The sequence below is a fragment of the Simochromis diagramma genome, unplaced genomic scaffold (assembly GCF_900408965.1).
Source record: "Simochromis diagramma unplaced genomic scaffold, fSimDia1.1 OVJJ01000247.1, whole genome shotgun sequence".
Lineage (NCBI taxonomy): Eukaryota > Metazoa > Chordata > Actinopteri > Cichliformes > Cichlidae > Simochromis > Simochromis diagramma.
In genome coordinates this window covers 2,046,564-2,190,742 of record NW_024386949.1, presented here as the reverse complement: position 1 = coordinate 2,190,742, position 144,179 = coordinate 2,046,564, and the positions used below count along the sequence as shown (strand labels likewise).

At 39.3% G+C, this 144,179-nt stretch overlaps 1 protein-coding gene across 1 annotated transcript; it reads right to left on the bottom strand.

Annotated features, from left to right (window-relative positions):
* Nucleotides 1-27,257: 27,257 nt before the first annotated feature.
* On the bottom strand, nucleotides 27,258-142,295 carry LOC120737670 (contactin-associated protein-like 4). The gene is given in 25 exon segments (XM_040038503.1): nucleotides 27,258-28,319; nucleotides 29,354-29,425; nucleotides 30,262-30,480; nucleotides 38,304-38,391; nucleotides 42,357-42,490; nucleotides 43,903-44,127; nucleotides 46,029-46,268; nucleotides 51,045-51,263; nucleotides 54,327-54,497; nucleotides 55,198-55,325; nucleotides 56,703-56,836; nucleotides 56,838-56,866; nucleotides 58,209-58,409; nucleotides 59,876-59,995; nucleotides 62,257-62,363; nucleotides 72,911-73,082; nucleotides 73,375-73,524; nucleotides 74,848-75,115; nucleotides 77,735-77,881; nucleotides 78,018-78,193; nucleotides 85,976-86,182; nucleotides 87,767-87,914; nucleotides 92,761-92,954; nucleotides 108,788-108,898; nucleotides 142,114-142,295. Coding segments are annotated over 25 exon segments (3,942 nt in total). The 5' UTR covers nucleotides 142,199-142,295; the 3' UTR covers nucleotides 27,258-28,122.
* Between the last annotated feature and the right edge of the window lie 1,884 nt (nucleotides 142,296-144,179).

Sequence of the window (144,179 nt, the reverse complement as noted above, 5' to 3'; positions counted from 1 at the left end):
CCATTCCATATCAATTGAAGACCTTATCACGAGGAATGACTCTGCATGGTGTTGTCAAGGGCTGTAGCTGATAATATCACAGGGTAAAATTGTCCCCAAATTAATGCTATGAGTGCCAGAGATGAAGGAATGCAACACAGGCAGGTCATTTCAGGTATTATTCCATATGAGAGACTCCAAAACATTGCACAGAGCTTTGGAAAATATGAAATTCTAATGTTCTTCTGTTCAAATATGTCGCTCATGAAAATAATCTGACAGGGTGTACCCCGCCTCTCGCCCTATGACAGCTGGGATAGGCTCCAGCGCCCCCTGCAACCCTAAGGATAAGCAGAAGCAAATGGATGGAGAGATATATGTATGTATGTATGTATGTATATAGAAATATAGCCTTTCTCTGAGCTTCACAGCTCTTCAGGCATTTCTTTTACACTCTATATGGATCATAGACAGATTCGTCTACTTTAAATGTGTTTATTCCAGCCAGCTCTCTGAATAATCTCAGCTTCAGACGTGAATATCGGCTTTTCTTTGGTACATTTTTAAATGAATAAGATTAGATGTTAAAGTCAGTCTACTGAGGTATAAGGAAACCATAAATTTGCAACTAGACTGCATTTTGCCTCTTTTAGTTCACCATGTTCGTTTCGCATCATATTCTTTAATGGTCTGCTCTGTATTTAGCGTCTCCTCTGTCCCCATGTCTTTCCCCATGTTTCTTTTTAGTATCTTTGTTCTAGCTAATGTCTTGTGTTTGTTGTAGTCACACTTGTTTTAATTGGTAATCGTTTTTCCTTATATGCAGTTTGTGTCATTGTATTTTGTCTTTGGGCATTTTTGAATTATCCCTTTTTCCAGGGACTCATTAATCCACTATATAGTGTTTGTTACTGTGCCAAGACATAATTTGTGAACAGTCCCTTCATAATTTGTCTGTGTGTAGAACACAATAAATATTACATTATGGTTCAAACATGAAAGCCTTTCTTGAAATGTGAGGGTCTGGCAACAGATGTTAATTGATTGAGGATTAAAACAACCATGAGCTAATACTACAAATGAATGCTAATTGAAAGATGCACTGTCAAGAATTTAATGTTCTGCATGAAATTCTAGGTCACAAAAAAAAAAGTTAAGTCAGGAATCTGTCCATATGTAGTTGAAACAGGAAAGAACGATGAGGGGACGAACAGACTTAGCAGATATTTACTGTGACTTTCTGAGTGTCATCCTGTGTGTGATCCTTTGAAAGCAAATCGCTGCTTTTAGCACCAAGAGGAAAGTGAGCCACCAAAAGTCCAGTATCTGATAACGGCACACTTGTCAGCGATCAGAATAGGATTATTGATCCTGTAACATTTGACAACTTTACTTCTGTCAGAGAGAGACAGAAATACATGCTGATAAAGACTCAGCGGCTTCAACTAAGATACATTTAGCCAAATAAAAGGCAGGAGAATGAGACAGATATCCACATACACCTGAAAGTCAGCTGGATGACCTCCTCAACCTTTTATTTAATGTGCATTATGCACACACAGTACAACCAAGAACAGAAAAATATAACCACTAAGAGAGACAAGTGTAGAAATCCAATTAAAGACTGTATTTTTCACGTAGGCCTTTGTCCAGCTGAAACAGGACTGGGGCAGTTTAACATCTCAGCTCATTACACACAGTTACAGCATGTCCTCGGGGAAGAAGGTGCACACCGCCCTATTTCAGCTTCCTCTCATTCCACGATGGACATAGAACTCAGAGTTTACATTAAATTAAGACAAGCCGAGAACAGGTAATAAACATTGCTTTACGTCTAAAGTATACACAAATTTAAGTGTATAAAGACTATTAAAAAACATCCTGCACATAGGGATTCTACTCGGGTACAAAAACCAATTGCAATAAAGCATGTTGTCCTGTCCCTGTTGCTAATTAGCATAGGCTAATCATGGTTCATTTCCAAAAATAGCAGTTTTTAAAAATAGTTGTCTTACTGCATTGTGTTTTATTAGCGCTCTCAACACTTAATCAGACACTTCTGAAATTTTATTTTTAATATGCAGTATATGCATGTTCATGTTCAAAGCAAAGTAATACCTCTATCATCAGTTATGACACTGTGCAGCCCCATGCAGCTCCACAGCCAATAACAATATGCAGGGTGTGAGGGCAGGGCTCCATGAAAACCTATCTGCCAGACTGCTTTATTGTCTTCATCTCTTTTCTCTGCTCTGTGTCATGAATGTATGAACAGCTGCAGATCTCTACCTCAAACAAACACACACAGTAAACAATATCTCCATTTGCACAAAATCCAGTGATGTGGCAACAATCTTTAAGATTCTGGAGGTGAGAGTCTGGGCGTGTTTGTAATTTCTGCAAGTAACTGCGGTGAAACAGTCAGAAACAGTGTTGTGCATCTTTATTTTTTTGAATTTGTTCATTCTGAAGCTGATCCTTGTGAACATTAACTGCCTGGTTCATTCAAACATTACTGCTCTGGAAACAAAAAAAAGAGGTGTCCAGTTTTGTGTTTAGTAACCCCAGTAATTAAAGAGATTTTAATTTTAATTGCTAATGAAAACAGTGTTTAAAAAAAAAAAAAAAAAAAAATGTATTCACCAACCACTTCCCTAGGTTTATATTTTCAGTTGCTCAGATATCTAATGAGCCGACCACATGGCAGCAAATGCTGAAGTTCAAACGGAGCGTCAGGATGAGGAATAAAGGTGATTTGAGTAATTTTGAACATTGCATGGTTGCTGGTGCCAGGCTGGTCTGAGTATTTCAGAAATTGCTGATCAACTTGGGCCCACACAACCATTTCCGGTTTACAGAGAATGGTCCATAAAAAAAAAAAAAAAAAAAAAGAGAAAATATCCAGTGAAAATGCTTTGTTGATGCCAGAGGGCATAGGAGAATGACCAAAATGCTTCAAGCTGATATGAGGCAACAGTAACTGAGGCTAAAATTCATATAATTGGGCAATAAAAGGTTGGAAAAGCCTTGCCTGCTCTGATGAGTCTGCTGTGACATTTAGATGGTCGGGTCAGAATTTGGTGTAAACAACACGAAAACGTGTATCCATCTTACCTTTTGTCATAGTCCTGGACGGGTCAGGTTTTTACTGTTTAGTTCTTTTCTACTGACCTGTTGATTCCTGAAGTGATGGGCAGGTCCTGTTGGGCCCCACACATTAGTCCATTCATCTGTTACTCAATTGCATGTCAGCCTGACAGTGTTTCAGGAGCAGCTCCAGCCATTTCTCTACACTAGATTGTCATCACTGGTTGCAGAGCCAGTCTAGGTTATCTGAAGCTGTTGGTCCCTCCCTGTGGCAAACTTCCTTGTTGTCTTCAAGCTGGTCTGCATTTCTTCTGTTAAATTTACTTTCTTGTCAACTGTGATGGAATCAGCCACACGTGAGTAAAATCAGTCTATTCATTCACTTCATTAGTTTGGTTTGCAGTTATTTCAGTAATGTAATTCATTAATGACTTTACTTAAACCTAACAGTGATATTATGAATCACACACATAGTAGCATTGTGTGGTTTTCAAAAAAATGTTTTCTGTTATACTATTTATGTTTCTCTTTCTTTGAGTTACCTGGTTTTGGGAGGTGGATGTTTCCTGTCTGGGCGAAAGACGTGCCCAAGAGCTGAGGACTTTGCAAACACAGCAGGACCAACCAAGTGTGTTTTATGTTTACTTATGTTATGTTGTGCTTAGTTAGTATTGGTGTTTGTTTTTGTTCCCCCCTATTGTGTGTGTAAATGGTTTGGCCAAACCACTATAAAGGTTACCCTCCTATGTCTTTGTTTTTAGGTCAGTTTGTGAGTTAAGTTGTGTCTGCTTTGTTTGGTTAAGTTTCTGGAAGTTACTGTTTGAGTAGAGTTATATTTAGTTGACCTCTTTTATGGGCCTGCTATCTAGAACAATTAAAATATATTTTTAACTTTGTCCTTTTGAACTTTTTAGGGGATTAAAATAAAAAAAAAAAAAAAAAAAGCTCATTTTTGAAGACATTTTTCCCGTGTCCTCTATGCTTTTGCTGCTTGGTCCCTCACATTCACCCTCCAGTTCAGTTTTATGTATATAGTGCCAGATCACACCAACAGTTCCCTCAAGGCACTTTATATTGTAAGGTACAACCTGATTGGTCTCCCTCTCATTCTACTTTTAAATATGGGAAGCACAAGTATGCCTGCAGTGTGACAGTAAAATGCTTTGTTGGGATGATATGATACAATGAGGTCTTCAAGATAACATGGGTCCTTATTATGCAACACCTTTTGAGGAGAAGAATTTTTAATGTGATTCTGAATTTAAAAGGGTGCCACTAAAGAGAAGCCAGTACAGGAGAAATATGCTCTCTTTTTAGTCCCTGTCAGTACTCTTGTGGCAGGATTTTGGATCAATTGGAGGCTTTTCAGGGAGTTTTTAGGACATCCTGATAATAATGAATTACAAAAGTCCAACCTAGCAGTATTAAATGCATGAACTAATTTTTGCAGCATCACTCTGACACATGATGTTTCTAATTTTAAATATATTGCACGAATACAAGAAAGAAATATTTTATTATTATGTGCACTCAAGGCCTTAAATGACTCCAAGATTCCTCACAGTGTTATTGCAGTCCAAGGTGGTGCCATGCAGACTAAGCATCTGGTTAGATACCATATTTCTAAGATTTTGGGGGCCAAGCACAATAACCTCAGTTTTATCTAAATTTAGAGCTCTCTGCCCAAGGAGCCTTATTGGATCTCAACTGTCTGTCTCAAAGTGGTTTCTTGAACATGACAGTGAGTTCACTGTTCTCAAATGGCCTGCACAGTCATCAGATCTCAGTCCAGTAGAGCACCTTTGGAACGTGGTGGAATGTGGGATTGCCATCATGGATGTGCAGATGACAAATCTGCAGAAGCTGTGTGAGACTATCATACGAATAAGGAACAAAATCTCTGAGGAATCTTTGAATCTATGCCACAAATAAAGTTCAACCTTGTACTAGCAAGTTTTATCTAAAAGTGTCCAGTGAGTGTATATATCAGAGCTAAACAGCACTTTTCAGTTCTTTCAAACAATCATTAATATGTGTGAGTCATTAATGGAAACCTTTTTGGAAGTTGTAGTCTTTAAAAACATTTTAGTCTTTAAGTCATTAGAGTAGAATATACAGGTCTTTTCCTGCTGACGCACCACCTCATTAGTCCTCACTTTTCTCCTTCAGTTCTTTCCTTTAATATTTTCATTTGACCACCAACTCTTTGCTTTAACCTGCATCCTCTGATCTCTTGTTTGCTTCTTGTTGACTTAATGTCCAGTGTCATCTCCAAATTTTCTTCCACATCTGTAGTCGTCAGGTAGTCATAGTGGAAAGCAACTGGGCATCACAGTATAATCTCTGCTGCCAGTGCTCGCTGTCACAGTTCATCCGATACTCAGAGGGAAAGTCCAGTCCTTGGAGGAAGGTGGAGTTAAGTGTTTTGTGTCTCAATCTGTCCTGTAAATGGAGTTAAGGTCAGGACAGGAAGTAATAAATTTCAGTTGTGAAAGTTGAGAGAAATGCTGTCACTCGGGAAAAGTTTGAAATGAAACTGAAATTTACTGAAATCAATCCATAAACTAGTAATGAAGTGAAATGCATTTAAGTGAATAAATGCTTATGTCTGAAAGTCATTAAATAAATTTAACCTTGTGTGATAATTGTTTTTGAGCAGTTTTATCCATTTTTTAAGCACAGATTTGGTTTAGATTTTTCTCCTAAGCAGAATTACAAACTGTATTAATAAGTATACTTAATGTTTCCAGCACCCTTTGCACAGTGAGCTACTTATGGATTGGATAAAAAAAACAAACAAAAAAAAAAACGGATAAGAGAAGCAGAAAAGTATGACAAATTTACAAAATAGACTCATCTTTTACTTTTTTCCCCCCGTAGGACCCAGAACGAGTGAATGACAACATAAAATCATGAAAGCCTTCTTCCTGTAGACTTTTACAAAACCTCTTTGCAGCCACAGCGATTGTCATCATACAACCTTCTGATAGAATGCAGGTTTAACCCTTTAAAACCTGAACCATGAAATAACTGGCAGAAATCTTTAATATTTTGATAATTCAGTGTTTGTTGAACCTTTAGACAAAATATTTAAAAATATATCAAATTTTAATCTGCATATATGAGTTTGAGTCATTAAAAATGTGCCATGCAATTTATAATCATTTTTTGAAGGGTAAAACAGTCCCACTGATGATGTAGAAGTCTGAAAAACTCACCAAATACATGTACGAAATACGATACGCTTATTTTTAAAGGGTTAAAGCACCTTCGCATTATTTCATTTTTCCAACCAAGAGAAGCTACGTCCATCTTTTATACTGATTTATTAATCTCACTGAAACACTACAGTCTTCAGAGGAGTGGACCACAGCACTAATTTCCCATTCAGTCTACTACCAATACCTTGACTGTGGGTTTGTGCTGATAATGCTGATACCAGCTTTAAATTAATAAGCTTTAATCCTCACTAAGAAGAAGAAAATTTTCATTATTTTCTGTGCAAGAAAACATCAGGCTCACTTTAAACAGCTTTTAGATCCACGATAAATCCAATAAAAATCTGAGTCATTTATGTAATTTATTTGCACTAGTCTCATTTTGGTTAAAAGTAATAAACAGTTACTTTAGTTTTATTGCTTTACAATTTTTCTTCCTCACACACACATCATGTTTGGAGGTCCAACAGAGTGTTTGTAATTGTGTTACTAAAAGTATAATAAAATCTTCCCAACATTCCTCTAACTTCTGCCTTATGTAACACCTCTGTGTTGAGTGAGGGAGAAGGCTGCTTTGCTTAGGCTAGCTTCCTCCGTGCTATCTAGGTCTGCTGTTGTCGCATGGCAAAGTAAACACAGCACAACAGAACTGAATGTATCGGACCGAGGTTCGATTCATATTCCTCGAGGTCCAGCGAACCTCTTTGGGTTCATATCAGGGTGTTATCGAATCCAAACATCAATCTCTAATACACAGACATCTGCATTCACTCTCACACACACACACACACACACACACACACACACACGATGAAAATAAAGCTTCTTTGTCGCCACTTCTCATGTAAAGTAATGGGGCTTGTGTGTCTGACCCCTCTGTACATGTTATCAGCATGTCTGAATCCACCATGCTGCCTTTCTGAGATGCATAAACCCTTAAACCAGTGAGAAGAAATGAGCGAAGGTGCTGAAGCATGAAGTGCCCGCAGAGCTGACAGCACTGCAGACTCCTCTACATTTTAATCTTCCTGTTTAAAAAGTCCTTACGCAGGCTAAACATGCTGGAAAAGGTAAAGTTCTCATACCAGCTGAAAGTCATTCTAATATCTTGTTGAGAGTCCCCTCAAGTGGAGAGTGTTTCTTAAGGCTCTATCAAACAGCTCTCAACCTTGGGCTATATTTGTCTTCTGACCTTTCTGCCCAGCTCCAGGCTAGATTCTGTGTCTAGTCCCTCTTCACTGAATGTCATCATCCCAACTTCAGAAGCAGCTCTCAGTGGGACAGAAAAATCTGTAGTGGAAAATGACCTTGAAGTTTTAGGATATTCAAAATATCTCAAATTATGAACATGACGTGGCCGTCTCTTTTCAGAGACTTCTCTTCTTTCTCTAAGAGCTCTTGTGTGTGATTTATGAGAGCCTGTGACAGAGACAATATTTTCTTTGCAATATAGGCATGAAAAATGGGAGACTGAGGTTTGTTGCTGCTTTAGGCTGCACATATATCTGTTTTCACCAGACCATTTACTGTGATTTAAAAAAAACAAAAACAAAGAAATAACCAAAAAGAGAAAAATGAAAATAAAACTTTGGTAGGGAAAATTGTGCTGTTGGGCCCACAAAATTGTTTTCTATGTTGCCAATTAGTTACATTTAAAATACAACTTTACAACAGCCCATATTAAAAATTAGTCATCTAGGTCCACCAATACTCCTTTTATGAGCTCATACTCACAGCTAATAAAGAGATCACAACCACCGTTTTCTGATGGGAATGCAGTGATCCTGGTCATCAAACCAACCTTACAGTCATTCCAGGATCCTGCTTCAGTCTCATCACCATCTCTTACCCTGTAAAACTGTCAGTCAGCTTCATCTGCAAGCGTGGATAAAGCTCGTCAGTAGTTACGTTTTCCATCTCAGGGAACAAAACCAATTAGTGTGACAGTTGGGCGCAGAGCTATGCCTCAAGTTTTCATGTTTTGCAGTCATGTTAAGAAAAATATAATCTCACCCAGTGACCCATGTCAGCTCAGGTCAGACGGAGAGGAATCTTTACAGGACACCACACAGTTGTTGAGATTAATTTCTCCCCAGGCTCTACAAATCAGAACGTGCACCGCCTTGATTGTGTTTCCAGAAGTGTTGTTTGCTGGTTTATCTCAGTGCTTGAAGCATGAATTTTTTAGGTTTTACTGGCAATTTTCAAACAGAAAGAGTCCCAGAGAGAGAATGTAAAAATCACAGCAGAATGACCGGCAGAGAGACCAGACACAAATGACTCTTGTGAAACTGTTAATTTCCTTTAGCAGCATGTGTCTGCTATTTGAATATGAAATCAGTTGTATTGTTCTCTGATGAGGTATTTAGCTCTGTACCATTTAGAAAGCACACGTTTCCACTTTTGATTCCATTTGGCAAATACGGGTACCTAGTGTGATTTGTTTTTAAACTGGCAAAGCAGTGCAAACACGCAGATCAGAAAACTGAAGTATGGCAGCCACTGTCTTTGAATCATTTCATCAGCGCTTATTGTCAAACAAAAACAAATAATAAAATCTTTCAAATTCCAAAATTCCAAGAGCCCTCAAAGGATATCCAGCATTCGAAACAGCGGATGGTTAATGGAGCATGAAGCCTTTATGCGTTTACCGTTTAACACACAGCAACGTTTTTGAGATCAGCAACTTACCTAAGTTTAAACTACCTGAGAGATTTTTGCATTTCTGCTGTAGGTGCTATCGTTACATTGTAACATCACTGAATGAAAGGACAAGTGTCATGATTAGGCTGTGTGCAGGCAGGATGAGGACCCAAACGCAAACTCATGGGAAAACAGGACTGAACTCAAAATACAGCTTTATTGCTGACAGAAGATAAAAGGCGATACAAAATAATATGAAACCAAACTGGGACGTTCTAAAGGAACTGACTCGCGAGGAAACACATGCAGGGGCATACAGTCATGAGGGAGACGCGGACATAAATACACAGAGGGTTAACGAGGGAAGTGGGAGCACACGGGGAACACAGCTGACACAGATAATCGTAACGAGACAGGGCAGGCGTGACGCATACTGATGACACACACACGGAGGGGAGACGAGGGGGTAAAAGTCACAAGGCCTAAATAAAGATCCTGGGCCAACATGGCCCAGGATCATGACAACAAGAGAACAAACGAACGAACGAAAAAAAAAAAAAAGTGGCCAGATGAAAAAGATAGCAGAACAAAAAGATAAATGCAGACACAAACTTCTGAAGAAATCCTTGGGTATAAAACAAAAGTTCACCAATTGAAGAAAAATTAAAGAAGAGACATAGCTGGAGAGAGAAAAAAGAAAAAAAAAAAAAAAAAAAAATCAAGATTATTTCACCTTGAGTGCCTTTCAAAGGCTTTCTCAGCACATAATGCTTTCTTCTCCTCATCCAGAAATTTTTCACCCATGTTTTCACTTTACTTTTGTCACTGTAGAAGTGCCATTAAATGGATGAGATTGCTTCTTGATTTATTGTCTCCATTGCTTACAAAATGACAGCGTTTCAAATTCTTCACTGTAACACTGCCATTTGGAGCATACTTTTGACAAAGCATATTACAACAGTAAATTAATATATTGTCTATGCTTTTCAGGGTTAAAATAAATACTCATTGATCTCATGTATTTAGTCACACTATCTTTGTCAGGCTAATTACTTTTATTGTAAAAACATAATGGCTTTATAAATGTCAAGGTTTGGCACAAGCAGGACACAAATGCAGTACTTTATGGACAAGACCGTGCATTTATTTACAGCAAGAATAACAACAAAGATGACAACAACCCATAGTTCCCTCTTTGGTGTCTATGTACATTTCTGCCCAGCTCTCTCCACATGTTTCCACAGTACTCCTGGAAACAAGAGACACTACAGTAAGCACATTCCTAAGACAATCGGCCGACAGAAACCCTTTCACTTCAGGAGCAGGGGAACGGAGCGTGTTCATCATACAATGTTCCCACACCAACAACCGCTCAGCTACTCTCTTAAGTAGTGCTCGTTTGATGAGGCTCACTTGATGAGGCTGATCAGCATCAGGTGACTGTGATTACTCCAGGTGTGGCTGGCTCCAAGGTGGGAAAATCTCCAGGCCTGGTGTAGCAGCCTCCCCGCCCACACACACACACACACACACACACACCAACATGTACAACCTGTACAACCTGTACACAGGGAAACGAGGGACCAGGAGCAGACAACACCAAACAATCAACGCCAGAAAATCCCAAGAATCTAATTGAACTGAGAATATCCTCTAAACCGAAAACACATTCTAAAACCTAAACACCCAGGGCCCTGACAATAAATTAATCTAAGGAAGGTTTCCTCATTGTTCAGATATGAGGTTTCTGAGTTTGTCTGTTAATAATAAATAAATAAATAAATATATCACATGCCTGCTTCGGAGCTCCTTTGACAACATAACATTTACTGACTGAAATGAAGACTGAACACAAATGTGTGTGTAGAGAACAGAAAAGCAGACTAACACTTAAATGCAGCCAGATGAGTGATTAGAGATCTTGGTTACTGAACTTACACATAAGCTTTGTTTTAATAATAAAAAAAAGATGTAGGTTTGTTTTCCCATAAAAAACACAACTGTGTTTTAATCTGATCCATTTCTTCTTGGAGGGACTGCCTGCACTTGCCTGTTTGTAACAATCACTGCACAGCCCTGCTGAAAAATTAGTCTGCAGTAGATTAAATAAGGAGGATAAAGTATGGTATGTTTCCAGGGCAGGCCTACCTCCATCCACGGGAGCATACTAAGCATTTTTCATGTTTGAATATCAATTTTTAATATCTGTAATAGCTGTTACCTTTATTGTGTACGCTGCAGTCTGGACAGTGTGAAACTTTATATTGACATGTGTTTTAAATGAGTTGATATTGGGAAACCAAAACAGGGTGTAGACCCCCTCCCCTCCAGTAGCAAAGACACTTTGTCTAACGATCGTGAACCAGCCTCTTCACATACCAGTGACATGGTAGGGATTGTTTTTTTTTTAAGCACATAATGCAAAGTCATGTGGCGCGTTGTTTGATGGGAGGATATCCCAGCTTAGGGACACTGCTGCACTGTTAATTATGCTGTCTTATTTGTATGTTAACAGTAGCTGCTCTTACTTTGGCTTCATCAGGGGAGTGGGCTACAGAGCTTTATTTTCTGGTGTTACCATAAAGAAACAAAGCAGGAATATTAGTGTTTACTCTTTATAGAGCATGCTTCATCTTAATTTCCAGGAAGGGAAGGAAATTTGATTTGGCTCAAGAAAAAGGGCTCAAGATGGCTGAGGTCATGTGGTTCTTTGACTGAATGACATCATATTTGTTTGTTTTTGTTTGTTTTTAAAATGTGCTATATAAATTAATTGAATTAGGATTTGCTTTATACATGCGCAAATTCTTGAAAGACAACCAACAGGCCTCAGGCTACCCGTTACATATCAGAGACTACAAGACTACCAAGTGATTTGATTAGACCCTCAAAAGATTAAATTACAAAGTTGCCAAGCTTTGTTTAAATAGTTTTTTGGGGAAGTTTGATCAGAGAAATAAACACAAAGCAAACTAGTCTGTGAGCCTGATGAAATTTGCAAGTTATTGTTTTCTGAGAAATATAAAGTCAAATATTTATCCTTATCAGATTTGGATGTGGTATGCAGAGCACCTCTGAATGAGAGGAGCTTGATCACTGACAGAGTGCGTTCATAGCTGCATTTACTGCATATGGCCATCTCAAATTATTAAGCAATCTAGGGTCAGGGTAGTGTTCTATATCTAGGGGATGTTACAAATGAGTTCACCATGACAGTATAACCGTGGATCCCACTCCAGAATCAGGCCTTCCCGGACCACAAGCCCCTGTTTATCCCAGACCCATAATGCCCAGTCAGCACAACTCTGATTGTTCTGAAGATAACAGCTGGCTCATGAGGGTGCCACAGGAACACTGATGGTATGGGGAGATGCTTGGGATCCAGCAGTTCAATATTTCATGCACCTCTCTGCGGACATAAGGCTGAGATAACAACGCTACCACATGGTTGGGCCCGTATGCTGAGAAAGAGGAGAAAATTATAAAACCCAATGCCAACGTGCCCGCAGGAGCCATGCAAATGAGCAGCGTGCCAACCACATCTTGAGGCAGAGTACCGCGTGGGAGCATGGCAAGAGAGTTGGGCAAAATGAAAGCCCTGAATCCCCGTCACTCAGAAATGCTGCTCTACTTTGTGAATTGGCTCAATTGCAAGACCAGGTGAAGGAGATTGACAGCAACAGAGATTTTGTTAGCCGCAAGGTTGCTGAAAACATGTCAACTAAGGGGACAAAAAGCTCAACTAAACGAGGTTCAGAGGCTCACTGCAGAGAATGTCAGGCTTAAAGTCAACGATGAGAATACAGGATTGGTTGAGAAAGTGGAAGCTGCTGCTGAGTGGAACCTGGACAAGCTGTAGTAACATGGTCTGCCTTACACCATTTTTAATTCACTTATATACTGTGTGGTTTTTACACACACGCACGCACGCACGCACACTCTCATTTTTGATAACTATGAATAATGGAGGTCATGCTAGTGTGTGATTAAAAGGGCTAGTTTTGATGCTCATGAAATTTATGGTTGGTCTAAAATTGCATCTTGCACAGCAACTCCTTGTGAGCTTTATAGGCCATTAAGTGGTGTACAGAGCTTGTTGAGCATATGTTTGTGAAAAAAACAGCCTACAGATCAACTGAGGTTTTCACCATTTTTATCTATGGTAATTCTATTAATTAGATTTTCTATAACTAGTAAAAAAAAATTGCTAAGAATATTCAAAACTACAACACAAAACTCAAAAACCTGACGAGACTGACGATACTAGAAATGACATGTAATCTGTATTTAGTTTGTGGCTAAAAGCATCAAATCTCAATAAATCACTTTAAGGGGAGAGAGGAGAGCTGTTCAAACTGAAGTGATAGTGAGACCATCAATATAGAGTCTGGCAACTGATGTCACCGTGGCCGCGCCATGCAATTTGGAGTGGAGGCCTCAAGCTAAAATGTCATTCTTTGCCACTTCATTTGATCGTGTGTGCTACTTGTGTCAGAATTATACTTGTAACTTTGATAATGGCCTGCACAATGATGGACTGCAGGCTGCAGCATCTATCGATATGCATTTCACACGAAAACACATTTACTTTAGGAGTGAAAACATTCATTTACCAGTTATCACTGCCTCCAATTTAAAGTTCATTAAGTCTCAGTGGAAGTAATTTGGGAACAAGGTTGTATCCAACGATAGATTAAGTAACATGTTTTAGACTGGTTCAGGGTTTATACCTGGGATGGACTCCTGTCCCCTTTGACCATGAAGTGAATGGATGTTTATTTGAATACTGAGTGACAAATTATTTATGAGCTCCTGGGGCCAGGCCAAGGCACGCAGACAGCTGTGGGTGGTCACTGAGTGGACACGGTAACAAGCTGTAAGTCAATGGTTTTCTGGGAAGAGGCAGCAATGACCTAACAGCTGAATGCGAAACCAATTGCTTGAACATTTAAACTCATGATTAATAGCTGCACTAAAAACACCAGTAATCAGGAAATGGTTCTCTATTTCTTATGCTGCCTTCTTGATTCTGATGAATCAAAGACTGTTATACAATAGAAAAACAGAACTATATAAATAAGAGGTACAAAACCATGTGTTGATCCATGTTTTGATATTGGGGCTGCAGACTAATGAGAAGGTCTGGGATTTGGAACAGAAATATACCAACAAACAGCAAACTTGATGTAAGGTTCCCGGGAAACGAGCAAATTATGACCTGAAAACAAACTACTGCTATACAGACTGATTGTGTTTCATTTGCAAAGGTGGAGCAGATGGGGAAAAAGAAGTGGAAAAACAGAAGTGCCAGTGGCTGCTAACAGTCTAAACTACTTCATTGCTTGACAGAGCAAACACATTTGGCCATATGTTGGGTGACGCAAAAAGCACAGTGAAGAGAGCAAACTTACAAGTAACATTCAGTGGAGCATGTAAGGGTCTGGCCATACACCATCAGCAGCACACCGGCTGATCGAGCAACAAATTGTGCATGCAGTAATATTTAAGGATAAAAAAGTGTTTTAATAGTTGTTTTAAACACAAAAATCAGCTTCCAAAGAAAATAAAAAGTATTGATACTCAAACATTAGCCATTAACCAAAAGCAAAAGACTGAGTCACATGTTTACTTATTCCCAGGATCCTTTAATGATAACTGTATCTGCATTTGATGTGCGTTTTTGTGATGCTGGAGACTGAGATATTTTGGTTTTTTAAATTCAGTTACTCTAACATGGCAGTTAGTGGTCACATGAAGCTAGTTAAATGTGGTTACTTGGTAAATCAGGGTTTCACCAAACCCGCAGCCACATGAAAGAGGGGGCAATGGTAGAATCTGACCAGTCAGACATATGTAAAGGTCAGCACTGTGTTAAATCACTGCAAACTGCAAAAAATGCTTTAGAAAGCATTGCAGCTACAATCTGTATCTGTATTAGCCATATATGGAAGGAACAAGCGGTGCCTCATTTATTGATTGCTAATTGGAACCCACACCTGTAGTTGGTGCTCTGGTCTACAAAGTGTGTCATTTATGTGCCTTTCCAAAGTTAGTTGAAGCTTTAGTGCGGGTTGGCAAACTCATGTAATGAGTAGGTTGTGACAAATCACCGTGTTCAGACTGTTTAGCTGCCTGTACACAAAAAGGCTTGTGCAACAAGTTGTTTCTGTGAACGTATCAAACATTTGCTATTAAAGCACAACAGATACAGGCAGTGAACATTTTATTTTAAGTAAATAATGCAAAGAGGGGCATACAGAGTGTGTGCACTGTTTTACAACTGCTGACCTCATCTAATTGTATCACATGTCTGCAGGGGTGTGCAAATCCAAATATCAGTGGTAATGATGCAAAGTAATTATCACAACCATTATGGCTAACAAAGCTTTTATTTTCCGGTAACCTAGTACTCCAATAGTCTGTCAGTCCATGACAGCATTGTAAATACCCTTCAAAAGCCTCCACCCTGCTGCTTATTGCTTCTGCACTTGTTTACCATGGAAACATTGCACAAAGAATCTATGCTAAAATCTTTTTCTTTTTTTGGGGGGGGAATGCAAGACACCTGATCTGACATGTCATTCACTTAGCTCAACATTTTAATGCATGCAATACTATCCTGCAGATATGGGTGTGTTTTCTAAAAACTAATTTCAACAGTTCCCAGTGGGGAAATTAAACTGTAGCCGTCAGCTCATTCTTACCTATGCGGCTTCCTATGTGAGCACACAAATGAGCAGGGAGGGGAGCTCTCAGTTTAAATGGTTCGGTTTGCAAATACATTATTCATGTTCATCCAGCAAACACTAATATATTTTACCTGTCGCTATTTTTAATTCATTATATTGAGACTTTTCCCCCCACTTGCCTTAAACTTGGTGAACGAATTCTGGGATATGTTGTGATATTTCTTAGAGGCAGTTGTCTCCTCACACTACAAGCCCTGAATGGCACTAATGATTCCTCAAGAAATAAAATCACCCTCACTTTAGCAGAGAATATTCCGCGAGGGGTTACCAAACAGGGGAAAATTGCAAATGTCAGTTTGTGGCAAAACTGTTTGACAGGTGAAAAGGCATTCACAGTCACAGCAATGAGCAGCTTACATCACCCACAGCGCACTCCCCCCCCATTCAATTTCTGATGGCCAGTATGGTTGCTCTTATAAAATTTTAAGATGACTGAATTTTATAATTCAAAATGTTACTTGTTCTGAAAGGATTACTGAAGTCTCCAAACTTGCAGAGCTTCTTAACGATGTCTTGGCTGCCAACAAATTGGTGCTGTAACACTCATGAACTGGCATGTGAATTCTATCACTTCAACCAAATAGGTGAGGTGTCAAGATCAGTATCCAGCTTATTGGAAGTGATTAAGAACAACTAAAAATTTGTAAATGGGATGCTGCCAGAAAGCGTAAATTGCTGATGGAAAAGCAGAGGGAATGGGAGGGAGCCTGCTAAGCTGTGAATGGCCTTCTCATTGTGAGGTAACAACAAAATAGGATGTCAGGATGTAGGTGTAAACATCCAACACCTTCTGACATTGGTCCCAACACTTTGTGTCTAAAAAAAAAAAAAAAAAAAAAAAAGTGTTTTTAAACTCTCTTAAAACAGTCTTCATTGTGTATTCTAAGTTGTTGGAGCATCAGATGTTGTTGTGTTTTCGTTTGGGTTTTTTTTTTTGGGGGGGGGGGGGGTCGTCTTGTCTCCAGGTAAGAGAAAGTGATTCACAGTGGATCATTTAAAGGGAGACAAATGTCACTAATGCAAATGATGTGACTCAGCGAGCAAAAAAAAAAAAAAAAAAAAAAAAAAAAAAGGTAAAAGCAACAAGCCCTCATTTTAATGTTCGAAACGTAGATTACGAACAAGGTATTTTACAGGTGTGATGGGGTTAAAGATTGTGGCCCATGGGAACTGGGAGAGCTGGCTCCATGGCTGATCATTAAGTGGGAAGCTAGGGTGAACGCTAATAATGTTAATTCTCTACAGCCTGTCAGCACACATATTTACTTTAAACTATAAATAGCCTCTTTGATACTATTGAAAGTTTGAGACTGGGGGATCCATGACAGGGATGGACAAATATCTCTCACGCGTTGAAAGGGATTGTTCAATGAAAATTTGTCCAGAGCTTAAATACATGAGCAACATGTTTTTAAATAAAAAAAAAAAGAAAAAGGAAAAAAATCAAATCAGTAATAACACTAGCTATTTGGCCAGATGGTCACATGCTAGCTTTGTTTTGCTCTTGCGATGAAATTTTTAACAGACAAGTGCAAATACATTCAGAGCACTGAGTTAGTATAGATGATTAACTAGCTAGCTAAACGACAAACAGGAAGAAAAAAAGCTTTGCTTTCAAAAACATCCCTCAAAGTTCAAAGTGAGCTTTCTGCCAATTAGGACAGTAACAGAAAGACGCCTGAAATCATAAAATACTCATTCTATCAGGGTTTCTAACAATTGGGACGCAGACTTGAGGCCACGCCCTCCCTGCTGCTATCCGGGGAGGGCGTGGCCAGAGAATGCTTCAAATAAATGGCGCCCATTTCTATGAACCACTCTCAATCCTTCCTGTTTGACCCACTCCTGCCGCTTGCCAGAATTTTATTTCTTTTTTTTTGGGTAGGTACTAGTATCAAATTATGTCTTACACCTCACTTTGTAAACTGTCATTCTTTTATTATAATAAACATGCTACCTACAGCTTACCATTGGACCTCTAATGGTTGTGTGAAGTGAATGTAAAATTTCCAGGGGTGAAATGTAACAAATAATCTGGGGATCTGAGTACCACAGAATACAACAATCAGCCTTCTGAGCCTGCCTGGAACTAACAACTGATATGTCCACTCAGTAGAATATAAACATTGAAACTGGGTATCCCAAAGCTGCTTTTTTCGACTAGGACCCAGGAAATAAAGTACTCATTAAATGCACATACACTAAATTGTCTAAATGATATAGAGCTATTCACACGAGGGTCCAAATTTTACAGATGCTAACAAGGAGGTGTTTGAATGAAATAAAGTTTCCCTTATTTGTTGGGTATGAGAAATCAGAGTGATGCTGCTTCATGCTCTGGGTGGGCTGATAATGAGAAGGACAAACTCTGCCATCTAATTGCTCACCTGATTGAATTCAAACTCCAGAGCGAGGAACTTTCACACAGAGTCTCAGATTATAAACTGTAGGTGGGCTGGATAATTAACTGTAGAGAGGAGCTCCTTTTCCTCCAGCAGAGCATTATGACAAAACACTAGGGGCTCTACTACTTCTGACTACTGTTTAATGAGACAGCCTCCTCTAAGGTAATGGTCCTGAAGTTTCTAGGGGGAAACATTTAACCAAATAACTAACTAGAGGTCCGCATACTATCTTTTTATGGAGTTTAAGTGGCTCTTACAGCTTTCATGCGTGGCTATAGTTTGCTCTGAGAAGACTCTGTAAAAATCAGCTAAGTGGATCATCATTGGAACCTCTTTCTTTCTGCCTGAACACAAAGAACTAAACTGCCCCAGGCCATCAAAAGGACTAAGTGTGCAAAGAAACTCCACAGACTGAAACCTAAAGCACATGTGGCAAGAAATGCAATGCATTACAGAGTACAAACCAGTACTCCAAGACTGCAGCAGTGATGCCTCATTAGAAGATGTGTTAACCAGCTTCTGCAACTGACAGCGGTGATATTAAGAACGTTTTGAAGTTAGCTTAAGAAAACAGCTAGACCAGACAACATGCCTGGCCAGGTGCTCAGATGTTAACTGGCACATGTTTTGACATTTTCAAAACATCCCTGAGCACAACGGTTCGTGTTTGCCTCAGGATCATCCCAGTGTCCAAGAAACCACCAACTATGTCCTGTCTCAACAACACTGGGACCTGCCCAGGGCTGTGTGCTTGACCCATTGTTCACATCCTTAAGGCGATGAAAATGATTAACTTCAGGAGGAACTCTGCCACCCTACTTTACTCCATATCAACTGTTCTGCCGTCGAGATCGTCAGCAGTGCAAAATTTCTCAGAGTACACCTGATAGTGACACAGGGGGACATTACATTACATTACATTACATTACATTACAATACATATGTGCACATAAAATTGAGGCTGTAAAGGGGTGTATGAGGCCACTTCACCAACCCCTACCCTCCAACCTCTGGATAACCCACATGCCCCATGGCCCTATGTGTATAGTGATGTATCATGAGCCATTAGGATTGTAGTGATAATAAAAAGGAAGGGTGGGTCACTGCACAGCAAGCAACAACCCTACCCACTGTTGCCTATGTGACCACCTGCTTGGCATACAGAGAGTCGAGAATACAGCCGACCACCTCCACTAAATAATTGAATTGATCACTGGGGAGCAGTGATCCACTGATTGTACTAAGATAAATCTGAGTGCCTGTAATATCCATCATAATGGAGCTGCTAACTAAAAAGTAGTCTAATGTGAGTGGTGTACTGTTGAATAGGTGTGATCCCTGAGAGTAGAGTGATATGAACACCCAATTATCACTGAGACAAACAATACAGCAGTACTTTTGAAGAATGTCTAGACTGCCAGTTCCTTTGACTCACTGCTGTACTGAGCCTGTCAATTTCTGGATTAAATATCAGGTTAAAGTGACCTGTTAGTGTTAGAGTGATCCCAAAATGAGGTAGTGAAAGCATGAAAGGAGGGAGGGTCATTTATATATACAAGCAATATATAATTTATCTATTCAAAATATGAATTTAAGTATCATAAATCTTCTGTATCTGTTACATTGTTGCTACAGTGAAGTTTCTATTTCTGTGAATGTGGCTGCACCTGTTTTGTTTTGAGTTGTAGCAGGCTGAGTAAGAGGGACGTGTGGGGAGTTGAGTGTGCGTGCAAATGTTTTGGACAAACTAAGTTTCCTGTAGAAAGAAAATGTGCCTGTAAGTCATTTAACCCATTAACAAGTGTTAGCCTATTTTCTTGGAACCGGCCCCTCGTACATTCCGTGTGGCAAACCTCAATGCGTTCACTTTTCCTAAATTAACTTGAGTGTGAATGTTCACAAATGGGGTGTGTGTGTCTTGTATAGCTGCGTATGTGTCTGTAAATCACAGCACAGAAGGCAAAGCAAACATAACGCTGAGTGCTGAAAGGTGAAAAGAGATGACAAGTGAAATGAAACCTAGGAACCATTCCAGAGTGACCTAAAATAAAACAAGAAGAGGGAAAAACAAACAAACACACACTATACTATTTAAACGGGACTAATTCATCCATGAGAAAATCAGGAAAAAAGGTACTAGTGTGGATACAGATCACCTGACTTGGGACAGCCACATTGTGTTGATGTAAAGCTTACTGATCGGGGTTACAGCTCAGGAGGCTCCTTGTGAGACAGTTTTGCAGATCAGGAACAGGATCTAGCATCTCTAAGGTTTCATTGGGGAAACTGGTAGTTGGCATTAAAGTCTGTTTCTCTCAGCTTCTTTTTTTTTTTTTTTTTTTTTTACCAGGTTTTTGTGGCCAAATTTTTAAACAATCGGTCTGGATCTGTCTTTGCCAGGTCAGTTTCCTACCAGACCATGGAAGGTGATGGTTTTTATAAACTGTCTCACTGTTGTTTCCAGTTCTTATGCATTTTCAGCAGTTCCTGAAAACACTCATGTTGCACCCCTCATTCCATTGTCTTAGCAGCTCCTCACACCTGGAATCTCTCCTGCTAGACAGCAGCAAAATGCAAAGAGTGCAGATGGAAAGAAATATGAAAAATAATGGTAATATCTGAGTCCTTAATCTTGCAGGGTTTAGATTTCCATTTGTACTATATTGTTGTCAGAAAATGGATCATTTTACAATAAATAATACTTATATAAGCAAATGACATAGACAACAATTTTCAGTTCATATTCAGACTAAGAGGGTTTGGTTTTTTATTTTTTTTATTTTTTAATAAAATGTTTAAGCTGTAGCCAGATGTTCCGTCTAGTCATGACTGACAATTTAAATTCATCTTATGGAAAGCGGAAAAATGTAACTGTAAGACTTGCAAGACATTTGATAGTTAAAACAATATTACGAAGAGTTATCTGGCCTGCTGTCTCAACTCCCCTTTCAACCTAGCAAGGAGGTTCTGTTCCTCAGCGTGCATTTCTGGGCCATTATCACAGGTGTGGATTTCAGCATGTGAAACTTGTCACAATCATCTAAATCCACCTCAGCCTTACAGTTGCCTTCTAGCGTTTGAAAACATTTATGTGAAGTATAAAAAGATTATTTTCAGTTTCCTTGTGGCAGACTCCTGCTCCTAAATAAACCCTGCTCCGGGCCATGTTCAGTTATAGTCTAGTAAATGTCTTTACTATTCATTTCATCAGACATCTTTTTGGTGTCTGGTTTAGGTTCATTTCCCCCCATTTCCACCATTGGTAACTCCCCAGCTACTTGTCAACTCAGCCCACTTGCCAACCACCAATAATACTTACAAGAAGAAAAGGAGAAGAAGAACTCAGCCCACTGGATCCTAGTCTTGCACTGTGATTTAGAGGCTTGTATATTAGCTGGCGCTTGTAGAATGTTATCTGACTTTTGTTTAAGGTCCTTGTGTTTGCAACATTCCTGGTTTCTTGTGTTCTGCATCTGTATCTTGTTCAGTTGTGATTTTAGGTTTAGCGTTCCTTAAAGGTTCAGAATTCAGAAAATAAGTGTATTTACCTGACATCCAATACCTGTTTTCCAGTGACCTGTTGCAGAGCCAGTCCTGCTTTGATACCTTTTCAAGATACAGACTACAACTCAACCTGTGTCAAAATGTGGCCATTATATATATACTGCACCACTAAAGATGAGAGAATATTTATCATTTAAATTCCAATTAGGTTTTTTTTTTTTTTATATACCTGTTGAATTTTATTTTCCTTCACTATATCTTTGATGTCAAAACTAGTGCTAAATATTTCCGTTATTAGCTTCACATCTGGTCTCTTATTACAACCACTGATGCTAAATAGGGATTACTGATCTGAGGCAGCAGAATCATCATCTAACTCCAGATGTCTGAAACCTTTAAACAGGCAGAAAGAAGATATGGCTCCTCACAGAGAATCACTTTGGCATGCTCTGCTCCTCGATGCTTCACAGCTTTACATATTTCCCTAAACTCTGGGCTCTAAAACTGCTCATGTTAACAGGAATCAGCCATCAGAGGGATTCTCAAACTACTGAAAGCTAGCCAACGGTTAAAGGTTAAGTGCAGTTAATTTTATTCTTTAGCACTGAATACATTTAATCTCTGGAAACCGTCAAGGACTGTTTTTACAATGTAATTTTTAATTAACCTTATTAAATATATGTTAAATAAATTCTAATATCACACTCCTGCAATACTACATAAAATAAGATTTTGTTTTCAGGACTTTGTATTTACTGTATTCCATATATTGCCTAATATAATTTTGGGAAATGCATGCAAAATAAATTTGTAATTCTAATTTACATGCTACATCCTAGGAAAACTAGTGAAAATAATAAAAAAAATAACAGGTAAACTTTGGATATGGGTTGCACACTAACACCTTTACTACAACAAACTGACAGATTTGGTGGAGCCATGTTTGCAGTGAGTGTGGACTCTAAACCAATCTTCTGCTCACCTCACTTATGCACCGAGATTTAACCTTCTCCACTTGGGGCAACAACTCGTCACTGACCTGTAGTGAGCACTCCATCATGGTCTCAGACTTCTGACTTTTGCATTCTCATTGTAGCCTCTTCACCCTCTGTAAACTGCCTAAGTGCTTGGAGGTCACTGCAGGACCCATATTATCTGCAAAAAGCAGAGATGTGATCCTGAGGCCACACTCCAGTATGCCACAATTTACCATGAACTACAGCACATAAAAGTATTTCCTTGTTAAACCGAATTCAATAAATCTTAAATTAACATTGTAACACCTTGTGCAACTTTAGGTATAATTAATGACAATAGTAATCATACCTATTGTCCAGAATAGTGCAAGAAAAAACAGTTTAAACTCAGACGAAGTGTTAACCATACGATATCTTTTTGGCCAATATTTTGTTTTCATTGAACCAAAGTCCTTCTTTTGTTCTGTGAATTTTTCTTTTAGACTTTGAAAAATTAAAAAAAAATAAAAACCTGAAGAAAAATTTAATTCTCATAATATTAAATTTTCCTTTCTGTGTGCAGTTTGCATGTTCTGCCCGTTCTTCGTAGGTTATCTGCGGAAACTCAATCTTCCTCCCAGAGTTTAAAGACATGCAATTGGTGCAGTAAGGTTAATTGATGTTTCTAAATTGCCCATAGGTGTGAATGTGAGCGTGAATTGTTGTATGTCTCCCAGTGTTGGCTCTGCAACAGATTGGCAACCTTTCCAAAGTGATATTGATACATCTCCTGTGTAACCCTGATAAAATTTACAGCACTCAGAAAGACAAGTTTCTTTGAATGCATTGTAGTTTCTCGTCTGGTAGTTTAATTTCCGGGCTTGGCCTGGAGGCATCACCTGCAGCTCGGTGCGCGTGAAGGTGTGGCGCAGAGGAAAATGACGGCAAGGAAAAACTCCATGCTGCCTGGAAGCACGGTTTTTCCAGTTAAAAGGGGAAAAAGAATTCCATTAACATTTGTGAGAGAGCACATGTGTGTCGAGTGAGGAACTGGTATCGAGGATCTAAGACGCTGTTGCTGCTGTGGAGGCCTTCTGTGTGTCAGGAGGACGCAGGCCTCAGTGCAGGCCCGTGGTCTCCACTCCCTATAGTTTTTCAAACTGGAGGTAAACACAATGGTCTCTTTGATGCGTTCCATCAACCCAAAGTGTTCGGTTTTTGCTGTGTGTTTACTTGTGTAAACATTTGGTTTACTTTTATCAGCTTACACACCAGTTGATTGGAAATGGTCATTTTAGCTGCATCTGCATTAAAATGAAGCTTAGGAGTCACACATCTGTCTGCCTTCCAGGTGTTGGGGGATAATCTAAGCTTGACATCACTTCCACTTTCCCATGCTGTCAAGCTTATTGTGACATCACTGGTGTAGTCCAATTATCTTCTGCCGGTCCTCTTCTGGCCAACCAGCCTTCGCTCCTCTGACTTTAGATCTTACTGCATATCTGTCATTCTTTCTCCACCGTCAGTGTCTAGACTCAAGGATTTGTGCAGGACACCCCAATCACTGCTGGGATGGGCTATCGGAGTCTAACCACTTTACTAGACTTTGTTGGCCTGAACACATCTCACTTGTACTCCTAAGTGTTAAAAGTGAGTGCAGCAGAAATGATCTGCAGCATGGGGACCACTTATCGACTCCAGCATAAAGTTCATAGTGAGAAGACTGCAATACAGGAGAACGCAGTGTCTGTCATTAGTGTTGACAAAAGTACATTTTAAGACAAAATACACAAGGAGAGTGAGTTTAAAGTTTGAGCAACTTCTCTCATTAAAATCTCATCTGAGGTTTTGGATCTCAGAGACTGTGGCGTGTATTTGGGAAGCAGCTGCTGTTGAGCTTCCCTCTGTTTCTCATCCTTCTATCAGCAGTCCTCTTTCCACATGAGCTGGATTAACACATGGAAGGATTGGCTTCATTTTCAAGTGTTAATATCAGAAATTGTTTTCATTATAGCCATGGATGCTTGGCAGTGTCTCCCAGATTATCTTTGTCTGATTCTTCTCATCTCCCTCTGCTTTATATCGAATCACAATCCACCTGTCAGCTCAACGCAGATTAGCATTTCCAAAACACATTAACTGCCTCTGCGTGTACGGAGCGAGTTGACAGACAGACACACTGTTAGAGACTCGGTGTCGCTGTCGGTGTTAAAAGCTTCACTGTTCAAAGACATTAAGGGAGCTGAGTGAGGAAGCTCCCAGCAGGCAGTATGCAGCAGGGAGGAGAAAACTTTTAAGTGGAGGCAGCAAAGTGAGGAGGATGCAAAGACTTTTTAAGTAAACTGCACATGTGATAGCAGTCTAGCAATGATCAAGGTTTTTATTTGTGTTTCCTCTTAGTGCTGTCTTTTTATGATTAAAGGGGCCCTATTATACAAATTTGCAGCTCCTTTTTTAAAATTCTTGGGCCTACTAAAGCTTTGCATGATTAACAGTTTGAAATAATTTACCTTTATACAGACATCCTGTCTGAAATGAGGTGTTTTAACTACTTTAAACTGACTTTCTTTTGATTTCCTCAATCCATCTTATACTACTCCTCCAATTCAAGATCCCAGAGCCTATTTCAGCTGCCATAGTGACCTCACCTGTGGGAGGAAGCCAGAGTACCTGAAAAGAATATAAAAGCTGCACACAGAAAAGCCCCAGTCAGGACTCAAACCCAGGGCTTGTGAGGACACAGTGCTAACCACTACACCACCATGCTGCCCACACTTTTGGATTCCTGTTGCTCATAAACAGAAAATTTGAACAGCAGGGCATCTATGCTCATCACTACTGTATGTGATGACCATATAAGGGATTTCCCCCATCTTTGTTGTCACACAGAGCACAGAGTAGAAAACTGCCTCAAACTGACTCTTTGCAGAAGTCTTAACTGTGAGTTTTTGTCTCTCAGAGACAGATGTTTCAATATTTGGCAGCCGTGTTTAATATGAGAATCCATCGAAATAACACAATGTATATGATCATATATGTGAAAATAACTATAAGCCTAAAAAGATGTTCTTTAAAGAATAAGCTGAAAGTCTAATTGTGGCTTACATCTGTCACACCTTTACTATAACAGATACAAACATATATAAAGGTTTGTATAAATCAATCCAGAAAATTTACAGGGATGAAGTCATAGTATTATGAAGTATCCAGTGAAGTTAGTAAGGCTTCTATTAATGATTTTTCTTTTTTTCATGAGGAATTTCTTGAGCTACACTGAACAAAAGAACTGATTTCCATCCCGTCGTAGAAGGTTAGCTGACTCAGCACATCCGTTTTAAAATTTCTGAATTAAAGTGTCAGACTGAAATTATATAAAAAAAATCATCTGACTTTGATAACTGTTCACATGATATGAACTTACATATCAATTAGAGAATGTATTTTTAGGGTCATAATATTAAGACTTGAAAAAAAACAAACAAACACATTTTAGATACCATTGTGCACAGCCTTTCCGAGAGAAAAATGTACTACTGTACTTTAGCTACTGTATTGAGAGTTCGTCATTCCAGCTCTGGATATATAACCAACCACATCCCAGGACTGCAGCCCTGACACACGTCTGCTCCCCTATCTGTCTCTCTCCTTCGGTGAACGGCCTTATAAATAAACAAACGAGACAGCCAATAGATGACAGCCATACAAACCATGACTGTTTTGCTGAACAAAAGATTTAAAAAATATAATAAAATAAAAAGAGTGGCTGTGTTTTGGACCTTCATATTTCTCAGAATTAATTAGAACCATATTCTGTACCAAGATGTGAATACTGGAGTGGAAAAAATCAAAGCTACTGATCGTACAGATGGAAAAACTCATCAAACTAATCAGACACACTGCCATGTATAACATAGCAAATAGTCAGTGCCACAATGTAATTAAAGAAATCTTTAGACTAGCAAACTAGTCAATTTTTATCTCTTGCCTAAATGATAATTGCAAATTGGTGACCAGGCACGTCTGTAGTACATATCCTGTACTGACGGTGTAACAAGTTGGGAAATCTTTTTAGTTCTGGTTTGGTCTCATAAAAAGATATTTGGCTCTTTTGCTGCTCAATGCTCCATTACATTACACACGGAGCCTGATGTTTGAGCCGGTGTCCTGGCAAAACACCCTACCTATCAAGCTGTCCTACTTGTTGTTACTGCGCATGCGCACAACTCAAAACGGCCATATTTTAGGTGTTAATACTACACGCCTATTCTTTGATCCTACCCTGATCTCGTGCATGTGAAAAAAGGTTAGTATTATATATTTTACTTCTTTATTACAGTGGATACTCGTTTTCCTTAAGCTGTTGTCAATTTGTTAACTTTTCAAGCTAACATGCGTTTTTGTTTTTTTGTGCAAAAATACTCCAATTTGGAGTCTCAATTAAAGTCATATTTCAAGTCTTGATTCAGTACTTCTAAACTTCTGTAAACTGGCGTACAGCTTAAACCTTGTCCTACCTAAATAAATAACAGCAGTGTGATTTGGCCATCAGAACGTCCTACCGTCCTATGTACAATGGAGGTATAAACCACGTAAGATAGCATATTCTGATAGGGTAGCACAGACTGATAGACATGACTATAATTTACGTTACAGTAGGATGTCTTGACAAAGTAGGACGTTTTGTCAGAACACCGGTACCACAGTGGGCCTTTTTTGTGAATACAGCTGTCTACTGACACCAAAGATGATGCTTTGAGTTGTGAGCGTGAACACAAAGCTTTGGGCCTAATGGCTGAACAGCGAGCGAAAAAACCTACAACGGACCATCACCTGAATCACTAAGACAATAACAACCTTTGTGGTAACATTGCTTTCTTATTGTCAGGATACACATTTTCCGTCAACAGTGATCAAACTCATAACTTTGGAATGTGTTTGTGTGATGAGGAATAATTTCTACGGATGTAATTCGCATATACTGTATATTTAGACCACTGACCTCACAAACGTTAATGAAAACTCGAGAAGGGGTTAAAAACAGCCAGTTACTGGGAAGAATAGCTGGAAACATGAAAAAGGTAAATATAAAATATCCATGGATGGCTTTTGTTGGATCATTTGAAATGCAGGCAAATGTCTCGCAGGCAGTTTGGAGTTTATCCCCATCTTTCTCCAGGTGAAATCCAAACAGAAGACAGCTTCACACTCTCCCTGCCCATGCACAATAAAAATACTGTTACCTCCATTATTTCCAACATTTCAACATTAGCCAGATTGTTACAAAGACATTATTCAGTGTTTCACATTGCTGAATATTTACAGTTGCTTGAACAAGTATATCAACACCCTTAAAGTCCAACGCTGTTGCATCAGTGTATTCACATTTTACATTAAGCAACAGAAAGACAACACTGTGAAAATTGTCCTTGTTTGCTTTTCACATGCTGCAGAGCCACTTCTGTCATAGAAGTGTCTGAGTGGCTCTCGAGTGCACTGCAAAGTCCCAAGGCGTGTCAAGATGCGTCTGTCTGCAGCTTCGGGTCCAAAAGCCCATCAGTGCATCAGGTCATCGGGCCTCCAGTTAAATGAAATACTCCTTTGGGTTTTCAGTGGAGAGATTCTGGGAGTCAGCCTGGTTGTTAAAAGGAAAGTCTTGGCTGTCCTCCTGTTTGACTCCCTTCACTTCCTTGTTACGATATGTATCCTTCCTCCGGTAGAGGAATCTGGCCGTTATCGCCAGTGCAGTCACAATCACAAAGATGACTACTGCAATGACACCTGTAAGGTAAAAGGATTTTGTAGCATATCAGATATCACCTTTCAGATTTCAATGTGGTTGAATGTTCTGACGTTATTGTAGCTGATGTATGGATTGGAAGCAAACTCTTCCCCTCGTAGTACCATCTCTAAATGTTTTGATTATCTTGCTAATCGCACTTTAGAGAACATTAAACACCAGTTTAAATCTTTTGAAGCCATCACGCTCTTCTGCTCCGTTGAGCACATTTGGGAATACGAGAGCAGGTTCCATTTAATTGGCATTCCAGAATCCATCTGAAATCAATTTCATACTACGTTACATTATAAAGTGACCAGAGGTTTTAAGATAAGAGCAGAAAAAGTTTTCCCATCAGCAAATCATCCCTACATTGGTTTAATTAGATGGGCTGCCCTTTGTGTACTGGATGGTTTAATGGACAGTTTTAAATGACTTTTCTCTGAGTCTCACCTTTTCTATCTGCACAATTATAGATTGAACCTTTTCAGTCTTCACTTTGAATCAATCCGTGCTGGCAGAGCAGCAAAGTTTTAAATGAGTTTTAAATGGACTCCTGCCTGGTAGACCACTTTACTCTTTCTTGGAGTTCAACCTCTCTCCACAACTTGATTCGCTTGAACTCATCACTTTTTTAAATAAAAAGGCACCAGAAAAGCACATGAAATTTCATTATTTTTAGTCAAGGGCAATACGATTGACATGATAAAACAACTATTTTCCACTGAAGCAGTGCTGGTGTCCAATTTTCCACCACAAATAACACGGACACCGATGTCAGGAGTTCTATCTTTAAGCCAAGCAATTTTGTTGTTGCTTAAAAAAAAATCACCAACAAATCACAGATGCAGGCCAGTTTCTGTTTGCTGTCATTCTCCTCACACAAAAATAACCAAACCTCTGCTGAAAATGTTGCACAAATCTGTTGAAATGTAGGTAACGAGGTGTAACTGCCTGCACACCAGCACTGCACGGGTGGAAAATGGCTATAAGTAAAGTCCAGTGAAGAAGATACAAAGGTAAAGCAGTTTAGTACCTCCAATTAGGGCCGAGTCAATCCTGATGGAATTGACTAAGGGTACACCTGAACCCACTGAACCAGACTGGTCTACAGGAGAGAGAGAGAGAGGGAAAGAAAAAGGTGGAGAAAGCTAAGGACAAGAATGTGAAAAACCAAAGGACTCCAAGAATAAAAACAAGGAAGAACAGCCAAAATCATTCACACCAGAAGAAAGAAGCACAACAAGAGGCAAAATTAGAATAAAGAAAGAAATGAGATCAAATCAGAGTCAGAAAATTAAAAGCAGACACTCAAAAAAAACCCAACCCATCAGATCAGGGAAGATTACTTCAGCTCTACAAGTGACTGCTGTAAAGCATTGCAAACTGGATTAGAAAGAACCCAAAGGATGGAAATCACAAACGAATCTCCTGTGTCTCAAACTCATTAAATCATCAGTCATACTGTCGTTAGACTCCCAAAACAAGGAGCATACTTCACGTAATTAACAAGCCGTTTCTGAGCTGGAAGAGCAGCTTTCATTCAGTTTCAGTGCAAAAATGAAAGACAGCAGGAAATATATACCACCCTAATCACAGAATCAACTCCAAACCCCATTGGCCAGATTGGTTTTTGCATTACGTGGCATCATAGTTTTTGTAATAAATTTGCCTGTGTACTGTTGTAGTGCAATCAATTACACTGGCCTTTAACGTTTGTCCTGAGAAATAAATATTTTGATATTATGATGATGAAATGCATTGTTGACGTAGCTCCTGTGGAGTTGAAGTGCTAGCATAAGCAAAAAAGATGGTAAGTTTTCATTTAAAGGCTTTATATTTGTACATGTAGATGTTCAGCCAAAACTTTTAATAAATGTTACATATTTATATTTTCAAAGATTATAACATAATAACAAGTCAGATGTCTCCTCCTTTTCTCACCTGACAGGTGGTGTGTGTTCTCAGCTGAATAGGAATTGGCAGAAGCTGCGGAGCCGCAGTTGGACTGAGCTAAAGGTCCAGTGATGATGACGGGGCTGGAGTTGGGGCGGAGCAGAGCTTCTTTCAGAGGGCTGATGGTGTTAAAGTGGACAACTGACAGGCAGCCTGTAAAACCGAGGGAAGCCAACCTGGATAGGTCTGCATCCAGGTCATCAGACTCTGGAGAGAGAAAATGAGCTAGATAGAAAATGTGTAGTGAGCAGTGAGGATCCAAAGGCAGGGCCATGGAGTTGGCCTCAAAGAGCAAATAACAAAATGGATAAAGTTAAAAAAAAGTAAGTAAATAACCCCCTATTTGTGAAGGAAGAAACACTGTCAATATACACAGTGACTGAACAGAGGTTTGTAGATGGGTATGAAAACAGACTAATGACTTGCATGGGAGAAACAGGATGTAAATAAAACATAAACATAATAAATTACTGACAAGACACAAGAGGAGAAAAAAGGGAGGGGTAAAGAGTTCAGATGTAAAACAAAAGAAGAAAAACCGGAAGAAACTGAGACACAATAAAAATGAAGAGAAGGAAATAAGGAAGAAACAATACAACTTATCGAAGGCAAACAAAACATTATGTACAACAAAACACTGCATATATCAAAACAAACACCAACATTTATGCACAAACTACAGTAGCTGAGTGGGCCATTAGTAATAATTATATTTATAAAGAAAAAGTAACATTCAGGATGCAGATTTTATAATGAAATACATTATTTGCTGTATAATCTTCCAATTAAATATTATGAATGCATATACCATTGTTCATTAGTAATAGCGAAGCCAGTTTTCTGAGGGTTAACAGGGACACATTTATTTATTAGTTAAATCCGTGTCTATGGAAACTGCCACACGCTGAATAATTTCAGCATGCAGAAGTGCAGATGCAATGTGATCTGATTATACGTCCAGGCTTGGCTTTTCCAGTCTGGGCAATCACAAGGTGACAGGCGGTGTACAACCTGGACAGGTTGCTAGTGTGTTGCTACGATCATCTGATTATCATCCACACACCATTTTAAAGGTACAGAAATCTTCCATTTATATACTGGCAGCATGCAGACAGAAGTGCAGATTGCACTTTTCTCCCTGGTTCATTTTAGCAATATGTTAACTTGAACTCTGTTAAGCGAATCAGTTTTGTTGATTGCATTACTGATTATCTGTTGGTGAATTGTATGCTCACTTGGGTGATGGCACCAGCAAGACACAAATTGCTGCTCAATCCTGAAAGTCCCAATTTCCAGGGCTCAACATAAAGTTCCATTCATGTTATAGTGACCGCCTTGTAAAAATGCTCATATTTACATTGATATCTATTTAAAAGGCATGTCTACGACAACAATTTTGGTTGTTACAGCTAGTTGCTCCCTTAGTCAAACCATAGGATGGATCTTTTTGTTGCACTTTTGACAGGTGGATAAGTGGTTGCCTCCTGCATCACTTCCACTTATTAGGGTCACAAAACTGGACTTTTAAAAAACAAAAAACAAAAACCTTTTAGAGCATTTTTACTGCAAGTATCTGATGAATAATATGCTTTGCAATGTAGTTAGCTTAGCTATGGCCTATTTGCAAGTTCAACCTCTCCCAGTCTGTTGTGGCTCTGACAAAGATGGGGATAGTGTGACATGATCCATTGGATTGATCATGTTTTTAGGTCGGAATTCTTACTTTCCGTTATTCAGGTTTTTATGGTTTAGATTTTTGTATTAGTGTCTTCTTCTTGTGTTCCCTTTTGTATCAAGTTTCTAGTGAGTTTCCTTGTCGGTGTTAATTTGTGTTCTTTTGTCATTTCCTGTCTTATTTGGATAATTTTCTTGCATCTTGTTTTGTGTTTCACTATCTCCTCTGACTCGCTGTCTTGACTGTCTTCACCTGTTGCTCGTTACTCTCCTGTATCAAATCCTTAGTCAGTTTGTTGTGATTAATTCTGTCTTTGTCGTTGTATTTATTGTGCCATTCTGCTTAGTGTAACTTTCTCTGTTACAGTCCTGTCTAATCATTATGGCTTAATGGTTTGCTATCCCTTCCATCTTGCCCTGTTTGATTGGATATTTATTTGGGACTTGTAATTTGTGGACCTGATCATCAGTATACATCCAGCATACACCCAGTCACCTCTGTTATAGCAGTCAGTTATTCTGCTTTCAGTCTGCAACCATCACATTATGAGAGACTCTCCAGCATTATCTCTTGATTTTATTGACTTAAATCCCTCCATCATTCACCTCTGCTCCTTCACAGCAGTGTAAACAGCAGCTGTGGAAGCCCACATTAATGCTGGAAGCAGCTGCATCACTATCTGTTCAGATGACTGAGAGGTGACTGTGGTTTTTACCAGCATACATCTGCATGTTGATTAGAGCAGCAGGAGACACTGCCGCAGCCTGTAAGCTCCTCTCAGCTGATACACCTCCCCCCCCCTCTACTTCCAGGTCCATTAGTTAGGCTGATGGATGACAGGGTTGAAGGCGAGTGACAGAGAATCTACTTTCCTGATGTTTTCCTGATCTGACTCTCTGCCTCCTCTAGTTCGACTGCAGAGTAACATGCTGACATGACAGTTTGAAAACTTGGTGTGCTGTACTAAGGTCTATTGCAATATACAGTAGTGGTGCTTTACCTCTTGTTCTTAAATGTAGTTGCTGTAAATGACCGAGATTTTCCTATACACCAACATTAGCTAGATAAATGAAGAAATGAAGTTCACGCTCACTACTTACATCCTACTAAAGTGGTTCCTTTGAAAACCAGTTTATTTATATTTTTAAAATTCCTTTTCTTTCATGATATATCTTAAGAGTACTTATGGAAATCTCTGATACATGGAAGGAAAATGTGTATTTTTCTATTTTTGTTCCACTGTTAGTTGTTCTTTTTATGAAAGAGCTGTGACTGCAGCCTGTGGTCTCCCAGACTCTTATTCACAGTTCATATCTTAGTCCATCTTTCATGGAGGCACCGAGGGGAAAAAATTACTGGCTTTTTAAAAATTGTAAAAACTGTAATCACACCAACACTGTTTCAAGTCTCTGCCCATGACTGGAGTGGAAGTGGAAAAAGCAACACACTACAGAAACAGTTGATTCCCATTTAAAAGTTTAAAACTTATGTGGAAGAAGCACATTCAAGTAGTCAGAATGAGACCTCCAGGGATGAGCAGTGCTGGAGCAGTCCAAAGGTACACAAGATCTGCACTAGATAGAGATGATATAATTATTATAGTATATAATAATTTTTTCTTTTTTAGTTTATCTAGAAAAAACAGCTGGCTCATTTGGGAGGGACTCAGAATAGAGCTGCTACTCCTCCACATTGAAAGAGGCCAGCTGTGGTGGTTCAGACATTTGATTAGGAGTCCTCTTGGGGGTGAGGTGTTCCGCTTATGTCCTACAGGAAGGAGGACATGCCAGAGGGATAACTTCTCTCAGCCTGGGAACACTTACTCATTCACTCATTTTTATGCTCACTGTATCGCTTGTGTCGTGTGATGCGTATATGTAAGAGACATAAAGACACACAGAGGACGATGTTGCATCTGTTTGAAAACGTGAGTTTGTGTAAAGAAATTTGCAAAAAAAAAAGGCTGATGCCCCGGCAACATAGCCCCAGATACACAGCAGAAAACGGATGGATGGATGGATGGATTTATCAACACTAGGAACTTAAATCTTAAATTAAGGCAGAAATGTGCCAGTTCCATTTATGATACAGTTCAGATCCATCCAGCTCGATTAAATCCAGTCCTAATCACAGGAAGCTAAAAGCAAAAACTTGCAATTATTTCTTTGTTTCTGCTCTATACATCTGGAAAGACTGTTCCTCTTAGATGATAGCACAGTTTTAAGGAAAATGCATTTATGGGTTGAGCAGCTGAGTTGAGTACGTGGTGATGGCATTTGTTCGGTTCGATACTTTGGTGTCACGGTTCGATATTTTTTCGATACAAAAAAAATGTTCATGCCTTTTTTAATTTGTCATTTATTAAAATTATAAATATATATTTTAACTCAAAAGTACAGTTTTTAAATTTAACCCTAACCCTTGTGCGCGTTTTTTATTTTGACAGCGAATGCGCACCTGCGGACCACTTATGTGCAGCCCTGGTTATTTAGCTCGTCATATTGCAGCCACAGAAATTCTTTTGTCCATGAAAGCATAAAGCTGCACTTTCTTTTTGCCTTATAGTCTCATTTGTCATAACTTCTCCGTTTTGTGGTAAGCTTTTCTTTGGCTGTCACTTCTTCACCCCGACCTGTCTTATTTGGCTCAGCAGAACTAAAATATATATCGTGCTGCTTTTACACACGGACTCACATAAGCTCAGCGATTCTCTGCGCGATCAACCTCTCACATGTTTAAGCTTGCTGCGGGAGATTTCACTTGTCATGTTTGCATAGTAAGCTAACGATTAATAAGACGATGTCAGAGGAATTGGTGCACAAATTATCATCACTCACAGATCAGTGCTGTTGCTCTCTATACACAGTTCGCACGATTGCAAAGTGAAAGCAAAAAACAAGCGCAAATTCAAACGCGATTACAATATGTCACATATTGACAGTGGCTCACCGATGCCAATGACATAATTACCCAGCTACATTTCTGAAAGAATGCAAAAGCATTGACATATATTTTCCTTCCTACAATAGCCCGACGGGCAGGGTAGCCCGTCTGAAAAAAATCGCTAGCCCCAGGACGTCGGGCTAGCGATTTTGCGAGCCCTGTATCTGATTGAGGAATTACTCATCTTTGGAAAAGAGAGTTTATTACAGAGAAATGTCTCAAAATAAAAGCTATACTATCCGCTTCTTCTGGGCTATATTCTCAGCAGCATAAGGAGAATCATGTGCTAACAGCTGTCTAAATGACTCGGCTAAAGTTAGTAGCATGCTTGTTGTTTTTGTCTTTGCACTAGGATGATGTCGGCGTAAATGTGCAGTCATATTCGTTGTGTTCCCACTAGTGCTTTCAGGTTAATCTCGTTGAAATGACCTTAACGCCACAACACGGCAAATCTCCGTTAACGAGCTACCGCCGATCGCCCCGTGCATGGGGCTAGACGGCCAACACGTTAACGAGCTAACTGCGCTAACACACTAGTTCCCACCCATGTAATTAAGCATTGCGTGGCACATCCAACATACTGTTTTACTTTAGTCCATGACTCGCTTACCTTCAGGGTCATATGTCACATGAAAACCAAAATAATTCCAAACGCCAGATCTGAATGAGAGTGGGGGAGGTCCATCTTGCAAGGAGAGCTTAACTTCTGTCTTGCTAGCTTGCCCTGCGCTCTTCCTTCTGACTATGCTGTCTGTGTTGAGCGCTCAGTGGATCTGCGCTCGACAGTGCAGCCTAGGCGGAGTAGTCGAACGCAGATTCACTGAGCGCTCAACACAGACAGCATTGTCAGAAGGAAAGTTGATCAAATAAATTACAAATGTTGTATTGTTCGATACATATGCGTACCGAACCGAAAGCACTGTATCAAACTGTTCAATATCGATACGAATATCGTTGCACCCCTAGTGGTGATGGCACGATAAACTTGCCTTTACTGTTGTGAACAGCAAAGAAAGATTTTCATTGCACAGGCAAACGTCTCTTGCAGGGAAACATGTACTGTGTATAATACAACTTTGAAACTTGAAATGTATTGTGCCAAGCTTGTTTTTTTTTTTTGTATATACAGCAGTATATTTGCAGAAAAGTTTCTTTCTTCCTGTTAAAAATGAACTTTAAGGGTTCTACAGGTGGGGTGTCAAACGTATTTCGTATTTCGATTATTAATGGCTCGTCAGTATGTGGGAGCTGAATCCTCAACCTGGCTGAGAATCCACACAGGCAGGGGTGGGGCTTTATTTTGATGGGTACACCATGCAGCCACTAACACGCAAAGATAGACTGGAACCATAGCATGGGGGGAAAGGAAGGGGGGCAGACGTTCCGAAGACAGCCAGTGTACAGGTCGGATTTAAACACGAGCATGTTGGGAAAAGTGAAGAAATGAGCGGAAACTTAAAATAAGAAGCATCTGGCTGCATTGATCCAGTCATCTGGATATTGAGTATCTGAGTGTCTAAATGAGTGTCACAGGCCTGAATGTGTGCTTGAAGCCATTTATAATTCTAATTCTAGAAACACAACGAAAAAGAAATTTTGGACGTTTAACTGTATTTTCAGTTTTAAATTTTTTCAGTTTTTCCCAGTGATAAAAAAAACCTCCCTTTTTCATACTACACAAAGTAATTAAGCAATAAACAATTAACTTGTTGAAACCCAATGCTCACGGTATTGGGGGACAAGAGGGAGAACATCTGGTTTAATGGGATGGACAGCCAGATCTGTTATTTCAATATAGACATGTGTGGGATCCACAGAAACATCAGAATCTCAGCTAAAAGCTCATGTATAGGAATTTCTTTTATTTATGTATTAATCACATTATTTTATTGTATAATGCCTTGGTGCCACTGGATTTAAACACTCATACTATAAGACAAATGGTGGGGGTGTAGTAAGGAAGTTGGGGGAAGCAGACAACTCCACAGTCTCTTCGAGGACTCTGGGAGGTAGCAAGGGAGTGTGAACCTTAAGGTGTGAAACAGCCTTTTGTTCCTGAAGAAGGTATTTAACTGAGAGCCATGCTAGGCTCAGAGAGACTCTGCTGACCGTCTGCCCCGCGGTCATGTAGGCTCTCCACAAGCTTGGTTTTCTGTTCTTTGTGTGTTTGGATTAAAGAATGTTAGCTACCGCTCACCGCTCGTCTCCAGGCTTTATTTAAATGGAAAAACTTCCACAACACTCACAAAATCATTTGAGCGACCACCAAACAGCTAAAATAGCAAATGATTAAAAAGCAGGTAAACAGATTCCCCCAGCAAGCAAACAAACAAACAAACAAAACCTGGACAATCCGGGCAATGAGTTACCAGAACATTTTCTGCCATTTTACACTTTTCTTTTTCAATTTAAGTCCAAAGAGTCATGCTAACAAGTTTCTTTCTTTGTCACAGCAGCGTTTTCTTTATCATGCACACAAACAGTTAAATATGTAACCTTTTTACACTGACAGAAAGGGGAGCTTCAGACACCTTTCTTGGCTGCTGCCTCAAAGCACATTGTGCGCTGTCTATCTTGCGTGCTGCACAATAGCGTTTAATATTTAGTATCTACTGTTATCTACTGCTAGCTAGTTTATTGTGATGGTGCTGTTTTTATTATGTTGCTTTTTTTTTTGTTTGCTTTCTCTTCTGTTTTTTTTCTCCATACAGGTGATTCAGGTGTTTTGTTTGTTTTTCTTTCTTTCTTCCCCCTTTCTCACCGTCTCTTCTCCCCTCTGGTTTTCTTTCTCTCCCTTCTTTCTTTCATTCTTTCTCCCTGTCCTATCTCCCAGTCATGTCTGTCCCGTTTGCAACCGAAAATAAAATAAATACATAATTATAATAAAGGTCAATCAAATGGACCAATATGGCAAGGCCATGATGCCGCTTGGCATCTTTCTTGGCCTTAAGACAACAATTCTGATGGCTAAAGATCCAAACGAGACAAAAAAAAAAAAAGAAAGGGGAGCTTCACTGGCCTGCTTAAGATCAAAGTGGGCTATATGTGGCCTGTGGTGTAAAATGAGTTTGACACCCCTGCTCTACAGTAATCTGCAACTCCGTCCGAATATCAGAAAAAAGTTGTTTCTAAGGTCCAAGATTGTAGAGTGCCTCCCCAAAACCCAGAAACTACTTAAAATATCTTTTGTTTACTTCTTGACTCAACATTTCTGAGCACTCAGTACTAAGATGAAAATATCCCTTTGTCCAGCTAACAGCCCTGGTTCCATTTATTACAGTCAGTTTTTCTAAGAAAGCTCACGCTGAGAGTCAGGCACCAAACTTCTCAGAGCTGTTATCAAATAAATGTGAGTCTGAGTGCTCCCTAACTAAAAAGACCTTCTGTCTTCTTTTACTGTGTCCTCACTCACCGTGCACTCTGCCCAACACCAGCGACTTGATTGCATTAAATTCCCCGTCAGATGTCAGGTTGAAGTCTTCTCTGGCATTTTGGTCAATCTGAAAAAAAAAAAAAATAATAAATTGGCTTTTGTTCAACCTTTAATTTTTAAAGTAGAATACAATACAGGATAATTTAAGACAAATAAAAGCACAGAAAATTAAAAGATCTGAATACAAATTGATGATTAAAAAAACAAAAGGAAAGTTTTTGAAATATTAGAACAATTAAGAAAAATGAAAACTGAAAGTTGAAAGTGCATCAACTAGGACATGAACAGCTGGAAGTGGAATAAGATCAAATTAAAATTTTAAAATGCCCTAGGCATAAAAACGAGCAAAGTATTACATTGTTCTGTGAGCTATTCTAGTTATTAGATGCAGTGAGTTTTACTTTCGTGCCAGTCATTACTTTTCAGTCAGCGGTGACGTGAATCTGGCGCTCCATCCTTTTTAAATTTGATTTATTTATTTTTTTTAAATGTTCAGCTTTCCCTTTATCTCAACAGCTCAAAGGGAGGAATGAGCAACAGAGTCCAAACTTGCAGTTAAAAACATTCAGTCATCCAGAATGAAATTCACCACTGGAGATTATTTTAATTAGAGCAGCTCCACAGAGAGTATCTCACCATGTGGCCGTGAAGAAGAAGAAAACCTAGTCAAAATCATAACTGAAGTTTCCATCAAAGGGGAAAAAAAAAAAAAAACTTTTGTAAGTCATTATAAATGCTGATTACTTCAACAAGACATCTACTGTTTGAAGTAACATTTACTTGAGGTCATAGCTACACTTCTTTATCGTAAAGCTCCAGAATGGTGTATTTACAAGACCTATTAGGAGAAATGGGAAAAGCATTCATAATGATCTTTGGTTCAGGCCCAGAACAGCTTCATGAGTGAGGGGAGAGGGGAGGATTAACAGATGGCTGTTATTATGGTGAGGAGAGGTGAACGTGAAGCAGATCTGTAAGATTTACCGGTTGATCTACGTTGCTACCCAGACCACAGCCACAAGTTGTCACCAAAAGAATGAGGTCATGGATACAAGTGGTGGAAATGAGCTTTTTCTCATGGGTGACAAGGTTCTTCCTTAGAGATGAGCTAAAGAGCTCAGTTATTGAGAAAGGGCTTAGATTAGAGCTGCTACTCCTGCACATCGACAAAGGAGCCAGCTGAGGTGGACCAGGGATTTCTTACTGGGAGGAGGCTCGAGGACAGACCCAAGACACCTACCCAGATGTTCCCCCAGAGAATGGGACGACAGGGCATCTTTGCTTAAACTGCAGACGACCCAGATGCAGACGTGGATAAGCGACTGAAAATAGAGCGCTGAACAGACCAAAAACAAATAAAATACTAGCTCTGACCTTTCACATTTTTATATTGAACTTAGGGCACATACAAGGCTAAAGAAGAGGGGTGATTTATTGCAATGAATCACATATCTTATGCATTTACACAATTCTGCTTGCTTCTTTCTGCTGCTCTCTTATCTGTAAGAGGTCACCACAGCAGGATATTATTTATTTATTTACTTTTACACTCAATGCCCTTCCTAATGCAACCCTCCAAGGGATTTGTGTTTTTTAAAGGTGTGTGAAAATATGATGAGCTGTAGGTGAAACTGTAATTGGGTACTTATGTTAAAGTGTACATAGAAGTTTTTGCCAATCCATTACACACATTGTATAAAAAAAAACAAGTTGGTGTGAATGAAAGTGAGTGTACTAGGAATCCAAAATTGCCATTAATAGATTAACTAGAAAAATAAGAACTGCATTTAACCTTGATATGAGGATAATTTACAAGGTCTAAAATACAACAGATGTGCAGTTCCCTCAAACCACATTTTTAATTCAGTAGATAGACATTCACACAGAATAAAGAAACATACTACGTCCCTGTAGTCAAATTTTAGTGAAAAATAGACACAAATAAACTTTACACTGACTCAAACACCGTCTCTCCAACCCAACCTGAAAATTGCTTGCAATAATTGCTTACATTAAATTGTGGAGGCAAGTGAAAAAAAATGGCTGAAGTTGCTATTAAACATGCTTAGAATTAAATAATGAAAACTCAAAGACAAGCAGGAAGTCAGAGAGTTTGTCCACTTTAACTACCTGCTTTGGATACCTATGCAGGGAGAGGCTGATAAAACAATTACTGGTTAAGAAAGCTCCCCCAATTGGGTTTGCAGTTTGCAGTTCTACTGATATGAAATAAGCTCTAGATACATTTTTATAGCCTTAAGCTGATATGATATCACTGAAATTACAGTAGGTTTCCACATATTATAACCTAGATTGGTTCTATTGAACAGCAAGTACCTTTTGCAGTTAGGTCCCTTGTGTTTACACACGGCACCCAAGTCCAGAACTTTATCTTGCTGTCTCTGACAAACTTTGATGTACTATTTTAAGGATCTAATGGAGTGTGTCAGTAAACCTAAAGGAAACGAAACACTGGGCCATCTGATAAGAGTGCAGAAAGAGAGGGCATGATGTATTAGCAGCCCAGGGTGATTTAGTTTTTCATTTTTCATTTGCTCAGGGGGAGAGGATATGTGTCCAATTGTAAGACCATTTTAGAGAGTCTATGCTGCTGGCCATCAAGATGCAGCTGGGTGACAATCGATGAAGGTCACCTGATGTTCCCGAAGCATGTTGTAACAATATAATGACTCAAGGTGATGGAAACCGGTAAGATGAGATGCAACTCATATTTCACTGGAGTCTTGACAAACTGCATCAAGACGAGGTCACCTTATATTTCATCTCAGGGTGTTGATAATTATAGAGACGTCCAGGCTGCTGGCTCCCAGTTAGATTAAGTTTACCTCATATATCATCTGAGGCTGTTGTTAACAAGATGTTAACGCTGTTCATGAGATTTAGATATTTTGAAGTTGATCCATATTTCACCCAGAGCTGTTTTAATGTGTAGTTTATCCCTGCTATCCTTCCATAGCTCTGCAGTAATAACTGGAGCTTCCTCGAACTAAATTAACACAGGGATTATTGAGCCTTCCTGAAGTGACATGATGCGACTGGATCAAATGGAAAATAATTTCGGTTAAAAAGTAAAAAACTTTTTAACAAATGGCAACTCCAAATCTGCCACATGTTTGTGGGAAACACCTGTGCTATACATTTTATGTCAGTGGTTTCAGGATTATTTTCCATGTTATGATTGATGGTGAAGGAAGTAAAGAAGGAGCCTATGCACAGCTGTGACGTTATCGTATCTGTGACAAATAGAATCTGTGTGCGTGGCATGTTTGAACAATAACATACAGATAGAAAATATTAAATACAGAAGATGACATTTATGTATCTATATTTTTTTTATTTTGGGGTCTTTATCTTGAAACTGAACGGAAACGACTTAATTACAGGGGCTGGAAAAGGGAGCACATTAACTTTTCTGTGGAAGTCTATGGACCATAAACGAAACAACATCCAATGCTCTTTAGTGTATAAGTGTCGGAGTTAATAGACTCAGGTTAATAAAAGCAAAAATAAGTCAGGGTTGCCCGATACTGACGGGTAAGTTGTAATAGGACCTATTCACACTGGGCTCATGGAGTTTGTTTTAAAACGGTGAGAGCACAGTGGCATATCTGGGAATAAATGCTCACGCAGGAACTGCAAAACATTCAATCATTCTTTAAAATAATTTGATTGATCAGAGCATAGTGCCTTTTTGTCCCCATCTGGTGGTGAAAAAAACATTGTAACCTTTTATTTTAAAGTGGAAGTCAGTTGAAACGGCAGAAATTACACTCTTCTGTCACTTCAAAGCTGTTAAAATTGAACAGTGTTGTTATTTTGTGTGTAAGGTGAGATGCTCCTCCCTATTTTCTACTCACTCGTGCAGTCCCTGCTTTTGTAGTCTCTTGAAGATTTAAGGAAGCACATATCACCTTGTCGTATACTGTATGCATGTATAGTATATTGTATATTGCACACAACCTAAGTAAAACCATAAATGTAGTTATACAGTATTTGTGTTCTTTTCCTCACCTGCACAGACACAGAGTCTGTCAGCCTCCTGATGGAGACGGTGTGCAGCTGTCCGTTGGCGAGGCTCCTCACTTTGCTCCTCAGCACTTCGGTGTCTCTGCTGCTGTCCAGCTTGTATCTCACCTCCAGCTTATCTTAATCACACAAACACACAAAGTTTTTCCACGTTAAACTTCTTTCTTACTCTTGACGAAAACATCTGTGTGTTCTATAACCTTTACGAAAAAAACATCCTTAAGAAAAATAACCTTAGATTCGCATCTTTCGGATTCATCACTGAGTTAATAAAGCTTTCCATTTTAAGAGGATTAAGAGGTAATTCCCTATCAATAACAAAACTCTAAATCTAATTAATTTTCCTAATATACAGAGCATTAGGAGCGGATTTATATAAAGCAACGTTATTTCTTTGGGGCTTTTAAGATTAAAACCAAGGATATGAAATTATACATTGTCCTTCAAACGCATCCATGTTATCAGGATAATATTTTTCAATTATAAATAATCCCATAAGAAACACTTCATAATCATGATTCACTGTGTTCATCTTTTAATTAGGTGTATTTACCAAAAGGGAATAATTACTTGATGTATTAAAGCTCATTCCCGTAGCTGCCATCTCTGATAACGTGGTTTATGCATAAGTTCTTGAAAGCAAGACTTAAGTGATTAACAATGAATATCTCTCATTTTGGCTGAAGAATGTTCAAGTGCAGCAAATGAAAGAAGCAGAACAAGAGAGAGCTCTTAAGGATTTCACTGGACACGTTTAAGCACATTTACCTGTCAACTCCCCGGTCAGCATGAAGCCTTAATAACTCAGAGAAAGCCGACAGACAACAGGGCATTAACAGCAGAAAAAAAACAAACATTTATAGCTAACCAAGCAGCATAGTGCCAATTTTATTGCTGGATGCTGAAAATGCCATTCATCATCCAAACTCTTATTCCTGCAGCACTTTTTCAAAGACAAAACAGCTGGACGTGTTAAAAGGCAGGAGAGTAGACAGTAGTAGAGTAGACAGGGATCCAGAGAGAGGATAGATCTGACAGATTCTTATAGATCTTCTGAAGCTGCTAAGTAGAAGAGGAGGAGAAGACCGAGAAGCAGGAGAGGGCAGAGCCTGATATGTGGAAAAGATGACGGGAAAGGGGAAAGACTGAGAGGTGAGGAGAACTTTGAGATATATATATATATATTAAAAAAAACAGGGTGAAAGTCTCTCTTTTTTTACTTTCCCCCACAAAATATTTTGGTTTAGGTTTGAAAATGTGTTGCGTTTAAAAGAAGTGACATCCATAATGAAGGAAAAGATGGATCATTAACAGGAAAGAATTACCAAAAGATATTTAGAGGGTGAAACAGTTGGTTCATAAATAACAGAAGACATTCAACCTCAAGTCTGAAGGACGAAGAGGAGAGAGACCAAACTGAACATGGAGAAGAAGAAATGCAAACAGAAGCCCTCTTAAATTTGTCATCAGGTATAAAAACTTTTGAAAAATTAAAAGTTTTGTCTTACTGTAAGACAGGTGTTCTCCTCACCATGTTTATTGATGAGCACAGCCAGGTATTCTCTGTAGTAGGAGCTGACGTAGAGCAGCAGAGCTGGACTCTGGTTCGTCCTGAAGCTCAGGGAGACGTTTTCTCCTCTGAGCGTCATGTCAGAGTAGATGGAGGATGGCAGAGCGCTGCTGTTCCTGCTCATCTCGTAGGGCTCCTTGAAGGTGTAGCTGACAGATGTTCCTGACTTGAAGCTGGCTGACACCTCTGGAAGAAAGCGGCCACAGAAAGGTTATAGCACCTACCTACCTCTATTATTATTATTGTTATTATCTTTTTTTTAGCCATGTTATCGCTGACATTTTTCATAGATTCAACTAAAAAAGTGGGAACAAATTATACAAGATACAATTTAAAATAGGTTCTCTGCTAAGCTGCTATGTTTAGACACAGCACTGATTAAGCTCTTGAGCTAGCTGCCTTTTATTTATGCCTGTATGATTCGTAGGTTAGTGTGAAGTACCTAAAGAAACAAACAAACAAAAAATTCTTTTGAAAAAAGTGGGTACAAGGACTGGACTAAAAAAAAAAGTTAAAAAGCAGCCAATGTCCAAAGAAGAACTTTGAAAGATTTTTAGAAAGTCTGGAGAACCTCTGATCATGAACACTTAAAAAAAACTACAAAAATGTCTGGCTCATTGCAAGCGAGAAGTGAGGGATGGCTCAAGACGTTTGCACACATTTGCATGTACATGAGCAGATCATTGGATTAAATAGATCCTGTGTTGTTTTTCCTCTGATAGAAATGACAAAATGTACAATTCACATATCTAAGGTTGCCTCTCAGTTTCAATATTCAGTTGCTACTGGTTATTCAAAAACTCTTTAAGTTAACAATTTCACATAGCCTAAATAGTTTTTAACACCACAAGAATGTTCTGAAAAAATACTGGAGCAGGAAGAAAAACAAATACTAATCACCTAAAGTTTGGCTTCAACTTTAAATACAGTTGTATCTGTTCTCTATTCAACTAATGAATCAAAGCAATTAAACACACTTGTGGTACATCAGCAGGCTGAAGAGAGTAGGTGCCAGCAGCGGGAATGAAAGAGGGGTGGAGAGTCCTCTTAACCAGCTGAACTCAGTGAAATGTTTGTGCCCAGACATAGAGTTCAATGTGAAGATGCATCGTTAATGCAATGAATTTACATCAAACCAAAATACTTTGAGTACTTTTTAACGAGTGTCAACTGCAGAAAAACGATTCTGCGAAACAATATAGATGAATACCTTAACCTTAACATCCACTCTGAATATTCGTATTTATTTTTATTACCATATCCATTTATTTTGAGTTTCATTATTATGATAATTCGTCCTATTATAGTTCACTTTTACAAAAATAGAAAACTTTGAATGTCAGTATGTTCTACCTGACTTCACAGGGATGTAAACACAGAGTTGATTCTCGGGCTCGAGGACTCGTCCAGCAGCAACCACAAGCTGACACATAACCACAGCTTTAACCTTGGCTTGTGGGATATAAGAGCTTATGAAATTAAATGTAAAGCCGAGGAAAGATGTCAGACACATTAAGTGGCTCTGTGCAGCATGTGTGTTTATAACAGGTCTCCTATAGAGACGTCAAGACAGGTGGAACCATTAATGTTGCTCAGTTCAGAAGAAAACACGACCTTCTAATGGCTTCAGCTTTTGAGAATTTTGTCAACAGAATGTAAACGCTTCCTGTCACTTCCTGTTGTCTGACTTGTTGATGTTACTTTTATTTATTTATTTTGAAAACTTCCCTGTTGAGTTTTGCTGAGAAGATGAACTTTTTAACAGAACTTTTGTAAAAACTTCCAAGATGTGCCAGTTTTCTAGTTTACACCAAGTAACTCAGCAACCAATCGTTGGCAGATCTCCCTACAGTACTGCTTCTTTTGTATTTTTGCATCATCTGTGAGACATACTCGCTCTCTTCCACTCCACTACACTAAGAACTTCAAGGATTTCTACCACGTACTTCTTTTATAGGTATTTGACAACGTTGCAAGTGAAATAATTTGAGGATATTTGTTGGCGCCTGTGACAATGAGCTCCTTCAGCTAAACGACATCTTTACAGCATCCAGACAAGTATGACTCTCGCTACACTGTGTGTGCACCTGTTTGGCAGAAGACTCCGGTGTACGCTGACAGGTTACAGTCACAGTGGAAGCCATTAGCTCTCTCCACACAGCGGCCATGGTTCTGGCAGAGCGAGCCGTAGCTGCTGCAGTGACCCGGGCAGCCGGGTTGAACGCCTGGTGTTATCTTCGCCCTCTCCTCCAGGTCCAGAGTGACGCCGTTCAGCTGCAGAGAGCGGATACAGCCCCGGAAGCCCTTCTGCCTGGATGCTGTGCCTCCTGAAATCACAAAAATTAAGCGCCATTATCTTTACTTTCCACCCTTCTGTGTAGAGATCTTCCCGAGGGGTTGAAATGGTTATATTGCTGATATCACGAGCAATCAAGGCCAAAGCGTGCTCCCCGAGAACAATGATGCAACATCGATTTCTGTGTCTGTCTTCTTTCAGGCTCAGGCTTTGTTTTATTCTAAGTGTGCTGACAAGCCTGTATGTTTTTATTTCTCCTCCTCCTGTCATCTGTAGCAGATCCACATGTCGCCTCTGCTTCCCCAGAGGCTTCAAACTGTCAACACTATTTCTATGAAATGACACAATGATGAAAACACAATGAGGCAACAAGCTGTAGGTGGAAGGCTGATTTAAAGGTATAACTTTCATCAGTCTGTCTATATAACATCCTTCCAGCTGCTGACTGTGTGTTTGGCAGCCTTGATGAATTACTGTCTGAACCAGTGTCTGGTTGTATGTCTGAATTTGTAGGGGGGGGAGCAGGAAGGCCGATTTTCTTCCCTATACTAGACTTTGCGTTGCTCATTCTTTCCACACTTACCTTACTTGCACATAAACAGTGGAGAAAAAATCAAAAATGCATGTCCACTTTTGCAAACACGCCTCCCATCCTTTCAAATGTGATGGCACAGCCAGAGTTCAAACCTGACAAACTCCCACTTCTGCAAAGATCGGGGCTCAATCGTTATTGTCCTCAGAGCACAGACGAGGCAAAGCTTTGCTCTGCGTGTTCAAAGCTGACAGCTTCCTATTGTTTAGCAGCAGGAGCTTTTCACACCAATAAATCAGAGCTCTGCTAGACTCCTCTCTCTCGTCTGATGTAAGCCAACAAACTGTATATGGTTGAAACAGGCAGTTTAGCCAAAGCAACACGAGTGCAGAGGTAAATATTCCCTAAAAGCTTTTCAAAATGACAGTTACTCTAAATGATTTACTAAACTACTTAATCTCTGTGTTGACAGTGAGACATTATACTGATACTAGTATAAAGGGCTGGATATATTTCCTGGCGAACATCAGAGATAAAGCAATGATTTGGAGAGAAAATTTTACAGAATGAGAAACATTTTTTTTAATGAGAAATGTAAGAGCATGTAATTAAAATTATGAATGTTGTTTCAAGCATGTTTTGGGTAATTCAAAGGTAACAAGAAACTACACATGATAATGAAAACGCGTGTCTGAAAAGCAAAACCATCAGAATTTGGACCCTAACAGAAACTGAAGGCGATGCTTGGTGAGATCATTCCTCAATGAATGATTAGTGAATGACTTGTGGAGCTAAAAAAGACAGATTGAGATAAACGCAAGCATCATCAGTAAGAATATAAAATAACGATTGTGCTCTTTTCACAAGATCATAGTGGCGAGTACATGCTGCAGCTGAAGCAAACAGTATGTGACCACTGGGGAGTAAGTGGGAAAGAATTAGTGGGATCAAAGCAATCATCAAAGGTTGTGTAGGTGGCTCAAAATACAAAGATCCTTCAAGCTGCTGGCTCAGGAAATGTAGTGAGGATGAATTCAAACGCTGTAGCACAGTAAGCTCTATGTGAATGATGTCAGGCTAAAATAAATACACTGATGCAATACAGACAGGCCAGAGACACACCATACATTTGCAAGGCTCTAAATATTTATTTCAGTGCACTTTTTTTGGACTTAATCATTGGACTTTGGCTTCATATCACATTAGCAGTGATGCTAAATGAACGTCAGTCTTCTACGCAGTTCAAACCCTTAACAAAGCTTTCATTTCTGCATCATATCAACAGGATCCATATAGAATGCATGACTTTTTTTGATTAATGTAATAACTGGATCTTTATTCCAACCCATATCAGCTGATACGATTCTTCATATTGTACTGGCAAATCTCATACTGTATGAGGCATCTTATTGAAGCTGCTTCAACTTGCATACACGTGTTGCTTTTCCACTGTTTTTGCTTCTGCACAAATTTGTGTTTAAGGGCAGGAAGGTCCCAAATTCATACTGTCAGGTTAACAAATATAAAGACGATTTAATTGTGGGGTAATATTTCAGCAAATCAAACTGAGATACACTAAATTTTCTATTAAGCAAAACAGATATACAGATCCTGGTCACGGCACTACTCGCAGCAAGCAAAACACAAATTTACGGACACAGCTCACCAATAAACTATAGCTTATCTATTCAAAGCAGGCAATACAACAAGTGATGTGAAATGTTCCTTGGAATGAATGGAAAAATCTTTCACTTGAAACTGCTGTGCGCAACTATTTTACACCAACAAACGGCAATAAAGAAAAATGGAAAAGCAATCCTATGGCTGACAGGAGGCAATAACATGGGCTATTAATCGAAACAATGTAATTTGCTGCCTTATAAAGCAGTGCAAGGAATAATTAAGGCTCATAAATACACTGTTCATGGAATTATGGGTATGAATTTAAAGAAGACAACTCTGTGTCTTATTAAATCATAGCTAAGTAGATGGGCTAATACATCTGTGCGGTGCACCTGATGAGACTTGATTTATTCAAAAGGCACAAAAGCATTATAAATCCAAACTATAGGGACCTGGCAGGATTATCATTTATTAAAAAGCTGTACACAGGAGTGAGTACAGCATCGTTGTGGCTAATGCTTACACAATTTCTGAGCTGATACGAATAGTTATTATACAGTCGTTTACAGATTTTGAAGAATATGGGTGGAAATTCTTCATGCCTGTTCATCAAATATAAAAAATAAATAAATAAAATCACCTTGTGAAATGACACCAACACGTTTTCATTCAAACACTCCTTCATACTTAGTGCAGTGTACTTTCCTGATAATTTGGAGGTAAACATACACGGCTTTAGGCTGCCGGTGGCGACCCGTTGGCTATTCAGAGTGGATTATCGGCTAAGCACACTGAGCAAATCAATATTCACCTCAATCTCCCTGCTGCTGCAGCTGGTGCCTTCATCCAATCTCATCAGTGTTTGGTAGTTTGTTTTCCTTCCAGTGCGCGTTTACTGATATGAAGTGACATGCATAATATTTACACAATGATAAAACCCGATAATACACAATGGATTTTCAGTTTTTTGTTGGATTTTTTGTCCCTGCAGAGCTACAAACAGACTCTGAGGTCAAACAAATAATTTCAATGGAATGAAGCGATGAAGTTGAGATAACGAGGGCTGAAGTATTGATAAAGTTTGAAGTTAAAGAATTTTAGTGAGCTGGTTGTTGATTTGCACAAACTTCTCACAAATAACTTCAGATTCATTTGTTTATTAAGAATTTGTGCACCACACTCTTTATTATGCCACTGCTCCCTGATGAATGCATATTCAGTGGTCAAAACCATCGCCTCAGCAGACTGATACTCGATAGAGCTGGCATTTAGTCAATAACAGTTTAGCACTTACATAGCTATAGAATATTTCTCTTCCTTTTCCAGCACGTTTCAGGAGACAGGACCTCCTAATTGTATTGTCTTTTAGATGTCACTGGTTTATGCTGTAGCGCTGTGAGTGACGATGTAGTAGAAGACCCAAAGAATAAATGTGCAGATGCTGCACCTTTTATATCCAATACAGCTGAACAAACACAGGGTTCAGCAGCAGCAGCAGCAGCAGATTAAGTTACTGCTGCACAATGTTCGACATCCTACATAAAACCACTTTAAGAAAACTGCTTTATACCATCTATAACATCTACACACAAATCAGACTCATGCATTGTGTCTGCAGATGCTGAAAATAAGCACCTGGATTGATTGCTGAGAAAATATTGTTTTTGTTTATTTTTTATTCTGAGACGATACAGCAGTATGACTCCAATCTTTCCAGCAAGATTATCAGTGTCAAATCTAACACTACTCATGTTTCCCGACTTCTGTTAAGACACATGACTTCTCTTTCATACTCAGATTTTTGTTGGTGTTGCTGAACAGCTTCCTTCCCACAGTTATGAGTTTCTAGACAAATAATATTTAAAGCGTACTGTCCGGCATATTGATTTTGTTTAATATTGGTTGCTCTGCTCCCTTTTTTTTTTTTGTTTGCCCTTCTCCCAGTTTCTGATCACTAGCAATATGAAGCTTTTTTTAAGGATGGATCCAGCCCAAGCATTATGCGTCTTTAATAAAGACTTTTGCAGTAATGTGCTATGGCAGTGAAATATAAAACTGCAAGGAAACAATGTTGACTTCAAGTTTTCACAAAAATGTAACACTTTTTGTAATTTCATTCAACATATTCAGGGTTTGCTGTGCATTTGAGTGAGAAATCACAGAAATCACTGCAAACGTAGCAGTTTTCACCTTTTAATTAGGGTGCTCTTTAATTAATTTTCTTTTTCTTTTCTTTGACTCATCTGTGACACGTGGTAAATAAACATGACCTGAGACATCTGATAGCAGTCTACTCCCAAATGACTGAATCCAGATGGCTCCTGAATTTATTAACTGTTCAGTTCCAAAAGCCTCAATAAACAAGCACTGAACTTGTCAATGTTTCATAGAATCCTGTCTAATGGGAACCTTTTTCTTTAACCCCTGAAAGGCACAAAAAAGACTAATTTTAAAATTTCTATAATTATGAAGCTGACAGTTACAGAGAACACTGAGATCCTGGAGGAAATGGCCTTGAATCATCCAGAACTAAGACTAATGAGGTGAAAATTTACACAAAGAAAGAGTCATGTTTATACTTCAGACATAAATCTACAAGTTACATGAAATATTCTTACTTCTTGAGGATCTGAATATTGGATCGCTACTCACCTATGAACAGCTGGCTGTTGAGCTGCAGGTGGAAGTGTCCGTCAGCTGGCGCCTCCTGTGTGGCGACAGGACGTTCATCCAGTCGAAGCGACGCTTCCTTGACGTTCCGCTCGGCTCGGACTCGATGCCACCGGTTGTCATTCAGTGGGAAGCTCGACTCGACACGAACCTCCAACGGGCCGTTACCAACATCAAAGGAGAAAACCACCTGAGTGGAGGCTTGACAAAGGAGAATGGATAGCATGTGAGGCAAAGGGGTAGTATAAAAATTTATATTGTTTCATAGGAAATGGTTTAATTAGACAACATATTAAGTTATTCTGCTCTCTGGCTAAGCACTGTCAATAAATTGATAATAATCATGACCAAAGTAATCATTAAGATCATGCAGTTTCTTAGCTGTAGCAGTGAAGCAATTTCTTATGCTTAAAATAACCCATTTCTAGTTTATAATCTTAAAAAAAAAAGTCTGAAAATAATGAGCTCAACTTTTGTTTGAGGCAATGTCTCTTCATTGCTGTTGCTGCTGTCGAGAAAAGACTGAAGATTTCAGTCATCGCTTCTTGTAAAGACACGACGTGGCAGACCCAAAATCAGCATTTAATTTATGCAAACAATGAACATTCACTGCGACTCAATTAATGGGAATTCTACATCTCTGTTGAAACCTCTATTTATTTTGACAACACAGGTGTTCCCTTGCCAAGTGCAGCTATAATCAATCCTTACACGTAGCTGCATGTTTCCACAGAGCTCCAACAGTCAGTCTAAAACCTGCCAATGGCAAGAGTGGGAATAGAGATGGGAGTTTTAACAAGCAGGTTTGACTCGAGTGTCTGGAGACAAAACAAGAAGACATCAGGGATGCAGAGCTCTACGGAATGAAGTTTAATTACTCCCCCACAACAAAAACAACAAACACCAAAGCCAACAAAGCTCCTAAAGAAGCAAACTGGGAACAGTTCTCACAGGATAACAAACAAGAGAAAGCTAATTCAGGTTGTGTACTGAATACCTGGAAGAAATAGACCACCATCTGATTGTTGAGAGCACCATGAAAAGAAACAAACAGAGTTAAACAACAGGATTGTTAGGGCAAGTCAGGCTTTTTCAGATTTCCTGCTGTGCTTCTTAGACTTAAGTTCAGCCAGTGATACTTTTAAATAATGATCTGAACAGGTGTCAAACACCAGGACATGGTGTCCCAGCAGGATGTCGTATTAATCACGCTGATCAGAAGTAATTCACTTCACCTGTCAATGGTTTGTGGCTGATTATGCAAGTAAGCTTTAAAACGTCTTTTATGTATTACGATTTATAGTCCTGCTGTATTTTCCACATCAGGCTCCTCATTATGTGTTACTGCTTTTTTTTTTGTTTTAGGACTGACCAGACGTGGGTGTCTTGCTGCAGCACACTCTGGAGTGCTTGTTACGGCAAAAGCACTGAAGCAAAGGACATTTTGGGGGGCAGAAACCTGAGGCACGCTGCAAGAAACTTGAGCTGTATAGCAAGACAACAACAATATTCACTTTGGGATTTAGGAGCTGCCATGAATAATGAATGAAGCAGTTTAAGGTGTTAAGACCTCCGTGATTATTGCAAATTACCAAAGTAAAAAAAAAAAAAAATCCTTCTATAAAATAAGTCCAGTAAATCAGATTCATTGCATTCTACTGTGAATTACAAAATCCCAAACATAACACAGCACTTACAGCATGCAGAGAGATATTGTTCATTTTATACCGGAATTAAATGTAGAAAAATGAAACCTTCAAGTGCAAACGTTGTAGCATTTTGCAGGTGTTTTTTGTGATACTGCTGCTTTTAAGGAGGATCTGAGTTTTCCTCAGAGATCCGGAGTCATGACTCAGGACCAGAGCCAGCACCAGCACCAGCACCATGAGGTGCAGCCCTTCTTCAGCACCACAGACAGCGACTCTGTGCTCAACTGGCTGAATACAATTCTGCAGATACTCTGCTCTGTTCTTTTTGTCCTCTCTAACAAAGGGTAATGATTTAGGAGACCACAGATGAAGCAAGCTACCATTCTTCATGTTTTACTGGTGGAAGGTGAGGATGTATCACTATGGGAGCACAAGAGCAAGATGAAGCGGTGTCCCAGCATCCTGCAGTAACCTCATTTAGAAATTGTTCTCTATCTCCAGCTACAGTGTAACCAGGCGATCTGAGGCAGCTGGAAACAGAGCAGCAGTATTCAGAGCTGGAACAACCACGCTGACTATGATTTCCCCGAGGAGAGATGCTGTTGGTTAGCTACCCCGTATTAGATTTCTACGTGTGTCTCTTAAATCCCATTTCTTATACAACTTCCTTTAAAATGCATACACAACATGAGGTTGGCAACAAGCTCTACACGTGAGGTTAAAGAAACCCCAAAAGTACCTACAGATTAGTCTAACAGCTGATTCAAGCCTGTCCAAATGACACACGCATTGAAAGCCATAATCGTATAAAGAAAAGGAGACCTTGTTGAGTAATACAGCTATTCTAAACTGCACAATCTGTGGTAGGCGGTAAGCATACATCCAACACTAAGGAACAATTCCATGGCACCCATAAACTAAATCATACTGTGCTGGTTATTACTGTCATAATATAAATGGCCAACAGTGGTGACCATAAATGTGTGCATTGCATAAGAGACAAGAATTAATGGAGGTTGAGGGTGAAAATGCCCCCGAGAGTTCATAAAACAACTGTAAAATTAAAAGCAATGGTGCACAAAAAAAACCAAAAAAGAATTGCAGGGGTAATTATGAGTTCCCTTTTACGGGTTTAGTCTTATTCACATTTATGTTGTGTGGTGAATGCAGTGCCGTGGGTCGGCATTTATCATCAGTGTAGGTGTACGACTGTGAAATGCATTCAACTGCGGCCTGTGGGGGAAGAAAATTTGATCATAAAATAACAAATAATGCAGCTTAAAGCATAATAAAATACTGGAAACACAAAAGCAGCACCGAAAGAAAATGCTAAAGAAATCAGTCTTTTGATGAAAAAACTAAACGAGAATGAAGAGTTCAATGTTGTCACCCTCTTCTGTAGGACCCACAGACTATTTCAAACACTTTGCTCCTAACACAGAAAAATAACGAGGACACGAGCATTTGGTAAGATTTAGAACTATGGCACGCAAATATTTTGATACATAAAAATAAAAACTTGTGCTTTCATACTGTAAAAAAAGAAAAAGAAAACTCCACTCCTTTTATCTGTGTTTGATTTGGACTCTGTGTTTAGCCTCCAGCTCTTACTCACAGCTCAGTTCAATCCGGATGAAGTCTTTGATGCCCAGGTTTTCCAGAAATACACCGGAGGAGGCCATGGTTTTAAACAGGAAGGAGATATCTGCGCTCAGCTCTCCGTGGAAAGTAGGAAAGTGGAGGTACGATGTCTCCTTGTCGAAAAACGCAGCATTCCAAAAATTCCCTAAAACAATATATAAATAAACAAAAGTCACCTTCAGCATTCAGAAGTCACATCAAAAGAAACAAACCAACCTGTTAAACTATCTTAAGCTAATTGTAAATCTCACATTTGAACTGGAACATGTAATTTAAGAACACCAGAGAACATTTTAATAGTGCAAAGAGAGAATGATGTTCAATTTCACTGCACTGTTATTGAAACAATACTTAAATTGAGTTTGACATCATATAAAGGTAAAAGAATGTGAGTTAACACAGTTATCACTAAGCTTTTCTGTAACATGCTCCAGCTTAATCCTAAACCATGGACAGTATCTCCCATCTAGACTAGCTTTGCATGATCCATGATTAAAAATAAGCTCTGTAGAATGCAGCCCCTCAGTACATCCTCCTTATTTACCCGAAACAAGCTGATTAGCTCCCTACCTTTAAGCCATCTTTCTTCAGACTGGCTGGCCCTCATAAAAAGACCTTATCTTTTGAAATGTTGGCCATGTTTAATTTTAGTATCCGCCAAGTAAGCGGTGCTTAACAAATTTATCAGCTCACCTGATAAGGTTTATGGCCCAGCTGCCCTAAATTAAACAATCTCTTCAATCGAAATGATTGATGATAAAATGAGAGAATAAAGACAAAGTAATACGAGTTTTCATAAATTAAATGTAGGTAAATGGGTAACCAAAACCCATAGGGGGTCTTACGATCGCCGTGACACTGCAGTGGTCCCACCCTGTACACAGCCTCTGATCCTGGCCTCTGTATGTCACCCAACACCAGAGACCTGACAGGTAGGCTCTCCTTATGGGTGAGCAGGCCTGAGTCTTCAGTCCTGGAGAAAAAAAAAATGCATATGAACAAAACATTAAGGGCAAAGAAGAAAAATCAGGATTAATGTAATAGAAAAGGTGTGAAGACAATAAACAAATACAGGATGACAAACCGTAATCTACATTCACTTAGTATTTATTTATAGATTTACTGGTTTGCGTGTTTTAATGTTACATCTCTCTTGCAATAAGATTACATGATGTGACGGTCTGACGCAAACATTGCAGAGTGTAGGTGCAATCTCTTGGGGACCTATTTATTTCAAAACCAATTTATAGCCCTCCTGCCAGTCAAAACTTTATCCTTGGCAGTTATCCTAACAGCTAGCCCCAAATGAAGAAATCCCCTGTCCATTTATGCTCACATTTTGCTTCCTGCACTTTGGATAATCTGCTGGTTATCCTGCTTCCTCTAGAAATTTGAGTGAAGAAATACATCTGGGACTCAGAGTGAAAAGCAAAGACAGCACTTTGGGAATCTGATGAAATATTGAGGGGCAGAAGTAACAGCTCCGGTCGGTAAAAATAGAGTTAGATTTGCACAAACAGCTTGGACTGGGAAATGATGGAAGGAAGTGAAGCATGGCAGGATTGGTTACAACAGGAGGAAAGGTTAGAGCTGTTTTTGTTTCTTCCGCTGCTCCATTTATCCCAGCTGATTTAGTGTTTGCTAAACCACCAAAATTACAAGTCAGGCGGGGCAAGTCAATCATGTTTCATATCCTGAATAAGAGGTTAAAGTTGGAGACATGCACTGTGTGTGTGTATTTCCTGTAATTACTTACTTCAGCCAAGCTGTCTTTGACTTTTTTCATTTTCACCACTCATCTTGTTGCAGACAGAATGCTTTATGGCTGCTTTTCAGTTGTCAATGGACCTTTTTTTCCCTCCACTAATTTGTAACCACATATATTCACCAGGAGCAGAAACAGATGTTTCTTTTTGGCGAATAAAGAGTTGTTACTTTTTTAAATCAGTTTTCTATTTTCTAAAAAAAAAAAAAATTTCTGTAAAATTTTTACTGTCATTTAAAATAAATGAACAATTTTTGTTGCATTTGACAGATCTAAGCACACTCAACTGCTTTATAAGGGAAGTAGACTGATATGAGCTATTATTTGACGTAGAAGGGCACTCTAAGGGAAGAGGGTGGCCTCTGTATTTTTTGTAAACAAATGCATATACAGTATCATGGTCTTTTGTTATTCTCTTGGATTTATTTGTGTTTTTCATTTTTCCTGTGTAATTATTACACAGTGCTTACTGGACCGTGGAATAAGGCCTGGCATCACTGATATTCACTTCACATTAGCTAAAAATGACGGCTCATAGTAGATGCATATGTAGAGAAAAATGTGTGTATTCATTAAGGTCAGTACCACTCCATGCGGTCAGCATCACAGTTGCAGTAGTGTTGTAGATCGACACAGTCGCCCTGCAGACCGCAGGCACACTGCTGGCTGCCCGGTTGAGCTCCACCCCAATAAGTCTGAACTCGACCCGCACCCGGGTCCGCCGAACCACCAGCTGAGTGGCGAGCCCTCTGAAACACAAATGTACACCAAAACCAAAGTGAACAACTTCTGATAAGTCAGCTTCATAAATCCGAGTTTTATCTTGAGGGGATATTGTGCTATGAAAAGCTGAAGCTGCAAATATTTAAATTTCCTAAATGTGTGCAACCTAAATTACAGTCAGACATGCAGTAACCTATACATTAGTAGTAGAAACCTGCCAGGTAAAGTCTAAAATGAGAAAAAAATACAGCAAAAGTGAAATCACCTAATCTAAATTGTGTGTTTTCTGTGTGCTTGAGGTCATTAAACTTGTCTAATATGCGTGTAATACAAAAAAACTGTATTCATTTCTTTTTTTAAAAATACATCTTATTAAGACTTCTCTCCACTATACCGTGTACATAAATACTACCTAGATAAGCTTGCTCACTGTCGCTCTCACATCACGTACTGCTCTTATCTTGCGATGCTGATGTAGAGAGTGACCTTTTTATTGTAAGTCACTTACAACAAAACTTTTAACTAAATGCCAGAGGGACATAACACAACACCGCCACTCACTTAATTCTTGCAGTTCTCTTTCCTCATTTCATGCCCCGTTTTCCCTGAACAGTGTTTTCTAGCTAGATGTCTTCCCTGCCCCCAGACAGGCGATGGACAGAGGATTATAAATGCATAATGAGTACCAAAAGAGCTAATACTAAGCACGCAGTGGTCCCCTGCACTTTTTCTCTGTATGCTGCTTGGTTACCAAAAGGATTAAAGATAAATGTTGGCTGACAAACATGAATGGTTTCCAGTTAGATATAAAGGCTGTTCTTTGTAGTTTAGCTCAGTCTAACTGGCTGTGTTTGGGTCAATTAAAGAGTTGCAGGACCGTGAAAAAACATCGAAAAGAAAAACGCAGACAAAATAATTGGGCTTAATTCTCGAATCTAAAAGAAGGAGACATGTAAACACAATCCATTAGTCTGACTCACTGGTAAACAGGAAGAAAATCCTGATGCTGATTAAGTTTGCAGCAATGAGCATAGCAATCATTTTGTTTTCTCTAGTGGAGCGGGGAAGACGTGTGGAGCCGCGGGGTGTTTGATTGCTTTCTTGAGAGCTTTGTTTTTGTACAAAATGATATATGCCTCTTATAACTTAAAAAAATTGATTCAGTGAGTCACTGCTTGAATATTTTACTATCCTAAAGATGATTATTTGCTTTGCTGTCATTTTCTGTGAGTAAATCATTTTTTGCTCTTGGTGGTAAACAAATCTAAAAAGGCAAAGTCAGCACACGTTCACATTTTTGTACTTCTTCTCGTTTCATCAGCTGAGCAGTTGCATTGCTTTTGTTTTTTTTTTAAACAGGGGTCTCACCTGGGGTGTTGAGGAGACGGGACATTTTGCAGTGATAAGACAGTTCCTGTTCACAGTGCTCCGACTGCTTAATAACGGCCAGCAGCTGCTCTTCCTCAGACGAGTAGTCAAAGTGGATTGAATACTGGTTTACGCCTGTAAATGGTCGGAGTCTGGTCAGTTCTGTGTTGTTGTGCTGGATCACCATCCATGTGTTCTCCTCTGCAGACAGAGATATGCAGGCATGATTGATGCCAATTACACCACAAGGTGAAAGAGAATTAAAATAAAGGAAACTTTTTCCTCCATTTCTTCTCCTCTTTTAGGTTCAAAGAGTGGCTTTTTTTTAAAACAAGCTTTATTTAACCAAGGTAATCCAAAAGACATAAACAACAGGGACACAGTATGAATCAAAAAAGAACAAGCTGAGGTCGGGCACAGTGGAAACACCAGGTTAACAAGGCGTAGCTTAAAATAATTAAGTTGATAACAAATAAGAAAAAATAAGGAAGTAACTAAATGGAGAATCACAGAGACGAGATGAAAAAAGGCACTAGACTAAAGCACAAAGAAACTTTCTCACAAAGAAAGTAACAAAAGTCTAGAAACAGTACAAAAACCAAAACCATCCTTCATCCGCTTTATCCGGGGCCGGGTCGCGGGGGCAGCAGCCTAAGCAGAGAAGCCCAGACCTCCCTCTCCCCAGCCACCTCCTCCAGCTTATCCGGGGGAACACCAAGGCGTTCTCCAGGCCAGCCGAGAGATATAATCTCTCCAGCGTGTCCTGGGTCTGCCCCGGGGCCTCCTCCCGGTGGGACATGCCCGGAACACCTCACCCAATAGGCGCCCAGGAGGCATCCTTGTCAGATGCCCGAACCACCTCAGCTGGCTCCTTTTGATGTGGAGGAGCAGCGGCTCTACTCTGAGCCCCTCCCGGATGGCTAAACTTCTCACCCTATCTCTAAGGGAGAGGCCAGCCACCATTCGGAGGAAGCTCATTTCCGCCGCTTGTATCCGCAATCTCGCTCTTTCAGTCACTACCCACAGCTCGTGGCCATAGGTGAGGGTAGGGACGTAGATTGACCGGTAAATTAAGAGCTTTGCTTTTACACTCAGCTCTCTCTTCACCATATATGTATATATCTATATATATATATCTATATATCTCACACTAGGAACTGCAGTCAGTGTCTGTTACGAGGAATCCCAGCCCCACTGAAAGCCAAAGCCCCACTCACGGCACTTGAGTCTGACTTCTCAAATGCTAATATGGATGAATGTGAACATCTATTCTAGCTTGGCTGTTTGCTCTATATGTTTGTAATGTTCAGTTTCCACCTTCTTCTACACTAAAAATCACTAAATAAGTTTTTCTGTAGTTAAATAAAAAGCATGGAATTAAATTAAAGTTATTTAAACCATATCAATAGATGGATAGAGACTAGGAGTCTAGACAGAAAAAGTGCTGATAGAGACTGACTGGAATATCTATATAATAATGAACAAGAAAAAGATCTGTAGTGTCATAACAGAAATAATACAAACATCAGAAAAAAAGGCAAGGGGGTGCATAAGGTGCATTAAAAACAGTTGAGTGTCATTATTTATGTGCAATTATGTAAATGTTAATACAAGCAAATGTTGACTGTTGATGGTAGTAAAGGGGGCTGTAAGTGTGGTTGTGTCACCTGTCATGTTGCAGTAGACCAGCTGCGGTTTGATTGGTCCGCTGCCGTCCACGTCGATATAAAAAAGTCCCGATGTGTTGCCATTGTGTTTGTATGCCTCACAGGACTGTTCATACACAGCTGGAAGGAAAATAATGAGATCAACAACGTCAACATGCTGGCCCATGGAAGCTGCCAGGGGATGGAGATCAAAACTATGGAGGATTAGGGGTTCTGCTTCATACGTACGTATTGCCACTGAATCAATGTCATATGATCAGAGTGAAGAAAATAATCAGAGGTTCTCATGAACTAAAGTTATATCCAGCCGGAGACGATGGTAATGACTAGTGGGAATACACAGTGAATAAATAAACTTCTGCTCCGTCTCCCTCTTTTTATGCTTGAGCCCATAAAGCAACACCCATATCTAAACACTTCACCTGTTTATCTCTTTTCCTCAACTCAAAGAAAATACTTTTATTTATCAGGATTAAAAAAGGCTTACACAAAAATCTCTTTACAAGTCTTGAGGATCTAACTTGAGATAACTGGCACAGAACTAGAAGCAGGGATCACCTTATGTACATAAATGTACGTATTGATTCAGTATTTGGCAGTGTAGCATCATCGCCCTCTTTCCTTTTAATCATGCACCATCAAAAAGTGAGAAGTTTCCTGGACAGGCATCCCAGGAAGCTCTTAAATCTAAAACGCCGCTTAGTTGTCCAAAGAAAAACTCTTTGTTCTGTCACAAGTACCAATTTGCATCACCACCACCAACAAAGGGAAAAATCCATGTCACTGTAATTGTAGCACCCTCAGAATCACGAGTTCTGTAAACACTGGAGCTGGAGCCACCAGCTCGACAGGTCATTTGATGCTGCTTTAAAACCCCTCACGTGAACGATGGGGAGCAAGATGAGACTATTATGTAGATGAAAGCAGCACAACACACTATTAAGGGTGATCTGTCTTTCAATAAATAATACTGTCATAAAACAATAAAAAGGGAAGAAAAATGAACTGCCTGCAAGTTTTCAGTTATTATACTGTAAGTCATCCCGTTACATTATGTACAAGGTAATTAATTATCGGAATTAAATGTTCTTTTTCTCTTACAATTTTTCTTCCAGCTTAATTTAATTAAAGCAAAGTTTCATCTGTCAAAACTATCGCACTGTCTTTTCATTAATATGAAAAATGCTTTTGGTTTTGACGAAATGGGAGATTAATTATGCCACGTCAAGGCGGCGTTAACGGGGTTGTCACATTTGTGATTTGTGACAACTTGATTTTTTTTTTACTTTGTCTTCTGTTTGTTGTTTTTTTGTTTTATTTCAAACATGTAAATATATAATAATAAATCACCTGCCATATTTTACACAATCAAAGAGTCCAAAACATTAGGACATTTTGCTTAATAACTAGTTTAACACTAGGCTAAAAGGATGTGCTTCACGTCTCAGACTGAAAGTTTGGACCTTGTTTTTCACCTTTGGCCAAGACTCCCACAAATTGTATTACGTGATAAGGTATAGGTAATGCAACAAGATGAAAGGAAACTAAAACAGTGTCGGATTAGGAACAGGTAAAAAAAAAAAAAGTGGTTATGATGGATAAAAGCATTAATCACATTTGTTCACTCTCAAGGATGCACACACTCACGTCTTCTGATGAGTAACATGTATTTTTGAATAACTTTATTTAGAAAAGCAAAAGACTCATTTTAGAAGGTGAAAACTATGCATCAAGTCAGAAGTTCACAGTGCGATTAAAAACTAAAAGGATATGTACAGTAGCGAAGCATAAATATGATGACTAAATCCTGAAGCCATGTTTACTTTTAATAGGTTTATTGGTTTCTTACGGTTATTATCTATTGAGGTGAATTAAACACAAAGAAAGCAGGGAAGCTAGTTAAATTCCTCAGCAGGGGAGTACTGGATGGCACCGGGTAGAGCGGTTACTATTGCCAAAGGTCCCACGTGTCCTTTTTCTTGTGTGTCCATGTTCTCCTTGTGCCTGTGAGTTCTCTGATTGTATTCCTTCCACAGCATACAAAACATGCTCATTAGGTTAACTGGTGATTCTAAGTTGACTGCAGGCATGAATGTATGCATTTTTATGTATTTTATTCATGCAACAGACTAGCAGCCTGTTGCTGGGACAGGATCCTGGATAGGTTTTCCCTATCCATCTATACATGGATGGCATACTGGAGTATGGTTTTCAGGACGAGCTATAAGTGAGACCTTTGTATCATACATAGATTTACCCGAGATACAGTTTTGAATCAAAAATGAATGCTGTAAAATAAAGATTTATACAGCTATTCTTTTAAATTTTACAAATTCTATTTGTGGCTGTTATGACTTAAATCTGCTTGAAAGGTGACTCACAGCTGTGGCAGGTCGCTCCACTGTAGCCACTGTCAGAGCAGTTGCAGTGAAAGACAGTCCAGGACTGACTGCAGGGACCGCCGTGTTCACAAGGACTGGGAGAACACCTGAAACACACCGAGGGAGAGAAAAGTCGAGAAGATTATGAAATGGCACCCTGCTGGATGTTTGTGTGGGAGACAGTTGAACGTCTCTAAGGTCACAAAGCAAAAAAAAAAAAAAGTATACATTGTTATATATACATACATACTGTGACAGCAGATTTGAAAACATCCATTTGTTTTTTGGCAGCTTGAACACTAGGAACCAATTTTAACTGCTAAAAACCTTTCAAATGGGACAAAAGCAGTTGATGCCAAAACATACCTTTCATCTGTTATTGTCAAGAGCATCGAACTTTGTTTTGTTTGAAACAGCTGCTGAAGCATCTTTTATGTTTTAGCCGAGTCACTTATCGTACAATGAGCGAGCAGACTCGAGCTATTTATGAACACTTTGACGGGAAAACCGACTGCCAGGATCAACTCTTTGACCTTTTGGAATTACTTAATGGTGCAGATGATACTAGATAATTATGATTGGCCAAAATGCTTTCAAACTCTCAGTATACTCAGTGTACTCTCAAAGCACTTGAAATTATTTTCACAATGACTCTGTTATATAAAGCTCTTTTGTTAAATGGACAGAAAGCATTTCAAATGTTTACTCAAGCATGTCACTCACTTCATGGTCAAATGTGTGTAGGAGGGTCAGGAAAAAAAATGCAGAAAATATTTCACTTCGAATATTTGCAGGAGGTTCTATTTTCCATTTGGGTAACTTATTGTGGGAGGCTGATGAAGTGGGGGAAAAATAATCCGGTGTACAACATCTTTTGTAACTTTGCGAAACAATTCAGCTGAAAGCTCATTTAGTAAAAGACAAAATATCATTTCTTTGCTTTTCACATACTTTCCTTCTGAGAGAAAGCATGCGCAACTGAGTTTAATATTTCTTTCCATAGGTTACAACTGGTTTTATATGAACTGACAGTTATATAGACCTTTTCTAGTAACATATAACATTCAAAGCACTTTACCCTTCAAGCTATATTCACCAATTAACACACCCTTGTATGCATCAGTGCAATTTGGGGTGCAGTGTTTTGACTGAGGATAGTATGCATGCAGGATGGATGAGCCAGGAGTCAACTCTCTGACCTTCCAATTAGAAGAAAACAAGCTCTATCTCTTGAGCCATAACTGCCAAAAATCCTTTAATTCAATCTGCATCCTTAATTTTGCAAAAATAAGTCAAGGCTGGGAAAACATTTCCTCCCAAAAAGTCGAAAAGCAGATACTTTTCTTTCAGACAGATTTTTGTGATTTGGTTACTAAACATGTGTTGACAAGACTATAGTAAGTCCAGCGATGCAGACATTATACTGCTATACTGTGGTAAAGAGGTAATCATTAAGGCATAGCTGGCCCATACACATTCCTTCCCTTACCTACAGTATGGCCACAACTTTGGGTGGAACAAATAAGCTCACAGTGTCAGGGGTTCATGTAGTCTGATCCTTAGGATCTGAATACATGCTGCATTACATTAAATGGAGCCAAATGAGGTGGTTTGAGCATTTAACTAGGATCCCTTTTGGATGCATCTTTGCTGAAGAGTTGCACAGCTGGCTTGAGAAACACCTTAGTGTTCTTCTGGAGGAAATGTAGGTGGTAGCTGGAGAGAGGTGAGTGCTGCCCACAGAAATGACTTTGGACAGAGGGTGATTGTACAAGTGTGTGCATACATACATGCATACACTTGCTTTTTTTTTTTTTTTTACACAAATAATTAAAGAAACACCAAAATAAATATTGTAACTACATAAAATCTCAGTTGTCCCAAGGGATTCAACTCCACCATCTTGAACTGCAGCTGTTAATGTTCATATGTGAGCTCAGCACCATCTGAGGCAGCTTCTGGTTGGAGGGGCCCTCCAGGTTGCAGCAGATCTACAGAGCAGAGCAAGCATTACTGTCGCCAGCTGCAGTTCAAGACAATGGATTTAAGATTTGAATAGCTGAAAAACATGAAGAACTGCCACAGCAGCATATTTGTCACACTTACATATTTCAGATCATCAAAGAAATTTTAATTTTAGACAACGATAACCCAAGTAAATAAACAATCCTATTTTTAAATGAATATTTCATTGATTAAAGGAGAAAAGCCTACCTGGTGCTGTGTGAAAAAGTAATTGTCCCTGTTGTGAAATCATGAATTATATGTGAATAACCACATTTTTTGGAAAGCTGAGTTCAGTTTCACTTAACACACTCAGGCCTGATTATTGGCAGACCTGTTGAATCAAGAAATCACTTGAATAAAATCGGTCTGACAACGTGAAGCAGGCTAAAAGAGCTCAAAAAACAAAGTTACATCTATCAGTCTGGAAAAGTTTACAGAGCCATTTCTAAGGTTTTGGGACACCAGTGAACCAGGATGAGAGCCATTATCCACAATTTAATTTTGGTAGGCCAATCACTCCTGGGAAGGTTTACCACTGTTCCAGGAGTACATCGCCAACTCATCAAGGAGGTCACAAAAGACTCTAGAACAACATTCAAGAACCACAGGCTTCACAGGTGTCAGTTGAGGTCAGAGTTCATGACTCAGCAATAAGAAAGAGACTGGGAAAAATGGCATCCACAGGAGAGTTCAGGGAGAAAACCACTGCTGACCAAAAAGGCTTGTGGAGGCTCGTGGCTACTGACTGACGATACAAAAGTTAAACTTTTTGGAAGGTGCGTTTCCCATTACATCAGATGTAAAAGTAGGCTGGGAAAACATTTCAGAAAAGGAACATCGTACAGGAATATACGAGTAAAATATGGTGGTGGCAGTGTAATGGTCTGGGGCTGCTTTGCTGCCTCAGGACCAGGAAGACTTGCTGTAGTAAATGAAACTATGAATTGTGCTATCTACCAAAACATCCTGAAGGAGAAAGTCCGGCCATCTGTTCGTGACCTCAAGCTGAAGCACACTTGGGTTCTGCTGCAGAACAATGATCCAAAACACACCAGTAAGTCCACCTCGGAAGGCTTAAGAAAAACAAAATGAGGACCTAGTCAAAGACCTCACCTGAATCCTTTTGAGATGCTGTGGCACGAACTTAAAAAGGCCGTTCACACTCGAAAACCCTCCGATGTGGCTGAATTACAACAAATCTGCAAAGCGCTGTAAAAGACTCATTGCCAGTTATCACAAACACTGGATTGCAGTTGTTGCTGCTAAGGATGGTCCAACCAGTTATTAGGTCAAGGGGGCAGTCACTTTTTCACACAGAACCATCTAGGTTTGGATTTTTCCCCCCTTAATAATAAGCACCTTCATTTAGAAACTGCATATTGTGTTTACTTGTGTTATCTTTGTCTAATATTTATGTTTCTGATTATCTGAAACATTTAAGTATGATAAATACATAAAATGGTAAATCAAGAAGGTGGAAAACACTTTTTCATGCCACTGTATATGCCCCCATAGGGAAACACCAGATGACAAGGGCCAGATCGAGCTGGTTATTAGCAACTGAACTTTCAAATAAGAGTAAGTTTAAAAATACATATACATGGGTGGCAGTTAATATACCTGTGTGAGATGGGTGTGAGAAATGCTAACAAAGTTTGTTTAAAAAAAATGTAAGCATAAAAACAACAAAATGAAAAAGAAAAAAAAGTGTTCAGCCTTTAAAAGAAAGATAAATAACCAGGCCTGGTCAGGTCTTTACTGTTTTGCTTTAGCGGTGATCGTGCTTTTGCTGTAGCTGCTCCAAAGTTGTGGAAAGATCTGCGCTTGCACGTTAGACAGGCCTCTTCTCTTTCTGAGTTTAAAACTCTTCTTAAAACATATTTACTCGCTGAAGCCTTTTTTTAAGGGGGTTGACTCAATTTTGTTTTAACATGTTTTATTTTATTTTAGTTATTTATTTTATTTTATTTTTATTTTTACTTTGCTTATGCTATTTGCATATGTACAGCACTTTAGCATAAACTCTGGTTTTATGCTAAAGTGCTTTATAAATAAAGATGGTATGGTATGCGGATTTGCACAATTATAATAATTGCACAAATCACTCAGAAGGGAAAAATATTCTCTCAGTTGTGTTAGTTTTTTCTTTTTTTCTAATAAACACTCAGCTCCACTCTGACTGGGATAATATATAAAGACATCACGTGCACAACTTTGGGTAGAACAAATAAGCTCTCAGGGGTCAGGGGTCCATGTATGCAACAATATAGATAGAATGACAGAAATGTTGGAAAAAGGGGCGGTATTTCATATAAGCAAAGACATGTAGATGCAGATTGCTGCATACTGCCATTTTGTCTTGGAAATTTTTGTTAATGAAGTTTATTTTTGAAGATGTGGGATTAAACATGATGATCATGAAGGTGGTGACAGAGATGAAGACTTAGATGAAACGGAAAAAGTACAGGAAGAAAGAAAGCACAATTTAACTTCTACCCTTCCTAACTGAAATATCCCAAGCATCATTTGGCACTCTTCAAAGAACAGAAAAAGAATGCAGACACAAAACATCCACTACTCCCCCAGTGCACACAGGCACATGCCTGCCCTGCACATATATTATGACATAACAGCCTCTGGCAAACACTTTCTACACTGAAATGCACTGTCACAGACAGATAATTGCAGATAGATGACCAACAAAGTTGTCTACAGACTGCAAACAACCTTATATAAAACACTTCCATCCTCTGCATTCATACTTAGCCCTAAGGCATTCAGGGATTGTCTTTACTCAGTAAACCAGGGTCCAGGAGCCCACTACCTCACAGAGCCTCGTGAGCCACATGGCCATTTTAACATACCAAAACCAAACTCCACAGAGATTCCCATCTTTTCTCAGACTGTGTTTTTATTGGCGGTCAATGAAAACTTTAAAATGTGTTTCAACCAATTCTTGTTTTTAGTCTGGCCCAAAATATGTTTTGCCAGTACTCAGTAAAATGCCTATTTACTAAAGACTGGGATTATTTTTCACTCAATCCAAGTATTTTCAATTATAATGAGAAAAAGAAGAATTTACTGAAACCCCTTTGTCTTTTGTGGCCTCGGAATCTCATCTCTGCTTTTTGTGGATGATGTGATTCTGTTGGCTTCATCAGCTGGTGACCTCTAGTATGCACTGAAGCAGTTCACAGCTGAGTGTGAAGCGGCAGGTATAAGAGGTATCTCCAAGTATCTCTGAGTCTGAGGCCTTGGTTCTCAGCCTGAAAAGGGTGGAGTGCCCACTCTGGGACAGGGATGAGTTGCCCTCATTGAAGAAAGATATTGGGAGCAGGGCATTTACAGACAGATTGGGCTGCATATCCAGTGATGCCAATGCTGTACTGGTCTGTTGTGGTGAACAGAAAGCTGAGCATAAAAGCAAAGCTGTCATTTTACCAGTCCATCTATGTCCTTACCCTCACCTCACCTGGTCATGACGTCTGTGTAGTGACTGAAAAAATAAGACTGTGTAAACAAGAAATTAACTTTCTCTAAAGGCCTCTCCCTTAGAGATTGGGTGAGAAGTTCAGTCACACATGAGGGACTTGGAGTAAAGCCACTACTCCTCCACATTCAAACGGAGCCAGCTGAGCTGATTCTGGCACCTGGCTAGAATGCCTCCTGGACGCCTCCTGGGTGAGGTGCTCCAGGCATGTCCCACCGGGAGGAGGCCCCAGGGTGGACCCAGGACACATGGCAGAGATTGCTTCTTCTGGCTGGCCTGAGAACGCTTTGGTGTTCTCCCGGATGAGCTGGAGAGGGAGGTTTGGGCTTCTCTGTTCAGGCTGCTGCCCCCATGACCATGTAAGAAAACGATTAATGTATACACAGCAAATCACTCTAATATACAATATTTTCCACAATATTAAAAATACTTAGAGGAGAAGTTTACAGTATATTGATCATTTCATTGCAAAGCTAACACTCCCTGGTTTCACTATAACTATCATCACTATGATAATGAAACACACAAGTGCCCTGAAGAAGCAGACCATATCTCCTTTCTTATGTGTTAAGCTGAAATTAGCTGGCAGCTCTGGTTTAAAAAAGGTCTTCAGTTGATGTTGAGCTCTTTATGGGCTTTCGTTCCTTTGTACTATTAATAAAGCACTTCCTCACACCTTCCTTAAAATAGTATTATTAGCCACAGCAAACAGCTTTGCTGCTGGCAGAGCTGTTTGCTTTTGACACCAAAACGCACACACATACAATAACACACAGAGTATACAGTAATAACCTGCTCTGAAGTATGACCACCACATTAAAGCCGTGTTGCCGAGTCCATTTTCCACCTGACTTTACAGTACGATATATCCCACGAGGCCAAAATTCAATCAGCAGGATTACAGTGAGGGAACATATGGTTGATTATTTTCTCCTGTCTTTATTGGAAAACAGATTTTGTTTATAGTTTTGTTCCAGTGAGCAGTCAGATCTGTGGAAGAACTGTATTCTACTGAATAATAATGATAATAATAATAACAATAATACAGGAACAGCACAACATTTAATTAAAATCGTCCAAGCAGACGCTCCTTATCTGGCAAGGGTGTGTGGTTTGTACAATATTTGTGGGTAAGCTTTACATTCAGTTCACTGTATTTGCAGGAGGAGTGTTTGTGCTTCTGTGTGTGTGAGCGTGTGTGTGTTTGTTCCTGTTCCCTAGAGGCTTTTATAATTGTTGTAATTGTCTCATTAATTGTACTGCTATTTGGTGTGCCAACAAAACAATAAATGAGTGGTTCTGCTTTCCCTCCTTCCCTCCCTCATCTGTGTCTCTCCTCCTCCGAGGCCCCAACTCTGAATCTAAACTGTCACTGATGACATAAAGCACATGCTTGCACGTAATTGTATCATCTTTCCATCAATTATTGAAAATATGTATCATGAGGTGCAAAATAGCTCTCGGTTCAGTTCTTTTCAGTTTAACTCAAAGTTGCATTAGCCTCGTAATAGGTAATAAATATTCTGATTCTGGTAGTTCATCTCAGCGCTGCAGAAATTTATGGCATCTTTTAGCTCATTATTCTTCCTTAATGTTAGTTCATTCTCAGTGTTCTCATCAGCATTGTTTTAATTACAAGCAGCTTAAACTGAATGGAAATTATCTGTTTTTATTGCTCCCATTCATATTGAACTGAAAGGAAAATTTCAACATATCTTAGGAAATCAAAGGATATCTTATTGTTGTGTACCCACAATAAGATATCCTAGATAGCATGTGAAACTGGTTGACAGGTAATGTTAACATGCAAATTATTTGCTAATTTCAATTTTGGGGCCATTTGCTTGGAGTCAGTGTCAGAAGCTTTCACATCTTCCCTGAGATGATGCAAATGACATGTAGTTCATGTAACTCGACATTTTTACCCGCACTGCATTAATTGCATGGCTCAAGCAAGGATCCAAAAACTAAAAGTGGGAAGAAAGCCAGAAACAACCTATTCTGGACAGAAGAACAATAATGCATTCCATAACCGATGGCGTTAACAGCATGCTAATTTCAAATGTAAAAATCCACTTATAGGTACACTACTTAATTTTAATCTCTAAACAGTTTTATATGTAATATAGTTCACTAAAAACAGATTTAGGAGTGACCTTGATTAAAAAAGAACTTTTTCACACGAGGAGTTTCTGTAAAGTAGATATTATCGCTGGGGTGTTGTAATTGACTGGTTAGATGGATCTAATAATGGATGTGTACTGGATGTGCTATCAGCAAGCTGTTGGTCATATATTGAACTTGATTGGTCCACTGCCTAAATTAGTTTAAAGCTCAAGAAAAAAAAACTATATTGGCAAGGAAAAAAATGTCACAGCACCTATTTTACATCACTGGTTTCCACCGATCATTTCCTCTTAATAACTGTGAGTGTGAGTGCTTGCTTGGGATTGCTTGTATGACTTCTGAATGGAGAAATGTCTCCTTCTAAGCAATAAAAAAAACAATAAAAATATTAAAAATATATCTAAAAAACAGTCTTCCACACCATTGTGTTTCTTATTTGACACAACATGACTGGAAGCTTTTTTTTTTTTTAGCTTTCCGTCTACGTAATCTATATAAATATATAATTATAATATAAATATATGATTTTAGCAAGCCCCCTTTTTTAAATAAGAAATTGCTTATTATGTTTCGTGACAACAGCTGCAACCCTGCTAAATGCCATCACATTCTTATTATGCTGTATGAAGTAAATGCCTTAAATTGTTTGCCTTTTATATATTGCATTACTTGCACTAAACTATTATAACTGTTTGCGTTTTCAGCAGATGACACCTGTTGTCACTAGGATGGCCAAGTGATTTAGGTATCGCACTGTTATGAGCGCTTCTTCTTGTGGCTCTCAGTCTCACGCCTGGTACAGTAAAGGCCATAAACTAAAGTTCCACTTGATAAATGGTCCTGTCACGTTACTGTAATAGAGAGTTCTGCTTGACAAAGCATGTATGAAGTTCAGTGGGGGCTTTTTTTCAATTAAATTATAAAGAGATGAAACAAGTGGTCTTACAACCTCTGGCAAAATTACAGAATCACCACATGTGGAAGATGTTCATTTAGATTTTTTACTTTGAAGGAAATAAACTAATGACATAGCTGATCATCTATGTATATATATATATATATATATATATATAGATAGATAGATAGATAGATAGATAGATAGATAGATATAGATGCATGCAAGGCACCTCAGTTTACTCATTTGACCACATTTTACCTATTGTGAGAAATCTAATTCAGGGTCACTGGAGTCTGTCCCAGCTGTCATGGAGATAGCCCCAATACCCAGAGAGAACATATAGACTTCAGGGGCCTGGCCATACAGTGGATTCAAACCCAGGACCTTACTGTGAGACAACAGTGCTATCCATTCTACCACCATGCTGCTTTTTACGGCACTATAGACTGTAAATGCAGTCTCTAAACAGTCTGGTTTGACTTTCTTGACTTAATTGAAATTAAAGTGTTAAGACAGGCTGATTTAATTCTTAAATTCTCATATAGATATGCCCTAAAAGCTACGAGGATGCCCGAGTGGTTAAGGTCTTAGACTTAAGATCCAATAGGCACCAACCCTCGTGGGTTCACGCACAACTTCTGGTAAGCAAGTCTCTTTGGCCAATCTAATAGATACTTACATAGCTGACACTAGTAACTGCGCATATTTTAATTCAATAATGGAAAACAAGTAATTCTTGTTCTGACTCAGAACAAAAAGTGGTTAGAGTAAAAACAAGTGGTGGGAATAAATGAAAGAATGAACAATCTTTTTTCATATATTAATCTTTATATAATGTCAGTTCTGATAAGACAAGCGTGGTACCCTCATTAAGTTTGGCATTTAAAATGAGAGACCTGAGTGATTAAGGTGCAATAGCCTCGTGGGTTTGAACCCCACTTCTGTGTGTTCTCATTATCAAATGTACCGTGTGATGCATAGTCCTCATGGGTTTAAATGCTATATTGGTATAGATGCTTTTTGGGGGCAGATATAAATCAAATCAACATGCAATCAATTAGGACTTGTTTACATAGCACTTCTCAGACAAATCAGATGCTATTGAAAGAGCTTTTCAAGTGATTAGGATGCCCTCCTACAACAGTCATGTTTCTGATTCATGTTTTAGATTACATCAGGCTTATAACTGTCCACTTTTCTTCTTAGTGAAGTGAACATATCATGCATTAACAAAACACACAATTCTTTGTGCAGTCTGTCTTGGCATTTATTTAATCTCAGTGTTGCTCAGTTGCTCCTACATTCCAACCAAACACTGGCCCAGTCCCATCTCCACCTAAAGTCTAATCACTAAGGCCTAATCACTTAATCCTCACAGACTTAACTGACTCAAGAAGCAATTGACATAAGACCTTGAGGGTTCAAATCACACCTCTGGTATAAGTACAAAATCTCATGCAGTTATACTTATATGTGGTATAGAAAACATAATGTGTTCCTAAGATTTAAATAGGCCAGTGGTACCCATATTATAGTAATACAGATTCCAATTCTTTGAGCCTATCTCAGCTAAACAAACTGCTAAGGAAAAGGTTTGAGTCAGTCTTAGTATTTTTTCTTCTAATCATGCAAGTATGTAAGTACATAATACTTTGAAGTGGAATTTAAAAGAACAATGTGTCATGCCACATTGGTTGTAAAAAAAAAAAAAAAAAAAAAAAAGGGGGAGACAGTATTATGTTTTTAAAATACATTTTTACCAAACTACTAAAACTTTCCATGGTTGGCTTTTACCTGATATTCTTGCCAGGAAAGTGGTTATGAAGGCAACACAGTTAAGATGCAATGGACAACAATCTTTGTGGGGTAAAATCAGACAGAATTATTTTGAAATAGAACATTTTGGTCCCTATTCCTACCAGAAAATGTCACTGTCAGCACTGCAATTTTGGACAGCTTGCAATTTGTACACCAAAGCTTCACGATGATTTATTCTATGAATAACTGCACTCTGACATAAATATTTCCAGATTATCATTTTTCATATCTCTACTAAATATCAGAGGGCTGCGTCAGAGCTAAGAGAAAACACTAATGTGCCTTAACAAACAGCAGAGTTTTTGAAAACTGACCTGTCAATGATTCCACAAATGTCAATCTGCAGGTTGCTGTAGTTTCCAAGTTGCTTTTCCTGCACCTTAATCAGGTCCAGGTTTTGATTGTCCACAGTAAACAAACGCATGCAGCCCTGGAAGACACTAAACAGGTTTCTGCACTTCTGACTGCCATCTTCAACAGGACAACCTGAACAGAAGAGAATCACAGCAGATGGCAAGAGTTAATAAAATAAAAGTGCACCAAAAAACAAATACAACAGATTTGTAGAGATGAACTGAGATGTGTATTGTATGTGGAAACCCCCCCTAAAACATTGCTGTATTGTGATGCAAACTGTGACTGTAACTGACTAACTAATGCACTGTGGACAGAGAATTCTATATATTTTTTGGTTTATTACAAAGTTTCTACATTTTATGCTCACTGATGCTTGAGTGGGTATAATTGCATGGAATGACACAGCTGAACTGTGTCTTACCGCCGAAGAAGAGGTGACTTTCTACAGTGACAGGAAACGATGGGCTGGCTTGAGAGCTGTCTCTTTCCTCTTTATCCACTGTGATGGTTAGACGACCTTGTCTGGAATTCAGCTCCACTGAATGCCACTGACCGTCATTCAGAGAAGCACCTGGAAAGCAAACATCCATTAACACACCTGCTGAAAATAAAATTTTTCCCGTGTGCCATGGTTGCACATCGAGCCATTAAAACCTTCGACAGATGTTGGGAACACTTTTTTTCCCCCACATGGAAACCAAGCGTGGGTAGCAATGACCAAATTAAATATCCTATCATACACCGTCTACTACACAAATACACCTAATTTAGATATATACCACTTTTCTTCTTGGAAACAGCTTGTAAATCATTTCTTTTTATAAAACATAATGTTATAAACTGATTGTTTCCTTGCTCATCACTTCACATGTGCCACAGAGGGGAAGGGCCGTATCTAACACATTGATTGCAGCAAGTGAGCTTCCCACTTCCCTACATCCTCTGAGTGATCGACTTGTATCAACTACAGACGGCACTGTGCCAGCCCTGTGGATCTGTATGTTATTAGGAGTTAAGGGAATAAATCAATATCTCATTATCTCCACTGTTTTCCTTACTTGCACTTCTTTGCTCAAGAAGACATCCTAATCATCCTACAATGCCATTTGCTGTTTGTAACATTGCTGAGTGACCAGAGGTTTAAAAATTAGGACAATGCAGAGCATACATATTACATCTAAACATTTCAAAGCATGAAATGCAAAAATATTTGTCAGAAAAAGATTGGCTTATGTTTCTACATGAACTGAGATGATCTTTTTTCTCCATGTGCCATTAATAGGTCAGGCTGTTGAAGGATACTTTTGTCTGTCTTAATTGCTTTTCCAAAACCTAAATTAAAACAGCAAACACTTGTATATCAACACTGACGTCTGATCAATGCGACTCACCTTCTGTTCACATTGTTTCCTTTTTCCCTGTAACTTGTTTTGTGTGACTAGTAATGAACAAGATAAATACAGCTAAGCAGTGTCTGGAGACGTTCTGCTACAGTTGTGTCCTTGTGTTGATCACACTGCACATTTGTCACTGTAACCCTAGAAACTACATGCCAGCCATGCATCGCCCACTGATCACAATTACCTACCATTGTTACAGGATATAACAAAATAAATAAATAAATCAGTGTGAAAAACAATGATTGTTATATTTATTGTGCTAGAACTGGGTAGGGATTATTATTCTTCAAGGTATCTGGTCATTTCATGTCTTTTTACTGATATGAAGTTTAAGTCTAAATACTTGAAATTAGATGGACAGAAGTCATAGCTCACTGCTCTTCAAAGTGCAGTGAGTGTGGAAAAATAATGATTTGACATTCGTGTGAGCGGTTCTAGTAACTTTACTGTTGATCTGTGGATCTGAAGGTGCTTGGGATTTGCTTTAGACTGACCTGCACTGAGCTCCAGCAGCGCCCTGCCGCTTTTATGGATCTGTAGTTGGAGTCTGGCCTCACTCAGGTACAACCAGGCCACGCCTCCTTGTTGAGGGAGTTCAAAACTAAGCAGAAGCCCCTTCTTATTCCAAGTCCTGAACTGAAAGCCTATAGATACGCCCCCCGATGAAGACATTGTAGTCCCCGGTAACTGAAGGAAGCTCTCAGGCCCAGTGAACGTCACCGCAACAGAAACTGGCTCAGCACATGAAAAGGTGACATTGCCCTGAGAGGGAAACACGCAGAGTGGAGAGAAAGAGGAGGTGTGACAGAAAAAAAAGATACTATAGAGATAAAACAACATAAAACATGAATATTAATCAGCTACAGAGGGCGTGCTGATCTGACCTCATGTCTCCGTGATCTCATCAGCAAGTCTCCTTAAAGAGGACATTGGTATTACCATAATGATAACAGCAGAGCTTAGGATAAGATTAGAAAAGCAAACTCTAAAATGCCAAAGTCACCTAGTGTGGAGGTAAAAGAGATAAAAAATGGAAATAAAATGAAGAGAGCATAGAGCATGGCCAGTACTGCAATATCTGACATCTCTGTTACAGTCCATTGTTTTGAGTAGTGGTAATGACGCGGGGTTCACCGCTAAAGCTGCGGCAGTAATTTATTATAGTCCCGACTCTCTGCTGGGAATTTCAGTCTGCTATCTTTACAATGCTCTGGAAACACAGATGACATCTAAAAGCCCTTTGTGGTGCAGTTAAAGTGATGTACAATTATTCATGTTGGAGTGGGCTTTGCTGCTGCACAACACAAAGTAAAGTTACCTTAAAAACCCTCAAAAGCCTTCAGCATCGGCACACCATTCTTCCTCCATTTACACTCTTATTTTCTTCTTATTATTGTCTCCTCAAAGAGCTGTAAGAAGACCCATTTAGTGCCTGTAGCAGATTAGACCACAGCTTTGCAGTTAGTACCTTAAGAGCTGCAGGACCACTCAAATCTTCAGCCATGCGTGTAAATCTTTGAACCTGTTTACCAAGAATTCATGTTTCTTTCTGCTGTTTGGCCCTATACTGTAATGAGAGAGCACATATTACTTCATCACAAGCGCTTCACAGCTCCCAGATGAGCTTGATCCACTCATTGCAAATGCAAAAAACTCTAAGGGCCATAACTCCCACAATGACGAGGCATAAGTGAGTCTAACCACACAACACTGCTTTGTCATGGCTTCATTAACCAGCTCAGTAGGTCCTTAAGAGCAGCACAAGCATATAGTTCAACCAGCACAGCTTACAAAGCTTGAAAATTTAAGGATAACCTAAATTTACAGTTATGGAAAAAAAATTCAAATTCAAATTCAAAAAGAAAGTAAACCCTTTTTAATTCTAAAGGTTTACATATCAGGGACATAATTTTAAAAATCTGCTAAACTACTAATCCTTTGTAAGTCTCAAAATCACGTGAAGACAACCTCAGATGAAGAGTGCCCCGCATATTGCAACATGACAGTATTTATTTAACAAAAATGCAAAATGCAGGAATATGTCGTTAGGAGTTCCATAACCATAGATTGCAGCCAGGTCCTAATCAAATTAATGAATTAATTAATCATCATCGAAGGGGACCAAAGGGGAGATGTGTGGCCATAATGCACATTTTGCAAAGACACAACAAAGCATATCAGCACAAACACCTCATACCACCTGTCAAGCATGGAGGTGGAGGTGATGATTTGGGCTTGTTGGATCATAAAGTCAACCATGAACTCTGCTTTCTGGTCATGCACCCAGAAAATGAACCTGAGAACACAAGGACCTCAACCTGACTAAAATGTTGTGGTACGACCTTAAGAGAGCTGTGTATAAAGCCTTTCATCATTTTAACAGCAGAAATAAATCTGCTGAACACACTTTGAAAATAAACAGTAAAATGGTATTTGGATGGTCATAATGACATGATAGCAGACACATCGCATAACTGACACTTTTCACCTTAGTTTCAATGAAATGTGATTATATCAATGTATTAAAAAGATAATAAAACGATTCTATTTCTTTAAACATTTCAGCAGGTTTAAATTATTCATAGTTTAAAGAAAGACAAAATTAGGTCAAGGGTAGCTTTTTTTCAGGTGTGCTCTAATTCTTACTTGGCTGGCAGAAGCAACACTAGTGGGCTGAACCTATGTGAAAGCCACAGCTGCTGGGAAGGGAGCTGTCATGCAGGGTCCATAGTTCTATGCATAGCTCACTGTTAAAGACTTGGACTAACGTCAGCTGGTTATGGTGCAGACTGATGCAAATGCTCTTAACACTCTAAGTCTTCAGTTTGGTTGGTAGAACTGTTGACGTAATGTCCTTACTTTTATCTTTGATATTTGTCTCTACAGTTGAATAAAGCCACTAAAATGGCCTCAAAAACAGAAACCTGGTGTTCACCACATGATGTATAAACACAAACACTGCAGTGCCTTAAAGGATCATTTAACATACATGCAAATCTTGCAGGCCCCAGTCTGCAGTGTGCCTGTATGAAATTGGTGAAAAACAAGAGCCCGAAATGTTTTTTGGGGGACGACATTTTTTACATTTCCTTTTCTTTCATTACAGGTTTTCTGCAGGTGAGCACCTTTTTTGATTTACTACACAATGCACACTCTACCATGGGCTCTTCAAATGTTTTTATTATAAAAACCTATTCCTTGCTTTTATGGGGAGAAGCCAACATGCATGTTTTCAGTTTTTTCCCCCCTTTCTTAAAGTCCTTTTCTTAAAAACAAAATACAGTTTTCACTGAACCATCTGATGAAGGAGAAAAAGCCCCCCAAATCATTAAAAAAGTCAGGTTGTGTTTAAATTGTGTTACACAGGTTAAAATTACTTACCGAAATAGTAACTTGTTGTTTTTTGTTTTTAGCTAGTTCTATCAGGTTGTGGCCATTATACAGCAGATTTTCCAGGCACCCGTTGAAGTTCTTCTTGAAGGTTACTGGTTTCTGAGAGACTTCACTCTGAACTGCCCCCAAACTCAGCTGTATGAAAACAATGATACACAAATAAACTGATTATTTTAAAAGAAGGAAACATAATATCTGCAACTCATCTTCTGCACTTTTGTTTGCACAAAAGGTAGAAGCTAAATTTAACCCTTTCTGTATTTGAAAATACCTGTTCAATGCTCCAGTGGCTGAAGTCTGCAGGGATTTGAACCCTCTCTGTGTGTTTGTCCACAGTGAGGTTTAGGTGAGAGCCACGCCGCTCCACTGCTACATGATGCCAGTGCTGATCATCCAACAGGCTGCCAAGGGAAACAAGGCGCTGGGGTTCAGTGGATGAAGTCCTGCCTGTAAAAGGGGTCAAGGAAAACAAAACAGCACTTAGGAGGACAAGGATTATTTCTGATTTGACCGTTTTACTCAGGATCCCACTGAGAGGTTCATACAAAGGTCTGTATGTATATATCTGCATACTAGCGTCTAATGCCAAACTCATAATAATGCCTAATCTGAAAAACCACAGTGGAAACATAGTGAGAAATAAATTAATCATAGAAGAGCACCACCAGGTCTTAATTAGTGGATAGATTTTTGCATCCCCCAAAGAACTGCGAGAGAAACTTTCTGCTGAGAGGAGAAACATTAGAAAGAGCTGAACACGGTCAGTCATTAAAAATGTATAAGAAACCGTTAAGAGACAGACAATTCCAACTTCAGAGAGAGAAACACAAAGTTTGGAGAAAAAAAGAAGACAAGCTCTGATGCTTTGTCTGTCCTGTTAATGCAACTATTGGAATGAGTCTTTTTATTACAGTCTGGACAAATAGAAAGAGACAGCTCAATCAATATAAGAGGAAGGATGGCACGGCTTAAAGACAAATAGGTTCTCTTTATAGGCATTGATTAATGCAGCCCTTATTATGTTGTGAGCAGCAAGAAGGAGAGGAAGAGGACCTTATGATAGAGTGTGACAGATGATTTGATTGAAGCTTGAATAACAAGAGAAAACTGGCATCACTATGAAAGACGAAAGGGCAAACAAAGAGAAAATAAAGGAATTTTAATAAATACAGTCTTGCCCTCTCTTCCATTATTTGTTACTTTTTCTTCCCTTTTCACTGTGACTGCCATCCCATCCTTATCTCCTCTCCCTTTTTTAGCAGTACAGAGCTCATGAGGGGGAACAAAATAAGATATATTTTTTCTAAAGCAGCAAAAAGAATGCACAAGTAGATGATGACTACCAATGCGTTGAATTTTTGAAGAAAGTAAGAAAAATCATGCTGCAAAATTCTATGCTATTCTTAAATGTTTTGAGCTCCATTTTTATTTAAACTGTGATGCAGGGGTCATCAGAAATCAATAGGTTACTTCCTGATGGGAGCAAGAATGTACACAGCAAATATTAACAAGGACCAGGTCACCAGATATAAAAAATTCAAAGGGTAGGGTGATGGAGGCAAAGAAGAAAGGTCATGGAGTCTTAAAAAAAAAAAAGTAAACGTCACTATACGCATTATGTTTTATTGTGTGACATATCAACATGAAGCCCAGAAAATCAGGCTGTGGTGATGAATAAGAGCAAGGAAAATCTTTGGATAAATAACTGAAAAAAATGACAATGACTAAGGCATATTTTATTAATGACTAAGAGGGTCAGACAGGATGTGTTTACCTCTTTTTCACAGCATTTGCTGAACACTTGCTGCAGACTAAGTCTATATGATGTGTTGTTGACTGTACCTTATTATGGAGGAAGATGTTTTTCTTCAGGAGCAGCTGTCAATGTATTTGACTCGAAACATATTTTGCAAACTTTGGGATACCAAATAGTTATCAGCCTGGTAAGGTATTAGGAAACTCTCATGGGGTTTAAAAGTGAGTCGAGAGGACTTGGCCAGTCATTACAGGGTGCAAATGGTCCATACATATTCTAACGTCACCTGCTGGCAGTATTTTGGAGTTTCTGTGAATCTGTCCTTCTGCGTTAAAGGGGTTAACAAGTATCCAAACATGTTAAAAAGATGTCTTACAGCTCACATCATGTACTGGAGCTTGAAAAAAAGAACAATCACTATGTTTGTTTTCCTAAACTGACAAAAGTAAGAGACAAAGACTGAACTGAGTTCAGTCAAAGCCACATCTTTATATGGTATTTACAGGTTTATAGTAGATAAATATAAAGCAGCAGTAATAATAAATAGTGAACAGCAGTCACAAATGTTAAAATAATCTTTCAAATGCCTGTAAACTGACTCCTAGACTGTATTTATAACTAGAGGCTGAAAACATCTCCGTATATCGGTGTGGTATTTATAGATGAAAATTAAAACTGTGAAGAAGAGACAAGGGAAACACCGTTCAACCTTGTTATCAGTGTTGCAGTTGCATCGCTGGCCTGCCAGAGAGTACTTCCCATTTGGCAAACATGTTTGGACTGTCACAAACACAACAACAAGCTGATCTGAGTAAAGTGGGAGAGAATCTGGGGAAATCTGTTTCTTTAGTATTTTTAAGGTAAATATGGCCTAATATCTAGAATAATAGCAGTATTTTGATTAAATGTTTTTAAGTCTGTTTAAGAGATAAAAAGTCTGTTTTTAAAAAACAGACTTTTTCATTAATTCAATTTTATATCATATCATTTTAAATCATGAAAAAAATAGCATGAGGTGAAGGATCTATTGCTTTATTAAGTATTCAGGTTGTGTATCATGTTTTTAAAAGGTAACTAAGTCATAAGGTAATTACTTTTGAAAATAAGTAATCAGTAAAGTAACAGGATTACTTTCTTGGAGAAGTAATCAGTAATTAGTAACTAATTACTATTTTCAAGTAACTGACCAACACTGGTTATGACACAAATTTCCCTTCTGTTTTCCAGAACTGTGTTGCTGTTTGCCTCATAAAGTAAAACTGCCTCTGCTCCAGGAGGGGGTCCTGGACTAACAGACCTGGATGTGTTAGTCATAGTATACTAAAGCAGACCGTGTGTGAGCTCAGGGTCAATGCACACAGCAGATGAACTAAATTACACAATATGTAACCCAAAAAGCACATGTAGGGCTAAACTCGGCAAGGACGAGGAAGAAAAACAGAAAAAATGATGGGCGAGACAGATATAATGAGACAGAAAGATGAAGGGCACTCAACCAAAAAAACAAACAAAAACATTATATATTGTATACACAGTATTGTTGTGAGGGGAAAACAGAATATATGAGACACAAAGATAACAGTTTTTAGAGGCAGATAGGCTCTTGTGATGTCGGAAATATAAGGAGCAGGAGATCTAGGGAGATAAACAGTAATCAAAAAGAAAACAGAAAATATTTAGAAACTGGCAAAAGCAGAAAAAAGAAAGAATAAAGACAAATTGGCTTTGATTTCATTCAGCTCTCATCTCTCTTTATGATAAAAGTATTTTTTTTTTCCTTTTTGAAAAGGACAGTTACTGATATAACTTCTGAAGTTACAGTGAAGCTGCTGTTTGAGCATGTTTAACATAGCATGAAAAATCTTATTTTCACCATGGACGCCCACATACATCTGTGATTACTGGCAATTAATGGTTGATTACAGTCTATGAAGTCCCACTTAGGTATTCGATAAATTTTGGAGTCTGTGATTAGAGATGAGAGATCTTTGTGCTGCCTCTAAATTCCAACGTACAGACTTGAACCTGAATTCCCATAACAATTTACAGCGCTCCTTACTGGGAGAAACTCCCACTCATGACGCAGTAGAACCCGTTTCACCTGAATCCCCAGCTCTACTCAGAATACACCCATAACACCTAGGACAGTGTAGTCACTGTGGGGCGATTGTGGCTCAAGAGTTGGCCGTTCTCTAATCTCTAATCAGAAGTACCTGACTCCGTGGTATAATTCTCAAACACGTAGCCTAAAGCAGATGACTCGTAATCTGGAGAGGAAATGGCGTGTCACAAATTTAGAGGATCATCATTTAGCCTGGAGAAATAGTTTGTTGCTTTATAAGAAAGCCCTCCGCAAAGCCAGAACATTTTACTATTCATCACTGATTGAAGAAAAGAAGAACAACCCCAGGTTTCTCTTCAGCACTGTAGCCAGGCTGACAAACAGTCAGAGCTCTTTTGAGCCAACCATCCCTTTAACGTTAACTAGTAATGACTTCATGAACTTCTTCACAAATAAAATTTTTATCATTAGAGAAAAAATTACCAATAATCATCCTACAGATGTAATATTATCTACAGCTACTTTTAGTACCATTGATGTTAAGTTAGACTCTTTTTCTCCAGTTGATCTTTCTGAGTTAACTTCAATAATTACTTCCTCCAAACCATCAACGTGTCTTTTAGACCCCATTCCTACAAAACTGCTCAAAGAAGTCCTGCCATTAATTAATTCTTCGATCTTAAATATGATCAACCTATCTCTAATAATCGGCTATGTACCACAGGCCTTCAAGCTGGCTGTAGTTAAACCTTTACTCAAAAAGCCATCTCTAGACCCAGCAGTCTTAGCTAATTATAGGCCAATCTCCAACCTTCCTTTCATATCAAAAATCCTTGAAAGAGTAGTTGTCAAACAGCTAACAGATCAGCTGCAGAGGAATGGTTTATTTGAAGAGTTTCAGTCAGGTTTCAGAGCTCATCACAGCACAGAAACAGCTTTAGTGAAGGTTACAAATGATCTTCTTATGGCCTCTGACAGTGGACTCATCTCTGTGCTTGTCCTGCTAGACCTCAGTGCAGCATTCGATACTGTTGACCATAATATCCTATTAGAGCGATTAGAACATGCAGTAGGTATTACAGGTACTGCACTGCAGTGGTTTGTATCATATCTATCTAATAGACTCCAATTTGTACATGTAAATGGAGAGTCCTCTTCACACACTGAGGTTAATTATGGAGTTCCACAGGGTTCAGTGCTAGGACCAATTCTGTTTACATTATACATGCTTCCCCTAGGCAGCATCATTAGAAGACATAGCATACATTTTCACTGCTATGCAGATGACACCCAGCTCTATCTATCCATGAAGCCAGATAACACACACCAATTAGTTAAACTGCAGGAATGTCTTAAAGACATAAAGACCTGGATGGCCGCTAACTTTCTGCTTCTTAATTCAGATAAAACTGAGGTTATTGTACTCGGCCCTGAAAAGCTTAGAATTATGGTATCTAACCAGATTCTTACTCTGGATGGCATTACCTTGGCCTCCAGTAACGCTGTGAGGAACCTTGGAGTCATTTTTGACCAGGATATGTCCTTCAACGCACATATTAAACAAATATGTAAGACTGCGTTCTTCCATTTGCGCAACATCTCTAAAGTTAGAAATATCCTGTCTCAGAGTGACGCTGAAAAACTAGTTCATGCTTTTATTACTTCCAGGCTGGACTACTGTAATTCATTATTATCAGGATGTCCAAAAAACTCACTGAAAAGCCTTCAGCTAATCCAAAATGCTGCAGCAAGAGTACTGACAGGGACTAGAAAGAGAGAGCATATTTCTCCTGTTTTGGCTTCCCTTCACTGGCTTCCTGTTAAATCCAGAATTGAATTCAAAATCCTGCTCCTCACATACAAGGTCTTAAATAATCAGGCCCCATCTTATATTAATGACCTTGTAGTACCATATCACCCTATTAGAGCACTTCGCTCTCGCTCTGCAGGCCTACTTATTGTTCCTAGAGTATTTAAAAGTAGAATGGGAGGAGAGCCTTCAGTTTTCAGGCCCCTCTTCTGTGGAACCAGCTTCCAGTTTGGATTCGGGAGACAGACACTATCTCTACTCTCAAGATTAGGCTTAAAACTTTCCTTTTTGCTAAAGCATATAGTTAGGGCTGGACCAGGTGACCCTGAATCCTCCCTTAGTTATGCTGCAATAGATGTAGGCTGCCGGGGGATTCCCATGATGCATTAAGTTTTTCCTTTCCAGTCACCTTTCTCACTCACTATGTGTTAATAGACCTCTCTGCATTGAATCATATCTGTTATTAACCTCTGTCTCTCTTCCACAGCATGTCTTTATCCTGTCCTCCTTCTCTCACCCCAACCGGTCGCAGCAGATGGCCCCGCCCCTCCCTGAGCCTGGTTCTGCCGGAGGTTTCTTCCTGTTAAAAGGGAGTTTTTCCTTCCCACTGTTGCCAAAGTGCTTGCTCATAGGGGGTCATATGATTGTTGGGTTTTTCTCTGTATCTATGAAGCGCCTTGAGACGACTTATGTTGTGATTTGGTGCTATATAAATAAAATTGAATTGAATTGAATTCGTCTTGTAATCGGAAGGTTGCCGGTTCGAGCCCAAGCTCTGACAGTCTTGGCCGTTGTGTCCTGGGGCAAGACACTTCACCCGCTGCCTACTGGTGGTGGTCAGAGGGCCCGGTGGCGCCAGTGTCCGGAAGCCTCGCCTCTGTCAGTGCGCCCCAGGGTGGCTGTGGCTACAATGTAGCTTGCCATCACCAGTGTGTGAATGGGTAGATGACTGAATATGTAAAGCACTTTGGGGTCCTTAGGGACTAGTAAAGCGCTATACAAATACAGGCCATTTACCTCATAATCCAATATCACAGCCAAGTATGCTGACAGCACAGTGGTAGTGGGCCTGATCTCAAGTAATGATGAATCTGCCGAGTGGGATGAGATCAACCACCTGCCTTTCTGGTGTAAGAAGAACAATCTTGAGCTGAACACCTGTAGGCCAAGGCGATCATTGTGAGAAATATCAGGAAACAGGAGAAACGCTTCCATTGTCATAGCAAAAATGGAGCCCAGGTGGAGGGGCTGGATAACTTTATATAGCTTGGTGTTCTCCCAGGACCTGTCATTAACACCCCAGTGAGGAAAGTCCATCACACGTCTACTTTATTACCTTAGATAATTAAAGGACTCCAAACACCCACCAGGGCAGCATGGTGGTGCAGTGGTTAAAACTCTTGCCTCACAGCAAGTTTGAATCCACCTGGCTGGGGTCTCTCTGTGTTTGTGTGGTTTCTCTCTGAGTACTCTTGTGTTTTTTTTTTTTAACTCATAGTCCAAAGACATGCACTTAGTAGGGTTAGGTTAACTGATGATTCTAAATTGCCAATAGGTGAGAGTGAGAATTACTGTCCTATCACAATGGATTACACTTGTGTATGCAAGAAATTTGAGTACACGTTTTTGAAATTATGCTAGTTTTTAATTTAATTGGCTGCAAGGTTATTCCTTTTGTCTGTTAAAAAAAGCGCTGACATATTTAAGGATAAGCTCATGGACACAAAGGTGTATTTAGCTGCTAATGGAAAAGGGAAAGATGTTCAGAGGTTCGTGAAATGGAGCAAGAGACAGAAGACTGATAGATGGATAACGTACTTCAGCAACCAGATGGGCTTCCCGATGAGAGATGTGCCATATGGTGATGATTCAGCATGGCAGCCAGACAAACTCTGCTTTAACCCCATTTACACACACACACACACACACACACACACACACACACACACACACACACACACACACACACACACACACACACACACACACACACACACCTGCCGTGCATCAACTCTCGCACAGTCCAGCCCTAACACATGCTACACTGAACGGGAGCCATCCATCATGGCTGTAACTAGACAGAGACGCAAAAGCAGAATTTGGAGCCAAGATTTAAACCAATCAGGTGCCAATATACATGCCATCGATCTGATCCACCGAAAGCCAATCTTAGTAATTTTAGTGGTTTTTATATTGTCCTCAACCTTTAAACAGATGTTCTGCACTAACACAAACAAGTGACTTACAAATATAAAAATACTTTCTATCTTATTAAATCGTTGTTTAGACATAAGCTGTCAGATTGGAACATATTTTAAATTTAAAGAAATTTAAATGTGAGACATAACAATATAAGGCAGTAAACTTTTCATATAATAAAGGTGTTCTTGGTTTTGATACTTCCAATTCAGTTATATTTCTGTAGCTCTGGTTAACAGCTCATCTCAACATGCTTCTTATTTTAAAGACTTTACAGTATTATTTTCTATCAACTTTTCAGCTGATGAAAATAGCATTCATACTGAAATCTCAGCCATACCCAAGTATATTATTAACGGATGTAAATGTTCTTGATATCAGTTAATAGATCTGTGTGTTTACCTTGTCTCAGCAGCAGTAGTAGCTTTCCTCTCTCTAACTCCAGACTGAGGCTGAGTCCTTCCTGTCCCTCTGCCTGCAGCAGTGTCCCAGAATTCCTCAGGGCTTTAAACTTCAGAGTGACAACATCTCTGGATGTCCGCTTAAGCCCAGAAGTCAACCAGTACAACAGACCGCTGCTGCCACCATCAAAGCTAACCACATCAGAGGCTGAAAATGAAAGAAAACATTAGTAGAGAACTCAGGACTTTATGTTCAGAAGTCTGTGCTGTAAAGGAAGGGAGCAATCAGATCGAGACATAAGCTCAACTATAATCATGCACCTGACTTGACCAGCTCAAACTGTGATTGTTCTTTCACTGTTAAGGAATATAGCCCTCACATTTTACTAGCCAATAAGAAATGATGTGTTTTAAATGTATGCATTACACACAATCTTGCGAGGGTAACACAAAAATGCAAGTGTATCACTGCTTGCTGACATGTAAAAAAGGCTGAATGCAACTACTTTGTAACAAGATAACTTGCAAGAAAATTCACCACCTTGTATTTTTTTTAAAAGCAGATGTATAAAACAGCCTTTTCCCCAAAAGGTTTGTATACTCTACACATTTAACTGTCAGCATGACTAAAGTAGTTAAGCTGTGAAAGCAGAAGTGACATGTGGTAATTTTTGTTTTCAATGCAAACAGCGGATATATCCACTAAAGAAACTGTGAGATACTTGACGTTTATTCAGAGAAAAAATCTGTGTTTTGAAATGTGAAGCTGCAAAAGTTACACGCATGGCTGAAAACTAAGTTTTGTGATGTGGGCTTGCTATCACTTTAATTCATTCAGTTAATCTGTGAAATCTGCAAAACGAAAAGTAGAGCCAACTAAATTGTTATCACAGTATGTTTTCTGGCTTGAGGAACGCGTGAAATGGATGGTTGTCGAGGTTGATTACAGAGGTGAAAATTAAAAACGTGAGCGAGGGAAACAATAGCTGGCAGGCTTTAGGCGCCATGGTGTATTTAAAAAACACACACACACAACAAAATGTTACAACATCGAGAAGGGTGATAATTGATGTGCTAACATCTTGGTTGTAAAAATAATAAAAACCAAGAACACGACGCGACATAATGAAGCGTGAAACTTAGAAAACAAGAAAAGTTGAAGTATTCAGAGGATACAGAACAACACATACTTAGAGTAATGGTGAAAAAACTTTTTGAAGCCAAATATAATTTTTTTTCTGTAAACACAGAATTTTTTTTATTCAAGATACATTATTAAAAATGCCACAATATTTCTTGTTAATTAGAGGCTAGAAAAAACTTTGCATTTCATTTCTTTTGAAAACCTTCTTTTCAGCCATTCCACTAATTTATCTTTGTTACTTTTACTTAAGTTTCTTTTAATAACTGTGATAAATTTATAGCCCTTGGATATGATTAAACATAGCTTTAACACACAGTGAATAAATAACTTAGAATATATCAATAATCTAATAATGCTAAGTGGCTCTGCTAGTGTTTTATAAATGATCCCTATTTTTACAATTCTAATTACATTAGTTTTATATTTCTGCTTTGTACACTTACTCATTTCACTTACTTGGTTATTTGAGTTAAAAACTTTGGACCTGTGTAGTTTTGTTATGTCGTCTTAGAAAGCTTCAATTCTTTAATACAATTAAGAGAGAAAGTATTAAAATGAATGAATAAAGTTATTTGATCTGAATCTGATTTGATCTCCTTACAAATCTGTAAAGATTTTCATTTGTCTAATAAAGAATATACGACTTACTGTAAGGACATCCGTAGGTCTCCAGCCGGAGTCCAATCCGACCGTTTGGATTCCAGTCCAGAGGAATGAGACGGATAAAGCGGGCGATCGCCGGCTGCTGCAGCTTGTAGTGGACCACACTGTCTGCGTTACTGTTACCTGGAAAAGACTAAAATCACAGACAAAAGATCATGTGCTGCACTATCCTTACACGAAAAAGCTGTAATTTACTTTTCAGCATATAGATTGATTGGTCTCTGTGGTTTCTGTTTACATCCCCTTCAGTTTGGCTTATCCTTTTTGTTCATTTTCACGGCAGATTTTTGTAGCATTAACTATTAACTTTCTGCACATATATATATACATATATAAAAATTATACATATACATATTACTCAACTCCTAAATCTGAGTTACGTCTTTTATTGCATAGTTTTGGCTTTTGCTTTTCCATGCTTTAATGAAAGTTTCTTTTTGGAATTCTAGACTGCATCTTTGCTGCTTGGTTCGCCACAGGGACTCTCTTCTCTCTTCCTGTGTATCAGTCTGCTGTGTAAACACTCTTACAATGGTTTGGATTTTGAATTGCTTTGTGCGATTGGGAGTCAGCTCCCACTTTTACTTTGTTATACAGACCAGCGGTCCCCAACCTTTTTTGCGCCACGGACCGGTTTATGCCCGACATTATTTTCACGGACCGGCCTTTAAGGTGTCGCGGATAAATACAACAAAATAAAACTAGTACCGGTACCGAAAAAAAGAAGATTTATTCATAACACACGTGAAAAGACCCAGGAAAACCGAGTTGACGATAAAAACGATAACAAAATAACACTGAAAACCGATAAAAACCCTGAAAACCATACATTTCACACCTGAGCCTCAACTCTCGCGGCCCGGTACCAAACGACTCACGGACCGGTACCGGTCCGAGGCCCGGGGGTTGGGGACCGCTGATATAGACCACTAGGTGACTACTTTTACTGTTTTAAATCTGGTATGCAACATTTGCAGTGCATCTCTGGGTATATCTGCATCCATCATCACCAAAGAGCATTAGCATATAATAATACAGGTGTGCAAATACAGTGAATATCAATCATTTTAACAAGACTAAGTCAACAGCCTCCTCTGCTGACACAATTGTGACCATGAACAAAAGGCTAACATCAGCATGCTAACATGCTTACAGTGACAAATGACATAATATCTATCATAATGACAAAACTTCTAGGTGCAACAGATGCATTGAACAAAGTAAGATTCAAACGAAGTATTTCTTTAAGATATGTTTTTGGCCTGAAGTTTTAATAGGTATAGTTAGAAATCAAGACACAAATCACCCACACAGTATGAATCCTAACCTCCAGTCCACCTGACAGCTCAGGCAGTACCATCACATTTGGTGGAATTTAGGGGGAATTTAAATCTAGGGTCTCTTCCCTGTACCCTGTCTCCCAATGACTTCAGAGCATTTCACCGAGTATAAAGGTTATAAAGGTGGGCTGTATGTAACTAAAAGACACACCGCATTAAGCATCAGGTATCTGATTTAAGTACAAAAATGCATAGTGTTGAAGAGATCCTTAGAACTGCAGTGAAAATATAAACTGCAAAAACTGTAGCCTGGTGCCAAGACCCAATAAATGTTTCTGGAACATCTGAGTCTGAGAACTTGCACCGTCTTTGTGCATTGATGACACTTGTCTCATCAAAATTTCCATAATAGTTCATCACTTCCATAACCACAACTGTCTGTATAAAATTTCATTTCAATCACTCAAATGATGATTGGATTTTTCACACAAAACTGAGGAAATGAACAAATAAAAAAAAGTTAATGGTATTTTGCTCTGATGTTGCTTTGGATTAACAATAAACAGCCTGCCTTTAAAAATGTGAACAGAAAATTGTTTCCTTCTTACTCCGGGCTGGGTGACAAATGGCTTAATTTGGTTTATTTTATTTATTTATTTTTTTACAGCCATTCCATCTGGCAATCTATCATAATTACATGCATCCTGTGAAGTTGACACGCAGGTTAACTGGCTCCCGCACTACTGAAAAAAAAAGCTTATACACCTAATTAACTCATTAACTTAGGAGAGTTGGATCTGCTTACATGGTGAAAAGAAGAATGATGTGTAACTTTAGTAGTGTATATATCTGTATGTTTGTGCCTGGATACTGCTCATGTTTTTAAAATAAAAGCTTCCTCTGTTGTTTCCGCTAAAAGGAACAAATTGGCTGCAGTGCTACACACACACACATACACACACACACAGTGATACATGATTCCAGCAAGCACACCAACATATTATAGTATATAAAATTAGCAGCATATGCGAACTGACAGTACTGTACCGTGGACCCTAGGAGCTGTGCATGCTTGGGTTATGCGGAGGCCTTATTTTTATACCAAGCAGCTGAACACAGTTTTTCACCTCAGCTGATGAACCAGAAGAGCATTCAGCCCAGCAAAGCCCAGACTTCGTGGATTGAGCAGCATCTCATTTACTTTAACAGTCAGAGAAGAGAAAGCCCTGGAAGAGTCCTTGAACACAAACACTCAGTTTTCTGTCTTGCATTGTTCATTCACTTGACATGGACAGGTGCACTAAGACTGCCCCTATGTTAGGCAACTGTAAATATCTGTTAGGTGTACAATTATATATTATTATCATTATTAATTATTATTATTATTATTAACTTATATGAATGGGCATTCTATCATTTACTCAAGACAGCTTAAAACTCTTGATTCATATAATTTTATTTATACAAAAGAGCCAAGACAAGAGAGAAAGCTGCCAAAGGAAGGTGACTGTCATTGTCTCTCGAGTATCTAACACGTTCTCATCCCAACAGGTAAAATACAGAGGACTTGCCACAGTCGTCTGTATTTTACCTGTTGGGAATGAGAGCGAGTTGGAATGAATCTATAAATGTGTTTTACTTGTGAAATGAAAATAATAAACCTAACAAAGCATTATGTACGTTAAATCTGTTCACTTTCAGATCCTGAATCCGTTTGGAAAACACTACGTGATGGCCCCAAAACGAAACTATTTTATTGTTGAATTATCAGAAATACTTTGATGCGTTTGTGTTGGAATGGACAGCTGGATCCTGTGCTCTAAGCATCTCTTACCGCCACGAGCGGGTTTATATTGGAGTCAATTGAGAACCCAGAATGTTTCAAACAGACGAGGAAGGGTACCTTTTGCATCACTATGAGATGCCTAGAGGTGTGACAATGATACGCGTTGGGAATGATAATGGGCTGTTTAGTTCTCATTTGGGTCCAAGTCTAATTTCTTCTCTTTGTCTTCTGGGTTTTTTCTGCTTTTCTCCTTGTCTCTCTTTTTGAGTACCCACTGTCTTACTTTGTAGAGTTACTTGCCGTGCTTACCCTATGTGCCTCCGGGAACAATGATACAATTTTAATATCTTCCCCTTAGTTTCCCTTTCTCATGGAAAGAAAGATACAACCCTGCCAGAAAAAGCAGCACCAAAAAGTGGTGTGGTTGATCCGGCTGCTTTGTCCTCAACTTTTTCTCTGACAAGCTCTCTAAGCCCGGCTGACTAACTCACAAAAGTTCAGAAACACTTTGAAATGTGACTGGGATTGTGCAGAGTTTATGTAGAGCATCAGATCAACATGTTTTTAAGCTGTGAAGAGCTGTCCTCTGCTCTCTCTCACAGAAGATCCTCAGCACCGAGATTAACTCAATTCTTTTCACAGGAGGAAATTGCCACGGCTCGACTCCTAATCGAAAGCTTCTCTCTGCAGCACTGTAACAAATGCGGCTTCACCCCGGATAAATGGTCATGCTCACAGTGGAGCAGTATACCATATTTTGCATGTGTACTAGACTACTGGATTTGACATTAAAGCCACTGGAGACATATTTACAATGGGCTCACTGTTCTTACAGGATTTTTTCCTGTGTTTTTACAGATCACAAAAACTGAAAACTACTGAGTATCCCTCTGATACTGACCCATATTTTCAAGTGCAACTGCAAGTCTGACAAGACACTTGCAAAGGGAAAACATCGAAGCAATGTGCTATGAATGCCTCACTGCTTCTTCAGTCCTAAAGAAGCAACTGACTCGTTGACAGTCAAGATTTAAACTAACATAAAATGTGTGATTTATGTAACATTACCATTCCTATAGCTGGGATTTATTTATCCCAAAGACTGCAGTATTTTATTTAATGTTCAAAGCAGTCAGACAAGAGACGCAGCTTCTGAACCTTGCAGAAAGAAGTTAAAAAGTAAAGTATAAAACTATAGCCAGTAGCTGTGTTACTTAGCTTATAATGGAGACTGAAGGAAGCTAAAAACTGTGTGATGTTTGTAGTGTGCAAGTATCACAAACATGTAATTTCTATTCAAAAATCGAATACAGAAAACAATCCAACTATTATAACATCCTTTGAAGTTTTTAAAGTCACCCTCATGTCCATACCGTACATCAAGTGAAAGGACAGGTGAGACTGAATATGTGCATATGTAAAGATGTCCTTGAATTGAATTTAAAACAAAGTTGTAGTTTTCTTCAGTTTAGCATTCAGAAAGCCTTTAGATTAAATTGCACAGCCTCGGTCTCCTTGTCTCACTTGTGTCCGTCAACAGCAGCTTAAGTGTTTTGGCAACAGGTCAGCATAGTCAGCAGAGTCCTTTCATTGGTTCATCCATTATTAATGAAGAGTCAAAGGGCTTCTGATGACTGTGATTATCTCTGCAGGACTGACTGATTCGTGCAAATCAGCTCTACGAAACACCAAATCGTCTCTAAGTATGACTGTAGTGGTCCAGGAAAATTAGCTGCAATCAATATGATTATTTTTTCAGTGTAATGACGCTTGTACATTTCTACTTGTGTAGTTTTAAAGGTATTTTTGCCATATAAGCTTTTGTTATACCTGTTTAAATTATTAAAATCATTAAAACACTTTTATAGTCTTCAGTTTGTTGTTTTGGGACTACTATTGCTCTGTAGACTCACCCCAATACTGTCCTCCTGTCTGTACTGCCTCCAGTTGTGCCCCGTGTCACTGAACATCAGCAGGTAAGACGTTAGCCAATCAGAGCTGCCATACCGGCCCTGTGTGGCGACAGCTGTGATCTTGGTCCGCTCACCCAAGTCAACCTCGAGCCACTGATATGGGTCTGAAATAATAGGTGACCAACCTCCAGCTCCTGCAGAGACACAAAAATGATAAAAACAAAAGACTGAAAGAACTTTATTACATTTCAACCTTTGAGGTGTAGAAAGTAATAAACTTTCTTGTGTGTGTGTGTGTGTGTGTGTGTGTGTGTGTGTGTGTGTGTGTGTGTGTGTGTGTGTGTGTGTGTGTGTGTGTGTGTGTGTGTATACATCTGTGTCTGTGTGTATACATCTGTGTTTGTGTGTCAGTGTGTGAGAACATGACAGATTAAAGAATAGCTTGACCTTTAAGTCATGTTTAGTTGTTCCAGACGCACAAATGCATTGTAAAAAATACTGTCAGCAGTTTAAAACTAATTTCTGTGCAGTGGCTGAACACACTGTTTCTAGGTTGTTCTTAACTTATTTTACTCAAACAGATAACTTGTTATTTTCAGTGCAGAAAATGTCATTTAAATGGGTCAAGGACCTCAGACTGCTGCTCCTTTATTACAGAGAATGTTTCTTAATAGCCATTTAAACTCAATACATGTTGGAATTTCATCACAAGTCTCCTTGGTCTTTATAAATCAAAAGAAGAGTAAAAACAAAGCCTAAACAATTTTAGTTACAAACTTTCACTTTCAGACTTTAAAGTTTTTCATTTGTGTCTCTCGTTTGTCCTTGGTTGAGTTGTTTTGCAGATATCCTTACCTTCACACTTACTTTCTAACCGTACACTCACACACACATGCAAATGAACCATAAATCACGACTCCCCATTTCTAATATTGTACGATAACAGATGGAGTCCAATGTGGTACTTTATTGTCATACACACAGTATAACTGTACCGGATATTAAATCTGAATAGATATAGAATGTTATGTTATAAAAAACCCATTAAATGTAATTACAATTAGGTTACTTTATTGTCTCCCGTAGGAGGAAATTGTGATTGTGTCGTCTTGAACTGAAAAACTTGCTGCTTCAAACTAAACCAAAAATTAAAAAACAAACAAACAAAGAAACACTTTAATGAACGCAAACCTGCAGGAGCTATGTTAGAAGCTTATATTAACCTTTGCAAATGTGAATGTAACACTAATTGTTACTTCTCATACCTTTACACATAGAAAATGACAACTAATGCAGCTGTTGTCATTGCTCCACCCTGACTTAATAAGAAAGGCATTAAGATTTGGGCAATAAACAATTCACAAAAAGCATTATGCAAATAACATAGTTTCAAATAATACTTGCAATTTAGTGCACCAGCTAAAAGGCCAGCATCCAAATCTACTTAAATAATTTAAGCTGATTACCTAATAATAACATTAGCAGGCTACTCAACAACCACCCTTAAATTTATATAAGTCATTATGCATGTAAACAAAATATAATGATAACATTTTTTTTAAACTATGCCACGATTTCCAAATGAAGGTGTTTATCTTTAAATATTGTGATATTTATTTTGCTTGTTTAAATTGTCTGTCTAATCTGTCTAATGATGCTACTATTACCGTAGTTATTATCATTATTATTACAAAATTTTGTGACTGTGACGTCCCCACGAAGGAGGTCTAGGGGTGTGAGTGTGGGGACCGGTAACAAATGGGAACGGAATGAAAAGGAAACCAGACAGAGGTGTTCAGCACATAATATGGCTTTATTACAAATAATCTTAACCTAAAGAGCTGGCAAAGCCGTTTTACCAATAATGCCAAAGAAGCAAAGGAAGCAGTCGCAGCAACGAAGGAAAAAAAACTACCAAACAAATAAAGGAGGCACTTCCCACTTAACTCCTCACCACGGGGAGACACTTCCGGGGCCCACAGGCCCGTCTACTCACTCAACATAAAACCACGGGCAGGACAAATATGCAGTGGGACCTTTCCAACACCTAGAAAGACAGTGTAGAGCCACAAGGGAAAACCACCCCACACACAGTTCATCCCCAGCCCATATTATCTCCGAGAGGTGATTGCTGGCTGGGTCCAGGTGCCAAACGAGGGTAATGAACAGCAGGTGTGTCGTGGAGAGAGGGCAGAGTGAAAGAGGGACAGAGGGGTGGGAGGAGCAAGAGAGGCGGAGACGGAGAGAGAACACCACACCCACACAAAGCCAATATCAAGAGGAGGCCCTGCTAGGGCTGTAACAGTGACGTTATCACTAAAGTTAATGCAGTTCATCTTGAGAGGCATGTGCATGTCTTAACAAAATCCAGCGGTAATCCATGCAGAGGTTGAGATATTTTGTCTGAATCAAATCAATCAAATCCAACAGGCTTATCATCCATTGCACTACTCTTTGTGTAGCACTGTCTTTAAATGCCTTCTCGGCAGCTGCACACGCAATGGGGGGTACAATCCAAGCTTGAAAATGTCTTGCGTCTTTTTTAACCTCACTGCTACGATATTTTGCCCTTTACAAACAACCGCACATTGCTGTGAAGTCTCTATTATCATTTCTCAGAAAAAGCATCGCCAATAAGAGGATGCAGTTCTATACACTGAAGAGTTGCCAGACCATTTGTATCCTGTCCCCAAATATTGCAGTGCTAAGAAGCTGTGGTGTGAGCTATTGATTAGTTTTTAAGTTTGCCTGCAAGACTGCATCCGTTGCTATATACAATATCATCAATAAAGGGTTGTGGTGCCAAGCATTGATTAGTTTTACAGCAGCTGTGCAGGTTCCTTTTCCGTATTACACATCACCAATAAAGAGCGGTGTGGTAGCATATTGATTAGATGTTTTCTAGATCAATAGGTTGAAAAAGGAAAAGCAAACCAAACAAAAGGCAGAGCTTTGAAAAAGTTATTTTATTCAAACATTATATACATTTAGTTTTGTTCTTCATTTGGCTAGCAGCACTGTGTCTCACTCCAAAACACTGTCACTATAAGTGGTGGTGGTGTAAGCTATTGATTGGAAATACACCAGCTTATTGTAATTAAATGTATCTGTGTTTTCTGATGCAGTGACAACAGTTAGGAGAGAAAGAAGAAGCCAGAATCTGTGTTTGTGTGCGAGTGTGCAAAAGTGCTGTGTCAGGCCAAAGAGATGCCTCAGAGCTCAAACACCAGATGGTCAATTCTGAAAGTGGAGAGTGCTGACCCGAGCCCCACTGAGCACACACGCGCACGCACTTTTCATCACTTCAGAGGTCTTTGTCATGATGCACATTTATTTCCTATGGAATTATTGTAACACTAATCACAGTTACCATAAACAGTATCTCACTTTAAATCTAATTGTTTCATTATTTATTTTTTTGATTGTGTGGACCAAATTTCTGCAGCCAAGCAGAAAAGATCCGCACAATGTGAGCAGGTAAACAGGTGTCCCACATGATGAGACGCTTTAAATGTACACAACTACTAATACTATAAAGAAAATCGAGGAGGAAATTCTGCACATTTGATGGTGTAGAGGTAGTAATCACAGTTGGATGCCGTGTGTAACTCGAAACACCAGAAAGCTTTTCTCTGTCATGGACCCTGAGTTATTTTGCCCGAGTTTTGAGTTCTTATATTAATACTTGGACATTATTTTGGGTTTTTTTTGCTGTTTTGACTTCTTTTTGAGTTTTGTTTTCTTTTTATGTAGCTGGTATTCCCTGGCTAGTTTCCTCATGATTACATTCTCTGTTTAGTCTTTAAATTGTAGTTTTTGTCATTAAATTTCTGTTTATGGTCAGATTTATAGTTTATATTTAATTCCTTGAGTTTCCCTGTTTCTTGTTAAATTTGCATCTCTGTGTCAGATGTTGTCCTGTTAAGTTACTTCCTGTTTTAGTGGTACACAGTAGCTGTTATTTTCTCTGTCTTTTTCCTGGGGTTTTTTTTGTCATCCTTGATTAGTTTCAGTGGAGTCTAATTATCCTTCTGCGTCCCATCTTCCTGATTACCTATTTTGTAATTAAGCCCTCAGTTTGCATCTATTCTTTGCTGTGTTGCATTGTGTAATCTGCGCATTTGTTTCTCGTTTGTTCCTGTAGTGCATTCCTTGGACTCCTCTGGCTTCTAGTGACCCTTGTAATCTTTGTGTACTTTTTTTTGTTTCCCTTAGAATTTAATCATCCTTGATAAATGTCTTTATTTGTATTCTGAACTCTGACCTTCTGCATTTGGGTGCACATTTACACCCACTTACACTTGCGTACAAAGGCAGCTGGCAGAAATCAATTAGAGAAACTGTCTTGTCCAAATAACATAAAGACCTGGATGAACTCCTTCTAAAATCAGACAAAACAGAGATTATTGTAATTGACCCTAAACATTTTTGGAAACATGTTTAACCATAGTTACTCATTACTTTGCATTACTTGAGCTCAAGAGACAGACAACTTCTTTATTTTGAAGATGATTGTGCGATTAAAAAGTTTGATTCTATTGACTGATGATAATTATGTGTAATTATGCATTTGGTACTCCAAATTGTCACGTTACTGTACTGAGCTAAACTGTTCCGTGTACAAGCTGTTTCCATCGAACTGCTAGGCAGAGTCAGTGAGTTGGGATTTACAGTCTGGGCTGCCCAAATTCCCATAGTACCAGCAACAAGATGGTCATAAGCCATCTTGACAGTCTACAAAGGATAGTTAGCTTGGGTGTGCAGACTTTCATGGCCCAACAGTTTGACTGAATTGTCAAGAATTTTCCCAGAACTGAGACAGAATTTGCATTCATCAGTCAACTGAAGCCTTTCTTCCAGCATGCAGGCATTGCTAAGCTTTTCCAGGACACTGAGCAGTGTCATTTCTAAATAAATGTGCTTTATAGACTCACCATACTTCCAGATCTCCACAAGACATGTCACATGTGATTCAAGCCCATGCCATTTTCAAAAGTAAATTAAAAATATACTAAATGTAAGAAAATAAATGAATACATGATAAATGAATAGTCAAGGGGGGAAACCTACAAGTGTACAACTGTAGACATGTGGCAGTTGTAAACATTAGTACCACCATTCATCATTTTGGTTTTAATATGTTCAAAAAAGAACCAAATGTGTGTGGCACCAGGCCCAGCAGAAATCTAAAAGAACTAGTATTGTGGCTGCTGGAAGCTGATCTTAAAAGAGCTAAAGGCCAAAGCTAATAAGCACTTGACTCAGACATGTCCAGTGACAGCAGAACTGTGAGGGGCAGACACTCCTGACCTTTACTCGTGTTGATAATGCTGTGGAGGCAAAGAGAAAGAGATCAGAGACAAAACTGAGACAAAGAGACGCTGCAAAGATTTACTATGTCCTGTCAGATAAAACAACCCTGTCTCCATAAAAGATGGAGCACTGTAAACTGTACAAACAGAATACAAACCATTGGTAAAACTAGCATAACAACACCAGGATATGTTTTTTAAATATGTACTTATTTTCAACTTGATTCAAACCAACAGAGATTCAAAGCACTGAAATGTTCTTCACTTCTATGTATTCATGTAGTCATGAATTATAAATCAGTTCAAACACCTAAAGAAACAACGATACAAAGATACAGTTTGACATAAAGTGTAAAACCAGCTGTAGCACAACAGTTGCTGTCCTAGAAAATCAACACATTGAATTGAATTTTACATTTTTCCGTTTTGCACATTTATACACTTCACAAGTACTTGTTAGGAATACTCATTTAATCAAATGGATACCAGAGAACTTGCACTTTGCACTTCCCCACAAAACAACCGCTCTGCCACAAGTTGATGGTCAGAAGATGCTATAATTGTAGACCTAAATCAGAAGACAAGAGTCTCAGTCATATGGGATTTTTATTTTTTGCTTACATTGTTCTTTTCTAACTTTTTGGTTAAGTTTAGGTGAAAAAAAAAATCACAGTTTACTACCCATTCAAACTGAAAAATCTTACTTTTTATTATTATTTTATTATGTTTTAATAGACAAAAGGTACAGCTATTGAGTGATGTGTCTGTGGCTGTCCTGCTTAATTGCCACATGCTTTGGTCTTCAAGGTGTACACTGAGGTGTTTCCAGGCTGTCCTGGGTGCATATAGAGATTGAAAATGTGATGTCATTCAGGGGTAAAACCGCAAAGGATTCTGGGAACTCGTGGCAAGCGGTACTAGCGCACGCAGGCTTTCAATTGAAATCAGTTACACAGCGATAAAAAGAAACACAAAAAAATGGCAAGAAGCTGTTGTATTATTAACTGCAATAGCCGGTCGCATGACAGCCACGGGAAGCCGACGGGTGAAGAGATCGGTTGTTATCGGATTACGTCATTGAAGAGAAATTGTTCGAGCCATCTTTCCGAAGTAACAAACAGGCGACGGATGGCCTGGATTGCAGCCATTCAAAGACCAAATATAACGTCCCAGAACCCTCCAGCTCACAGGTTAGTCTGCTCCAAAGCATTTCCACAAAGGTCAGTCTGCTGTAGTAGTTAATACGTCATTTTTCATAACATAATTGGTGATATAGGTTACAAGCAAGTCTGGCGCTGAACAGAAATTGTCGCGCTATGCTCCTTTGTTTATTGTGCAGACACAATATTGTGTTTCGCTTCTGTTATTACCATGGTACAATGACAAAAACATATACTTTTATTCACAGGGTAAAACAGGTTTTTTTTGTATCACTAATTGCCCAGTACGATTACAGCATACAGTATTATTGTCACTGCTACATTTCTGTGATGCTACCAGAAATTATTTCCACTGCTAATTAATTACCGTTGAGCTTAAAGGTCCTATTAATAAACTGTTAACGAATGTGTATTTATGAAGACGATTTGTGAGACTGGTAAACTTATGATAGGTACGATGGTCTTTCGTTCTACATGGTGCATTTCAAGGTCCTGTACCCATCCGTCGGTATACTGTACCTGGGCTTGTTGCAGTGACCGGAAGTTACTAAACTTCATGAGTGTATGCACTCACTCCAAGAACCGTATAATTATAAATATGAGCGTGGTGAAAGTTGGGCAGCACGCTAACGTATTTTGTCCACTCTGTGTGCTCGTACGGGTCTAACCCTTTCACTCCTTTGATTTTTTTTCCTCGTATCCTTTTCTTTGACTTTTCATCATGTCTGTCTTTGTACGGACCGGCATTGTTCTCCTTCATAACTTTTTTGGGGGACAAAGAACAAGCAAGAAGGTATTGGAACCGGAGAATGAACGTTTTGCGGTGCTGCAAATGCTTGCATTTGATGCGGCACTTGGATTGTTTTGCCACGAGTTCCCGGCATGCAATGCACGAAAGTCACGTGGTCTGTCAATCTCTATACTCAAAACTCCTCACCTAGATGATGTCCAAACCGAAACCGCTCCTTTTGACATGGAAGAGTAGCCACTCTATTTTGACCTCTTCTTAAATGACTAAACTCTCCTAATAAATCCCACCACAAGCGTCTGGCACAGTCTTCCACAAGCATCCTTTAGTCACTACCCACAGGTTGTCACCATAAGTTGGGATAGGAACGCAGATCAACTGGTAAATCAACAGCTACAGCTCACCAACATTAGTGCAGGTGCTACACTAGTCCATTTATTAATAACCCTCTCCTAGCTTCACACCTCATAAACAATACGCCTAGACATGTAAAATTCTCCACATGGGGCTGTAACTCATTCCCAATGGGCACTCCAGCCTTTCCCTATCTGAGGCCTCAGAGGCTGAGGCTTCACTCTTCTGGACAGAGATTTCTGATGCTGTGCCAAAAATGCCAATTACAGCTGGATAGTGTTGTGACAACAACACTGCCTTAGGAAGAAGACAATGAATGTTACCCAAGCCTACATTGGAACCTAAGCGAGAGATATATTGTCATCCATCGCCAGTTTCCGCTCATCCACAGGATGAAAGACTTGCATGAAAGGCAGATGATTAAATTGTGCAGCTGTCAAAAGTCATTTACATGTTACGAACAACACCAGCTGAATATTTTTGCCCCCATTTCAGACGGTGAGAGACTCCTATTGAATAGAGTGCATTATAGCAGTGAAAAGAAATACAAACCACCACCCACTGCAAACTCGATTATAGAATTATCAGCTTTTGGACAATGTCAAAAAAGCCAAATATACAGACTCCATTTATAGGTAGAATTCATGGCACTGTTGTAAGGGATTGTATTATAGTGCACAGGCAATCCCAATTAAATGCTTGGTGAATTAACTCATCTTTTGTGCTTTCTGTTAGCGTAATGTATACGGACTAAAAACTTTCTGGGTTATGCTACCAGTTAATTGGGGTTCATTAAAAGCAGCTGAACTAACTGACCATTATCTTTATTCTCCCTAATTGGCTGCAAATTAAATTGAAAATTGGTTTCCAGAAAACTTTATCCTAATTTTCCCCAGAAAGTTCCGGAATAATCATACATAATATAAGTCGTACTTTGTTTGTTTTTTTTTGGAAAATTCTTCTCCACAAAGACTTAATACAACTAATGTGAGACAGGTTTGTCCCTGATACCAACTGAATCCAGTTAACCTGTAAGGACTGACACCTGAAACCAACTCAATTTGTCCCGTTACTAGAGCATTAAGGAGTGTATGTAATAGGTGAAGAGAAAAGCTGCTCAGGCTGCACAGTTGCCCTTCTGCTTTACTGCTGAAGGGAGACCAAGCTTGACATGAAGCCACTGCGGACAGAAGCACAGCTATAAGAAGCAGATAGATGGATAAGCAAAGAAAGGACCACTGAATCATTAATAATGCACCGAAATTCCACCTGACAGGTACAGAAGACAGACAGGAACATACAGAGATAGACATGAGCAAAATGAAAAGTCAAAAGTTGAAAGGAGAGACAGGCAGAGGAAGAGGCAAGCTGTTACCTTAAGAGACAGGCAGCACAGTGAACAGACAACACTACAGACAGACAGGGAGCTGAATGGGAAAGACAGGCCTGGAATGAAGGTTAATCATTTACATGAGAATAGCAAGCCTGGATGGTAATTTCAGCAGCCTGATGACATGTCAGACGAACAGAAGGGCTAATGGGCTCGATGTAGCAGCAGCAGGCTGGGAAACGTTGGATATCTCCTGCAGGGAAACTCCAGCCTATTTCCCCTCAAGCTTCAAGTGTAATACTGGAACTTTGAACAATGAACACACACACACTCACACACAGAGACAGGCGTAAATCAGTACTTGATTAGTTGGCAATTCGTAAACACAACAGGTTTCCAATTAAAGTTAAATTCGCATTTTAAATCAAATTCACTGAGAAAGTGATTACAGTGGCACAATAAGTCTTAACGTCTATTCCAGCATAATTGCAGCAGCTTTACTGATAATTGTCAGCGCTGCCCGAGAAAAGAACACGAACACTGCTATTAACATTTGGCAAGAAGATGTGGCTGACGAAATTAGTTTTTACTGATGAAAATGTGGCTGCAGACGGAGTGAAACTAATGACTACACCAGAAAACAGACTGCAAAGAAAAGGAGACAACTTCTAAGAAGCTCATTTAAAACACGGAAAGCAGATGGATGGGAAAGGGGGGTAAAAATTCTACAAGGATAAAAAAAGAGGCTTATGTGAGAAATGAGCGATAAACTGTAAGAACGGGAAATCAAAATGAAGGAAGATCTAAACAGAGAGGTGGGGAGCCCAGAATAGTGAGTGATTCATCCCACAGGTTTTGGTAAGACAGACATTTATCTTCAACGAGCCTCTTGCCAGAGCTTTTCAGGCTTTTCTGCACCCAGATGTAAAAATACAGTGACTGCAAAAAATATTGAGTGTGCCACCTTTCAAAAGAATCTGCCATCTATATAAAAACAAGAATGTGTATATCGCTCTGAAGCGATACACAACATATAAACACATTTATCACTGCTTAGCTGAGCTTTTTGTGTGATAAAACTATGTGGCAAACAATAACATCGTCATTTCAGACGTGGTTTTTATTTGTTCAGCAAGTCTGCCAAGCACACTTCACGTCTCAACCGAGTCCCACAAAGTGGCAAAAAATGGCTGGCTGAATCCAGTAACGCATATGCTCGTCCTGCATTTGCACATTGATTTCATCACGAACTCAAACCTGCGCAGAGAGCGAGCATGTGTTCAATAAAAAGACCTTGATCAAAAAAAAAAAAAAAGAGAGCGAGCATGTGCAAGAAGCCAAGAGTGCTTGAACACTACGTGTTTCACAAAGAGACAAAGGGGACATCATTTAAATTTATATCAGCTATTTTTTCAGTTGTTTTTTTTTAACGAGCAGAGACAGAAATTTTAAATGTACCTATGTGTTCCCGTGTATTTCATATATCATATATTTCTGCCCGTTTGAACACAAAGGCCTGACATTGTTTGAAAATGGAAAGTTCGTGTAATAAGTTATACATTAGATCTTTATTCTCTGAAGAAACAGAAAAATGTAACAGTGCACTGAAATAGTTTCATAAACCACTGGCCACAAATAACTCTACACTATCACCACCAGCAACAATGTCTCCAAGCTGTTTTACAATTTATGGCTAGGTTTTAAAGTTAAGCATTAGCAACCACTGTTGTCATTGCTGGAGTCAAGCAAGCCAAGCAAATCAATGATGTAGTCAAGCAGTAGAGCACCTGCTCTATACCTGCTGAGCTACAGCCATCTCTAATAACAAAAAGTCTTTGAAGTTAAAGCCCAAATTTAATAATACATGCATTTATATGTAAAAGGTATTTCAGGGCTTTGATAATCTCTGTTCATTTAGTGAGTAAATGAACTGAAAGGGAAGCTGCTCCTCTGAGAACAGCTACAGCAGCCAGAGTTTTTGCAGCATCAGCAGCCGCAGAAGCAGCAGTAGGAGTTGAAAATGAGACGGAGGCGTTCATTAATTCATCGATTTCCTCAGCAAACAGCCGGGATCGTGTGGGCTTTGCACCGTTAATACAGCTGGGAAGGAAATGTGACACACACGGCTCTTCTGATCTGCCACTACAACTCGATTTGAAAAATGCAGTAGTAGAATGACAGCTGAACCTGATTTATGATGCCATCAGCAGCACAGTGGCCATTCATTACCCTCCTACTCCTAATGTCTGCGTTTTTGCAGCTTGACGTGATTTTTACTGATTATTTTTTACAGTTATGATCCACGAGTATCGTGTATGACCTGACGTTCATGGCACTGAATTTGTCATTAATTATCATTTTTAATTAATCAAGAATCTGGCCGCTTGAGGGAGCAATACTGATAAATTATTAGCATGTAGAGTGGCTTTTCCTTGGCTAAATTCTAAGCCGTGCTCAAAACAAATTGTTAAGTTAGTCTGTCTGCATTTTGGCACTGAACGAGTAGCACACACTCATGTCCTGAAAGTACTTTAGCTTTGAATTCAAAAGTGAAGTTTTAAACATTAAAGAGTTAGTGTAAATATTAAATATATGTCTATTATAGATTAAAATTGATGACGTGGAGTTATTGGCATAATTACCAAGGCTGTGACCCTGGAGAAGGCGCCACATTGAATGAAAAAGGACAAATATGTAGAGTTCTTATTTGGTTAGGTTTGTGCAAAAAAAACTACTTGGTTACATTAAGGCACAGATCATATCAACTCTGTGTTTTACAGCACCATGGGCCACAGGTTCTAACTATGAATGATGCAGTGAATGACAGTGGGATTATGGTGGATTTTTCCCCCACACAGAAATGTGGGTGCTTCTCTCTATTGGCTCATTACAGTTGCTGCTTCATCACTTGCAAAGCCAACAAACCATGTCCTTAACACTTCTTCAGAGATGCCCTTCATAAAAAGCAGGATGTTGCAAACAGCACCCTTACTGCTTTTAAATTGCACTGCAATTTAACAAGTTGAAATAAAAGGCGGTAGGGAAGCTGATGTAGTCTATAAAATCAAATATGTGGTTGGTTCTTGGTAGTCATTCAAGTTTTTATTTTGTGTTTTGGATTTTTTTTTTGTTGGGATAGGTTAATTGAACAATCTAAATTGCCCATAGGTGTGAATGCGGGAGTGAATGTGAGTGCAACTGGTTGTCTGTCTCTGTGTGTTAGCCCTGCGACAGACTGGTGACCTGTCCAGGGTGTACCCCGCCTCTCGCCCTATGACAGCTGGGATAGGCTCCAGCGCCCCCTGCGACCCTGAAAAGGATAAGCGGAAGCGAATGGATGGATGGATTTTTTTTGTGAGTCTGTTGTAAAATCTGATATACAAAATTCTTTAAGTTTTTCTTTTATTTAGTTAGTGGTAGTTGTCACATTGAAACAGCAGTGGTATAATGGTGGCATAATCAAAGATGAATGGAATAGGAAACAGATCATCCTCCCAACAGTGTCCTGTTTGCAGTCACAGGATCACAAGTTCTGAAAGTGAAAGTCAATGTCTTTGAACTGCAGAGTGTTTCAGGATGTTAAAATCAGAGGGGGATACATTTTTATCCCCACCAGGGCTTTAAAAAAAATCCTTTAGAAGAAGCAGGGACGTGTAGACCCGGTCAAATTACACCCTGGTTTTATCCCAGAATAAACTCACAAATAGCTCCGGCCACAAAAACTGAAAAAAAAGTCCTTTGATTGCTGTTTACCTCCTGCAGTCTTTTTTCACAAATCAGTCAAAAGTCAGTGACATCACTTCCACTACCACCAATAAGAACAACATAGTGGGGAAAAAAGGCCTTTTTCAGAACATGCCAATAACAGGAAAAGCGCAGGCAGTTCATTAACCAAAATGATGCTCTATGTAAGGATGCCAGTAAGTCGTAGCAGTGTGACAGTGTGCCAAAAAGCACAATAGCAGACTTGGGAAACTGTAGCAAGTAAATGGTATCCATTACTAATTTAAGTTTGGTCTTTTTATGGTAATGGTAAACTGATATACTTAATCACATTGAGGAAAATAAAAAATATAAGGTGGTAGATCTTTTTTTCCCATTCTAGATTGTCTTTCATCTTGAGAGTCACTGTTTCTAGTTCCTATTTCTGCCTGTGATCTTGAACACTGCAGTGTATACCCTGGACATTTCGCCAATCCAACGCAGGGCTAATACGGAGAGATAGACCATTCACACTCACATTCACACCTATCGCCAGTTAAGATCCAAAAGTTACTGAGTGGATGTCTTTGGACTGAGGGGACCTGGACAGAACCCACACAAAGACGGGGAGAACATGCAAACTCAGAACACAGAAAGGAGTGGTGGTGGTGTCAAACTTAGGACCTTCTTGCTGTGAGGCAACAGTGCTAACCGTACTAATTTTTATTAGGAATTTTATTTTGAAAGTAATTCACACCTGTGATATCCTAATTGCTTCTGTCCTTCCTTTATTTCTCAGTCAGCCCTACATCATCTTGTCTCCCTCCCCCTGTCTCTGTCAGCCTTGCTGTCCACCTGCTCACCCATCCTTGGTTGCCTTTATGTTTCCTCTTTTGAGTTGTGTTACCATTTGGATTTGATTTTAAACCCGTTAAGTTTTTCACTTTGTTCTCCAGTAAATTTTATTAACACTATCTCCAGCTGATTTTCCAAACTGTCGGGGTGTCTGCATTTATTACCTCATTTTAACTTCTTGCCACCTTTGCTCTATGACTTGCCAAAATCTCTACACTTTTCAAACCATCATTTATGCAATACAATGAAAAGAGAACTTGATTTGTCATTAACCTAAAGTTAAGCAACATTTCAGAGCAAAGTTGTTGACTTGTAAGACAGGAAAACAAATTGGCAACAGCCTCGGCTGTATCACAATTTTTCCATGCTCGGATTCTTTGTTTCCCAGGTGGTGGAAATCATTCAGATCCAGATTAAACCCATCTCACCCTCCCAGCTGATTTAGAGCTTTGATGTCAGGATAAAACACTGAAGCCTGTTCCCTGCAGAACGCTCCACAACAAACCACAATCTTCATTTTGTCAAAGCTTCACATCAGCATCCAACACAAGATTCCCTGCTGGGTTTTCATGCTGGACAAACAAACACCACACAGCTATCCTAGTATCAGCATCCAATACAAATGGCATCAACAGAGAATAAAGACAAAGCAACTGGTGCGTATTCTTCTGTTTTGTCTCGTCTTATAAATTATTCTGATCCTCTGTCTACCTCTAAACTAGTCACCAGTGGGCTGTCTGTTTGTCTGAGTAAATCAAGTAAGGAAAAAAAATCCTGTTTGGTGTTTTGTGCTTTGAGGCCAGAGCTTCACAAAAGTATTTCTTCAGCTGCTCTCCACAGCTGCAGAGCAACACCTCTGTTTTAAAATGCTATTCCCCACTCAAGAAGCATCATACCAACAAACAGATCCACAAGATCATTTGCATCATTGCATTTAAGAAATGTTATGTTTTTAAAGCACATTTAACTCCCTGTCTCTCAAGCAAGTTTCTACTACTGTGTGTATATAAAAAATATTGTTGTACACACTATATTTAAACATGCTTGAATAAAATAAATAATAAGGATTAGAAAAACCTGGGCAGTATTCATCTGTAGTGAGATTATCAGTAGGGCTGGGTATCATTTCTACAACTGATTCAATCCTGATTCACAAGGTCCTGATTTAATTCAATTCAATTTAATTTTGACTCAGAAATATTATAATTATGATCATTTGTCTTTGTATATGTAGTGTCAAAATAAGCCTTCACACCTTGTATATTAAAAATATTTAATTCAAACATATTTGAATATTTCTCTGCAATTACATACTCAGTGTAAACTTGGTATAAAAACAAAGCTGACACTTGTGAGACTTCATCAGAGGTGCAAGCGTCACAGCAGACGCCTTTGTGTCAATGTGACTGAGGATAAAACACTGAAAAATATGAAGGAGATTTTCCTGGCCAGGAAATTTGCTTTCTTGTTGGAGGTCATCAAAAAAACAACAAACAAAAACAGCACCCAACAACACTGTACAAACATTTGACTGGTGCACAATAAGCAAGCAAATAATGCAGAATAGGGATTTTTGATGGGAAACTGTTCTTGAAGTACACAGAGAGAGCTGTGCAGGAAGTGGGATTTTATTGTGTTGGAAGCAAAATAGCCAAAGTAACAGGAAATTCATGACAATGTTTTTCAAACGTGAAGCGTAGATTTGATCTTCTTATGCTGCTGGTTCAGTGAATTTTGATCGGAGAGTAACGAAACCTGCAGTTTTAGAATCTGTGAGATGTCGGCTTTCAGTATCTGCCGGCATGTACTGTAGGTGTTATCGTATGAATATGTTTACCTGCTCTTTAATCCTTTGCTGTTTTAACTGTTTGGTTGTTGTGGTCGAAATGAGCCCCAACAAATTCAGCATCCTGGATGAACAGGACTCCACTCACCGTCGCACAATTCCAGGAAATTCAACTGAGCCAGGCTCCCAAAAGAAACCTGCATCTCCACTGGCCGGTCCCCCAACTTTACAAAGAAACCAAACTTCTTGAGCTTCTCCATGGCCTCCTGCACTGCCTTGCACTACACAGCCAGGCTGTTCCACAGCCGATCCTGCCTTTCTCAGTTCAGGTATATTAACTATAGTGGGGGTGATTTAAACAGACATGTAGAAGTTGAAAAGAACAACTTCAGTGTATTTACTTTATGTATTAATAGACTCGATTAGCTTTTCTCAAAATGTAAATGAGCCCTTTCATCATTTTTCATGCATCTCCTGACTGCATAGAAGATTTAACAGATTTAATCTCTAATCTGACCACTCTCCCCCAACACAAAATCTTGAATAATCGGGCCCCATCATATCTTCAAGACAGCAAAGAAAAACATCATGGTTCATTTACCATTTATCTATACGTAAGGAAACGTTTTTGACAAAGCATGTGAAATACAAGAATTAGGTCATGAAACACAATTATTTTGAACCTCCAGCACTTTAAACAAATCCACAGCCAAAGTCCTACTCATTAAACACAACAGGTATCTGTGAATGACCCACTCCCCAACAACAGTAAAACCTCACCGTCTCTTCTGTTGAGTTTGGCAAAGCCTGGCGCATGGCTGGTGGACAGCTGTGAAGAGCTCCTGAAGGATGATGGAGGCAGGCTGGAGACCAGTGGTCTGTCACACACCTCTGTCACCGATAAAAAAAAGAGCAGAAAAAACATGCAAGGTTAGAACTTCATACAAAATACTCTCAGTTCACTGCACTTTTGTTGGCATATGCGTTGTTAGTCCTAGATGAAATAAATATTAATTTAACATTAATGTTTGTATTCCTTCACATTTACATGTGTTTCCTCAAAATAATCTAATACTGTGTAGCTGTTGTAATCATCTTTGTAACACATGAGGAAAATCCACTGATTGGGTAACGCAAACAGGTCTGATTCTGGACCAACTGTAGAACGTGGAGTATCATCGGCTTTTCTAAATACACTGATGGGTGATGAAATGCTTCTCCCACTAAAAATGTTAGGTCCAGATGAACAGAATCAACTTTTTGGGACTGACACTACTGTTATGCTCTTCTTTTCAGCCTCTTGGGAGTTTTTCTGGTTTCCTATGGTTTAAATTTGCCCTGAGAGAATCTCGCATTAACTACTGATTATTTTTCTGATTTAACTTCTGATAATTGGACATCAAAATGGATTTTGACCAGTCTGTCAGAAACTCTAAATCCTTTGGGTTTCTTGGCTGCTGCTTGGCAACTTGAAGCTCCAGCTCACTCTGCAGATTTTCTATAGGATTGTGAGCTAGAGAAGTGCTAGGCCACTTCATGAGCTTATTGTGCGTCTTCTTTAGCCACTCCTTCATTGACTTGGAAGTATTTTTTTGGATCATGATTATGCTGGAAGTCCTATTAAAGACACATCTTAAGTGATCTGGCTGCGGGAAGATTTTACGATGCAAGTTGTCCCCTCAATGCAGTGAAGTAATCCAAACTTAAAAGAGTTTGGATTACAGTCTCTAAGCTCATCTTCGGAGTCGAAGACACGTCTGAGTGATTCGTATAACAGAGATAAACAACAGAAACCATGCTGAGGATATCACAGTATCAGGTGCAATTGGAGATGGATCAGCCTACATCTCTTTTTTTTCCACTGAATTGTTATAAACAGCAGGAGAGGAGCTTCAAATGATCGCCTTTTCAGGATCAAAGACATGCTGTGTTGCTCTCAACTTGATCGCTGTGCATTTTGATTTATCCGGTATGGCTGAGGGGCTTTTAATGCCTTCAGACAACACTTGGAGAAGCAAACAGTCCTTAAAATTGAAAAGCTAACATCTAATGAGTGTTTCATACGACAGCTATTCATCAATCCTATCGACTCTGAGTATAACAACATGAGTGGCAGAGTGGAGTCTAATCATTGAGAAGCAGGTTTAATGTTCCCTGGGTTGAAACAGGTCTTTCAGCTGTAATGGCCTCATATTAGATGAATGAACAGTCTAATAATGTCCAGTTGGATGAGTAAATGGTGTAATTCTGCCTCGATAGATAAATGAATGTTGCAATCATGTCGCCTTGTGGAGATGAATGACATCCTGAGTGACTCATTACAGGCTGGATTCTGATGTGGATGAATCGGTGTTGTCAAAAGAAACCTTGGTTTACAGATGATGTCCTGCAATCAAAACATCACATCACTAATGATGAAGAAGATCATTTGATTTTTTGCTTGTTTATGCATATATTATTTCATCTCATTATTTGTAAATAATGATTTTTTTTACAGACTTAATTCTGACAGTTAATTGAAGCTGAGGTGAGCAGAAAACAACAAAACAAACAAACAAACAAAAAAAAAAAGCCAGAATTTGGAAAACAGACAGCTTTCCATCTCCTGCAGCTCTCCTTCTGTTCTCAGTCTCTCCCACCAGACAAGTAGGAGGTTTTGTGCTAAAAATTAAACTAGTCCCGATGTTGGTTTCACCCTGAATTTAAACCCTGCTGGCCCAAGTAAAATCTACTTAACTCTTTGCAACACCCGATACTTTCTTACTCTTTATGCTGGTCATCTCATCTGGTCTGGAGAAAACAGTGGAAACCAGTGTGTCTAAAGCCTGAAAACAGCCCAAAGCCTACCCCAGATTAAAGGCAGTAAAACTGAATATATGGAGTAACAATTTACTAACCAAGAAATCAACACACAATACAAATTAAATTTTAGTTTTACGAGACTGTCGTTGGTCTGCACGGCATAATCGTATCTCACAGATATACACACAGATTCAGCCCCATAAATATTCATCGTTTTCTTCTCAAGCTGCAAACATAAGCTAAAGCCAAACTAACACCTCCTCCCTCTAAATCCTCTCTGTTAATGGATGTTGTTCTCCACCACTGAGACAAGAGCCAATTACTATGATTCACGCAGCAGTCCAATCTGGGCCCACAACTCTGACAACAAGGCTTTAGTTTCGATTACTCTGTCAACATCAGTGCACTTCATCTCAACAACACAAGGTCTTCATCCGCCCTCCCAATGTTCACCAAGGCCCAGTGCTTTTACTTGTTGATGAGAAATACCACACTATTTAAATAAGTGAGTGACACAGATTTCATAATATCCATATTCAACAGACTCTATATGGACAAAAAAAATGGGTAAAGTATGCGTTTACAAATATTCGTGAAAGAATGGGCTATTTGAAAGAGCTCACAGAGTTAAAGTATGGTACTGTGATAGGATCCCATCGTTACAGCTACTCAATCTGTAAAATTTCTTCCCCCCTAGATATTCCATGATTAACCGTACGAGACATTATTGCAAACTGGTGTGTTTAGGAACCACCACTAAACAGCAGAAAGTTGTGCTGTCTGCCGACTCAATAACTGAAGAGGTCCAAGCCTGCTCTGGCATTAACATCAAAACAACAAGTGTCCATACAATATATGTCAGGGTCCTGGGTCTCCTGACCCAGCATGTTTAGTTCTTTGTGATTTTTGTATTATCGTACTTGTGTGAGTTATTCTATGGTTTCTAGTTTCGATCCCTTGCCCTTCATGTTTCTCTGTGTCCCCTCTGTTCTGTGTAAGTCTGTGTCTGCATGTTTGAGTTTCCCTCTGTGTCTTTTGGTTCTTAGAGTCCTCTGCCTTATGGTTTATGTCTCTGTGTTTCTTAGTTGCTGTCTCCACCGTGTCAAGTTTGCGTCTCTGTGTGATACTTCCCGTTTTACTTTGATGGGTCGTGTCTTATGTGAATGCGTCCTGCTTTGCTTGTCTCGTCAGTCCCGATTTCTCCCAGCTGTGCCCTCCTGTGTCTCATTCCCCTCGTTACTTCCCAGTGTATTTAAACCCTGTGTTTCTCTGAGTCAGTGTCGCGTCGTCCCTCTTGCTGTGTGGGTCTCCCTGTGAGTTTTAGTTTGTTGTTTCCCAGTTTAGTTTACTTTGTATGCCCATTTTTCTGTGACCAGCAAATAAAGCTGTGGTTTTGAGTTCATTCCTTGAGTCTGTTAGTCCTGCACTTTGAGTCCTCATCTCCTGCCTGCCACACGGCGTTTCATGACAATATATTTCACTTTGTAGGTAGGAAAGTCAATTTAATAAACCAGTTAATTTTTATCATAGTTTTCAATTGTTGATAATTGAAAGAAAACTAAAAAAGAAGGACAAAGACTATGACAAAATGTATTGAGATTTTTGTCACGAATAAAAAGGAAAATGAAATGTATTCTGCAAGTTTAAATCAGAACTAGTTAAGTTATGTAGAAAGGTGGGGCGAGTTTGGAAAGTAGCCAATTACAAGTAATTTCCTTGTGCAGTAAGGTTAGACACACAAATCTGATCTGCTGCAGACAACTCCCATGCTCCCTGTTTCTCAGGAAAATGTGACAGAAGGGAAATGTGTTTCATTTGATGTCAATGAAAATAAGATACCCCAAAAGTTGATTCTGTTCATCTGGACGTAGTGATTTCAGTGGGAGAAACGTTTCATCACTCATCCAAGTGACTTCCTCTGTCTCAGCTGACTGCAGGTTTCCCCAATCTTATAAATAGTACATTTGCATAATGACTGAAACCAGCCCACTGAAGGGACAATGGGCTGGGAGGTCAGTTCCTTAATCTTAATTATGCAAAGTCTCATGACCATTGATCAACAGCCACTGACCAAAACCCACTGATCATTGGCCATGAGTACCATTCACAGAGTTGGGGAATGGCTGCAATCACAGCATTGTAAGATGGCGAAAGATGTACCCTTAGCCCCCCTCCTCGATTCAGAGATGGTCTTTCCCTTTTCATGTGTTCATAAGATTGGGGAAACTTGGACTCAGCTGAGACTGAAGAAGTCACTTGGATGAGTGACGAAACATTTCTCCCACAAAACGCTACGTCCAGATGAACAGAATCAACTTTTGGAGATTTACTTACCTGGATGATTGAGCATGCATCAAGACGAAAATAAGATACCTTGTAAACCGTGTTGAACGGATAAAAACGTTATTTAAAAAAAACCTTCTAAACTTCATATATTAGTCAACTGAATCAACTTTAGATTTAGTCTTCTAAAATCTTGGGATTTAGTTGACTAAAACTAGAGTAAAAGCCTATGACTCAAACTAAATCAATATTTGCTGTCAAAATGAACACTGGCAGGTAGATTTAGTAAATGACATATTGTAGAAAAATTTTAAAAAGGCACATGTCTTAACTTATTGAATGGCTGTTTTGAAAGTAAGAGGTTCTTTTTCTTTTCATAATGATCCATTACAATAAGTGGATCCAAATTAATAACAAAATATAGGACTTCGGTGCTTGAAACATAATATGGCTGATAGTACTTTTAACAACAATTATCTGGGGGTAGCTTTTAAAATTAAACCTAGTCATTTAACCCTGACTGCTCCTGTAGCCGGTGTCTGAGTGAACTGTTTTTCTCAGTGAAATTTTGGTTTGAGAAAAACTTCACAAACAAGCTCTTTTGCCAAATTAGCAGGGATCTGCTTTCATTGTAGAAACGAGTCTAAGTATGCCTGAAGCCAGTTGGCCTGACATTTTCTGAATGTTTTCTGCTGCTTTCTCAGTCAGTCATAGTAACGAGTATAATAATAATTACAGTGCTGTGAAAAAAATATATTCTGCTCATTTCGAATTCTATATTTTTATCTTTGAACTATATTAGGCCAACTTTGTAAAATGTTTTTTTTATGTTAGTCTTGGGTTCATCCACTGTTTGACAAAGATCACCTTGTTTTAAAAGCCAGCTTTTTCCTTAATGGCTGCCACTCATAAACAGGTCTGAGCAGCTTGTTGGGCTGCTGAGCTCACAGATGGATATCACCTGAGATGACCAGAATAAGCACATCACCTCTCTTTGTCAACATACAGATCAAAGATTTAATAAAAAAAAAAAAAGAATAACAACTGGGTTTAACATGCAGCCTTGAGCTCATAAGACATGAATTGCAAAGTACTGACCTCAGAGTTTGCAATTTCCTGTTTTACACACAGTTATTTTCATAATTCTGTGGACAGTATCTGATTTGATTGAGCATTCATACATATTTATACCACCCAGCTATTCAACAATCATTAGAAGATGTCTCTTTTGTCCTCTGAAGTTTTCCCTTTTTGTCTCACTCATCCAGATCTGGCACTGGCACCCACTTGTGGGTGTTGGGAGAGCTCTCAGTATGAAAAGCAGGTGAATTACAGTAGTCTGAAGAGGTGAGATAAGAGGGACGGCTCTCCAACGCGGAGTGCTGCGATCCCTGAGGAGATAATGTGTGGTGAGAGCACAGCCTCGCTGAAGTAACACTCAAGAGGGAGACTCACAAGAGGGAGTTTAAAAACACTTGGCCAGTTTTCTTCAGCGGCGCTGTGGCATTTAAGAGCCGACATCCTTGACAGTGTGACCAGTAGAGCACAAACAAAGACAGCTCAGAGGAAAATGGAGCTAAATGTTGAATACCTGCTGGCCTCTGCAGCCAACGAACCTCAACACTGACCCTGGCTGTGTTGGACAGAGAGCCTTTCTGAATATTAAACTGCTGCACCTTCCTGAAAACAAGCACACCTCCTGTCTTGGTGTTAGCCTCAACATTTAATTGAGGGTAGACTCGCATAATAACACATCTCCCCTGACATTTACATTTTAGACTTCCAGGAGTGTGGAGTTAAAGGTGTGTGAGCCATAAAACACTCAACAGCAAATAGCTGAACACATTTTTATGACATTAGGTGGCCTATTATGGCGAACGACACCAGGGAAACGAGACCTGTTTTGCTTCAAGATAAGAATACGCCACAGAGAGTAGAATAGGATGTTGAAAAGAGAGTGATCCAGGTTGCAGATATTTGCCTTTTTAGCCTATAAAAATGTATAGGAATTACAGGAGAAAATATCAAGGTGGAAAATAACACAATTCACTTATCTAACACAGATGAGAAAAGCAGCTCTTTTTGCCTGAGGTGACAATAATAAAAGAAGGAAAGCTCCCACTGTAATGCAGATCTCCACTGACAAAAAAAACTATTATGTTGACACTTGAGTGATGGGACAATACGTTTCATCTCAATAAAATATCCTTCCATCATCCGAAAGTTTAATCATTTCTGGTACCTGAGTTAGATTTAGGAGTATGAGAGTTAAACTTCGCCTGTCCATTCATCCACAGTGTCAGTTTTATTATTCGGGGTGAATAAACTGTGAATCTGACAGCAGTAAAAAGTCTCAAAAGATTAAAAAAAAATTCTCTGGAGTGCCAAGGCCTCGGCGTTGCCAAGTACAATTAATCACCACTGACTGACAGGCACACTAATACTTGGCACTGAAGAGACAAGGAGGGAGATCACGGCTCATTCACCTGCATTGTCCACTTCTTTACTGTTTTACTGAATAGAAAGTGCCCACAGAGTGCGTGACAAAGCTGAGGACCTTGAATACCGATGAGCTCCATCCATCACCTCAGCAAACAGAAGGTGCTGCACTTCAGAGCTCTATAAGCCCCACAAACCCAAAGTTCAGTGCCTGTCAGTATGAGCGGAGCCAACTTATTTAGCCGTTCAAAGCACGTAGCAGTAAGCAGGATAATGAGGCTCCAGCGATGGTTGTTTTTGCTCCAGAGCGCTAACAATCATCCTCAAGCAGAAAACGTCAATGTTTATTTTACTAATCTGCACTACTTCTGCCTCGAGCTTGACCCAAAGAGGCTGAACCTGGGTGTAGCGGTGAAATAAAAAATGATGCGTATTCAAGTTTACCTTTTTCCTTTTGACTCAACACTACTTTATGGGAAACTAATAAAACAAGAAGAGACAATAAAATCACAGAACTGACCTGAGAAAAGAGCAAAAACACTACTAGAAGGGCCAGAGTTCCAGTTTAGCTGCACTATTCTACACAGCAGAACACATCCATGCATTTGCTTTCATTGCCCAATAAACAGTTAACATCCCAAAGACAAACCATTTACTACAATGTAACAGAAATCAGCCCCAAATTTGCTTTCTTGTGAAATCACTACCTCTGATTATGGCTTGACAAATTCATTGACTATACTACTGGCACCACCTTTGACTAATTGCTATTGTTTCTGCTATTTTACCCCTTCCCTTCTGTCTCTTGTTGTTGCTCTCCTGTTTTCCCTGCCAGCCTCACCAGCTCCATGCCATCCCTCCCTCTGTTCAGTTCACCCAGTCTGCCATAGCCTGCCAGCCTTTTCTCCGGCCTCTCCAGCTCTTCTTCCTCAATCTTTAACAAAGCCTCGCTCAACTATTTGCCTGTCTAGTTCCCAGTTCACCCTGTGGGTCCACAAAGTTGTTTCTTAACCAGTTATTTTTACAGCTAGCTTTACAGCTTTTTGCATCACTGAAATAAAATGTGTATATATATGCATGTCTTCCAAATAACAGAGTATTTGGAATCATCACTGAATTTATTTCATGTCTGTGCACTTGTGAATTAGGCTGCACATGAGCTTTTATGATTTTTTTTTTTTCCTCACCAAAACAGCTGTAGGACATTGTTTTGTTGGGGTTATACATTTCTTCACAGATCTGGACCAGAGCATCACTGAGCTCCTGGACAGTTTGAGGTGCAACCTGGAAGTTTTGAAAAACATGAGGTGTCAGGATCAGTCTGTAGTATCACTTCCTTAATCCTCCAGGATCTGCCTGCATACTCTTGCCACATGAGGCTGGGCACTGTCCTGTACCAGGAGGAACCCAGGACCCACTGCACCAGCATAGAATCTGACAATGGGTCCAAGGACTTCATTGTGATACATAAGGGCCGTCAGGGTGCCATTGTCTGTAGTCTGTAGATGTCTATATGTTCCTCCATGGATATGCCTCCAAATAGCATGACTGACCTCACCACCAAAACAGTTGCTTGAAGTTCCAGGCACCAAAACATTCTCCATGGCATCTCTAGAACTTTTCCTATCTGTCCTGTGGGCTCAGGGTGAACCTGCTCTCATCTGTGAAAAAGTGGTGGACCTGCCACTTCTGGTATTCTATGGCAAATGTCACTTAGGTTCCAAGGTGCCGGGCAGTGAGCACAGGACCCAGTAGACATCGGGCCCTGAGACCACCCTCATAAAGTCTGATTCTGATTGCGTGGTCAGAGATATTCACACCAGTGGCCTGCTGGAGATCATTTTGTAGGACTTCAACATTGGTCATCCTGTCTGTCTTTGCACAAAGGACCAGACACTGGTCCTTTTGATGGGTTAAGGATCTTCTGCAGCCCTGTCCAGCCCTTCGAGAGTAACCACCTGCCACTTGGAATCTCCTCCATGCTCTTGAGACTGTGCTGAGAGACTCAACAAACATTCCTGCTTCTTCATTGTTGTCTCTCTAGTCCACCTATTGTTAATGTTAACAAATAAAAACTACAACTCAAAAATCCAAGTAAAATGAAAGTGAATCCAAATTAAAATGAAGTAAAAACCCAAATGTCCGTTTGATAGTTTAGAATTATGTTATGTTTAGATTCAAAAGGTTTCCGATTTAAATGTATAAATTCAGGTCTCTTCACACGGTTCTCAGTCTCCTCAGTATACACTTTATTGTTTCCCTGTCACTCGCCAGGCTGTCTTGATACTTTCCACAGTTAAGTGTTCCAGCTGTTCAAAGTTGTATTTCCCATTTCATCTTCCTAGCTAAGGTTGCTCATTTTCTTATCTCTGCCTCAGTTTCTTCTCTCGCTTGTATTCCTACTTCCTAGTCTAGTTCTTGTTGTGTATTGCATTGCTTTTTTGCACCATCTCCCTCATTTGTTTGCCTTGCTGAGTGACCTCCCAACATGATAAATAAGGGCCTTTTAATGAGCTAATAGAATGACATTTGAAGCAGGCAAATGATACTTCTCTATATCGTTGACTCTACAGCTCCTCAGTTTCTTTGAATCTCATGAATGTCTAATCTTTTTACTAAATCCACTGATGGCAGTTTACTGAAACAAACTGAATTGTGCATGTTTTCTGGGGGTAAATAAGTCTTGAAAATGTTTTCTTCTATGTTTGCTTGTAAAAAAAAAAAAAAAAAAAAAAAAAAACAATTAAAAAAAAATTCCAAATGCAAATTTAATCATGTTAAATAGGAGCATCTCATTTTTGTTTCAATTGATTCCATATTCTTAAAATAAAGAGATAATGTTCACTTAAATAAATGAAAGGCAGACATGGCTACTGTAGCAAGTAGACTGGAAAATGGAGAAAAACAAAATAATGATCTCATTAAAAAAAATCAGTGACAGCTTACATATGCCCTAAAGATGAACAGTAAACAAAAAATACACTAACAGTTCTCTTTTTCTTTTCATTTACACATTATGTAAGATTTATATTCCGGCCTTGATAGACAGAACAAGCTGATTAAAACAGTTGAATTATTCAACAGCAGCCAATATCTGTTCTAAAGCTGCCTGTGGCCCGACTTGTTAATTGATTAATTGAAATGCAGAGCAGTGTAGTGTGCTAACTAATACCCTGAAGGTAAGGACATGGCAGGAGCGCTCCTCTCCTGGTTTAATTAGCATTGCTTTGACACATAATTAATAGCACAAGATGAGAGAAGCTGATCAGGCTTTAGAGCAGCATATGGTACCTACCGTGCCATCTACAGAACAACCACACTGTAGCTACAAATGCCCAAAATAAGTAATTCAATGCAGTTTTACATAATTTGGGGTACTGCATTCTACCATAGCCTTCTACAAATTACAGTATTATATTTATGCTGGCAGACACACCAGGAACCAGAATTTTTATGCAGATTATAGTAAAAAAAAAAAAAAAAAATGACAGTACAGCACAGTGGATGGGAAAGCAGACTTTGATAACCTGCCCTGCACCACAAGGGAACCAGACACAGTCTTTTTTTTTTTTTTACTTATTCTGCAATTTGAGCAGGAAAGACAAAGAAATAACACAAAATACTGATAAGATGGAAATGGACTCTATTCTCTGCAGCAAGAATGAAGCAGAATCAGTAGAAATGCTGAACACACTCATTCACAACACAAAGCTCTCTTTCATGGTATGGTTCTCATTTTTGTCCAGCTACTTAAAATGTTCGTCCCATGATGTCCACAGTCTGAATTACAGACGTAAATGTTAAAAATAAATGACAACAAATTTTAACGATGACAGGAAGTTGGTATTTGTATCATATGACCGAAAATAAAACCTATTAGGTCAAAAACATTTCGTATAGCACTGCATAATCTAGAGGCAGTTCTTGTAAACAAGATTGCTTTTGGCTAAGAGAAGATCAATACCATCTCTGAACTGTATATGAGGCTGGCAGCGGATTAGTGGTGTACTCACAATGGCTTCTGTTGCCTTGTACTACTCCTGAGCATGAATGACCCCCTCCCCACTCCTCGTCTGGTCCACTCTCACGCTGTGCTTAATGATTTGGGCCAAAGTGTGCTTCAGTTTGTCTCGGAGTTTCAGCTCCTCACTCTTGTGCTTCCTCTCTCTATTGTTCACCTTTTAAAAGTGCTCTTATTTGCAGAGCTGAATGAGTTTATAATATGTATTTTGTTGCTTAACTGTGGTAATTTTTGAAAATGGTGATGCACTGTATTAATTTATTAACTGACACAGTGATGGAGAGTCATGCTTAGGCACCATTACCAATCATTCGGGATGGGAATCGAGAATCGAGTAGTCCAATTCCTTTGGAATCGTTAGTCTGCCTGCCTATCGATCCCGATTATCGGTTCTTGCACTCTCGCTATGATCAGCTGATTTCAGTTCATGTGTCAGAGTAGGGAAATAGTGGCGCAGTTTACAGCATGGATATGGGCATTACTTTTATTTTTATTGCACAAAAGGATGAGGGCGGGATGGTAAAATGGAGATTGCTCCAGGACAAAAACAACTGAATCATACTGTTAACACAACTTCGGCTCTTCGCAAGCCAGCCATAAAACACAGAGTAATGTTAAGCCTGAGTGAATGCTGATCCCAGGATGAATGTCTTTATTCTGGGTGTAATTAAGTAATGTACTGCGTTACTACTAAGAAAAGTGAAAACTTTTTTACATTACTTTTTTGAGTAATAACCCCAACACTGATCACAACAAAGACGTTAAAATACCTCCAAACATTCAACCATGCAGCATGTAATTAATTTCCATGAATGTAATGTCTTTGATACGCTGCTTAGAGATGGTGGTGACTCTCAAAGTGGAGCCAATGGGAATCACTAAGGAATCGAAACGATAAGCGATATGACAGTATCGATAATGGAATCGGAATCACTTATTTCTTATCAATTCCCATCCCTAACCCATCACACTACAGTTACGGTACGTAGTAAATATAGTAACATTTTATTTATGTAGCACTTTTCAAGACAAAGATCACAAAGTGCTTCACAACAAAATGCCAGATCGCAGCAGTCAAAAAAGGTAGCTTTGGGGGGGTCAAACGTGCTTTCGTACAGTAGAGGTTACCCAGTATAAGGATGCACTAGCTTAGCTTAGCATGAAGACTTCAAGGAAATGGCTAGGTTAGCTCTGTCCAAGAGCAACAAAATATACCTGCGAACAACTCTAGAGTGAGTTTTACAGGTGTTTTGCAGGCTTTGTTGGCCAGTTCTGGATAAAGCTGGTAGCTGATTTCAGTCAAATCATATTCCCAGATGACATACCATTCCTTTGCATAACAACATGTACACCAGTCAACAAGCCCTCCATATAAACAACCACTTCAGCCATCCCTCTGTACTATCTGAAACAACATATGGAAGCCTTATTGAAACTTTACATATTGAATATTTTTCTTGTTTTGGATACAGTTGAAATTCCACCCTTCGGACTTCCTTAAAAGTACCAGGTAACATCACGGTGAACACTCCAGAGTCTTGTTAAAGTAGTGGTTAGATACTGAAAAGTGGCATGAGGTGATAATTTGTCTTTGAATGTATTTATTCATATGCATGCAAGGGGTGCATTCAGGCTAAAACTGCTAAGCTTCTCATTAACCAATAAACACTCTATGCTAATTTTAGATCTTTTTCCTGGTCTGATCAGTTTAAATCATAAGTATAATCAGCCCCGTAATGGCCTTCTCCTTTGGTGTCAACAGACGTGTCAACATCATAATACAGCCCACACAAACTCCATCCTAATGCACAGGCAGTCTGCATTATAACATATCACTGCCTTTCAAAGAAGAGAACAATCGTCCTCCTTTTTGAGACATGCCACAATGAATAATGACATGAGAGTCATTGCGGGATACAGGATTCAACCAAATGAAGCGGCCACAATGACAAAGCAACATTTAAAATCTATTCATCTTTAAATAGCAGGGTTTATCGTACTTGAACTACTGCACAGAAGAGTTGAAAGACACTGCTGAGAAACAGGATTTTCTCGAGGGTTCAGATCAACCGCAGCTGAAACCCAAAGCATTCACTCACTGTGAATCATAATGCCAGAATTATGCAGATTTAGAGGGAATGCTGCAGGCAAAATCACTCGTACTGATGGCTCCGGGGGGAAATGTGTATAATAAAAAAATCTACTAATCCGTCAGCTGCAGTAAGTAAATGATTTGAATATATTTGACTCTTAATTGAAAACATCAACACATCTTCAGAGAAAGAAAAATTTAATTTGTCTCTAGCATTCAGTCAAAAGGATCCCAGATATTTGTATCACCGAGGCATCTTATTTTAAAAGTGAGACATTAAACTGAATGACACACTCTGGGTTTAAAAGGAAAAATGAAAAAGCAATTTTCTCATTAGAGTTAATGATGCTTAAAGAACATACTCAGCACAGGCCACTGATCTATAGTGTTGTCCATTATGCTAAAACTCTAACCACATAAAGACCAAGTATACTTAAGAAACAGTTAATCCACCAACTGTACTCAAGATTAAAACAATCTGATGACAGACAGGATGCAAACTCCTGGACTGTACTAGGAACTGAGGAAAAAGACCTTTAGGATTCACTTTTATACAATAGATATAATTTCCCTTTTAACCCTTACCACAAAGGGTGTAGTTTCACTTAATATTGTAAAAAGTATTTCTGCTGTATCACTCAACTAAACTCTCTAAACTGGTCAACAAGTACTGACAGTTAGTTTTCCACAAATTGCATCACCAGTGTTCCACATATCTAAGAGGAGAAAAAATCGATTTGCCAGTTTAAACTTCTCTCTCAAATTTTGAAAGTTCAGCATCTCAAGTTTCCCTCCCTGCAGGCCTACTAGGTTGTTGTTGTGGCTGTCCTCTAGGTCATTCGGTGGTCTCTTCTGTGGTTGGACACACTAACATCGTCTTGGACTGCAGCTTGGATGACATTCCTTTTCCTGCATTGGACTTCGATAGGACGGGCAGTTTAACAAAATAAGGACCAGAATGGGGATTACAGTCCTCAGCTACAATCCAAGACAGTGAAGTCGTCCATCAGCACTTCAGCAGGAAACTCACTGTAGAGGCAGTTGATTACTGTATATGTTGGAAAGTACTTGGCCATGTACCGAAGCTCCTCAGCCATGGAGTCAATGCCACGAAACTTCCTGCATACAGATTTTGTTATTAGGTGGTATGCCACTTCAAGGCAGAGTTGCTATGGTTCCTAAATGCTTCCACTTTACAATAAAGCCCCTCTATGGCATGATTTTTTTAATGCTATGAGGGTACCAAAATGTCATAGTTTTCTGTATATACAGTGGTCCCTCGTTTATCGCGGTTTATTGTGGGTTTTAAAAATAACCCACAATAGGTGAAATCCGCAAAGTACCCAGATTTATAGAATGAAACCAAAGATCAAACCCTGTTTTCAGGTCCATAATATGGGAATAGAGTAGATGCAAGACAATTTAACATTAATGAATCAATGGTACTGAAGTACAGAAAGCAAGAAGAATGAGTTCAGTAACGTTTGACTGTATCTGACTGTTTTGTTTCGCCTAATGCGTCTTATAATCCGGTGTGCCTTATGGTCCGAAAAATACGGTAACTTCTAACTTCCTTTAGCATGTCCAGAAGTCCAACTTTTTGTGTGATGGTTAGCATCTTCCTTTGCCCTTTGGGTGCTACCGCAGGTGTCTTTGAGGGTGCAAAACGTTTCGTCGACAGTGTTGTGTTTGTTGGGGAGAAAACTTACAAACATACAGTCACACTGCTAGCGATCGAATGGTTATGTAAATTTGACAAGCTGAACGCATTCTGTACTGTACAGGAGACACGGCACGAGATTGACTGACAGTGGTCTGCAGCCGATCAGGACGCAGAACAAAATGCGCTGTAAAAAAAAAAAAAAAAGCATACATAATTGCGCACACACACACACAAAAAAAAAAAATCAGCAAAACAGCGAGACCGCGAAAGGTGAACTGCGTTATAGTAAGGGACCACTGTATTTATGTTTAGCACCAACACCGGTACAGTGTCTTAAAAGCACTGATATTGGGATTTGGTGCTATATAAATAAAAACTAAATTGAATTGAATAAAATTAAGCAAACATCAAGTTATTTTTCTTATAAGCACTTAATCCAATAACTTTATAACTGTTTGTGTGTCAATGATACACATGCATCATCATCATGTTCCTCGAACCTGTTTCTGGGTTCCACTCTTACCTACTGTCCTCACTGAGGGGATGACCCTAACTGTACAAGAGTGTGCACACACACACAGCACTTTTCTACTCTACTGAAGCACTCAAAGCACTTTATACAACATGCGTCATTCTCCAATTCATACAATTACTTTTTTCTATTTTCTAAATCATACTCATTTTCTTATCTATTTTCTAGCATACACATTTCCTAGTTATTTGCACATGCTAGTGCTTTCTATTTAACATTCACACTCCAGTGCAATTAGTATCTTGCCCCTAGGATAAGTGGCATACAGACTGGAGCAGCCAGGACTTGAACTACCACAATCAGTAGGTGACCTGCTCTACCTCCTACACAACAGCCACCCCCAAACACAGAGGTTGTCCTGAAGATCCTGATCCCTGCTCAAATGCACCTGATTCAAAAGATCAACTGGGTAGTAAATGTCCCAGCTTCTTGATAACAAGATGATCATTTGAATAAGTGTCCTTTTGCAGGGAAGTGTTAATGTTACTTTTCCCTGTTGGGTCATGATGTTAATTTGTGTCAGCTGTTTCCCCATGTGTTTCCACTTCCCCTGATTGCCACCTGTGTGTATTTAGTCTTTGTGTTTTATTCAGCCTTTGTCAGGTCGTCCGTTTTCCCACCCTCCACGTCACTCCAGATTTCTAAGGTTTTCATTAGTGATGTGACGTTCTGTATCGAGGCTTCGAAGCGTGTGTCGAGTAATGGAGGGGGCGTTTCCGCGAAGCGCGTATCGAGGCTTGCTTCATTTATGGGAGGAGCTGAAAATGATGACGTCCGAAGCCTCGCTGCCCGGCTGTACCACGTGACTGGTTCAGGAAGCGGTTCGAACTTTGCCGCAAATAATCATTTTCCATACTGCCAGCATAAATATACACAGTATACTGCCATCACTACAATATAGATGTTTTACACACTCCTTTTGTTGTTGACATTTACAGGCTGTGTGCAAAATGCCACACTCTTCAAATTCATGCCAACTAATATTTTTACGTCCAGTAGGTGTCCTGCTAGAGCAAATGAAGCTTCAAGAAGCTTCGCGTTGGGGTGAACCAATTGGATGAAAAGCTTCAGTGCTTCATGAGGCTTCATCTGCCCATCACTAGTTTTCATGATTCTGTTCACGGCATGTCCATGTTTTTAAATTCATGTTTGTATTCTGTAGTTTCTTTCATGCTTGTGATGGACCAAGTTGAAAAACAGGAGGAGTCCCAGGAATTACTAGAAAAATATGGTTTTCATTTATTTAACCCCCAAAAATTATATTTACAAAAGTAATAAATGTTGAGCTCATAAAAGAGGTCAAAGAAACAAAACTGAACTCAGGCAAAGACTGCCCAAACAAACATAACTGACCTCCACGAAATGACATACAAGGGTTTATATAATGGCTGATCAGACCATTGTGACACATGAGGGGTATCTAAACAAAACACAATCATAAATCACAGAACAATGCAGCACAATCTAGTTTGTTAATAAACTAAACACTAAAGAAGAAAATCTAAATACAAATACTTTGTTTTTAAATGAAAGAAAACACGCATTCTCCCCTTCAGTAGGAAGTGGTGGTGTGGTCCAATTATCCCTCTTTGCATTTAATGGTTTCAAACCCTGGCTGCCATCTTTTGTCCACCAACTCCCAAGGATGATGGCAGGTAAGAAATAAAAAGACAAAGTTTAGTCAAAAATCAAAGTAATGAAGTGGTATGAATACATTGTGCGCACTTACAAATAGAACAAATGTATCCAAACCAATCAATACATTTAGTAACACACTTTAGTTTTCAATATGTTCAAATGAAGAAATGAAGAGTTACTGACTTTAGAGTGTGGCCCCAAGTTTGGCCATCACAATGCTCCTCGTCATAGTTATTTCTAGTATTTCCTTGCCACTGTTAATGTTTTGTTTTGTACTCTTCTCATCAGCCCAAATAAAGGCTCGCTTTTCTCTCTCTCTCACACTCACACTCACACACACACACACACACACACACACACACATATATGACTTTACTGTTTTATAGGTCTGTTTTTTTGTTTTGTTTTTTATATCCGATCCTGACAAAACAGCAAGAGGAAGAATCCACAGGTGGGGAAAAAAGTGATCTAATCAAAAAGCAAACAGGGCAAAGAATGCATTCTCCAAGCTGAGAAACTTGATATTTACTACACAGCCACCCTGCCTGTCTGTGCACACTTTGTCACTAGTCAGAACAAGACTCTTATCTCTTCGTGACCAAAACTCCAGCGGCCAGTGCAACACAAAAAAGAAAAAAAAAATGACCTCGGACAAACAATTTTCTACTTATTGCTAATGTCAGAGTTTTATATAAGGTGCACAACAGCTACGTTTTCTCTGCCTGTGCACAGCCTCTTCATACCTCAACTAAAACATAGAAAGAGCTGCAGTCACAGCATCTCTTCAGTTTTACTTTACAGCCATCCCCCCCCCGGGGAGTCGTTAGAACAGCAAGTGCTCTTCAAAAAAACTTCTTTGCAGATAATTTGATGTTCTCAAATGTCCTCTGCCTCACTCAGCTTTTTCGAGGGCTTGGGGAAAAAGAGAATACTTTGATTTCTTTGACTAGCGAAGAGATTTGGTCCAAAGTTGTGACCAGTGTGGCAGAGCTTTCAGACTTAGCCTTTATAGGACAATGTAAGTGTGGGCAGCAGAGGATCCAAATGCAGACAGACTCAAGTTCACCACTGCTCAGAAATAATAAATAACTGAGAGACCACGGTTGCTTTTTGACTCTATAGCAAGCTGAAAAATCCAAAACTCAGAGAAGCACACACATAAAATGTTAAACCACCCATTTGACACCAAATAAGCACTCCAGTTCCTCCTCAGAAAAATGCTCATCCAGGTGATGATGATTGTAATTACAGAGCAGAGGGCTGTAGATGACATCACTCAAGAGCAGTACTGCGCACATTTGTTCTGTGCCTGCCTTAGATTTAATCTTTCACTCCAGCTTGAAGTATTTTATCTTTGTGTTGATAATGTGTTTCACCGAAATTGAATTTTTTGTTTCCTGGTATGTCTGAATGAAATTTATCACACAGCTGCAATATGAGCGATCAAGACTTGAAAACTTCCTGCAGCTACTCTCAACTCCCTGACGACTGAGAGAAATAACAGACTCCGCTGTCAGTCCAAAAATCTGCTCGTATAAAAGTTCTAATTCTTTTCAGGAAGCCATAAAATACTGCAGAAATACTGAGGCACAAAATGTAGCCGTTATGTTTAGTGACACAATGGTTGTCCACTCTAAATAATGACGTCTAATCACTTATTGCTCACTTATGGCTTTGTCACGTTAGAGCAAAAATAAGACTGAAAACTCTTCGCAAACAGTAAAAATTGGTGGTCGCATGGTGATTGCACTGAATAGGCAACCTCCAAACAATCATGGCCTGACTTCTGTACATCTGTGTATTTTGACAGCACAAAAAATTGTGATTTCTGACAATTTACCACGGTTATTATCACAATTTAACAGCCAACTTGACCCTATTTAAATGCAAAGTGTTAGCAGCTTTATCGCTGTCTTAATGCACCAATGTTACTTTGAAGACAACAGCAGACATCATCTCAATCTTCAAAGCAAACATTTCAAAGGCAACAAGACTGGAAGTTCATTGCACATGTTTGCAGTAATTTTGTTAATGTCACAGGCTCTAACCACTGTTTTCTCTTGTGTGACTATCACATTTGTGAATGTTATGGCTATAGTCAAAAAACATCTGCCAGTGAGTCTGGCTTAATCGTGGGCAGCGTATAGGCAGTTTTGTAAGTCACGAGGAAGCCTAGCTGATATCTGACGTCGATGTGGCCAAGCTACTTTTAAAATTGGCTTAACATGCTGCAAGTTTGAGGCATTTCAGTATTTCAAAATGTTACAAAGCGCTTCACACACAGGCGATGGCAAGCTACATTGTAGCCACAGCTGCCCTGGGGCGCACTGACAGAGACGAGGCTACCGGACACTGGCGCCTAGTGGGCCCTCTGACCACCACCACTAGGCAAACATGGGGTTAGTATCTTGCCCAAGGATATTTGGCATGCAGTCAGGAGGCAGCCTGGGATCGAACCACCGACCTTCTGATTAGTGGCTGACCTGCTCTGCCACCTGAGCTACAGCCACCCCTGTAATAGGTTGTCTACAGACCTACTTCACAAGGCTGTGTTAATAGAAAACAACCCTCATTAACAGCCTGGTGGTCCTAGGGTTTGTAATACACTTGCAGAAACTCTGGATTCATCCATCATTCACCTCTTCTGTTGGTTATATTTAGAAATAAATTGTATTATAAATATCATATTCTATTAAAGTTATATTTATTAAGATCAGGTAAGCTGTCCAGAAGCACTTGAAGGTGGTCGCCCCAAAAGTGTTACTTGACATGTGTTGAATAGGTTGCTAACGCTAAGCTTGGGGTATATTATAATACTTTGAGTAGACTAGCCCAGAATGTGAAGCTAACTAGATCCCGAAGAGGCAGTGAAGGGAGAAACCATTAACTACCTTCTACTGAAGCACAACCTCGTCTTTACTTGAAATGCAGTATTCTTTGGTGACTTAATTAGAAAGATGATACAGAAAGAAACAGTAATATTCTCAGTCTGAAAGCGGTTCAGTCTTCAGATTTCTTATATGGCTGGATCTACTTTTTTATGCCCAGGCATTAATATTTATACCAGTGCAGTCTTGGCAAACACACACAAAGTTGCAGGGGTCTGCAAAAACAAAGAGCTGAACATGAAAACCCAGGCACACTCTACTAAAAGCCAGCAGGGGATTAAATTATAGAGCCATTTGACAATATGACTACAGAGAGACAGGAATGTACTAAGGTCTGAACAAAGCTATCCTCTCATTCTACCAATGTCTTCTTTTTCACCTCCGTGTTCTTTACTTCACCTCTCTTGACCCTCCTACTTCCCACCTGACTTTATACTTATTTTTCCCTTTCTTTTTCCTTGCTCTTCTCCCCTTTTCTACATATCTTGACCCTCCTTCCTTAGTTTCTGTCATAACTGCTGCTATCCTCCCTGTCATTGTCGTCCTCCTTCGTCTCCTGAAGTCAAGTCAGCTCATCTTATTGAAGTGAGGGGGTGCATCCAGAGAGCAGATGGTGACACATACACACATACAGCAAAATCAGTGAGGGATAAAATGGGAAAGGCAGAGGAAAATGTCACTGCAGTTGTGAGAAACACAGAGGGAATACTCCACCCAGACAGCCTGCAGACTCTGACCCCTAAAGTTTATCCTTCCACACTTTATACAGCTCTCCCCAATTCTCATTCCTCCTCTTTCTCACTACCCATCTCTTCATTTTGTCCTCTTCTGTTTCACCTCAAAGTGCTTAGTTCTAATTTACCGCTGTCTTATTGTGTTGAAATTCAGCCTCACCCTTCTGTCTTTAATGGCCACTGACTCAGCTCTGTCCTCCTCTCTAATACAAACTGACTGGCCGTGCTTCTTCTCATCAGCAGTCGCTGCAGAATATCAGAGGAGCAGGCTGCAGAGCTGTGGTCATGCAGTACTGACTTCATAAAAAATACACAGCAGTGGCAGCATTAAGCTGTGATCAGCATCTATTTTTGTAACGAGGGCAAATTAGGAGCGTGAGGCATGAAGTTACTATATGTAATGACGCTGAACACACATTCGCTAATTAGCCTTGCAAAAGTGGAGAATAATGCAGAAGTCATAAGTACCATTTTAACAGACCAACACGCTGGAATTCAAGGTGAAACCTGTTCTGCAAAGGGAAAGACATGAAAATGTGACATTAAAAATTCTCATAGCGGTCTGTGTCTCCAGAGCTCAGTGACACCACCTGTCTCCTTCTGCGACTCGATGTTGAGCCAGTTTTTCATCATTTTTCTACTGGGCTCAAGTAAGGGTAAAGGCAATGACACAACTGTCACAGAGTAGTTGTTCATTTTCAAGCTTGCTAGTAGTGGAGGGTTAACATAAATGATGACAATAACTAATCATAGAACAATACTTTGAAATGTCTAGAGAAGCTTCTGTATATGTTGTTACTCTAGTACACGAGACAAATTTATTTTATGCATTCTTATTATTGGGCCCGTAAGGACATTTATAGTTTAAGTTTTGTAAGTATTAATTTCTAGGAATATAACAATAATTAATTCACACTGAGTCACATTTGGCCTTAAAAGCCTTTTCACACTGTTTCCATTCCTTGGCTTTTTAATAGCAAACCTTCCACCGAGACCATTTTTATTGAGGCTTTGGCAAATAGTAGATGGATCAACTGAAGGACCACATACATCTAAGGTCCTGTGTCCGGTCTTTGCTGACGCAGGACCTGAGCTGGGTTCAGCTGCTGTTCATCTGCTGTAGGTAGATTCTCATCTTGTCCAGTTTCCCCAAATGTTTCAAGGACACACTGCACACAGTGCTGACATATGCAAAAGCTCTTTGGGAATCACCGTTTTTGTGCAAAAATACAAATATTGTGCTCTTGCAACAGACTCCTAGTAACAAAGTTCCTAAAGATATTTAAAACTGGTTCTTTGCCAAGATGTCTGTTTCGTGTATACACTGGTTCTCTGCTTCATCCCTGGCCTTTCTGATTCTTGAATGTTTCATAGGTCAGTGTTAAGTGGCTTAACAAGAAAAACAATTCCTCTGAAAACAAAAACATAAAAATAAAAATTAGTGTAAAAGCACAAAAAAAATTCCTGGATAATGTGGGAGAAGTATTGCTTAAGACCACTTAATAAAATGATGAGAAAGTCTGGCTCCTTGGGAGCAAAATATAAAAAAAATGAAGAGTGGCACAAGATTTTGGAAATAACTGTAGATGTAAGCTATTATTTAATAGTATGGTTGTATTGTTGTTACTCTAAGCATCATCAATGCACGTTGGTTATACTGTTGGTCATGCTTGCATTCAGGTCTGTGTTTTTACATGCATAAATACATGCTTTTTTTAAACGTATGCAAACATTTTCAAAACTTTATGAAAAGTTACCTGACAGCGAAAACCAAAGCGAAAGAATGAAGAGAAAACGTCTGCACCGCCGTGGCAGAAGGACAGACCTCAGTAGAAGTAGCACTTCCAGAAGACTATTAAAGTGACAACAAGTTCTCTGGGATGATGATTACCTCACAAGATAAATGGTTTCATTGTTTTTGGGAGCCAGGTTTCTTCTTATGGGTGGCCTTGGAAATAAAAAATAAACCCATCCACCATGTCCTAATGTCAAATGACTGCACTTTAATCCTCTGTCAGGTCCTCACTTACTGGTTCTTATGATATTAAATCCAGATTCATGGCTGGTGGTTTCTCGCTTCCTCTGTAACCTTGACTCCATCATACCCCATTCATGACTCTATATTGCACAAATTTACATAAATGACCATTAAGAATCCATGACAAGGTTTTATTCTCAGCCACTTTTTTCAATATTCCTATGTTTATGTTCTTCTCTGTGCAAACAAGCAGCTCATTGAGAAGCAGTAAATTCCCTTGAGTCAAGACTGCGACACACCTGAAATATGCTGCTGAGTCAGCACCATCCTCTGCATTTTCATTATCGTATTAATACTGAAAGAGATACGGTATACTTTTACATTTACAACTCCCTAATATTCCCCTAGAGCCTCCACAGCCTAAATGACCCCCTTCTTTTTGAAAAACTTTCATTAATTTAATCTACCAATCAGCATTTAATATCTGAGTACTTATCTGCATAAATCACCACACCATGCTGTCTTTAATTTGATGTAATTAGCAAAAACTAGTGCCAAGATATAACTAAAGCATAATAGACTCTTTTTGGTGTCTACCTCAGTTTAGCATGATCAATGCACAGAATGGCAGCAGGTGGTAAGAAGAAAAAAAAGATTCACGACCAGATTGAATATGAATGAACATTACCTCCACTTTCCCAGGAGCCTGCTTCACATGACAAAACGTCTGACTCCCAAATAGCTTTTCAAACTGACTTTGAAGCTACGACAGGAGAGGACACCTTTCCTTCTCTCAGCAGGCAGAAAGTAAACTGACAACTAATAACAGCTTCAGGTTGAAAACTTCTCTCCTTGAGGACACAGAAACCAGTGAGTCACCATCACTGAAACGCCAAGGAAAAATGCAAATGAGCGCGCGCACACACACACACACACACACACGTAAAGTAGGAGTGTCGTGGTATTATCTGTCATTAGGCTAGGATTAAAGTCATTTAGTGTTCTTGAGATTATCTGTCATTAGGCTATGATTATAGCGCACACTCCAGTGGCTCTAAATCAGCTCTGCGGGGAGATAAATACCTCAAGAAAGACTGATGAGACTGAGAAGTAGAAGGCAAGCACAAGACTGGGAACATACCTGAAGATGATAGCTGGGAAAGTGAGAGCAATCATCAGTCTTTCATGTGTGGATGATGAGTAATATGATTAATGACTGACTAGATAAGAAAAAACTATTTCAGAGGCGGCTAAGAAAGATAGTGTCACGTTAATAAATAATAGGGTGTGTGTTATCATAGCTGACCCATCTATTGATCGAAAGCTGACTCCATATTTCTTCCCACTGTTCCCACACCACCTACATGATCCAGAGCTGAAAGTCCAGAGATGAGAAAGAGTGCAATTATGTTTACAACTCCCAGCTGTGACTACAAGCTACAATATGTTTCCATTCATAATGTTACACTGCCTAAAATGATAAGACCCACAGTCAAATGGGACCAACTTGTCCATGAGTATTTGGACAGTGACCCGACTTTCATTATTTTGCCTCTACACACCACTGTGGTGGTGTGTAGAATCCAACAGCCAGAATGTGACTAAATGAAGAGCTTTGGATTTAATTCAAGTGTTTTAACAAAAGTATCATGTTGAATGTTTTGGAGTTACAGTTACATTTTAGTTCCCTATTTGTAAAGAAATTAATTTAGCACAGAAATGCACCCTTCTTTTTTTTATTTATTTTTTTTTTTTGCCTGAGTAGATACTTTGTTTCATCCAACTCGTTTTTCGAAAGTTTCTACAATGTTATGCCCTCAGTCACTATTTTCAAGCCTTAATTAATAAAATGTGACCAAACGTGACACATTTACCCCACATGTCTTTTGTCCTGCTGCCCTCCCTGAGCCTGGTTCTGCCGGAGGTTTCTTCCTGTAAAAAAGGAGTTTTTCTTTCCCACTGTTGCCAAAGTGCTTGTTCATAGGGGGTCATATGATTGTTGGGATTTTCTCTGTATGTTTTATTGTGGGGTCTACCTTATAATATAAAGCGCCTTGAGGTGACTGTTGTTGTGATTTGGCGCTGTGTAAATAAAATTGAATTGAATTACAAGTGACCAATCTGCAGCAAGTCTAAGATGTAGTACCAGATAAATTATCTAACGCTCAGTAAATAAGCACATATTAAGATTTTGTTTATTATCAATAATCACGCTATTTTTTTAAAAAAAATTTTACATTAACTGAAAGATGGTAGCTATAGTGAAGAAAGAACAAAACATCAGAAACCCTCAGTAAATACGATATTGCCTTTCAATTTACTGTGATAAACAGATTCAGCCAGACCTTGCCCGTGGCACTGAAACGAATGACTTGTGGAGTGAAGTCATGGACAATTATTAGATGACTGATGAACAATAGTGGGAACTCTCTAGGGAATAAAAGGCTGAAGGACAACTTGGGCTACTGGACTGAGAAAGCCATGGGCTGTTTTTTTCCCCTCTGGTTGTGGCTCTTAGATGGCAGTCCAAATCCATTTACAGGGAATCAACTTTGACAGTAGATTTAGATAGCCTTTAAAATCATTACTTATATTTTTAGCTGTTCTCTTCCTTCTTGGAAAGCTGTTTGCTTTCTTTCATTTGTTCACCTTGCTCATTCAATCATTTTGTACGAGTTTGAGTCTGTTGTATAATATTCCAAACAGCCCAGCTCGCATCTACATATTCACCCTCTAATCCGGTTGTATAAATACATATTGAAGAATTTTAAGGTTTATTATATACTCTGCTTTCTAACTAATTCTGCACTTAAGCAGCCATTTAGCAAGCATTTAAACCGTGAATACACCGTAATCTTAAGCCTCGGCTCGAGGAAGCAAAGGCAGGGAGTGTCCTCTTATCCTAGGAGAAACATTAGTGCATTTAGCAGAAGGTCAGAAGTGTCTCCTTCACTTCAGGCAGCTACATCTTCATATTAATGTGCTTACATAAACCTTAACCTCATGTTTGCTTAAAACACCTCGGGCCAATATAATTAATTTAAACCTACCCCGAGAAGAGAAACATGCATAAATTATTATATGCACCTACTCACTGAAACACTCATCAACCAGATGGACATCACAGGAAATAGCAGATTGAAACTGTCTTTAAAGGGCACACCAGCGACTTTACTCAAGATGTTTAGTTTGGTTGCCATTCTGTGGAAGGTAAAGTTTATGTGGTCTATAGTTGTATAATTTCTGAAATGAGCCAAAGCAAGAATTAAAATCTGAATATCTTGGTTGCTTTATTTCAGTCATAGTTTGGATAAAGAAGAATTTCCAGTAAGTGCAACAGATAAATTGATCTCTTTTTCAGAATGGAAACATGCAAAAGTGTTACAATCCCTGGGTGTTTTGAGTTTTGTTTAAATTTTGCATTTCTAAGGCTACATTCGCACTGCAGGCAAAAGCGCATCAAATCAAATTTTTTTGACCCTATGCGACCCATATCCGATCATGGTATGACAGTGTGAACGGCACAAATCCGATATTTTCAAATCCGATCTGGGTCACTTTTGTATGTGGTACTGAATCCGATACATATCCGATGTTTTAGATAGCGACTGCTGTTTGAACGGTCATGTCGCATTAAATCCGTCTTTTACGTCACTGACACAAGACAGACGCCAATTATCAGCGCCGGAGAAGCGGCCGAGAAGACATGGTGAATGCTTCCTGGCCATCCAGTGTAGATGTCAGTGAAACTGCAACTATCCTTTGAAGCACCGCTCCTCTCTAAAACAGCAATAACTGCTTTTGGTTGACTGGACATTAGACACTGAACAGTGTCCAGTGGAATTTATTCACTAATTAGAGATGGCTTGTACTGCATCTGATGAAACCACACCCAGCTTTGAATAATACAGGCTTTTGTGTTTCATTATTAGTACACAACAGCCATGGGGAAATCAAGGCCAGCGGATCAATAACAGAGTTTAATACAGTTGTATACATTCCTCAGTTGGTTTGTCCTTTGGCAAGCTGCTAATAAATCTTTGGATATGGGTACAACACTGTTTAGTTGTGTCGTTCACAGCTGCTAACAGTAACAGACGCACCATGTAATTAAATAACCAAACCGGATATATCTCACATGTACCAAAGCTTTGCTCTGATAAAAAAAAAACTGTTATCCACAAAAAGCAATAGTCCAAGAAATCTGAGGGTTTTTTCAAACACTGGCAAGTTATTTTGTCCCAATAAAACATCAAAATTAATTAAACAAGCCTCTAATTAATCTAGAAATACATTCAGGGCTGTGCCATACTTCCTACATTGTGCTTAAGGACACACAAAATAAAACTGAACAAAGTGAAACATGAAAACTTTCTAAGGGTACAATTAGATCAAAGAGATAAAGAGAGTGGTCCGTGCCAGAGTACCTACTCTGTTATCGATAATGTTATTCAAGGACATGTATAATTGTGGGATTGGGAATCTCTTTTTTTACAGCGTTTTTCAGCCACTTTGGTCAAAATAGCTGACAGTAGTTTGCAGCAAATTCAAGGGCCACTCTAACTCCAACCTGCAGGAGGTGGAGGTGGAGTTCATTCATGGGCCACTACAGTATGTTGACCCAAACAAGGCTGCAAAATAGAGCAAGGGCAATTGTGCCAACTGCAGTTTAAGTTCACTCACAGAATGAGAAACTCTCTTGATAACAAACTCACATTATTGCTTGGCTCGATATTTGTTATAAATAAAATATTTGCAAGGAAAGACGAAAACTCAAACAGTGACTAATAAACAACAATTTTGCTGTTTTGTTTCAATTTCACCCCTCTGATAAACCTGCTGTCTACTGCTTTGACATAAACAAGTGCCAAAAATAGCATTAATTGTCACCTGGCCATTGATGGAAACAAAACTGAAGAGAACGATTCCAAAAACACGATGACATTTGTTTTAGTATTGTGAGTTTCTCAAAAGCCACTGGCACTGGAGATAACAGATGGTAAAAAATTTGGGTTTAGGAAACTGGGAAGAAAAAACGACTGCCTTGCGTGGAGAATTGAAAAGTGTCTGGAGCACCGCAAAGAGGAGAGGTACACAAAAATTAGACAAACAGAAAAATGCATTAATCCTACTAACACATACACACATGCAATGAAGTTCATGAAGACCAAACAGTATTTTAAGCATGCGTTTCTGTTACCATCATCTTGTCCGGTTCACTTAGTAGGTTAAGAAGTGATACATAGACTAGTGAACTAGTATTATTTTTGGGGAAGGATGATTGAATCATAGCAGGGGTCAAACAGAATGATGCAGAAGGGTCAGACGAGTGGAGACTAATAGATTCTTGAGTTTCTTGTTTCTGATGTGTGAGGGAGGTCTTATCATGACACACATCTGGGTACATGGGAGAAAACAAAACTCATTATCTAATAGAATATTGCTGTTGTGTGAGGTGTGACTGGTGGATGAATGTTTTGGGGATTTACTGATGCATTTTTTTTTTGGTACCACTTTGAACCTGCCAGTTTTGATCTATCATTCTAAGAGAGTATGCTTAGACAACTTCTAAAAAGAGGCCTTCATATTTTTTGATTTTTAACAGTGCACTGAGATTTTTTTGTTTGGCAATTTTCTCTTTTTCAAGCAGGTCTGCAATATCGGGATCGAAAGCGCTACACAACATGTTGAACAATCGCAAGTGAGCTTCTCCAAAATTAAAATGGGCTCGGGAGAAAGCCACTTATTTGGGAAAATCAGAAAACAAGTCCCTGTCAAAAAGGATTCAGCGAGGTAATCCAGTCTAAATTCTTTTTTTTCTTTTTTGAAATGACGTCATTGCTGGCAGTAGAAACTTATTGCGTCACGAGAGGTTCTACTGTCAGCAAATAAAAAATGGGGACTGACTGGACTGACAAAAGCTTGACTGACTTGACACCAGTATGCAAGATTGCACCTCCACCCAGAGTGACAAAAGGGTGGATGTATGTATGTTTCTTTTTACAGGAGCAGAAAGGTGACAGCAACATCCTGGGTTGCATGAGCTTTTGGGCCGTGCTGACTTAACCTTTTAATTGCCACTTTCTGTGTCTTTGTGAATTTACCAGCAGTGTGTTATTCATGACCTTGTATTGTTTACAGTGCAGAGGTCACTGTGAGAAAGTGTGCATACAGATGTGCTGCGCTAACATCTACATCACTTTTTCCACAGCAGAGGGTTAATCGTGGGATCTAATCCCATGATTTACAGCAGGACACACCGCTGGCTAATGTTTTTTTCTTACGACAGGGCTTGGAGTGAAACTACTCCAGGGGAGAAGCCCTGGGAATTTTTAAGAGACAGTGCACAACTTTATTGTGCATGTCTAATTGTGATAAGCTGACATAGGAGAAAGAGGGTTTTCTGGGGAAGTTTTCATTTTTAAATTGCAGAGACCGTGACATGAGAGATATGGAAGGATTGGCTGAGGTGCAAATGCAGACCATGACCAGGAGAGAAGGCTTCAAGAGGACCAGTGAGAAGCAGGGACCATCTCCAGGACAGCTGACAAACGACAGTGGGCTGCACAACTGGGCTGCACCACTGGGCTTCCAAAGGATTGTCACGAGGAGATTTTGAACAGCAAAATCTTAAAATAAAATGAAAGAGTTTCGACGTTGACGTTGAGGAAGACAACTAAGGTGTACGACGTGCTCTGCCTTAAATCGTCCGTGGCGTTGGAACAGAAATCGAGGGATGGAGAGAGCGTGCCAAGCTCCAAAAGTGACAGCGCAGAGGGAGATCAGCGTTGGAATTATGACTCTGTAAATGGCACAGACACCAGGAGCCATGACCGTGACGGAGAATGACCACCTAATGCTGTTTCACTTTGCCATGCAAAGTACTTTGACACTCTGGAGAAGACCTTTCCTCTGTATCATTGTTGTTTCCATTTGCATGTGAGAGCTTAGATTGTGGGGAAGATTAAAGATGAACAAAGGGTGGTGAGAGAACAGTGACGTGAGGACACAGTGTGAAACTCCTTTAAGTGTACAATAATGTTGATATGATATACAGAATGTTAGGAAAGAAATTCTGGTATTAATGTGATTCTTGATTTAAGAATCAAAGGGTGGGATTGTATAGGAATTTCTTTTACTTATGTACTAATCACATTATTTTATTGTATAATGCCTTGGTGCCACTGGATTTAAACAAGTCTCACACTCATACATTAAGACAAATGGTGGGGGTGTAGTAAGGAAGTTGGGGGAAGCAGACAGCTCTACAGGAAGAGTCTTTTGTCTCTTTGAGGACTCTGGTAGGTAGCAAGGGAGTGTGAACCTTAAGGTGTGAAACAGCCTTTTGTTCCTGAAGAAGGTATTTAACTGAGAGCCATGCTAGGCTCAGAGAGACTCTGCTGACCGTCTGCCCCGCGGTCATGCAGGCTCTCCACAAGCTTGGTTTTCTGTTCTTTGTGTGTTTGGATTAAAGAATGTTAGCTACCGCTCACCGCTCGTCTGCAGGCTTTATTTAAATGGAAAACTTCCACAACAACATGCAGAAGGCTGATGTGACAGAGAAAAATGTAAGGGACCGGGTGAGGTGGAGGCAGATGATCTGCTGTGGCAAGTCCTAAAGGAAGAAGGTAAAAGAAGAAAAACTGTCAAATGACAGAATAAAAGACAGCTGTAGAAACAGCTGTGGAAATTGTTTGCAGTTATTGTGTCAGTTAATCAAGGGACTACAGCTCAAATTTATCTAAGTACCTCACAGACTCATCCAGATGTGATTAAAAGTAATAGTGTTTCAGTTGTTTACCTTCGAGATTTGATTCAATTCAATTTAATCTAATTTTATTTATATAGCATCAAATAACAACAGTCACCTCAAGGCACTTAATATTGTAAGCTCAAGACCCTACAACAATACAGAGAACCCCCAACAATCAGACGACCCCATTTGAGCAAGCACTATGGCGATAGTGAGAAGGAAAAACTCCCTTTTAACAGGAAGAAACTTCTGACAGAACAGGGCTCAGAGAGCGGCGGCCATCTGCCGTGACCGGCTGGGGGTGAGGGGAGGGAGACAGGACAAAAGACATGCTGCGGTAGAGAGCCAGAGATGAATGATTACTCATAATTAAGTGCAGAGCGATGTATAAACACATGGTGAGTGAAAAGAGGTCAGAAAAAGAGAAATGCTCAGTGCACCATGGGAAGCCCCCAGAAGCCTAGGTCTATTGCAGCATAACTTAGGGTAGATTCAGGGTCACCTGATCCAGCCATAACTATAAGCTTTGTCGCAAAGGAAAGTTTGAAACCTAATCTTAAAAGTAGAGAGGGTGCCTATCTTCCAAATCCAAGCTGGGAGCTGGTTTCACAAAAGAGGCCTGAAAGCTGACTCCCATGCTACTTTTAAATATCCTGGGAAGCACAAGTAACCCTGCAGTCTGAGAGCGAAGTGCTCTGTTGGGATGATATGGTAGTATGAGTTCTTTAAGATAAGATGGGGCCTGATTATTCGAGACTTTAAATGTAAGGAGCAGAATTCTCAATTCAATTCTAGATTTGACAGCAAGCGAATGAAGAGAAGCCAATATAGGGAAAAATATAAAAAATATTTTTAAAAACAATTTTGGTACCAAGAATCAATTTATTGGTTTGGAATCATAAGAAATCAAAAGTAATGAAGAAGTTTCAGCGCCTGATGTTGTTATGCGAGACAGATTTTGTGGTTTGAATGAAACCTTTTAGTAATACGTTTGGTCTCTGCTGAGACTGCACCGACCTGCCCTTCACTGCTCTACTTTCACAAACAAGGTTTTTCAAAATACACAGAACTCTATCACGCTGTTGATATCAAAAGGTGATTAAATGCGCAGTGACTTTGCGGCCCTGCTGTTTCACACACTCACTTTCTTGAATCTCATCACACAAAACCCAGCGCTCCACTCCTCCGGCTAACAAGTCATTGGAGCACCATCTGTGGCTGTTAAAATATGCATTTCTACTTTGTTGTCATTTAGTACCTCAGCCATAATGAACAGTGAACCGTCTCCAGGGGTGGTGGAGATGTAGATATAAGGCTAAGTCTAAAACCTGCAGCTGGTGTTCTCTCTCCCCCCTCCACCCCTGCAGTCTTAACTTATTACGCTGCTGTGGTTTATGGTCCATGCATGATGAGTGTGCTGCTGGGTCAGGCTGTGCGACACAGAGAGAGACAGGCAGAGAAAGAGAAAGTGGGGCCAAAACAATTTAAAGCTGGACCAACAGAAAATTGATATATTTCTATCTACTGATAAGTGAAATGCTGTAAAAAGGCTTTTTTTTTTTTTTTTTTTTACAACATGAGAGAAATGGTAGTGGGAGGAACAAAAGCACACGGAATGAGTTTTCAGAAATGACCCAAAAAAGGAGTGTGTCAGGAGAAAGAGTACAAATAGTGAGCAAAATAAAGTGATGTGGCCATGACGCTGACAAAATAAGCAGGTGGGGAAATCAAAAGAGGAAGGAAGTGACACGATACAAGCAGCCGTTCTATTCAGATGCAGCTGCAGAGCAAAGACCCAGGTAATGGGGAGCACAACAAGATGGCATTATAGAGAGAAGCGGTGCGAGAAGACGAAAAAAGGAAATCTGCTGTATAGAGACGAAGCTGACAGCAAACAGGAGGACAAAGAAAGAGAGAGAGAGAACAGAAATGAGAAGAGAGGCGCAGCGGGAGGAAAAGGAGCAGAAAGGATATGATACGGCGGAACAGCTGAGGAAATTAAGCTATTTTAGTGAAGCTGTAGTGTATAGTGGATCTGATAACTTGACATCACCTGCGCCCCCTCATCCATCCAGCCACAGAAGAAAGAATCTGTCTGCAACTCACTCTCTTTACTGTCTTTCAGCTGACAATCTTTCCATCAAACTGCAGCAGAACCACAAATAATGGTGCAGATTGCTTCCTTTGTCACTTTTATGGTAATGTGCCACATTATCATAAAGATGTGTCACAAAGTGTCACAGAGAGGGCTACAAGGATGCAGACTGCAAGAATGAAATACTGAAAATGGACAAAGACGATGGTGCTGGTTCTTCAGCTAAGAAAAGTCAAGGAAGAGAAGGAAAAAGACGACATGAAAAGAATGAACAAATAGAGCATCTGGTCTCATATCAGGGAGGTGTGGAAAAGGAGAATAAAACCACGGGGAGAACTTTTACATCTGTTTCAGTTAAAAATTGCAATGGCTTATTACACATAAAGATTCATATCAATTCGTCTCCATTTTCCTCTTTTTTCGTTAACTCCAGCGAAATGTGGACGATCTCAGACCTGCCTCCACGTTTACAGATGACCTGAGCTATAAAATAACTGCTCAGTTAGATAAAGAAGTTGCGGAATCAAATTGTCTCTCCGATCTGCGTTCCACATTTTTCTCTCTCCCACACCTGGCTCCTGTCAGATGTGCGTGTGTGTACGAACAGACGTGGCTCAGTTCCAGGATGATCGTCACGGTGTACTGAACACCAAATTAACTATGAAGTAACAATGTGCTTTTAGAGCATGCAAAGCAAATTAACTGCCGTCTTCAGCTTAGATTAAAATACATGTGTTGATACCCCTCCAGAGCAGCACCGTCCCTGTTTTCGTGGCCAAGCTCCCTAAGAGGAAATATTTTACCATGAATAAAATGTGAGGATTAAATATTTAAAAGTCGGAAAGGTGAAAATCTGCATTGTAAATAAGGTCGACTTCACTTTATGTGTGTAATATTGATGCTGATAGAGTTTTAGTAAACAAGAGGAGATCTGATCACTCTTACTACAGCGAACCACTTCGGTACAGTGATGCGCAACAGAGGCGCGCCAATTCTCAGAGCAGCACCACATTTTCCTCATCATCACAACAAGTTCACCAAACAACAGACTCAACACATTTGCACACAGTACAGAGACAAGAAACTCTGATTTTCCAAAAAGAAATTAAACACTGCTCTGTGCGGTCTGCGCTGCCCGCACTCCCCGCATATCCTCCGGGAAAAGTAAGACGCGCACAGCCGGCTCACCTTCTCCGGTTGTCCCGTAAGAGATGGAGAGAAGCAGGGCGACGTGAGCGATAATCCAAGCGACTCTTTTAGTCCCCAGATCCATGATGAAGCGGCAGGAGGCTGCAGAGAAGCCCGGCGGCTGCTGGAGGAGAGACAGTCGACCTCTCCTCTCCAGCTACAAGAGAGATCTCCTCAAGCGCGAGGCAAGCGAGGAGGAGGAGGACGGGGCAGAGAGAAAATAAGAGAGGGAGAGAGGTGGCTGAAGTGTGTTGTGCAGTCCCGTCCAATTTATCAGAACTTAATTATCTTTGACTGAAACATCCAGAAATATTTGTTCTCAGGTTTTAGGCATAGCCTATAAACAAACAGGTCACAGATGCAGACCTGGCTATTCGGAACCTTTAGCCCCCACAGAGGGAGAAATTAGGCTTACTCGTGTTACACCATGAATAATAATGGAATTACAAAAGAAAGAAATGAATAAAAACATTTACAGGGGTAGCTACAAGATGAAAAATGAGCAAGGAATTCGTGTGGGACCTTGTTTAAAGAGTGGTATTTTTTTTAGCTATATGCTAATATCACCATGCTAAAATAGTCATTGTCATTTATGTTTAGCTACCCACTGTAAGAGTGATTTTTCTTGACTATGGCTCAGGAGGTAGAGCAGATTGTTAACCAATCAGATCTTTGGTGGTCAGCTTCTCCAGTCTGCATGTTTAAGTATCCTTTATCTACACAATGAACTTCTGTATCCTGAGTCCAATTTGAATCCACACACACACACACAAAAAAACCCCACACTCCTGTGGTTTCTGAAGACATTTAGAAAATCTGGAGAACTATTGCCCAGCACCAATTTTAAAGATTACAAGAAAATCTGGCCCCTTAAATTCAAAATATAAAGAAATGAGAGATGGCTAAACCCTTTTGAATGTTACTGTATATGAACCAGTTAGCCCAAAACAGCTAAAATAAATTATATAAAGAACATGTGTTCATACAGAGTTGTGTAGCAGTTTGGTGTCATATGAAAGTGAATAATATCCACAAGCAATAACCGATGATGCATTTAGTGCAAACTAGATACAATGGGAGCAGCAGTGACACTGAGGACTGTGTTTCGGAAGAGATAACAGAGGAAGTACATGACTGTATAACCCCAGGGTGAGTGTAACATGTACAGCATGTACAGCAGTGTGAAAGACAATAGCAGGCAGTGAGCATGACAGTGAGTGGGAAGCTGATCATACCGACTTCTCAGGAAATAACCAACCTAGAATCGAAATGAGAAGATTTGTATGGTCATATTCAGGTCGTGAGAGATTCCAGTTCTCTGATCAGAAACAGCAGAAACAAAGGAAGATGGGTTCAATATAAAACCAACTGTGCTAAATAAATCGAGCAGTTATATGTCATTCCTGAAGGGAAGGGTTGGATTTTGCTGGCAGATGAAATCAAGTGTCAATCTGTATCATTTGTTACGGCCTGATAGCGGCAACTTTATGCAGATATTATTCTCTTCTGCAAGAATCAAATTCCTTACAGATTAAGAACATAAATGAAATGAATGCCAATGAAGACTTTTGACCTTATTGTGGGTCATAATTATTCACCACTGCCTGCTGAGTAACACTGAAAGAGTGAAGTGGTTTTGCTCAATTTAAATTCAGTTGGGTTCTGTATATTTAAAGATTGGTCATCACAAAAGAACCACAGAAACCTTTCACACCACTTGATTCCAAACCGCGAGGGCTGAATATGCAGACATATTAGGATAATTTATGGATCATTTCAGATTAATTTTTTTAATGTTTTTGGACAATAAGAACTTTGGATGATTAACATCCCCAGCCCCAGAGTTCACCTGCAATCTGAAACAAGATCATTGAACTCCTCTTCCATTAAGTTCCCTTTAAGAAAATGTTCTTTTGCCTGGCTGCACGTTGTAAACAGAAAGTTTTAACAGCAGGTGGGTGGTGCTGCTGTGCTGACAGCCAGAGCCGAGTGCCTGAGATGACAAAATTATCAATAGCTGCTCCCAGTGACATCATACACAGCCAAGATAATAAAAAAAAAAAAAA